Below are 144179 nucleotides of genomic sequence, written 5' to 3' on the forward strand. Positions count from 1 at the left end.
GTAGGTCATTGGGTAGAACAGAATTTGAACCGTAGGCAATTTGGACTTTAGTTCAAAACCGCATACCTTTTCTATTCCTTGCACATAGAAAGCTCTGCTCTAGGATATTAAGGGGAAAAGCACAATTTAACACATAGCTTACAGAGTACTACATGTGGCCAACTCCAGGTTATTGGCTGCCAGTGAAAGACAGTTAAATCAACGCCAAGTGTAAGCAGGTTTTGATTGGGTCTGGACAAAGTCTTTGTGTCCGCAGAAAAGCAAATCTAAAAAATAATCACAGTTAGTGAAGTGTCTTAATAGAAAAGATGTCAACTCTGAAGCTTAATTATATCATCTCTGTAAAATTGCTAGCTGTTTAATGGCAGTTAAGGGACCCAGAAGCCAGTAATTAGTGTGACTTGTAGCCCAATGCAGTACGTCTCACTTCTTTATTGTTGTAATGATTGTTGGCAAAGCAGAGGGTCAGTTAAAGCCTTTTTGATCCCATTCAATAACTTCAAGTTCTGAGTTATTAGCTTCCCTTGAGGAGGCAGATCCTCTGGTTGAGTTGGCTTTGAGTTGTGCCCATTGGTCATTTTTGCCAGATGAAATAGTCCTCTTGTGATATCATAAAGGAAACCACAAAATATAATCCAGGAGTGGTCAGTGAACAAGTTCTGCTCCATTTGTGCGTTTGTTCCTCCAGGGCTAGCTCATTAACCCAGATAGCACTCAAATGAAGTGAGTCAGCAGCTTGGGGTCCTCATTCCTTTATTCTTTCTTCTATTTATGTCCTGAGGAGTGTTTTCAACTTTACTATGGGCCAGATGCAGCAGAATAAACTTGGTTGTCACAATCCCTGGATCTTACAGTACATAAGCAAACACCTGGTAATTTACTTGTGGAATTCCAGAGACATTAAAAGGTGTTGATGTCACAAAGTTCTGTGAAGGGTGGATTGGGGATTACTTTTAATTCTATACCAAACGACAGGATATGGACCACCAAGCAAGATCATATATATATTTTAAGTTGTTCTGGGAGTCACAATAAGAAAAGTTACAAAAAGAAGAGGTAAATAAACTTTAATGTATATTTAACTCAATGCATCTAAAAAAGGGGCTAATACAGCCTTCCACTTCAAATGTATGTCCTACAAAATTAAGAAAATTGAGGAAAGGGGTGGGTAGAGGAGGGATGAATGATAATGTTGAAAGGGGTGAAATTAATCAAGATTCATTGTTTATAAATTGCTTGGCAATTCCTTTGTACAAGTACTCAAAAAATAAAAGTCTATTAAAATATAAAACTCAGTAAAAAGTTCTGTATCCTTTTTTTAAAAAATAAAAAACCAGTAACATCTTTAGAATCTAGTCTAGGTACTGCCTAGCTGAAATGTTTAACAGCCATATGTGCCGAGTGGCAAATTCCACGAACAATGTATTTGCTCCAAGTAAATGGTTGAGTGAGGGTAAAGGCCTCTGGGCAGACTTAAGATTGTAACCGAATTTGAATTCGATGGTAAAATAAGAGAACAAATGCAGCTAGACATTTACTTTATAATATTTGTAGCCCTGCTAAGAACTCGATTATTATTTTTAAAAATAACCTTTCAATATATCTGCATAACACAACAGGCCATCATTAGGAGCCTCAATGTAATGGCTAATTCAGTACAGTTTAATGGCTTGTTACCCCAGAAATGAGCTCACAGCAGAAGAGAACTTTTTAATGATGCCTAAGTAAATGCATCTTGAACAGATTTTTTTTCCTTTTGTCTTCTAACATGAGAATTTATCACAGTCTAGTGTGTATTTTACTGATAAATATACTAATTGTGGGTTCTACTTTCTAATAGCATTATCTGTCTTCAGGACAGGACTCTGTGTAAAATACATCTGGGGGCCGTCGCTTGTGTTTTATCTTTCTCTGGAGGCAAGCCATGGTTGACCCCTCAGTTAGCTCAGCCACATAATGAACTAATTAGAAACAAAGGTTCACCATACATAGACAATGAAAACTCACAGAAATAACTTAAAGAGATTCATTGGATGTCAAATGTCTGGAACATAATTTTCATGCCAAATAAGCATTCTTCTATTCACACAACGCAAATTTGATGTATTTCTTCATTTGGATTTATCTCTAAGCAGATAAATTTTTAGAAAACCAGGAAAGGAATGTGGAATAGATGATTCCAGGAGCCAGGGGATGAGAATAAAACCAGGAAGAAAAGACATACATACACAAAAGGTATGTCAACAAGCCACTTGCCACAGAGGGCACCCGAAACTTAATCATGGGGCCCAGTTGAGGGTCTCTGAAGAATGTCTCTCAGAAGTATCCCAGTTTCAGAGCAATAAAAACAACAACAACAACAACAAAAAAAAACTGGTCAGCTGTCAACCACAAGCTGGGCTGCTCCTGAGTGAAAGAGAAGGACCTTAATTCTAGAAAAAGTGGTTTGATTCTCACCTTGGCAGTGAGAGAGGCAGTGCTCAGAGAAAACCCTCAGGCAAAAGGTTCTGGGATCCTGAAGTTGAAAGTTGGATGGTGCTTTTAGGAAAGGAAAAAAGATCCAGGCCATTGCCAGCAGCTGCTAAGGAGCACAGTAGAAATTCATCCAGAAGCTTTCTTCCTCTCCGAGAGCTTTACAGTTTACCTAGGTTTGCCATTTATGCCATTGTTTAATTCTTTTTTTTTTTTGCCAGTCTCAGGGCTCAAACTCAGGGCCTGAACACTGTCCTTGGGCTTTCTCAAGGCTGGAGCTCTACCACTTGAGCCACAACACCACTTCCAGCTTTTTCTATGTATGTGGTACTGAGGAATCAAACTCCAGTCTTTGTGCATGCTAGACAAGCACTCTACCACTAGGCCAAACTCCTGGTCCCATTGTTTAATTCTTACAAAGCCCCTGATAGAGATTGAGTAGAATTTAATATTTCTGTGCTTTCAGGGAGGGAGCTGAACTGTGTTCAGTTCCTGTAAAGAAGAAAAGCAGAGATCTGGATCTAGGGGAAATTGTGGCTGTCTTTTCAGCATCCCAGCCCTATAGAGCTGTGCCCTTTGCACACTGGGAGGGTTGAAGCCTATTTGTAACTATAATGATGGGCCTTGTTGCATGTCATCACTCAGATAATTGTTTATAGTGATGTGGTGATTGGTTTCATGGTAAAGATGCAACCAAGTTGGGTCCCAGTAGAGTGAATTACTGAACAGTTGAGATAAGAGCTAGGGCTGGGAATTTGGCCTAGTGGTAGAGTGCTTGCCTAGCATGCACGGAGACCCGGGTTCAATTCCTCGGCACCACATACATAGAAAAAAGGTGGAAGTGATGCTGAGGCTTAAGTGGCAGAGTTCTAGCTTGGAGAAAGTCTAAGGACAGTGCTCAGTCCCTGAGCTCAAACCCAGGACTGGCAAAAAAAAAAAAAAGCTAAATAACTTCTTATTTCTTCTAAAATTTTACATGTCCAGGAGAAAAATTTTCAGCTTTGTAGTTGATGGCAGCTAGAAGCTGGCTTGCCAGATGGTATAGAGCATAAAAGATAGATGGAATAAGAAAAATAAAGGTAATCTAAATACAGTCAGGTATTATTTTAAGTGTCAAGCCCACAAATGTTAAGTAGCAGCTTTAGAATTTCTACATTGGAAGCATTTAGAGGAGACGGCCACCTAGCTGGAAGTTAAAGCAGGGGCTAATTAGGTTGTACTGAACAGAGGCTTAGGAAAATATTCAGATGGAAAGAGCTCATGGAATAAGTGAAGAAGCCTCAGAACATCCTTAATGATATAGTGGTTTCTGTTGTATACCTCCGAGAGGACTTGGCAGGCTATAATCATTCATCAGATACAAAGGTTGTTACGAGGCTGAGATACATGACATTACTCTGGCTCAGAAATGTCCTGATAGTATGTTGATAGAGTTCATACACAATTGGAATGTCAATATAATACCATACCTCCTAAGATAGAAAACTTACAATCCATGGCAGAATTTACCCTTGAAATGCTTACTTTCTTCCACAACATTTTTCTCAGATTCATTTCTGGGTCTCTATGAGTGACTCTAACCTCTGGTCGGGGTCACCTAGATGAATGACAACGCTAGGAGGATCAGACCTGAGAATAACCACTGGTGTTAACTGGGCCCAATTGCCTAGATGCTAGTATAGGGGCAGTTGGTAGATGATGTTGGGGGAAAGGAAAAACCTTATCCTACAAAGCAGGATGAGGTCCAGCTCTGTGATATCTATCTATATATATATGTATGTATATATACATATATATATATATATATATATATAAAGCTGGGTGTCCTAAAATTTTGTGGGAGGCACTGCAGTGTGCACAACAGTTAGCGTAAGGGATAATTGGGCCAGAGAACCTTGTAAAATCCAGATGTGGGTCCTGGCTGTCAGGGCATTCCATATCTGAGATCCATGTTTCACTTTGTGTGGAAAGTAAAGTCTGAAAGTAAGATCTTATTTAGAAAATATTGAAAGGTGATGAACAGGGGGATTATAGTTACATAAGTAATGAGTACATTTTTTAGACATTGTTACCTGCCCCTCATTTTCTCCCCACTGCCCTCCTCCCAGACTGTAAAGTTCATTTCCAACATAGTGTCTTGTGAGTATTTGTTGCCTTAGTTCATGCTTAGTCTTGCTGCTTTTTTGTGATTCCCTTTCCCTTCCACGGATCAGAGAAGTTTATATACAAGACAGAAGTTACAGTAAATTAAACGGAAAAACCTCCCATGGTAGGACATTTCCATACATACATATACCATACTCTAAAGTATGAATTATCTCTTTCTCTGAACTTCAGAAGGCTGTGCATACAAGGGGGTTACGACTTAACAGTGCCTCTTGATTAGAGTCATCCCTCCCTTTACTCTCCTCCATCCAGTCTGTTACCTTCCCTCAGTATTTCTTTAGAGCAAATGTTCAGAGGTGGAAGTTTACAAAACAATGTATTTTTTCTCATATGTTGAAATTTGGAAAAGGAACTTGTTTTTTCTTTGGAATCTTATAAACATAATTCCAGAGAATGATGATGAAGGTAAGAAACCTTTAAAACAGTTTCTTGGTGCTCTTGTTAATTCAAGCTCTCTTTAATTTTCTCTCATTTCCCTTTTAAGCAGAGCATCTGTTTCATCATAAACTTGGTAAATATAAATCCAAAAGACCAGAAGAACATGACCGTGATATTGCTATGAAGAACAAGAATTTTTTTCCTTCTTCAAGGTGAGGACCCACCAGGTATAAGTTATATTTTTCCACTTCACCCACCTATATTCATGATGAAGGCTGCGTGATGACAACTGAGGAAGATAGCCACATGGAAATGATGGTGGGAGTGGATTGCTGTGCAGGCTTATTCTTTGTAGTGGCTACCTCTCCTAGTCCTTAAACTGTCACTGAAGAATAACTGAATAAGCTGTGAAACCCTGAAAGGTCATAACCCAGGAGAGGAAAAGACTCCAGGAACATGCAGCAGGGGAAAATGCAGATGGATAAACAAGCCATAAAACAGACCATATTTTCTCTTTCCTAACATTTCTCTGAAGAGCTGACTCCAGGCTATTGCCCCGTGAAAGTGAAATTTTAAAAGAACCAGTGCCAAACAAACCTACACAGATCCCCAGTTTGCTTGCTTTCCCTGTCACTAAGGAAACCCAGGCTGGTCCTGTGGTGAGGTGTGACAATTTGAGAGGCAGAGTGAACATCACAGAGGTGACAAGCCCAGCACCTCTCTTTTCATATCGTGAGGAGCATATGGGCCAGACTTAGTGTGCCCATGGTTCTTGTGGCTGGGTCAGCAGATGGATATCCCTTGATGTCCTGCTCACTCCTTCATCCCAGCCCAGATCTTTCTAAGGAACCTCAACGGAGAGTCACTGCACTACTGTGGACAGCGCTAAGCACATCAGTTCTGAGTAATGAGGCAAACGTATCCATTTGTAATGAGAAGAGATTTGTCTAGCTTGCTCACACGGTTATGGCTGGATGTGGCCTCGGGGTCCTAGGATGTATGAAGTAAGGGAAGTTTACAGGATTGCATAGAAAAGAACATGATACTGAGGCACTCTTAGAGGAGGAGAGGGAGATCTTTAGGGACTGAGATATTAGGGAGTTACCTTGAACGTTTCCACTTTAAACCCTTTAAATATACCCTTTAAATGGTGCAACCATGGCTGTCCACCTTCCTTTAGATAACTTCCAAGAATCAGGGTCAAGCCAGTTATCAGATAATGCTAAGGGAAACTCTTTCATGTTTGTTTTTCCTTTTCACAGGCTAAAACCTGGAACCTCAGTCCTCTATGCAAAGAAACATTCCAAGTTGGTGTGATCCATAGCCTGGAAAATAGACCAGGTCCTTGAAATACCATGCAGGAGGAAAATGCTTGTTAACCAGAGGTATTTATTGTTGGAAACAAAATGTAATAATAACCTATTACGTTTTGTTATGAGAGTTTACTTTATAAATTGTCACTGTGGAATTACTAGATGAGTTTTGAGAGTCTGTCTTCATCTTTCTCAGAAGTGATACATTAAAGTATCTGTCAAGTAATACTATAAAGGAGACAAAATTATTGATTTTTGGAATCTTTCCTGTACAAAAATCTTTAATAGATTTTTTTTCTAGACATAAGAGTTCAGGATTGAACATTATTTTCTTTCTGAATTCTGAAAGCATTGCAGCATTGTCTTTTTATCATCCAGTATTACTCTGGAAGATTTCCATTATGCTTGCAAATGACAAAGACAGGAAGCTGTATACATATGGAACAAAAATGTTGTCACTAACAAAGGTCCAGCAGACATGGGAAAGAGTCTGCTTTTTCTCTGCCAGATAGGTCAAGCTTACAAAAATGTTGATTCTCAACATTGGTATGGACTGAAGAAATAAGCATTATGTACAATGTGAGTGAGGAAAGAAATTTGATATGATCATTGAGAATGTATTTTTGGTGATGTTTATTATTTAAATCAGTTCCTTCTACTTTTGAGATGAGACTTGTTTCTACTTGATAATTCAAGTTTTTCTTTCTGTCCTTCATGAAGTGAAACTTCATAAAGAAGTATCAAAAAATTCACCATCTTGAGGCTGGGAGTTTGGCCTAGTGGTAGAGTGCTTGCCTAGCATGCACCAAGACCTGGGTTCGATTCCTCGATGCCACATATATAGAGAAAAGTCAGAAGTGGTGCTGAGGCTCCAGTGGTAGAGCTCTGGCTTTGAGAAAATCCAAGGACAGTGCTTCAGGCTCTGAGCTCAAGCCCAGGACTGGCAAAAAAAAATTCACTATCTTAATACTTACTAGCCTATTTCATCTTTTGTTTAGCTACATAGAAATACTTCTTGTGTCCTTCATTTTTTCCTGCCTTCAATGTTTCCCATTTGTTTTCTATTGTCTTTTTAGTAGATGGGTATTGATCTTCCTGTAGAGATACTCTGTATCTTTGTAAATGTTCTCTCATGCCTTAAACTTATATTTTTGTTTTTGGCATTATATTCTGAAAGATTTAAAGGCATTTAGTCTTTGATTTTTATAGATTTTTTTCACAAAGTATTGAAAGTTGAATAATTTTAATTTTCATGAAATTTGGGTGCCTTTTTGTACTAACCTGTTTTTTTTTTTGTAGAGGTGATATCTTCATATAATACAAATTGGCTTATAAGGTTCACAGTGAGAACATTTGAAAAATTTTCCTTCCCTTGACTTGACTTTTTTCAAGTATCTGGTCATTCTTATTCACAGTGCTGATTATGTGAGTAGCTGTCAAATTTCCTTTCTGCCGGCTATTATAAATAATAAAAGAATAACAAAACAATGGATGTTTCAAGACAGTTTTATTTTTATAAAATGTGGACACTTCCTTTTCGCTGTACCAGGTTATACAAATACAAAACCTCATGTCTGCTAGATCTGCTTGCTTGGCAGGTGCTATACCACTTGAACCATTCTTCCACTCAGTTTTCTGTTGATTATTTTGAAGATGGATTCTATTGGATTTTTATTCCTGGGATGGTTTTAAACTGTGAGATCCTCTGGACCTTAGCTTGCTGAGTAACTAAGATTACAGGCATGAGCCTCTGGTCCCCACTTTACTAAAATATCTAAATGTTCCTATATAAAATGCTGGTAACAATGATTATTCAAATTATGATTTATCCCTATGTATAAAGTCTTTCATAGTTGACTGACACTAAGTAGGTTTGTTATGTTAAGAAAATTTCTTACAAATACGTGTTCTGGAGTTTCATTTAAGAATTTTTTTGAGAGTTAAAAAGATTCATAGCTATTTTCTTGGAAATGTTTTAGTGGGTAAAATTATACATATTGTAATAACATTATCAATGTAGTGTAAAACTGTTTTGTTATAGGTGTCTTTTGTGACTATGATTTAGTGATGCTTTCATGTCTGAAATTTTGAGACTAGTATAAATTATTATGTATGGGCACTCTAGCATAGTTTCATACCAGTACAATTATTTACAAAATAGATGTATTTATGGGGAATCATGTATTGTTGAAAGAGATACTCTTTTACCCTTTTAAAGAACTCATGGACCAATCGACTGCATCTGCCTGTTGAAAAGTTTTCATTTAAATGATGCCAAAATCTTTTTTGGGGGGACCTCACGTTGCTACCAATTTATTTTTCACACACAGAACTTCATTCATACTGGAGCTCACAGTCAAGTTGTGGGTATTGAGCTCATTGCAGTGGAGCCATTATACTTTCTTTGGTCTTCCTTACACATTTGCTCCAGGCACGCTTCAAATCTGGATAAAAACAAACTTACAGCCTAGAGAAACAAAGCAGCAGCAATTTCCTTGCATCAGTCCTTGGCCTGTGATGGAGTAGAGAGCACTGATGTGATTGGAGTCAGACCTAGCTATGGCCAGCAGCAATGCAGTCGACCTAAACCTAATTGAGAAAGATCCTGAATAAACTTGGGTGAGAGCCAAAATCACTAGTCCCTTCAATCAATATTTTTGATATAAAATTAGCATCTGGCCTGAATAAAAGGGAACACTATTTCATGCAGCAAGACCCCCCCCCAAAAAAAAATCCTCTTTGTCCTTCTATTCTGACTTTTTGTTGTTGGGCATTTTATTGATATCTGTCTGTGTTAAGTTCAGAGAACAGTTGATCCTGTAAATGTCAGATTTTCAGCCTCTTAATGGGACCAATGGATGCGAGAAGAATGGGAATAACAAATTCTCTTAGGTCCATACTGGCATGAGCATCTATGTTTTCAGAATGAATACTGATTTGACTTGTTCTCATATATGTATGATACATATATATATATATGATCTATGTATCATCTATATAGATGACTTCTGCTCATATGCAAATTTTAGCTGAAGTGACATTTTAAGAAAGTTTATTTGGTAAGGAGAGAATAAGCAAACCAAGAAAGAACAGTGCAACCTTAGAGGCTTGGAAGTCTTCTTCCTACTCTGCTAATCCTGGTAGGAATAGTTAACTCCCAAAAAGCCCCTATTAATCTCCACAAGAGTATCCACAAGACAGTGTTCTGCAGTTCTCAGCAGAGTTTCTGGCACATTTTAAGCAATGAACAATTAGTATTGTCTAAAAGATACCATATACAAACTTGAGACTATTTATAGTGATTTCCAAGGGATTTCACATATGGGCTATGAGATAGAAAAAGGAAAGGTTAACCTTGGATTCATCCTGATGCCTTTGTTATTCTGATGTCATTTTTTTTTTAACCAGTTCTGCGCTTGAGCTCAGGGCCTGAGCACTGTCCTTGGATTTTCTCAAGGATAGAGCTTTACCACTTGAGTCTCAGCACCACTTCTGGCTTTTTTCTATGTATGTGGTAGCGAGGAATCAAATCATTTGTGTATGCTAGGCAAGCACTCTACCACTAGGCCAAATTCCTGGCCCCCTGATGTCATTTTTTTACAAAGGAAATTGGAAGAAAGAACAAACGAACACATCCTTACATTTCAGACTCATAAGTGCCGGAGGACATAAAGTCTAATTTGCTTTCTCATTTTGGTCTAATTCTAAATGTTCACCCAGTTGCACAGTTCCCCATGGAATTGACTAAGGGTTTGTTAGAATTATACCATACTTCAATCTCTATTCCTTAACCTAGTCATTCTACTAGTCTATGTAAGCTCAGTGATGTACCCATAAATGTTTTACAGCCAGTTGCCTAGATCCTTAAATGTTTGGCAGTTTCCAAACACTATAGTCCAGGTGACAAGACTTCTACCCAAGTTACTCAAGTGATATCACTGAATGAATCATGGAAAGAGATGTGCATGATTGAGTCTCATGAAAATTTAAATCTGGAACTATACAAATTTTTGGGGGGGCGGGGAATGGGAGGGAAAAGCTGGGAGGAAGCAAGGGAAAGGGTAACTATTCAAAAAGCAATGTATTCATTACCTGACTTATCTAACACTGAAAATCACCTTTAAAATAATGACTTTTTTTACCAATCATTCCCAGGAAAATTCCTGAATGCAAATGTTTACCTCAGTCTTCCTCCAATATAGTGCCATTCCTGACCCCAAGAAAATCTAAACAAAATTGATACAAAATCATTGAATTTTTTCCCGTCGTCAATTTTGATGATTAATTAATTTGTTTAAGAAACTAAGATTTATAGGCAAGGTTAAATTGGCCATCCCAAGTATTTCAATAAAACATAGACATCACAAACACGTGTACACACGTATATGCTACACAGAGTATGTTACAGCATTATAAGGCAATGTCTTAATATAATTGACCATGGCACTTAACTTTCTAAACACTGCATACTGGGTAGGGTGTTCTCGGAGAATAGACTTCAAATATATGGTTTGCAATGTTTAGAGGCTAAGGGAAAAGTTCAAAGAATTTGCCAGATGATATTAACATTGCTATTATTACAATTGTTATTATTGCTATAAATCGAAGCTTTCATTCAAAAGAGTTTCAAGTGTCATCATCAGAACTTAGGAGATTAAAATCAGAGTAAGCCATTTATATGTTTGACATCTCTGGCAATACAGAGGAACCTTGTATGTTTGAAAAAATGTTGAGAATTCTACTCTACTAAAGAACTATCATGAGGGCTGGGAGTTTGGCCTAGTGGTAGAGTGCTTGCCTAGCATGCACAAAGAACCGGGTTCAATTCCTCAGTACCACATACATAGAAAAAAGCCACAAGTGGTGCTGTGGCTCAAGTGGTAGAGCTCTAGCCTTGAGAAAGCCCAAGGACAGTGCTCAGGCCCTGAGCTCAAGCCCAGGACTGGCAAAAAAAAAAAACTATCATGAATAAGAAATAAGAGGTTGACATTTTGTTAAAGGTAGGGGAAGAGACAAAACATCACATTTAAAGAAACTATCTATCTATCTATCTATCTATCTATCTATCTATCTGGTAAAGAGACATCTTGTAAGGAATATTACAAAAGTGGAGAAAGAATTTCATCCAACTATATTGCAAGCTATTCTTCATTGTTGCCTTTATTTTGTGTAGAAAAAGAAGTTACTTTGAAAATTGGAAGAAATATTCCAGTGAAGAGGAAAGAGTAGCCATAGCACAAATATATTTCACTTTATCACTCCTAAATTTCCACAAAAATCAGAACAAAGTTTCTGCTGTATTGTTTTAGTGACAACTGATCTACCAAGAGGTCTATTAGTGTCTCTCAGATTTATTGTATTTTAGAAGCACCCAGGAAATCCACAGCTATTTGATGTCATGGGGCATAGTAACTCTTCAAAGCTGTAGTCTGTTGATCAGGACATCCTGAAAAGCAATATGGCCAAACATCAATGACATTTTTATTTCATGTTAAGTTTACAAATGAGACCATGCTATTTCCTTCCTATGAAAATACATCTTCGCCACAATCATCCTTTGTCTTCTATTTCCTTGAAGGTTGCTTTCTGGAACAATTATCTTCCATCTCTCCATCATCCAATGAGATTTTCATCTCCATGGCTTTAAACTCTTGCTTCCTTTGTTAAGGAAAAGTGAATGTGTGTGTGTGTGTGTGTGTGTGTACACATGTATGTGAGTGTGAGTGTGCACACGTGCGTGTGCATGTTCATGCATGCAAACAAGTGGGTTGGGAGATGCATAATTGTTGCTTTGTTAGAAAAGTCTCCATCTCACCTGATCTGAGCTTGGATATAGTTTTATCAAGACTCAGTAATCCCTATCAAAATGAAATCAAAGTCTTCTCAGCCTAGTAATAGAAAATTATTTCTTATAAAAATATTCTCACAATTCATCCTCCTAGCTAACTTGGTTCTACATGAATCAAGTTTACTATTATAACTGGCTTTGTGGAGTTAATTTCTTCTAATGTACTTAAGAAGAATTGGATCATAGTTGTTCTTCTACATGTATATTCAGAACTGATTTTGAAAAAAGTAAGTGTTTTTTTTCTTGTGTAAAAGAATGTAAGAAGTCACCCAGAATTCTTGACAAACCTTTACATAAAATTATAAACCCTCACTCTGTTACACCTGTCAGACAAGTAAGTGATTTATTCTTCATGAAAAACTGGACTCAAGTTCAATGCAAGTAGGAGGGATGAGCACTCTTCCTGAAGAAGAAACTTGTCCACCAAGGGAATTAAAAGATAAGGGGTTAAAATATGTAAAAATAATAGACAAATTCAGTAAACACGGGGGATGTTTATTATTTGCTTTACTTTGGGAAAGATTTAGATGTCTATCCGCCTTCTTTATGTCATGTTTACAATTATAGAACTCCAGATATCTATGAATTTTAGGCAATTAACCAAAAGCAACTTCAGTTAAGTACGTGTAGTAAAGAGGAAAGATGTGTATCTCTTGTTTCACAGGACTACAATTTCTTTGAATAGATACTGTCCTATCAGTTGACTGAGAGGAGCTGGAATCATGCAATCAAATCCAGTCATTTGGGGCTGGGAGTTTGGCCCAGTGGTAGAGTGCTTGCCTAGCATGCATGAAGACCTGGGTGTGATTCCTCAGTACCACATACTTAGAAAAAGCGAGAAGTGGTGCTGTGGCTCAAGTGGTAGAGTTCTAGCCTTGAGAAAGTCCAAGGACAGTGCCCAGGCCCTGAGTTCATGGCCCAGGACTGGCAAAAAATATCAGTCATTTGTTAGGGCCAGTGAAATTCAGAACTCATTCTTTTTCCTACTCCAACTTCACAGTATTCTTTTCGTTTTAGCCAGTCATAAGGAACATCATCACTTTGATTCTTGATGTGCCTACTGAGGGAATTATAAGTTATAAAAAAAGATTTCCATGCCGATCACCTTTTCCTTGTACAACCTTTGAGCATCAGGGTATATTGCTCCATCCCACCCTGTGGGTTGAATTTCTGTCTCAGTGCCCAGCATGAAAGCTTCGGCCCATCTGTGTCACACAAAGCCAAACCTCTCTTGAAGTGATTTGTTTATAGTGTCATTTGATGGAGTGGAATGTTCTGTAACTCATTCGAACTGTTACAGAAGCTTGGCTAAAAGGTCACCACTGCTCTTTAGAGTTTCCAAGTCTGGGCACCATCTGGGAGCTTGTTAAAGATAAGGTTTTTTCCTTGGCTTTTTCCATACCAACTAGAACCAATTAGCAAAGTCCTAATTTTTCTGAGAAGTTTGTGTTTATATTGTGTGTGTGTGTGCACATCTGTGTATGTGTGTGTGCAGGCATATATGTGTGTGTGCTTGCATGTATGTGTGTGTGTGTGAGAGAAAGAGAGACAGAGACAGAGACAGAGATGGAGTCAGAGAGAGAGAGACAGATAAAGCGACAGAGAGAGAGAAAGTGAAAGATAAAGAAGTCAGAGAGAGATGAGAGAATTACAAGCAATTTTCTCAAAGTGTACAAGACCACTTTTGGCCAAATCCAAATAACTGTATTATTTAAATAAAATACATTATTTAAATAAAATTTAAATAAAATTAATTAAAAATACAGTATTCAAAGTAACAGTATTACGTAGCTGACTCACATGGCATGACAATCTTATAGGTGACAGAATCTGCTTGTCCTCTTGAATCTATACTTTCTTCAAGTGTAAACTAGGGAGACAGTACTAAAGGAAAACTGAATCTTTCCTTTTACTCAGAATTCAATAGGAACATGACAACCTATTCCTTAAAATAATAAAGGCTTCCTATGCTACATTTTCACTCTGAATGACATTAACGTCTTTTGAGCTTGTTTTTATTTTACCATTTCAGATTTGTGCTTTCATTCAGTCCCTTTCTTTATGGAATAAAATTCTTGAATTTTCCAACCCTCAACAGTTCAGTTGTAAAACCACAGGAGAACAGCATGAGGAAAAGGAAAATTTCCTTCAAAGATGTCTCTAGCTGCTGCTGGCTAGGTCTGGTCACCCCCTACAAACACTAACTGTGTCTTTTGACACTTGGCTTTGGAAAAAGTCCAAATGTGGCAAATGGTAGAGGTAACTATTCTGTCCCCTCCTTCCTGGAACTTCTCATGATACAGATGAAATGTAGCTGCTACTTTATTGAGAGAACAAGGAAATCAGAGTCTCTCTACCACCTTCATCCACGTATGCAAATGGAATCAGTAAACCCATTGAGAGGTTGCTGAACTGGAAATCAAAATCCTTTCATTTGGTTGGAACTCCTGAAAAGGGTCCAGACCAAGGATGCTGCACAGAAGCAGTGAAAATATAGGCTTATTGCCATTCAAAATATTTTAATAATAGTGTGTGTGTATTTGTGTGTGTGTGTGTATTTACAGCAGGCATTTGAGAGAGGAGCATTTTAAACATGTAACTATATATTTTTTTGTTTCTAAAGTTGCAAGAGACATTAAAAACACAACAATCACTCCCTCAGTTCAATTAGATTGGCCTGGAAAACAAAATTGTCCTTAGAAGAGAAGAGAAATCTGTTTATATTCCTTATAGAGCGAGCATGGGGGAAGGTCTTTCTGGCAAGGCCTTTATTTTTTATTTTGAGGACCAGGAACCTTAATCTTCAAGTTCAAAACTCATCTCCTCAGAGCTCTCCTCATCGTCATCAAAGCTTGTTCCATCCGTGAGTGCAGGGCTCTTTTGCCGGGAGTATCTCACATTCAGGAGATCACCCAGTTCATCAACGGCTTCCAACACCTGTAATGACATTCTATCAGTTGTCTTTAAACTTCCAAGTTAATGGTAAACTTCATAAAGACCATAGAGTCCTAGACTCATTTCCTTTTGTTATTGATGCCATTAGCTTTGTCATTTCTGTTTTTATTCAAGTAATTCTATTTTAGGTCTTACTTCTCATCTATATCTTATGGTGACATGATTGCTCTGCTCTACTGATCATAAACTTCGAATGATGCCCTATAATCATTTTCTTTTGACTCGGTCCCATGATAGTTTCCACATTGTTCTGTATTATCTTTTCATGACTAATTTATTCTGTCTGGTATTCTCTATTACCTTTGGACTTTTAAAAAATATTTGGTCATGGGGCTGGTGCTGTCCCTGAGCTTTTGTGCTCAGGTTAGCACTCTATTGCTTTGAACTACTTCTCTACTTCTGGTAGTTAATTGGAAGTAAATGTCTTATGAACATTCCTGCCCTGGCTAGCTTTGAACTGGGATCCTCAGATCAGCCTCCTGAGTGGGATTATAGATGTGAGCCTTCAATGTTTAGTTTCCTCCTGGAATTTGTTGTTGTTGTTTTTTGTTTTTGCTGTAGTGTTTGCACATGTTAGACATGTGTTTATAAAACTGCATCCACATTATAAGATAGTTTCACTAACCCCAGGTGCTTGAGATGGCCTAATTGTCCAATATGATTCATTTATATAACATTTCAAAATCAAGGAACAATCAAATGCTGTTTTGAAAAGGTATCTACCTTGGGTCTGGGTGATATCCTATAGATCTGTTCATGTTGGCTTTCTAACATATTCCTGAGTTGAGAAGTATTTTATTATGAAAACTCTCATGGATATGAAGCATACATGGCAGTTAATACTAAGGATACTAAGATAGCATGTAAGATTAATCTTTGCAATTCAGAATGAGTAATTAGCACAGTATTTGACAACTTAACCCTTTTTTTTTCTTTTTGGTGGTTATAGGAGTTTGAATTCAGGAACTCATACTTGATACACATGTACTCTTTCACTTGAGCCATGCTTCCAAATCTTTTTGCCTTTAGAATATTTTTCGGAGAGTGTATCACACTTTCTTGGCCCGTGCCAGCCTCTAACTTGGAACTTAATTCCTTAATTTCCCGCATGTCTGGGTTTAGAGTCATGCATTGTCACATCTCCTTTATTGGTCGAGATGAAGTCTTGCTAGCAGTTTGCCTGGGAGCTTGCCTTGAAATTGTTATCACACCAATCTACATCTCCCAGAATAGCTGGGATTACAGGCATGAGACATTGTCCCCAGCCATTTAATCTTATTATGAAACCACAGTCCTGACTCGACTCAGTTCTTCACTAAAATCATTTTTTTTTGTTTCTTTTTGAGCTCATCACATGATTGGATACTCTTGTTTCTCCAGCAGTGAGTTTCATTCGTCCTGAGCTACACAAAAGAAATACAGAGATCCCCAAAGTTTGCTCAAAATGACCAAAACAGAAAACTCTTGCCTAGGGCTGTGGGGCACTCACCTTGTCTAATATCTCTCGGGTATGTAAAGATGACAAGCAGAACCGAGCCCGAGCTTGTGTGAGTGGAGTGGCTGGAAATCCAACAACAACCACACCGATGTTTTTCTCTAACAGAAGCCTTGCAAAAGCTCTAGGGAAAAGCATAAAAAAGAAAAAGAGTTTAACTGAAAGAAAGCAGATTTAAATATCCTGCCAAAAAAATAGGATCACAGCTAATCAACTCATTATTGCTGTTATTTCCTTGCTATTATTACTTTTATTTTGCTTTTGCTGGACCTGGAGCTAGAACTCTGGGCCTGGGTTCTGGCTGTGACTGTTCAAGGCTAGTGTTCTACTATTTGATCAATATAACCCCACTCCATTTCTGGCTTTTTTGGTAGTTTTAGTGGAGATAAGAGTCTTACAGACTTTCCTGCCTGAGCTGCTTTCTAAATGCAATTCTCAGCTCTCAGCCTCTTGAGTAGCTAGGATAACAGGCATGAGCCACCAGTGCTTGACTAATCAACTTTTTTTTTTTTTACGATAGATCATTAAAGTCACTAAACTCTATCAAATTCAGTTGACAAAGAAATGAGTAGTCACTCAATGTCCCCTATTACTGAATGTGTGGCCTAATGGGCCTTGATACACTGATTAGATGTGTGCTGAGTCACTGACGTTGAGCAGGAAGTGCTGATAGATAAGTGAGGCTTAAGAGTTCTGCATTGACATAAACTTTCTCTTTTGTAGTCTTCCTAGAAATAAAAATTTAAAAATCCAACCGAGTCTAATTATGAGACAGAACATACCTTAAATACAAATCTACATGCGTAAAACTTTATACTAGGAATATTCCGGTCTTGGTGGAGGCAGAAAAAGAAATATGTGTATTTAAGAGCAACTCAAGGGCAGATGCAGCTCACAGACAGAAGTCATATAACTATAAGGCTCTTTGGTGCAAAGTAAGAAGTAAAACTTCAGAAGTTATGATTCCTTTCTTTCATCCTTCTAGCTTTTTTTTTTTTTACAAAGACTTAGCCCAATAATGATTCCAGATTATTAAACTCAAGGTCTTTAAATTGCTTATGCTGAGAACCGAGGTCAGATAAAAAAAAAAAGTATGTACTCCTAAGTGTGTCTTTTCCCCCTTTGGGCTCTGTTGGTCACTGCAGGAAACCTTAATTACTGAGTGGCTCTAGCCGTAAGTGGAGTAAATGTCTCAAATCCGTTCTTAGCATTAAGAGGTTGCTGGTGTATTATTTTAGGCTGGGAGCTGACAGACCCACAGGAACCTTTCTCTACATATAACTCAGGAAGAATTTTGGACCAGCCATTCATTTATTTGTCTGACTGTTTAGCAGTCTGCCTTTGGGTTGCTTCATGCAGAACACAAGTTATCACATGAAGCCATGGAGACTGGAAGATCTATGAAACACACAGCTCCCCAGTCCCTGGCTCAGGCAAAGGCAAGATTCACTTTGATTTCCACCAGGAAGGTTAGAAGGCGATGAATCTTTCTAGCTGAGAAAGCTTGAAAACAGGCTCTGTTCTTTTGTCTTTCTTGATCACCCTATGGAAGGTTGCCCACAGAGCTGCACAGGATGAGAGCTCCAAATTGTCTGAGAGACAAGTCAAGTGCTTTTATTGCTTGAGTACAAACCACCTGACTCATGGTCTCCGGCCAGTTTTCAGGGGCTCCCCAAACACCATTTCCACTGTCTGAAGGTTTCCCTTTGTACCAAAGGAAGCGAGTTTTGCCAAAGAATGCAGAGCAAAATACATGACTTGATTCATTAAGTGAATCTGGGGCCTCCCTGGAGCATGGCTGAGTTTAAGTTACACGACAACAGCTAGCATCTCTCAGTTAATGCGTATGATTGCACTGAACATTTCACATAATCAGCCTCTGTGTTTGTGTCACCCCCACCCCCCAAAAAAGCAAATTAGAACTGGCAGAGGCCAGATGAAACTCAACTCTGTAAAATAAAATTAATAAAAGTGTCAGCATCATCCCTCATGCAAAGTCACATCTTGGGTACTACAATCTTCTTAGCGCATGGCAAGGATCATGGAAGAAAATAGAAGCCCTGAACCACATTGTAACTTTAATATATTTCTGTTATGGTAGATAGCAGATTATACTGAACTCCACAGAGAGTTATAGGGCAGATAGTTATAACGACTTTGTCCAAAAGGATAATTGGCAGGAGACTATCTTTGCATTTTATATATGTGAAAATAGAATGAAATCACAATTTTTAATTGCATCAAAATTTATTTAGTGTGTGCCAGTATTGGGGCTTGAGTATAGGGCCTGAATTTAGGGCCTCTTAAGCTTTTTCATTCAAGGCCATTTGAGCCACAGGTTCACTTACAACTTTTTGGTGTTTAATTGCTGGTACAAGTCTCCCAGACTATGATGCATGAGCTAGCTTTGAAACACAATCCTCAGATCCCAGGTTGCTTTGTAGCCAGGATTACAAATGTGAGCCACCAGCAACTCAAGAAGAAATCATAATTTTTAATAGCATAATTTTTAAGTGTATAAATGGAAAACATGCTTCTATACTGGGAGATCGAAAGAAACAAAACACCACAGTAAACTCTGGCCAGCAACTCCTGCCAGCCAAAGATGGCGCTACCCTTTCTAAGTAACCTGCTGTTAGTTTACTCTGGTAACCCAAACAGATATTTTTTTTCTTTTTTTTCTGTCATAGTAATGTATCTTTTGAATCACCAAAGATGACATTCAGAAAGTTAAAAGCATACTCTGTGTTACTTCAATTAGATGTGGATGTTTCTCCTCTGTTTTAAAGCTGAAAAGAGCTTGAGTTTAGGAGGCAAACACCCTGCCTCCTACAACTTTTGTGAGCCTTTGAAAGTAGTTTTGACCATTATAAGTTTTAGCAACTTTGTTTATAAATTAGGGATGAATATCCAGCTTCCACTGGGTGATCACTAGGGAGAAAATGGCTTTATTTAGCATAGAATCAGGGTAAATCAATGTTAGCTTCACCTGACAATGGTAAGTTGGAAGGAACAGTCTCATACACTTCATCAGTGCCCAATGCAGGCCCCTTGGTACACTCAGTTGATGACAGGGTTTCCCTGATACTTTTCTGGGAGTTCTGTTTTGCTGTTGTTGTTTTTTAAAAAAATTAATGTCCTCAAGATTGTAATAATTATTTGGGAGAATCAAGCAACTACTGAGTACAACCTTGTTTTCAGTTGCATTGGCAACAGTGACCATTGGCAGAAAATTAGTAGTACTACTAACAATGGTCTGAACCTAGCTAAGTGCTTCATATATACTGGTAGTACTAAAAATAAGGCCTTGAATACTAAGTAGTTTTTGTAGAAGGCACTGTGCCAAAAGCTATAGGGACTTTATTCTGTTGGATCTTCCCAATAATTTTAGGAAGCTGGCATTATTATATTTCATGTTATACATGAGAAAAATGGGAACTGTGGAGGGTTGAACCACTTGTCTAAGTTTTCCTAGATAGGGACAGGCTAAATCAAAATTCTTTTTTGATACTCCACCTCTCACTGAGAAGTGAAAGGAAAAATGTATTAGCGAATTCTTGTATTGAAATGCATTTGAAATTCTGGTCTACAACTGTACAGTAGGGAGAGTATAGAAAAAAGTTACAGAGACGATCTCGGTGTGGTGGCCAATGACAATAATTGTAGCTAGTTGGAGTGTAAAGATTGGATAGGATTGGAGCTTGAGTCCAGTCTGGGTTAATATATGAGAGTCTAACTAAAAACAAAAATAAAAGCAAAACCTGAATAAAAAGAAATCTAGAAGAAAGGATTCTTTTCACCACAAAGAAATAATAAATACTTGAGAAGGCAAGTATGTTTAACTTGATTTCAACAGCATATACATATTGAGTGTATTGATATATTTTAATAGGTATATATTATATAATATGTATATATAATGTGTATATTAACTGATGTAAATAAATTTAATGATTGAAAACAAGCGTCATGTTTTACTATTCATGTAATCTCCCAGTTGGGTTAGTTCATTTTTCCAACCTGTAAAATAAACCTCTGATTCTGGGGCTGGAGGCATGGTTTAAGTGGTAGAGCACTGGCCTAACACGTGAGAGCTATGGAGTTAAACTCAAGTACTGTCCCTCTGCACCCCATACTAGTTTCTATCATCAAAATATAGCCCGTTCTTTCTTACCACCCTTACAGTATTAAGCACTACATTCCTGTACAAGTTCATTTTTAGCATCTTCTTTTGGGCTAAATGATAAGGCATGAAGTAGACATGAGCTAAATTTAGAGTATTCCTTCCAGAGTATAGTATTTGCCTAGCCTCTTTGAATAAATGTGTGCCTATGTTTTGGTGATTTCTAAATTCAGATGATAATGGGTTTTAGATTAGCTGCTACTTAGAACCAGCACTGTCATCTTCCTTTCTTCCATTACCATAGAAAAGTTAAGTGTGTGCTGTTTCTTGGTTGCTCAGCGACTTGTCTTCAAGAGCATATCCATGAACAAAGGGCCAATGGGTAGTAATAATGTACCATGGGAAACTGCTCATGTGTGTCCTTTAATTGCTTGTTACTTTGCTGTGTTGCAATTACACAAAAGCATGCTTTGAAGAACCAGTCTTTTGGGAATGTCCCACTCTTGCTGAGTTCTCAAGTTTAGGGGCCCAACTTTCCACTAGTGCTTTTCAGCTCAGCAAATATTCTGTCAACCTGCTCAGATGGTCAGATGGTCAAACGGAAAGTTCCAGCAATGGGATTCTGCTGAAGGAAGTTTACAATCGCTAGGACCAAAGAAATGTTGGGTAACTATTAGATCCTGCCATGTGATTACTCAAGGATGCCAGTACACATCTTTTTTTTTTTTTTTTTTGGTCAGTAGGGGTTGGGGTGGGGGGGCGCTGGTTGAACTCTGGGCCTGGGCACTGTCACTGAGCTCTTCAGCTCAAGTCTATTGCTCTACCACTTTGAGTCATAGTGCTACTTCTGGTTTTCTGTTGGTTAATTAGAGATAAGAGTCTCACAGACTTTCCTGCCCAGGCTGGCTTTGGACTGTGATCTTCAGATCTCAGCCTCCTGAGTTGCTAGGATTACAGGTATAAGCCATTGGTTCCCAGCCAAACAGTACACATTTTATGTTTAGAAATATTTTAGTTAAGTTCCTTCTTAAAAGAAATTAGTCTCTTAAAGGATCAAGAATGGTTCTTACTGGAAATTATATATTCTGTACCAAGAAAAGTTATTTTTCCACTTCCTAAAGTTGTTTCTATCAATTTCAGTTTCCATCGGTGGAAAACACCCCAAAAGGCTTATAGAAGAGGCATTAAAATTTCATTTTAAGAGAATGAACTCTGTATGACTATTGGCAAATTATTTTAAACTGCTCTTAGCTTCAACTTCTTTGCACTGAATATGAGAATACTTTCTTCTGAGAATGGCCGTGACAGTTCAGTGTGAGAAGTGACAGAACCTGGTTGTTCTGTCAATAATGTTAGGAGAGATGGAGTTCAGAACTTTTTATGAGAAAGAAAGGTCTGGACTCAGAAGGAGACTTGGGTCATCTTTACTTTCACTGAGTAATTTCTTTTTCTCTCAGTTTCTAGAGTTTGAGAATGGTGCCAGGGAAAGAAGTTTTCTATAAAACATATTATATGTATTTATATGTGTATATATATATATATGAAACCTAATAGATGGTTGGCAGCTGAGTTCTGAGAAGTTGTACAAATGAACTCTAAACTTGAGTTTCTGCTTTCATGCGTATAATGCAATTTCTGTATAGCAAGGTCTCATAGTGTCGAAAGCATAATCATAGTCAGGTTGCCCAGGGTTTTAGGCATAAATCTAAGAGACATCGCGCACTTACGATATTTTACTAGGCATGTAGAGGAGCACTGGGACAACAGGGGACTGGTTACTGCCATAGGTAATGAATCCCATATCCTTCAGTCTCTGTCGAAAGTATTTTGCATTGCTGTGAAGTTCCCGTAGTCTCCGCTGACCTGAAAGGAGACCACACGCAATCTGTCGATTCCCCATCGGGAAATTCAACAACAATAACAACAACAGAGTTCAGGTTAATTTGGCAAAATATTTCTTCATCTTTCAATAGGCTTGCATGGTAGCTGGGAAAGTGTGGTCCGAGGAAAAAACAATCTCCCTAGTGAACCAGTGTGGGCATTGTCCCTAAAACACATGATGTGCTAGGTATTGTAGATAACTAAAGCCGAGATTGGCTGCAAGGCCGGCGGGAGGCAAAGAGGTATCTATTATGTTTGGATACTGTGTAGGTACTGTAAACACCTGGAGGAGAAAAGAGTATCACACACACACACACACACACACACACACACACACACACACTAAATTTCTCCTCATGTAAGTCTCCAATCAAAGGACAATTTATCCCATCTGAGTCTGGCTGACACCAGGGTTGTTTTGTGAAGCATTTAGCAAGGAAAAAAAGGCATTGGCCCAAAATAAAAGAGAAAGCAATGCATGCATGTTCATTTCAAGGTTATTGGTGCTTCAAGATCAAAAGCATCTCCTCTGTCCCAAATGAGTGTCCTGGTGTCAGGGTCACACATGAGATGATAAAAGGAACAAAGAACGAGAACTCTGAGGACACTGCTCACTCTAGGCCTGCCTGTAAGTGGGTAGGAAGAGTTATGAGTCCATTCTCAAATGAGAATGAGTAGAATCGAGCATGTCTGTCCTTTTGAATTTGATATACTGTTATTGATTGCTACAGTCATGTAGTTTCTTGAAGCTGACCTCCATACTGATTGGCTAGACATTCATTCAAAAGTGACAGAGAAGCTGTTGTAGAAGTTATCCAGTGTTTTGAACATCATCACCAGGGATGTTCATAATTCTCAAAATACAAAAAGGCCTAACTTTTCTGTGAATATCTTAATTGTGTTTTCTGGTCCTCCAAAGTTGGCCCCAGACTGTGCCTTCACAAAAGGTTGAACTATAACTCTTTTCAGGAACTTTTCTCCATCAAACCATGACATTTCAGTAAAGTTCATCTCAACCTTCTTTTTTGGCTGCACAGGTAGCATGAGGCTCCTGTTTGGCTAATTAGAATACTCTTACTCTGTCTTCCTGATTATTGGTTCAAGGATGGAATGTAACCTGAGACAGACTTTCAGTTCCAACCATGGAAAAAGTAAGACAAGCAAATCCTCAAACTACATCTTTTGTCACCGTGTGACAGGAGCCTGCTTGAGAATGATGTCAGCTAAGATGAAAGCTTAGGCACAAGCCATTCAGGGTCTAGCCAGGCATAAATTAGAATGCCATTGGAACTTCTCTATTAGCAAGCTTCCTCTTCTGTTGCCTACAAGCAAATGTACTAACAGTGGACAATATGTAATAAAAGTGGACAATAATTTGTTCAGGGGCCTAAAGGACAGCAGTGATAACAAAAATGATTACAATCCATGTATATATATATATATATATACTATATATGTATAATTTCACCACTGTTATAAGTACTTGACATTTAGTATCACAACCACTTTAATAGGGAAAATACCATAATCTTATGTTACAAGTGAGAGAAATCCAGATACCTTAAGTTCATGAAGTTTCTAGGCAGCCAAGTTGAAATTCAATCAAGCAATAGTATACCATAGTGCTGTATCCCGGTAATAGATATGGCCATCTTATCTCAAAGTTAATGAAACTCTCATCTCTGTCAGCTGTTCATATCATAATTATGACATTGTTTTTCTAGTAGACAGAATTGAGAGGCTAAAGGCTGAGAAAGTCTTTAGTAGTCTGATGTTGTATGAGGTTGAGTCAATGATTAAAATATCAATGATTAAAATCTAAGGCCTGCTAAAGAAAGAACCTGGCAAGCCCCCTCCATTTTAGATATCTGTAATCAAGGAGTAAGGGTGATCAAGTAAACAAAGCCAGTCTCCACTATATTGAGTGATGGGCTCAGTCATTCTACAAATACTTCATATTTTCCTTTCAAAGCTTTATTTTGATCATCAGGTCCCAATGAATTAGACTTCTATATCATAATTGTGTTAATAATATAGAGGAATGGAGAGAAAGTTGAATAGAATAACAACCAAAGAGTGCAATACTGAGTGCTCTAATTTACATACGTGTTTGCTGTTATAACTCTTCATCAAACCCCAGTTCTCAAGGAAGATCTTTCCCCAACATTGCTAGATTCCAGCAGCTTGATTGTGATCGAGACTGTATCTAGTTTATGTACTTTCTCAGGAAAAGTAACCTCTCAATTCCACCATCCTGGCCACAGACAATGGATGGAGGATGTCCTTGACATAAGAGATATCCATTTCTACAAGGGAACTATGAAGTAGTCTGTAACAGGAACCTCAACAAAGACAAAATAAATGTAAGTTGAATCAATCAGATCCCCTTGCTAACAGAGTATGGATGTGAAAACTAACAGTTGGTAGTAATGGCAGAAATTGGAAGACAGACTGAGGCATGGGCTGGTAGAAGCTGTGGCAACATATGAAGAAGAGAGGCTGGTAGTATATGAACTAGATGGTCACAATAGGAAGAGAAAATACAGAAACCGAAAAAAGGCTTATAGTCTAGTGGGCTGATTTATATTGACCTAATAATATAAAATGAGAACTTTGATGAGCACTGTAAAGATATGCTATGTGGTGTTATAGAAGTTTACACTAGTTTATTGATTAGAAAAGAGCCAGAGAGAAGTATACCACATAGAGGAGAGAACATGATAGTGCTATTTGATGGGAGGAGAAACAAATGACTGAGAGCCAGGCAATTGTGGTTCAATATGAAACAAAATGAGGTCAGATAAAGAAGAGATGTGAGACTAAAGAGCCTATAGAGACTGAAGAATTTAGCACTAATAACTAGGATAAAGAAGGCAAATCTAAAAGGAAAACAAAACTAGAATACTGAGGGATAGAGAGAGAGAGAGAGAGAGAGAGAGAGAGAGAGAGAAGAGAGAGAGAGAGAGAGAGAGAGGAAGCGAAACAAAGAGAAAGAAACATTCAATTGCTAAATTAAATTATCAAAGGAGTTGCTCCAAAGGAGTTTCCATTTAACGAAGAAGTTTCTGAATACACTACATCTTGATCCATGACACCCCTTTCAACATTCTCATGTATCCTTCCAACCTACGCCTCCCCTTACTCTTCAAAATAAACTCTTCTGTGACAGCATGTCCTGTGGAAACATATCTCTGTATCAAGAACAGACCACCTGATGTACAAAACTAGGAATTAGGGGAGAAAAGTAGTTGCTTAAATTTAAAAATATTTATTCATACAGTGAAAGTTGGTCCTCATTAACCTAAGAATATAAAAGGAGGGGAACAAGAAAGAGAAGAGACTGTGGTAAAAATGTGTTACGAAGGTGACTGAAAATGAGGCAGAGATACATATCCTAGCCACCAAAATGTATTCCATATGGCTTGTACCCCATGTGCTTGGCTCTTTATGTTGATCATTAACTGTACGATGAACAGATGACTTCATCAGACTGGGCCTGTTGATTTCTAAATGTTCTCCCTTAAAGACTAGAAGGATTTCCTGGCCTGGAAGTGCACAATTGACTTAAATTGCTTTTCCCAGTGGCATTATCTTTGCACTTGCAAACATAATGACTCATCTATCATTGGACTTCCCAGCTACTTAATTGGCCCCGTCTGTCCCCTCTGCCTTGATCAACCCAGGTAACCGGGTCATCAGCAATTGTCATCACTTCCCCACTTCTAGATCCTTTGGTAACTTGGCCAAACAGATGGTAACACCAGTTCTAGGATTATCTGACTTATAAGGACTGAATGGTTTATTCTTGCCTTGTCTTTCCTATCTTTGAAACAGTTATTAGCACAGCACGGTGAACAAGCCATTATAATACACTTTGCGGTCTCCATGTCTTCTCATATAGGTCTCTATAAATGTTGGCCAAGATACAGTTCCTTTCAATTATTCTATTGCTCCCTCCTCAAAATTGGAAACATTTGTATTCTCACAAAGGGCCTGGGGGCAGAGGGGAATTTGTTCATATAAAACACTACTCATCTAGACAGGATGTGGGTGATTTTATTAATTACATTGTACATTGAGATCCTTGCTGGAAGACTGCTTTGTAAAAGCAGTAAAAATGTTCGTGTTTTTGTTGTGATGTTTTTGCAGAGGTGTGTCCACAGGGGGTCTGGAAGCTGGTGACTAAGAATACTGGGCATGACAGAGAAATCCCTTATGAAATGCTAAATGTCTCTATTCAAGCTGATTTTTCTTCCCACAGGGAAGCTCTCTACTAACAGAATTAAGTGAGTGCCATGGTTTCTTATGTAAGCTTCTGGAGATTTGCAAAGTGCTTCTTCTGCCAAATTCTGGATTGAGTGTTGAGTTGAGGAGTAGACTTGAAGAATGGAGGGATGGGTAAGAGGGTATAGTCTTTGCCTACTGTGAGGCTCTGAGTTCAAAACACAGTGTGCACACACACACACACAGAAAGAGAGAAAGAGAGAGAGAGAGAGAGAGAGAGAGAGAGAGAGAGAGAGAGAGAGAGAGAGAGAGAGAGAGAGAGAGAGGGAGGGAGGGAGGGAGGGAGGGAGGGAGGGAGAGAGAGAGAGAGAGAGGGAGAGAGAGAGAGAGAGAGAGAGAGAGAGGGAGAGAGAGAGAGATTTGGAGCTAAGTGGGCTACCATTGTTATCTCTCATATGACAATTAGGAGAAATAAAGAAATTAATGTAGAGAAGGGTGCTCAGCTTTGTTGCTGGCATCTTAGAAAGACTCAAGAAATCTTTCCATCTTCTTTTCAGTGGGTCATAGCTTTCAGGACCTTCAAATATGGTCTCTGAATCAACTACAGAAGCTGGCAGAATCCCATGTGCAGGCTTCCTTCCAGACCAATTGAAATGGGGATCTCTGGGAATGTGACTGGGCATGAACTTCTGCTTTCATGACACATAAGCCAGCAGAGTGGAGAATGTCAGAAATTGCCATCATTTTCATCATCTCTAAGAGCTATGCATGCTCTTAGGCGGTACCTGATCCTATTCTGTCTGAGCTGCATGCCTTGGTTGGATATGGAAAACAAAGACTGGACCACTATGAACTCTTATTTGGTGTGATCGCCTGAGTGTTTGGGCTCTCCGAGAGTATATTTTATAGGGGTGATCTGTCCTCCTACCTCTCTCTAAGACCTACCTGCTCCAAAGAGCTCGTTCAAGTGGAGATCAATAACATGATCTCTCCCTCATGACTTTCATGAGGGTAGATAGAAAGGGAGATTAACCCACCAGGCCTGGGCCTGCACACGACCTGCTTGTCACCTGCTGTTCCCTCTGTTCAGATTTCTAGCCTGCCAGGCTTGAGAGATGGGCTAGGTTAACAGAGGCCATGGATACTTTAACCTTCCCTCCAATGCTGTTAAAACAAAAACAGCTGGGGCAGAGGAAGGAAAACAAATAAAACACAAAGCATCTTACTACAAAGCATTGCAGTCCCCTAATAAAAACAATGGTCTGTTGGCGTTTCCAAAAATATGTTTGGGACAACTCAGTCTCCCAGAGGGCCAGAAGAAATTATGAATAGTGAAAAGTACCAGAATGATGCTCCTTAAAGAAAGAAAATTTCTTCCCCATGAAAGGATTGGTACGCAAAAAAGAAAAAAGGAGAGGGGGGGGGGAAGAAACACATTTCCCTCTGTAAGATTGAGGAAGAAAAGAGAGATGTGATAGGTTTGTGGACCAAAACAGTGCCACTCTCACTTTCAAACAGAAGAAGCATGTATTTGCCCAGATGCCAAGGGGTAACTTATTATTTCCTAAGCTTAAATGTAGACATACTAAAACGCATATTGCTCATTCTTTTCTTAAAGTATTTACCATACTGCCACTGTCAAAATACAGGCTGCACAATTTCAAACACATTCCTAGGCAGTGTTACATTGAAAAAAAGTGAGGTCCTTGTCACTGAAGATGGAAAATATCTTCCCATGAAACATTTTCTGAAAAATATTAACCCAGGGAAAAGAAACTGATATTCAAGAATGCCCACAGGGCTATAAGAATGCCTCTTCCTCCCTTCTCTTCCTGTCCTGTTCCCCTGACTGCTCCCCACTGGCACAGCCATGGATGGGAGATGATTGGGAAAAACCTGTCAGTAAAGTTTTGATGTGGCAACAGGAACCCAGCGTCTGTTATTTTAAGCACTGGACACCAGACAAGACATTTTGTTTCCAACACACTCAGGGGCAGAAAGATCTCAGTGAAGATCAAGAGGCTGCAGAGTGGCAAGAACCATAAGAATCACATTAGCAGTGATGAGCTTCCCAGTGGGGTGGAGACAACAGTGTTTGGAGTGGTTTGCTGAGAGCTGTACACATTTTTATCAGGCACGGAGGCTGTCCCTTTTGATGTTGGGATTCCAAGGTTACAGCAGATTTTATAGTCATATGCACATGTGCCAAGGGCTATCTGGGCTGTTGTGGAATGCACCCAGGAGCAAGCAGGCTTGGATGTAGGGTTGACCAGCTGCCTGCATGGCCTGATTTCGAGGACTCTGAAGACATTCTAGTCTTTAGCTGTTGTGGTGTTCTGGACCCCTTAACAGGCTTGGAAACCAGGAAGGTATCACCCAGATTATTTGGACATTGGCTGGGCTTATTAGATAATCAAAGTCTGTTCTTCGTAAAAATGAAGAGTATCATTCACTAAGGTGCATGGATCCCATGATTCATGGATATATATACATATATATGCATACGAATATGTATATATATCCATATCCACATACATACTACACACATAAAACTTCTCACATTGCATATGGAAGACTGGTCAATTATGGTCAATTACTTAGGTCAGTTACTTATGGTGGAAGAAAAGTGTATTTTGAGTAATATAAATTGGGAAATAAGTGCATTAAGAAAGGTGCAGACATTTCCATTGTACTGTCTCACAACTACCAATGGAATGAATGATACAATTTAATGCTCATTGTTTTTAAATGGATGAGTGTTGACAAGTCACTATGACATTTTAAACAAAGGAAGTAATGAGGCTCTGGGAATCCTTGTAAGTCAATGGTTTTTCTTTTGGTCCTGGGATTTAAAAACTCAGGGCCTGCCAGGTGTTCTACCACTTGAACCATGCCATCCAGTCTATTTTGCTTTAGGTTATTTTTTTCAGCCAGGATCACTTGCATTTTGACTGGGGCTCATACTGTGTTCCTCTTACTTAGATGTCCCTTATAGTTGAGAGAGCAGATTCATACTACTACATTCAAGTACTTGGTTGAAATGGGATTTCCTTAATTTGTTTCTCAGGTTGGCTTTGAACTACAATACCATTGTCTTTATTTCATCAGTAGCTGGGATTATAAATATGAACCATTAGGCCAGAACTTAAATCAGTGATACTTAGGCAGATGGGCACAGTGAAGCCTATTGAAATTTAAAATTTTTACTTTGCAGAGAGTCTGTTCTAGAGAGTTTGAGATTGACTCTCTCTCTCTCTCTCTCTCTCTCTCTCTCTCTCTCTCTCTCTCTCTCTCTCTCTGTGTGTGTGTGTGTGTGTGTGTGTGTGTGTGTGTGTTTGTCTTGGGGCTTGAACTCAGGGTATGAGCATTGTCCTTGAGCCTTTTTGCTTCAAGTCACTTTTCTACCACTTGAGTTTCAGTTCCACTTCTCGCTTTTGGTGGGAAATTGGAAAAAAGAGTCTCATGGACTTTCCTGACCTGGCTTTGAACCATGATCTTGCCTCCTGAGCTCAAAGTCACAAAGTATACTGAGTTCATCAATTCACTAAAATGTAATTAACTGTAACAGTTGCAGTAGAGAACAATTAAAATTTTTTGTGACCTAATAAGAGAAGTCCATTTACCCTTTTTCTTTCTTTTCTTCTTTTTTTTTTTTGCCAGTCCTGGGCCTTGAACTCAGGGCCTGAGCACTGTCCTTGGGCTTTCTCAAGGCTAGAGCTCTACCACTTGAGCCACAGCATGATTTCTGGTTTTTTCTGTGTATATGTGGTACTGAGAAATTGAACCTGGGTTTTCCCCCCTTCCCTATCAAATTTCAAATAATCAAATACAAATAAATTCAATATATCAGATAACAAAGTGAGATTCTGTAACAAGGGACAGCAAAGGAGATGAGAGATAACATAGTACATTAAGGACCAAGACGGGGGGTGGGGGGGTAGGGAGGGTAATGGGTACCAAGACATGTGAAAGGGTATCAATGTATGTGAATTAATGCACCTTCTATCTGGCAAATATCATGTAACCCTTTTATTAATTACAATACAAAATATAATAAAAAAAAAGAAATTGAACCTGGGTCTTCATGCATGCTAGACAAGCACTCTACCACTAGGCCAAACTCCCGGCCCCCCATTTTCTTATGAAGATGAGCAACTTACTGTCTTCAAACTTCATTTTATTAATCTAATAAGTAGAAGTGACAGCAATAATGGCTCCACATATTTCTCAGGACTTTGGGGAAGGATGATCAATTCAACATCTGTTTATTTAGGGCCTGATGCATGCAAGTGACTGCTCTATTTACTGGAGAACTAAAGAAAGAAAGTACTATTTTCAAGAGGCTGATAAACTAGAAAACCTTATGTAATTATAACAGAATGTTGAAAGTCAAATGCCTCATGAAATAAGTGCTCTGGGAAATTGGAGCAGAGACAGAAGTTCATGTCTTTTGCATGTATTTTCAGTGGAAGTTCCAGGTGGTTGAATGATCACTTGCCTAGCATGTTGGAGCTACAGCCTTGGAAAGGATGAAGAGAATTGGACCAGTGGGATCCATAAGTGCCACTCTGAGTGAAACTTTTGGGTGAGTAATGGAGAAAGAGAGTAGTACATTCTGATGGGTTGTAGAAAGATAAAAGCTTATAAGCTATAATGTGTGGATTCAGATAAGAGAAAGCTGGAGATGGGAATAAAAGCTAGACAGCCAGAGGGGTGGCAATATTCTAAGTGGCCAAGGAGATGTCAATAATTGTCTGAGGCAAAGGACAGGTCCGGGATTAAGGAAACATGTTAATGGAGTTCCTTTGAAGGCTACTAAGATGCTGGAAGACTGGAGGTGCTCACCAGGAAGCTTTATTGGGGGTGGCCATCTACATAAATAAAACCTTGGGATTCCAAAGTGTTCGCTAGGAAGTGGTATACTGAAGATGCTCTGCCCACACCCCCATCTACGCACTTTGGCACTTACAACAACAGTATCACAGCCAGAGGTTAAAAGATTGGTTCAAAATCAAGTATATCTTAATAAATCTTCCTGGAACTTGGCAGGAAATAATGACAATAATAATAATATCCATTTCATACTATTATATACCTACTCCATTAAGAAAATGTGTTTTATGCAATGGACTTCCATTCACATTTCAAGTGAAAAGATGACATGGCTCCCAAATATTAAAATCATTCATGTGGACTCAAACCTGATGACTTGATTTGGATTTGCTATCTAAGGCTGGCCCCAGAGTTCATGCCATTGTGCCTATCCAGCTACCCTTGGGTAGTGCCAGGGACATGCCCAAATATATTTCCATTTCCCAGAATTGAGTGTTCATCCAAACACCTTTCATCTTCCATGCTCAAGCTGATGCAGATTATCACAGGGCATTCTAACCATGTGAATGACTTCTATTTTACAAAATGCTAAAAACTCTGGAGACATTTATCAGTTGTTATGGCTTAATCCAGTAAGCTCTTAGAGGGGACTGGGCTCTGCTCCAAGAAAGAGATTCAAGGAGAGACAGGGGGCTTTTGATGTGAGGAAGATTCTCCATGCCTGGCTTTAAGAAGTCAAATGTGTAGGAAGCAGGTGACTAGCAGCTGAGAACAGCCTTGCCTGACTGCAAAGAAAGGGGTACCTCCATCCTACAACACTACAGCATCGAATTCAGTTGCAATCATGTGAACCTGGGGACCCCCCCCCCCACAGGAAAAGACCTCTGTGAGCACCTGAATTTTTAGCCTTATAGAGCACAAGCAAAGAACAGACCAAGCCCAGACTCCTAACACAAGCAACCCCATAATACACGACTATTGTTTTAAGCCTCGGTTTGTGGTACTTTGTTATGCAGAAATAGAAAGCTAATACATGCCCTCTAATATAAACATACTCACTGGCCTTCTCCAGGCATAAATCCACCTGCTTAATCCTCCCCAGCTGTTTGGCTGAGGAGGGAACTGGTTTTCTCAACAAAAATCTCCAAGCCAGAGTTGGGACTCAGTGATTTTTCTCCCCCCCCCCCCGCTTATTTAGAAATGAGTCCATGATGGATAAACACAAAGACTAATATGTAACACCAGCTTCTCTACCCTGTGGAAAATGATGCTCTCTCCTACTTTAGATGTACTGAACTAGTGTGGAATTCCATGTGTGTCATAGTACCACTCCCCCAGCTCAGAGTTGAGACAAATTGTGAAAAGGAACCTTCCAGTACAACTTATGGTGTAAACGGATATCTTGCTTGTGGGATGGATGGAAGGAAGTAGCCCCTATGCCATCTTAAAAGAAAACAACATTGTCTTTATACTCTTAAAAGGGACTTTTTTTTTAAAGGACTCCTTTTTAAGAGAGTGTAGAATTCACTTGGCTGCTCTAAAATTCTACTGCTGGTTCACTCAAGAGGAAGTAAAGGAAGGGATAGAAATTTCTGAAAGAGTTTAGCTGGCCATTTCTGTACAATTAAGCAAATGGTCCCTCCTACTCCAGAGACTTTGGTTTACAGGCTAATTTTGCATTTACTGGACAAATCCATGTTGACCTAAGCAGCCATAGGTCGGCAATACAGTATCTGCCACCTTGATTGCTAACCCTGACCTTAGGTCTGCACACACAAAAAGACCAGGTAGAACTTTTTTACCCCCCAGCACAGGTGATTAATCATGGACGAAGGCAGGCCCTCAGTTGAAAGCCAGTGGAGCGTAGCACCTGACATCTGTTTTGTATTAGCTATTGCTGAAATGCCAGTGGCCTGAAACCATTTAGAAAACGCAGCACGCCATGCCCTCTGTCTCTTTCGGAGTCTCCAGCTGGTAACCAAGTGGCAAGTATATTTAGGAAGCACCAGCTAGTTCCTGCCTCAACAAAGGCCCTGAGTGCCAGCACCCTCACACAGTGAATTTGGGGGTTGGGATTCTCTGTCAATGCCTCTTGTATTCATCAAAGGACCTCCAACAGGACAAAACAAACATATTGTTGTTGAGTTTGTCAGGAAGAAAAAAAAATGGTAAGAAGGAGGTTTTGTATTTGCTGAACTCTCCTCTTGGACAATGAGAAACATGACAGGACCTTTGAAAAATGTGTGTTGAATTCTTGCAGTTTTAGGTCTTTGGTCACAAGCCCCCTTTTACCTTTCATCATTTCTTCTGCCTAGGAGGAAGAGAACATCTAGGAAAGAGTGACTGTTTGTAATAATGCCAATAATACACAAGATAAATGTGACCATGCCATTCGATAAGCATAGCTTATAACCTTTGCCAAGAAACTTTCACACCCTCATGTGCGCGCGTGTGGACACACACTCGGCAACTTCTGGGATGAAAGAAGTTTGTGACTGTATCTCATGTCAAACACAAAACAAAAGACAGGAAAGTGAGAAAAATCCTCTCTTGAGGGCTACTTGCTGTCAAGCAATGCACTCCTTTCTTTCTCCTGCTCAGAGCCCTAAATCTTCCCACTTATACACTTCTGTTTTTCGAACCTATCAAACTCAAGTGTAAAAATATGTGTGCCCTGTTCCAAGGAACAGATCAAAGGTTAAAGGTCACAGCTGGAAGGATCTAGTTGCCACTTTCTCCAAGTCCTCTTTGGGTTAACAACAGGGTCAGTACTTCATCTGACAATTTCATGATAAATTTTCTAAAAGGACCAGGATACATAAAATAATCTATACAAAAATGATTTCGGAATGAGGAGTGATTGTGTTTTGTGTTTTCTTTTTACAGGAAATATATTCAGAACAGAATGGTGTTTTTTTCTTTTTTACAACCCTTTGTCTTTTTTTAATAGAAAGCAAGTAAAATGAGTTAAAAATGAAGTTTCTTAAACTACTCTTGCTGTTCAGCTGTTTCTCTTAATAACTGAATAAAATCCCAAAATGTAAGATTTGGAGAAGCTAGATATGGTACAGATGAATGAGCAGATGTGAACTTGTTCACGTGAATAGCACAGTAGTAGCAGACAGCTTTGGGTGCTTCTCAAAGAAGGTACAAAACTTACTTTGCTGTCTGTCAGGATCTCATATCCATATTGGCTAAATCTTGATATGGAGTCTCCAGTTTCCTTTCTTTCTCTGGGCTCAGAATTTTGACTCTTCTTGTGATTGTTCAGCTCAGTGAATCAGGGGCTGGGGTGTTAATGTATGGACATTGAAGGCTGATCCCTCTTCAAGGGTATTATCTCCCTCTTCATCTGCACCCCCCAGAATAGTTTTAGGAGAACGGAGTGAGTTAGTGCTGACTCAGAATAAACCCCTCTAATTTAGTTAACTGTTCATTTTTTAAAATTTCAATTTACATTTTATCTCCTTTCCAAAAAAGTCCTGATGTTTGTATGTTATTATTTCCAAAATGTACATTCTCCTCTTTTCTGGTTTGAATCCCAGAGCTTTTTCCAATTTTATATCACTTAAATTTCCTCTGGGGAAGCATCTTATCTTCAGGTTTATTTCATGCCTCCGGAAAGTATACATTGGGGAATTTAGTAACATAATGATACTGATACCAAAAGGTTCCATGAGATGGGACTGAAGTCTGTGAAAAAGAAACCAGAAGCAATTGTCGTATAAGCCAGACTAACATCCTTGAGAGTCTCAAATAAAGAGATTGAACTTTAATCCTGTAGCTTCTTTTTTTAAAACAATTCTTAGCTTCTTTTATTCTACTCCAAGTCAAGTGTTTATTACTACGTAGAAAAGGATGGAAAAATAAGTCTAACATGTTTGTGTGTGTATATGTATGTATGTTTATCTTCTTATATGTCCATTGCAAAGAAATAGATCCTGGACTAAGACAAATTACCTATTTATCAGACTAATTTCCTCCTATGTCAACTTTAATACTCAAGCTCTTTTGAGGTTAGACAAAGACAATATGAATTATGACCAATAGAATTTGGATGAAAATGCAATGCACACCTCATGTCGTATAAAAACACTGTGTCCATTTTTTGCAGCAATTTTTATAAGATGAATGTGAAACTAGAAGAAGCACAAACACAAGCAACCTCAGTTCTTGGCCCAACAAGAACACCTGTTTGAGACTATATGAGGAAAAAGTACTTTCTTCCATGTTAAGCCAGTTGATATGTTAGGACTTACATGTTTCAGCAAATAATATATTTTAACTGATCCCAATTCACTACAAAAAGATATTATGAAAAGCTATCAGGACTTCAAATTCCTAAAGGTTTTTTTTTTCTATACCAGCTTTAGTTTCTAAGCCTCTCATTATGAGTCACCAAATATTGCCATGAAAACATGGAGTTTCTGGATTGAAAATTATCCTATGTGCAAATATTCATTAAGTTGGGGGAGAAGAAGGAGGGAGAAGGAAATGGCACGTTGGATGCGTTAAGATCCACCCACCATCCTCTATTTTAGAAATAATGTGGTTGCTTGGACAGAGAGACTTAGCTGGTGCTTAGTCCTTGCTGATTACTGTGTGTAAAAATGTCAAATGCACTTTGCATTTTAAATGGTATCTCCACAGGAAGCCTTAAGTGAAGGATTCAGCTAATTGCCCAGAAAATTAAAGGAAAAAGTCCAGTTTTGTTTCTGTCATTTGAGTAACATTGGCTTGAATTATCCTGATTATTCATGTTCTACATCTGACAGTGTCTAGACATATCCTTCAATATTATCATGTAAATGCATTCGTGTATCAGAAGAATGTAGATTTAGGCCCACACATGCACCTACCGATAAAGTAAACTAAAATAATCCTACAGGCATCCTTGAAAGAAATCTTGTTGTAAATACATTCAAATGGTGTTTCGATTACAAGCCTGTCCAGAAAATTTACATAGTTCTAAATCCAACATTCATTATTCACTCATATCTGATGCTTAAGGCACAAATCAATAAGTAATCACACAATATCTACTGAGTATCACTGCTGAAATATTTGGCCCATTATCATTGTGTTAAAAACTTGGGGGATGGCCAGGAGTTTGGCCTAGTGGTAGAGTGCTTGCCTAGCATGCACAAAGACAGGGGTTCGATTCCTCGGTAACACATACATAGAAAAAAGCTGGAAGTGGTGCTGAGGCTCAAGTGGTAGAGTTCTAGCCTTGAGAAAGTCCAAGGACAGTGCTTAGGCCCTGAGTCCAAGCCCAGGACTGGCTAAAAAAGAAAAACAGAAACCAACAACAACAAAAATCTTGGGGGAAGAAGGAGACTCGGGAGGGAAAAAATGAGAGAAAACACTTCAAAAAGAAAGAAATTTGTTCATTAAGTGACCTATGTAATGAAAACCCCTTTGTACATTACCTTTACACTAAAAATAAATTTAAAAAAAACAAGCAATCATTACTTTCTGTGTGATTGACATAGGAAGAGCAAAAAAAAAATCTGTTGGAGACTGGAGGAAAGAAGGGTCATTTTCTGACTTGGCCATCAAGATAGTGTTAGAAATAAACAGAGGCTCAAGAGGTTAAAAAATGGCTGTTGTAGGTTCAGGTAGAAGGGGGATAATAAGGATATGAGGCTTCTGGATGGAAGATGATTGCAAGCACACCTATGAAAGTATAAAAGCCCAGAGAGAAGTGGCTAAAATTTACACTAAATAGGGTCATTCATTTGGTCACCATGTGATTGTGAGAAAAGGCAAGAAAATTCTATTTTTCCAAACTTCGTCACTTATGCATTCAATTTAAATAGCAATCATGCAAGTGTAGTCAACCAAAATAAGATATTATACCTTGGGAATTTGAATGTTGTATTTATTTTCCTAATAAAATAAACTTGGACTGCTCTTTTCCTTTCTATCATCATTCCTAGCCACTGGATTACTTTTCCAAAAAAATCAAATGTGATGGCAAATCATAATTTTGTGATTCTTAAATTTGGTGATTATCCCACTAGCTGAAACAGCTGGAAGAATACTTATTAAATCATAGGTAAGGTTTTCTTACAGCCATTTTCGGGAAATTATGAATGAATGAATGAAGAAAGCAAGGAATGAGCAAGCCAATGGACTAATCCAAATTTAAACACAGGCTAGTTAATTTTAGATCAATCATGGCAATTATTCCTGTCTATAGCCAGTAAGACTGATGTTACACAAAAATATTAAACGATCCAAAGGTTTAGATCTTTAGGTAAACTATTTGTAGATTTGAAATCTAGAAGCAAGGAAACTAGCTAAGAACTGGATAAAGATGTGTCCTTACCATTTTATCCTAATAGAAAAGCAGAAGTATCATAATTTGTCAGATAGCCAGATCAATTTGGTTGAGCAGATGATCTTCTGATGAAATAATGTTCATATCACTTCAATACCATGACATCAAAATTATAATAGCCAGCTCTGGAAGATGTGTAGCTGAAAGCAGGGTGACAACTATAGTGCAAAGCCGAACAGATCCCACATAATTATAGGAAAAGCCATGCTATTCAAGTCATGAATATGAAATGGTTGCCCACAAGTCATTCCCATAATATGTCATCACTTAGCCTATCAGGAAGCTCCTTTTCTTTTCTTTATTCCTCTATTTTGATAGTGCTGGGGTTTGAACTCAGGGTGCTGAGCTCCTTTGGTAGGTATGCTACCACTCGAGTCATACCTCTAAGTCTTCGTGTTTGGGTTATTTTTGTATTTATTTTGTGGGTCATGGGGCTTGAACTCAGCCTGGGCACTTGTTCCTGAGCTCTTTGGCTAAAGGCTACCACCCTACCCTTGAGCCAAGCCCCACTTCCCTGTTTTCTAGGGGTTAACTGGAGATAAGAATCTTAGGTCTTTTTGTGCCCAGGCTGACTTTGAACCTTGATCCTCAGATCTCAGCCTCTTGAGTAGCTAGGATTACAGGTGTGAGCCACCATACCCAGCTTGAGTTATTTTTTGAGATAGGATCTGGCTTAGGAAAGTCTGGATTGAGGTCATCTAGTTTGATGTTTTGTTGTAGCTAGAACGATGGTTGTGTACCACTTCACCCAACATTTTATATTGAAATGGGGATCTTGTGGACTTTATGGGGGGCAGAGTTGGCCTAGAACCATACTTTTGCCACTCTCTGCCTTCCACACAGCTGAGATGACACATATTCACTATGATACCACACTATCATTTCATAGTTGTTGTTGTTTTTTTTTTCAGTTTGTGGGGCTTGAACTCTGGGTCTAGGAATTATCGCTGAGCTCTTCAGATCAAGGCTAGCGCTCTCCCACTTTTGAGCTACATCACCACTTCTGATTTTCTGGTGGTTAGTTGGAGATAAGAGTCTCACAGACTGTTGTTCCCCTGCTGGCTCTGAACCAATATCCTCAGATCTCAGCATCCTGAGTAGCTAGGATTATAGGTGGTAAATAGGGGTGTATGGAAGTACATCAGAACAATTTTTGTTTGCTTTTTTCTAGTTTTCCTTCTGCCTCATTTTGAAGTCCTAGACTTCTGTCTGTATTTGCCAAAAATCTATCATCACTTTTCTTTCGCTCTCCACAGATAAAAGCATAGTTTTATATAGAAGAACATTTTTCCAAGTTACAGTCTCCTGGAAGAATGCTTACACAGCTTGCCCACCTGAATCCTAGAGCTTCCCATCACAGTTCTCCTAGCCTCAGGGAATGCTGGGGAAGTTGAGGCCCTTGGTCCAGGAACCACCCTTTCAAAAGCACAGCAGCACAATGACACGGCCTTGTTCTCTGTTCCATCATGCTCTCCCATCTTTATGAAGTAAGAGGTGGTGAGTGGAGACATGGGAAATGCATTCCTTCTATGAAAGTATTAGATCAGCCTATCAGTACAACAGGCAAAACTAGACATGGACAGGGGCAAGAATTACAAGGACATGGATGACCTAGGGGAGCCTAAGTGTGAAGTCAGGAATTGTGCTCAAGTCTTGTGATGATAAGAATAGGCCCCAAATAGATATTTTATCAGCACCTGCCACAGAACCTAACAAAGACTTAACACATTTCATGTTGATTTGACTAGAACATATACACTGATGGTCCATTACAAGTCAGGCATAATGATAAGGGCCAATTGTAGGTATAGGATGCTTTGTAGATATAAGAAATCCCTAATCCCTTTAGTGCCCAATGGGAAGGATTTGACCCAGAAATCTTAGATGGAGGTTGAAGCTATTTACCCAACCCTTAAGTGATTCTGATGCAAAACTATATTTGTATATAAAGAAAAAGGAAACAGGGGAGGACATCTGTAAAGGATATAGAAAGAGAGCAGAGGCTGGGATTGTGGCAAATGCAGACAAAAAGGTCCTGCAGAAGGGATGAGAGACAAAGGGAGACAGAGGGAGGCAGAAAAGGAGGGAAGGAGGATAGAAAGAACTCAGAGAAAGATCAGACAAAGTCCCACTAGAAGTCCCTAGCTAAGGGAAGACTGCCTTTTTTTTTTTTTGCCAGTCCTGGGCTTGAGCTCAGGGTCTGAGCACTGTCCTTGGACTTTCTCAAGGCTAGAGTTCTACCTCTTGAGCCTCAGCACCACTTCCAGCTTTTTTCTACGTATGTGGTACTGAGGAATCGAAACCAGGTCTTCTTTGTGCATGCTAGGTAAGCCCTCTACCACTAGGCCAAACTCCTGGCCCAGAAGACTGCTTTGAAAGAAGGGTTGGGGTTGGGAGAGATGGAAGGGGTAACATTGATCAAGATTCATTGCATTCATATACTACTTTGTTGACTGGCAACTCTTTTTTTTTTACAACTACTTAAAAATACACTAAATAAATAAATAAAAGAGAGAATGTGGCAGGTAGGTGATGCAATTTGGCAAGAGAGGAAACTGGAGAGTGGGAAAGAGGAACAAACATAGAAAGGAGTCCTCAGAGCAAAGGGACAGAGGACATACAGGGAGGGTAGTCTGATCTGAGATTTACTGTGCTGGATGGGATAAGGCAGAGGCTGTTAGAAGGGGAAGAAGGGGAAAGGAGACTTTCAGGAAGAGGCAAACAAAGAAGGTTGTGACTGAGGAGAAGGCTGATATCTTTAGAAAGAAGGAATTAGGCACAGAGATGTAAAAAGAGAGCCAGAGTTGTTTATTTGCTGAGATAAGAGGGGAAGAAAGAATTCTCTCTTAAAATAAATATTTATTAAGAACAATGCTTGCAGTCTGGCCCAGGATTGGGTATACCACAGAGAGACAAAAAGCTTTTTCTCTTGGAGTTTGCATACTACTGAAAGAGAACAGGGGAAGGGAATGAATATACGAATCTTCAAGTGCTCATAATTTTATAAAAATGAAAGCAAAGTGAGGAAAATGAAAATGAGGAGGAGGTGGGTGTTTATGCAGGGGAGCTCTTCAGAAGGCTGATTCTGAGCAGAGATGAGACCCTGTAAGGTCCTGGTCAGAAGAGCAGTTCTAGGACTCTAGCTAGCAGACTAGCTGGAGGTCTTTCTGCTGGAGGTGCTTCTGTTTTCTTGCTTCAGGAGTGCTGTGGCTATCAGCAGCCTGAGTCAGAGAATGAATATAGCGAAGTATCGAAGGGAAAATCCTGAAATTCTCAAAGACCATAGTGTGGGTCTTATACTCAGTCAGATGGGGAACTGAGAGGAAGATCCAAGTAGTTAAATTTGATTTTTAAAAACTTCATGTTTTCTCTCATTTGGATATTACAAAAACAGTTCATCAGTGATTACGTGAGGCTAAAAAGAACAGGAGGAAAGGAAGAGGAGAAGTTAGATAAAAGTGTTCTCTATGGAATAAAATAGGTGGGGACTAGAGTCTGAAATACCCAATCCTAGGGCTTGAATTTAGAGCTTGGACCCTGTGAACTTCTCTACTCAAAGTTATCCTTTACTACTTAAATCATAGCTCCACTTCTGGTTATTTTGGTAGTTAATTAGAAATGCAGGGTTTCATAGGCTTCCTTGGCTAGGTGGCTTTGAACTATCATCTTCAAATCTTGACCTCCCAGGTAACCAGGATTACAGGTACAAACTACTAGTGTCTGGCTTCTATTATATATTTTATGAGTAACTGGAAGAGGAGAGCTCTGAGGCTTTAAACTCAAAGTCTTGGTAAACAGCTGGATGTGAAAGTGCTCTGAATGGATCATAATATACTTTAGATATGTGTCTCCATCTCATAAATTTGTTCAATTATTACATGTTAACCAAAATGTGAATGAAGTTTAAGAAGATGGAGATATTAACTACCTTAATTTGATTATGACACACTGATATATGTATCAAATTAATGTACTGTACTCCATCAATTTGTATGATTAAATAAAAAAGAAATAATAAAGGGTGGAGAACAAATCTTAAAAGGGTGAACACAGATATGAGGAGGATGTTTAGAAAGGTAGTCAGGTGAGAGGTAATGTGGGTAGTGATAGAGGTATGGGAAGTGATAAAATTCTGGAAATATGTTAAAGGAAGTTCTGTGCAGGATTGGCTGGTAGAGTAGGCATAAGAACTAATAGCAAAAAAAATCTAAGATGGGCAAAAGCTATTGGAAAATCTGGAGAAGGAAAGGAAGAAAGTAGAAAATAATGGCGCCTTTCCAATGTGTTTACTGTGTATCAAGCATTATGGAATCTTCCCTATCTATATCACACCATTGAATCCTTTCATTTTTTCTCTCTCCCTCCCCTCTCCCAATCTTTCTGTCTTTCTCCTTCCTTCCCTCCCTCCTTCCTTCCCTCCCTCCCTTTCTTTCTTCTTTCCTTCCTTCTCTTCCTCTTTGATATTAGGTTTGAACTCAGATCCTTGTTCTTACTGAGTGCTCTAGCACTTGAGCCACATTCCCATCTTTGTTGTTGTTTATTTATTTATTTTTGTTGTTTATTTTTAAGTCTTGAACTTTTTTCGAATCATCCTACCTCTTTCTCACATGTAACTGAAATTACAGGCATATGCCATTGTATTAGAATTATTCTGTAAGATAATGCCTTGCTAACTTTTTTTTTTATTCTGAGTTTGGCATTGAACTTTTATCCTTCATTTCTGCATTCAAAGTATTTACAGGTATGAGACATAGATAACCTCAATTTTCAGTGAAGGAATTGAGGTTGAGAGATGGCACACAGTTTACCAATCCTGGAGCAAATGGTGGGTCAGGCACTGTGGGCCCCCACGTGGCTAGCTACAGAGCACACCCTGTAATCATCTGTGCAATGCAACGCCTACCTTTTCTAAGAAGTGGAAGGTTATTGAGAGTTGTGGAAAGGAGTTGTGGGAAGACAGGGTCAAGATTGGAAGCTGAAAAACAATGCTAACTGATGAATTGAAAATACACCTCAAGGATTTAACAAAACAAGAGAACAGTTGACAATGCCTTCTTTAAGGGTGTTCTTGGTATAGACTACAGTCCATATTGTAGCGTAGCCCTTGGGCTGGCTTTTGCCATGTTTACATGAAGAACACAACTGTATCACAACCTTTCTGGATTTTTCTCAATGTCATCTCATTTATTGAGCAATCTCTCCAGATACCACACTGGGGTTTCCAGCTCCCCATCCTTTGAGATAAACATCCCATAATCGCATTTAGTATAAATAGCGGCATGAAATCCAGCAGGGTGGCTGGCAAGATGGAAGTTGAGTCGTGACATATTTATTAAGCTGAGCAATGAGTTTGACACTCAGAAGAACAGCAAATTAATTCAAGACACATTTTTTTTCTTTTAAAAAGCTTACAGCATTGGTGTGGTTAGGGACCACCCAATATTCGTTAGGATTGAAGAAATCAAATCTCCACTTGGGCCTCCTTGCCCTCTACAGAATGACAGGCCAGGAGATTAAACGGGCTTGGTGCCTATGGAATGCACACCCGGCCTGCAGACTCTCAGCCTGTGCACATTAACCTCACCAGTGAAGGAAAGGTGGCTGTTTGTACATAAACATTGTCATTTTGCTGGGACTGCTATTTCATCTTTGAACCTTGGCATCAAAGGAACACTGACCTTATTCCTGTAGCTTGCCTTTCTTTGAAGCATATGGCTTTGCATTGCAGATTAAAGTGAAGACATTCATCAAGGAACAGATCTGGCCAATCGCTCCCCAAACTAAACCCGAAACAAAGCCTTGAAAGGCTCCCATCCTAGTTGTAGTGGAGTGGGCTGGAGTGAAGGCTTGGAGCCAGGCTCCTCTTTCTCAGATCCTTTTAGGCAGTTCTAACAAGACACAGTGCATCCCTTTGAGCACTGGGCAAGTTTACACTGAGAGTCTGCCTATCTCTGCAGAAAGAGAGAAATGAATGCAGTACCCTCCAACCTGCTCATTTAAGCAGGCATTGTTGCAAAGGAGGCCAATGTGATCATTCACTGTGTGCTTTTAACTTCTTCAAAAGAGGTGCCAGACAGAACCACCTGAAACTGGATGGATGGTTCTGCGGATCTGCTTTTCTACTGTGTCCTTTGTTCATTTCCTTGAAAAGAAATTATCCTATCTGGCTTTCTATTTAGCCTGTCTTGGCCCTAAGAAAACAGATCAGGCACTCACCGTTCAGTTTCCTTTTGTTTCCCTCTTAAGAGGAGTAAAGTGAGAGACTTTAATTATGAGATTAACAACAATAACCAAGTAATTCTTTAATTATAAGGCTAAGAAAGAGAACCAAGATGACTATTTCCCACCTCAGGGGTAGAAAAATTGGTGATAGAAGGACCACATACTATGCCTTTACAGTGAATTAATCTCTCCGCTGATCTTCAGTTGTGGTCAGATAAATACAGTGAGTCCAAGTGATAAATCCAGAAACGAATCAAGAGGAGGGAAAAGAATGGTTGTAAAATCACAAATATGGAAATCCACTGTTTTAAAAAAGTTTGAAACAGTTGTGAGCCAGGCATTGATAACTCACATCTATAATCTTAGCTGTACAGAAGGCTAAGATCCAGGGTATTGAGGTTTAAGACCAGCTCAAGCGGAAACATTCATGGCTCCATCTCCAAAATAGCCAGAAATAAATGCTGGGCAGTAGGGGCATGTTTCAAGTGGTAGAATGGCAGCTCAGCAAGCCATGAGGCCCTGAGTTTGAACCCCAGAACTGGTTAAAAACAAAAAATGATTTAGTAAGGACTATTTTGTATCTTGAATACTTGTTTGTTTAACATGTCATTTGAAATGATGTAAAAATCAATGTTAATAAATTCTAAAAAACCTATTTTGTAAAGTTTAAGCTAATTTCCCAAATTACTTTTTTCCTTAGTTGCTCATCATTAAAGTAAGGCCAAAAGGTGCATTCTGAAACAATTTATTTGATTTTTTTGCTTAACTATGAATTGATTTTATGTGAAGAAGTTATTGAAGGGCTAAAAAATATAACTTTAGGAAATCCAACTGGTTTATGATTTTTGTGGTGATGGGGCTAGAAGGTGGAACTCTGAACCTCATAGGCAAATGCTATACCATTGCAAGAGTCACACTGCAGTCCCATATCTGAATTATTTCCTTCCTTCCTTCCTTCCTTCCTTCCTTCCTTCCTTCCTTCCTTCCTTCCTCCCTCCCTCCCTCCCTCCCTCCCTTCCTTCCTTCCTTCCTCCCTCTCCCTCCCACCCTCCCTCTCTCCCTTCCTCCCTCCCTCCCTCTCTTCCTTCCTTCCCTCCTTCCTACCTTCCTTCCTTCCTCCCTCTCTCCCTCCCTCCGTCCCTCCCTTCCTTCCTTCCTTCCTTCCTTCCTTCCTTCCTTCCTTCCTTCCTTCCTTCCTCCCTCTCTCCCTCCCACCCTCCCTCTCTCCCTTCCTCCTTCCCTCTCTCTCTTCCTTCCTTCCCTCCTTCCTACCTTCCTTCCTTCCTCCCTCTCTCCCTCCCTCCGTCCCTCCATCTCTCCCTTCCTCCCTCCCTCCTTCCCTCCTTCCCTCCCTCCCTCCCTCCCTCCTTCCTTCCTTCCTTCCTTCCTTCCTTCCTTCCTTCCTCCCTCCCTCTCTTCCTCCCTCCCTCCCTCCCTCCCTCCTTCCCTTCCTCCCTCTCTCTTTTACTTATCTATATTGGGGCTTGAACTCAGGACATTGCACGCTATCTTGTCATTTTTGCTTACAGGTGGTGCTTTACCACTTGAAATTCAGAATTTTGCTAACACACACAAACACAATGAGATACTGAGTCGGACTCAAGCCTAAACACAAAATTTGTTTTTCATGGACAGTGGATATGCACAGGCCACAGGAGACTTTTATACTGCCGCATGTTGACTGTCTGACCACATGAAGTCAACTGAGGCATTTTCCACTCATGGCACAGTATTAGCATGCAACGTATTTTGTGTTTTGGAGCATTTCAGATTATTGATTTTCACACTCAGGATCCTCACCTGGTTTCTGGTAAAACACATTTGTGAGTACATATTCTGCTGCTTTGAATGAGAAAGGAGGCTCTCCCTACAGACCTGCTAAAATTGGCTTACAAGGATGTGCCAAGCAAACCAGCTGAGAGGTGGGATGTGTCACAAGGATTGTGTAGCCCAGTGGGCAGTTCTGGGGTTATCATCACTTGTTACTTTCAGTATACTCACTAGCTTTCCTGGAAGCAAACAGCGGAGTCAATGGCTATGCTCTTACTCTGTGACATCCAGCAGAGAGGAAAGATAGAAAGAGAATGCCAGGAGGCTTGGGAGAGAAGAAAAAGAAGCAGAAGCAGAAGCAAAAAAAGCAGAAGCAGAAGCAGAAGCAGAAGCAGGAGGAGCAGGAGGAGGAGGAGGAGGAGGAGGAGGAGGAGGAGGAGGAGGAGGAGGAGGAGGAGGAGGAGGAGAGAGATGATTTAGGCTGGATGTTGTTGCTGGACCAAGCTCATAATCTTTCCTACTCAGGAAGCTGAAATCTAATGATCACAGTTTGAAGCTAGCCTAGGCAGGAAAGTCCATGAGGCCCGTATCTCCAATTAAAATGGAAATAGAACTGTGTGGTTCACATTGTAAGGGCCACCCTTGAGCAAAATGCTAAAGACAGTGCTGAGGCTCTGAATTAAAGTCCCAACGACCCCTTGGAAAAAAAAAATTGGTTCATTTATACTAAGCAAAGCATTCCATGTAAGTAAAATATTGCTAAGTGAAAGGAAGTTGTTGGGAAATTATTGTATGAGAAGTCTCCATGTGACATTAAGTGGCCAGGATTAGATTTCCTCCATCTAACTTCTGGGTACTTAGACATAAGATCATTTAGAAATTGAACAGTAAATCAACTAATTTGGTCTTAACAAAACACAGGAAAGAGCCCAAGTAAACTGGAGCAAACACACACACACACACACACACACACACACACACACACACATACACACACACACACACACAATGTATGCACTAACACACATATGCCCATCCATACATGCATATCAGCACACACACATACACACACACACAGACATGTAAACATGGAATTTACTCCATTTTAACATAATTGTTCACCCAGAATGATCCAATTATGCCCATCCTATGAAGAGTTTGCTTTAACAAAAGACTTCTGTGTTATGTTCTGCTCACCTACTCTAGCATATTTATCACCTGCTTATTACGTGTTTATCTTATACATTTCTCAATGTGATTTACCAATTGGCTTTCAAAAGTAAAGGTGGGTGTTTGAGAAGGCAAGACATTGACGGAAGTTCTAGGAAAGCAGGCTTTTCCTAGAACCTCTTACCTTCTGTGGATCCATTATATCCCATGATAAACTTCATGGACTGGATGATCTGTTCGGCTATTGGCGGGCTCATGGAGGTAGCATAAGTAGTACTGTAGGAATGTATCCGTACATGATCCACAAGAGCCTTAAAGAGTAATCCCAAAGGAAAGAAGTAAATCTCGGTATTCATGAAAATCGTCACCTCTAGCCCCATTTCCACATATGCTAAACAAAGAAACAATTGTTTCTAGCAGCTCAAATGATGAATAGTCAGACTTTCATGGGAATCACTAACATGTTTATTTAGGGTTTTTTTTTTTTTTTTGCCAGTCCTGGGCTTGAGCTCAGGGCCTGAGCACTGTTCCTGGATTTTCTCAAGGCTAAGGCTCTACCACTTGAGCCTCAGCACCATTTCCGGCTTTTTCCTATGTATGTGGTACCGAGGAATCGAACCCTGGTCTAGGAAGCACTCTACCACTAGGCCAAACTCCCGGCCTATTTAGGGTTTGTTTTTTTTTTTCTGTCTTTCCTCTTGCTTAGACTCTCCTTCAAAACTTACAAACTATACATGGGTGGATCATTGCAAGTTTGGAGTTAAAGCCTTCAAAGCAAAAACCATATTTATCAGGGAAAAATGATTTCTGAAACATCTGTTGAATACCTATTGTGCACACACAGGAGGACTTAGCAAACAGAATTGCCAAAAGGATGTCAGGTTTTGTTTCTACCCATGTGAATGTTGTTTGTGATCATACCCATAGAAATCTAATGCTGCAAAACAAAATGCATGCGAATGAGCACATGCAGCAGGGTTGTAAGATGGACAAAGAAGAGAGGCTACTGCTAGTTGAAATCCACAGGGAGTGTTCTAGGGAGGAGATAGGAGAAAATGATAAAATTTCAAAGAAATCAAAGACTAAAAAGAAAAACTTGGAAGAACAAAATGAATTTAAACAAGAAGGCAAGAAAAGCATGCATATTTGATTGCAAAAAAAAAAGGCTGTAATTCTTCCATTCCATGTATCCATGAATCTTTGCAATCTGAATTTGGTCCTCTTCCCATCAAGAAGTAGGTGAATGGGCTGGCCACATCCCTTCCTGTGAGCAATAGAATGCAGCAGCAGAGATGATGATGGTCTCTGTGTGTGTGTGTGTGTGTGTGTGTGTGTGTGTGTGTGTGTGTGTGTGTGTGTGTGTGTGTGTTTTGTTTTGTTTTCTGTTTCTGGGGTCTGACTTTAGAGTCTGGGTGTTGTTTCTTAGCCTCTTCTGCTCAAGGTTGGTGCTCTACCACTTGAGCCACAGTGCCAATTTTGGCTTTTTTTTTTTTTTGCCAATCCTGGGCTTGAGCTCAGAGTCTGAGAACTGTCCTTAGATTTTCTCAAGGCTAGAGCTCTACCACTTGAGCCTCAGCACTACTTCTGGCTTTTTTTTTCTATGTATGTGGTACTGAGGAATCGAACCCGGGCCTTTGTGCATGCTAGTCAAGCACTCTACCACTAGGCAAAACTCCCAGCCCTGAGTAGTTTATTGGAGTCTCACAGCTTTCCCTGCCTGTGCTGGCTTAGAATTCTGATCCTCACATCTCAGCCTTCTGAGTTGCTAGAACAACAGGTGTGAGCCATTGGTGCCCAGCTTGGTATGCTACTTTTGAGCCTCTGCCTTACAAATTAGAGTATTTCTTTTCTCTTAGGGCCCTCTTCAGCTAACCTGAGCTAACCTGCTGGAGGACAAAAGTCATATGGAGTAGAGAAATGACATCACAGCTGAGGCTGTGATGAAACCAGAACTGCTCAGCCGAGTCCTGCCCAAATTATTTATGTATAGAAATTGAGCTAACTGAATGGTAGTGCTTGGTTGCTATTTTGTTGTTGTTTATTTTTTGTGCTGAGGCTTGAATTCTGGGCCTGGGCATTGTCTTAAGGCTCCTTTTGCTCAAGGCAAACACTCTACCACGTGAACTACAATACCACTTACAGCTTTTTCTACTATTAATTGAAGGTAAGAGTTTCACAGACTATCCGGCCTGGGCTGGCTTTCAGCAGTAATCCTCAGATCTCCTGAGTAACCAGAATTACAGACTTGAGCCACTGGTGGCCAGCTTGGTTGCTATGTTTTGAGCCAGCTTATTATACAGCAAAAGCTAACTGGCACATATTTGGAGGATAGGAAGGGACATTTGAGACTACAGACTCAAACATGTTGAACCTGACTAGGGGAAAGTTAAACCAGATCACATAAACTGATTGTGCCTTGGTCAGAGATGGTATCTGCATGTTTGGATTGGCTGTACTGGATCAGAGCCTGAAGCCTGAGGTGCTCAGGGTTAGAAAATTTAATGAGCTGATGACAACTGTACGTATTGACTGTATATGACCCATAGGGGTGTCTTTCCTCCTAAATCTCCTCTTCCACTTTTTCTTTGTTGACTCCCTTTCTTCTTCTTTTGTCTGTCAAATGATTTATTCATTTAATCATTTTTTCCTTTCTATTTATTTTTCCTTTTGTTTTATCTTTATTTTTACTCTGATTTCTCCTGGTTTATTTTCATTTTTTTCCCTCCACTTTCTTCTCTTTCTTTCTAAGTGTTTTCTCCTGTCCTGTTTTTTTTTTTTTTAAAGCCAGCCTTGGGCTTGAACTCAAAGCCTTGGCACCATCTCTGAGTTTCTTTTGGTCAAGGTTAGCACTCTACCATTTGAGCCACAGCACCACTTACAGCTTTTTCTGTTTATATAGTATAGAAGAATCAAACCCAGGGGTTCGTGCATGCTAGGCAAGAACACTACCACTGAGCCCCATTCCAAGACACTTTCCCTCCTTTCTTTCCTTTCCCTCTTTTCCTATTTCCCTTTCATCCAACTATGTATCAAAGACTTGTTCTGGATTATGTCTTCTGTGTGTGTGTGTGTGTGTGTGTGTGTGTGTGTGTGTGTATGAATTTGAGAGAGGAGAGAGGATAGAATGAGGCACAGGCTAGTTCCTGGAATCCCTTATCCATGCATTAATTAAAATTGTTTATGTCATGTTTTTGATGAAGCACATCAAATACTTGAAGGAATTTCCCCCCGTACTAGAGATGATGGTAATGATGGCCCAACTTTAGGTTATCAGCTACATGACCTTCAGCAAGTTCAGTCTGGAATCAGAGCCTTTCAAAGAGCATGTGTTGATAGTCTAGATTACCACAGAGAAGATTTTCCTTCATAGCCTTATGGCCAGCCTTTTAGCAGTATCCAGGCTTTTTTTTCATGTTGAAAACAAGTACTTCACACCAGATCCTGGCAATAGAACGGTCACAAGTTTCAAGGCACCTTTTCTCATGGAAGGGGTAGTTCCAGGGGAATGATTTGGAGAGACAGAGGAGGTAAAAGGCACTGACAGGTGCTATAATTAGGATGGGATGTGGGCAAAGCATGGAGGAGTCCATTGATATTAATGAGGGTAGAAGCTAGTACCCCTGAACCAAGCCAATGGGAAGTTGTCTCCTTGATGGAGGGAGGGTCCCTCTGAATCTTTTGAAGCATAGGATCTGGAAACCAATCACTAGGTTCAAATCCTGGACTATTTTTCTTACTGCTTTCGATTTAACCCTGGGCAAGTTTCTAAATATACCTGTGCTTTCCTTTCCCCCCAAATAAGATATAACAGTAACACGTATGTGAAAGTCATTATAAGGATGGAAGGTAGTAAAAGCCTATAGGCTTCTTAGGAAAGTGATACCCTGAGAACACCTTAACATATTTGGAGACAATTGCTGATGGTTTGCCAATTCCAAGAGACTTAGAGCTGGGAACACAAGTGAGAAATGGGGCCAGCATACAAAACTCTTTAGAGTCTTTCCTCCAGCTTTTCCTTTGGCAGTGACTCTAAACTTGGGCAGCCCCAGGCATCAAATCTAAGGCATTCAGCTCAGCTCTCTTCTAGTCTTAGTAGAGTAACAGAAATAAAAAGAATTTTCCTTTTTTTTGTAAAAAAATAAGAGGTATTTGAAACAAAAGAATAGCCAAGATTTGATAATAGATTAAATGACTGAAAAGTTCAGTTAGAAGTTAACACTATAGCTGATAATTATCTTTGGCTTGAAGATTCATTTTAAGACCATTTCATGTGTTAACTTATGGTCCATAATAATTCTGAGGTAGGTGTTATTTTTATCCTTATTTTATAGATGGGAATAACTGAATCACAAAGAGTTTTGGCAAAACTCTTTGGTTTTACAAAAGCCATTCTAATATTTTTATGTTTAACATTTTGTCAGTCATGGGGGCTTAAGCTCAGGGCTAGGGCACTGTCCCTGAACTTTCTTGCTCAAAGCTAGTACTCTACCACTTTAAGCCACAGTGCCACTTTGGTTTTCTAGTGTTTCATTGGAGATGAGTCTCAGACTTTTCTGCCTAGGCTAGTTTTGAATTGTGGTCCTCAGATCTCAGCCTCCTGAGTAGCTAGGATTATAGGTACGAGGCACCAGGACATAAAAAATGTTTTGTAATGAGAATTTAAACACAAAGAATCTGGCCCCCAAACAACTACCTTTAGCATGGCACTCATTACCTCTCCAAACCAAGTCAAGAGAGACTTTATTTGGTGCAAGGTGAGGGGTTCTGGGAGTGCACAGATCCATTCCACTTCCATTTACTCTCTGAATAGAAGTGGAGGAGAATTCTTGATCTACTCAAGTCAATATCAGTAGTACAGCTTCAAATATATCATGTCTATCACTCTGATTTCTTTGGAGGGATGTAGGGCTCTTTGAGAGCATAGATGGAATGTATTCTTCTCTTAAAAGCCCCAGGGTCAGGACTTATTAGGGGGCCTGAGATGGAGGAAGTCTGAGTCTTTGGCAAGCACAAGTGAGTACAGGGATGACATCTGAGAAACAAGTCTAATGATGTCCTTAGCCCGTGTTTGTGGGGGTGTGGGGGGATCACTGATGAGACATACAAAGCCTCTTTTGATCCTCAACGGCCCTTCTCCCCATTTCCTTTCCTAATTTCATAATTCAGTCATAGACATTCCTAGTTTGAAGAAGTAGCTCATCAGAATAGCACAGCTTCCTTTTAACATGAAGGCAATTCCCCACAGTATTATTTATTTCTTGGTGCTGAATCTGAGTTTGTGGATGCAGGCTGACTCACTTGTGTGGTTCAGAAATGCAGCCCCTGGAAGCAAGTTCTGGTAAATGTTACAGAAGGCCTCAGTTCTGGCTTACTGACTTACCTTCCTCATCCCCCATTGAGTGCCATGAGCCATGAACTAAGAGCTGCCTTTGGTCTTTTGCGAGGCTAGCCTGGGTTGTGTTCAGAGTGGTTTAGAGGTTTCCAAGTCCATTTGTAAGTTCAAAACCCTGATTATTTTCTTTTGCCCATAGGCTTGGAGTTCAAGGGCAAAGGTGGATTTTTGGGAGGAAATCAAACAGGAGGCGTTCGAATAAACATCTTGGTCCTGGTTGCATGACCTCTATGTACTTCAAAGAGCTGTTAAATACAGCCAGGGCTGGGAACACCAGGGCAGAGCTGGCTTCTGTAAGAGGCCTGCTATGCCTGGCTTACAGACTGTGGAGGCTAATGATTATCCCCAAAGTTGGCCTCCCTCCTCTAGAATTCCAGCCCTGCAACCTATCAGTCATGAAGGCAACCTCTGCTTCATTTATTTGAAAGTCTTTCTGTCAGCCTACAGGGGCTATAGACATCAGTGGGTAGAAAAACAGGCAGGCAACAGGACTCAGGATATATGCTTAAATGCCTCCAGTGTTGACCACATGATCTCAGAAATTGGATTACAAAAATTGACAATAAAAATAAAAGAATTCATAATGCTATGGCAGAGAGCCATAATTATCTGAAAATTCTAGAAAGGCTGGAGTGTCGTAAGTGGACTCTTCACAGTATATTGACACCAGCTCCAAACTCTTAGCCAGCAAAAGAGGAACTTGTTAAGTCTTAAGAGAAAAGAAGCCACCTCTGGGTGCTGATGGATCATGATTATAATCCCAGCTACTCAGAAGGCTGAAATCTGAGGATCATGTTTCAAAGTCAGCCTGGTTAGGAAATTCTGTGAGAGTCTTACCTCCAATTAACCAGACCAAAAAAAAAAAATGAAGTAAAGGTATGGCTCAGTGGTAGCAGCTAAGCAGTGAGCCTTAATTGGCAGAGAGGAAACTATGAGAGATACCCTGAGGATAAAGCAAAATATCTACTTTTGGTGGTCTTAGCACCGAACCAAATTGTTTTCTACCTAAACATGTAAAACACATGTTTTACATATGTGAATATATATATACATGAATGCATACATAGGTACATAAGATATATACATATATACATGTACATAGGATTATATAGACACCTATCCATATAATATATATGCATGTATATGTTTTGGAACTCTGCAACTTTCATTACTAAAACAGAAAACTGGGAAGATGTTTCCAAATTCCATGCTGCTGTCAGAAAGAACGGCATCGCCCCATTTGTAAGGAAATGGAAAGACTTAGAAAAAATCATATTAAGTGAAGTAAGCCAGACTCAAAGGAACATAGGCTCAGTGGTTTCCCTCATTTGTCATAATCAGTAGAAACCTTGGGGTCTCCTAGCAGAGATTTGTAATAGAACAAAACCTAGATACATAAGGCCATATAGTATGATGCTAAATGGAAGGACCTCCAGGATATAGAAACAAAAGCCATATAATGAGTGATTGTTGTCCTTAATGTATTATCGCTTTTGCTGTCCTTGGTTATCTCATATTGTTACAGTATTTCACCTGGTTATCTGATATATTGTATATATGTGTATTTGGTTATTTGAAGTCAGATAGGGAAGGGGGAAAACAAGATGAGAGGTAGGGGTGGGGGGGAGGGAAATTGGGACCAAGACATGAGAAAGGGTATCAATGTATATGAAGTAATACACCTTCTATCTGGTGAATATAATGTAACCCTTCTATTAATTACAATAAAAATATATGAAAAAAATCTTTACTTTTAGAGCTGGAAGCCAATGGCTCACACCTGTAATCCTAACTACTCAGGAGGATGAGATCTGAGGATCATGGTTTGTAGTCAGCTTGGGCAGGAAAGTCTGTGAGACTCTTACTTTCTAATTAATCACAGAAAAAGCTGGAAGTGGTGCTGTAGTCAAAACAGCAAAATGCTAGCCTTGAGCAAAAGGGGCTTAGGGATAGTGCCCAAGCCAAGAGTTCAAGGCCCAGGACCAGCCTTGGGGGGGGGGGCCCTTTCACTGATAGCCTAATCTCAGTCCTTTTAATTAAAAAGAATAGTTTAAAACACACTCAAAATGAAAATTCTTCACAAAATTATCCAAAGTTCAGTAGGATGGAATATATGACTTAAGTTGAAACTACATATAAGTTAGAGTTAACCTAACTTTGACACTTAAAGATGCAGAAGAGAAGATGCATGTATTATATTACTCCATGGGCTCATGGAAGAAGACCAATTTTTCTGTCAGTCTAAGCTGTGTGTCTGCATGAGTTTTAAATCACCGAGCAACGACACAGGCATGCATTTTCCTCAGAGCCTTGCCACTTCCTGTTCATCCTCTTCATCATGAACACTGCCTACATCTTGCTGTTTCTTGTAAGGCAGCACCTCCTAGTATGGGCTGAGCCTCTGCCAACCTCTCACAATTTCTGATGCCATCTAGTGGCCTGTTTAAATACTGCAGAGTAACATGAATGGGATGGAGAAAAAGAGGTGGAGTAGGAGGAATGAATGGTACAGACCTCCGATTGAAATAGGCTTTTTTATATACACTTTCTTCATATCTATTAATGTTAATTTCAATAATTTTTATAATTTGTCATTACCTACCTAAAATGAGTAGAAAAATTAAGGAGACAAGAGGACTCCTCTTTTACTATCTGAACTGCCAGAATTCAGGTACTTGAACTTGAACTCAGGGCTCTGGCCCTGTCTCTTAGCTTTCTTTTTTCCCCTCTAAAGGCTGGCACACTAATATTGGAGCACACCTTCTGCTTTATGTGATTAATTTTACATATGCGTCTCACAGACTTTTCTACTTGGGCTGGCTTTGGGCCTTGATCCTTAAATCTCAGCTTCCTGAGTAGACAGAAAGCCACCAGAATGTGGTTCTCCTGCCCTTATCACCTCTGTGGCATGGCATACATTATTTCCTCACAGCGAAATGAAACTTCCTATCATCTGTGTACAGGAATAGCATTCATTCTTCACAACTTTCTGGACATTACCCTATACAGTTAATTTTCTTCTGTGTCATTTTTATTATAACTACTTATTCCATTCCTCATGCCATGCTCTTTCTTTCATTACTGGATGGCACTCCAGGTGCTCTTGGATTCACCTGGCTGGATTCCTATTATAAGGAAGGGTACAGCCATTAGGTGACATATTCTGAACTGAATTGAGGCTTTCATGAAATTCAAAGAGGCCCTGGTTTCTGTGGTGTCTCCAAGGTGATCAGATTCTAATTGGTTTCCAGTGGCCTATTACTTACCTTTTTTCCAGCTATGTAGCCTCCAGCGGCTCCAAAGCTCTTGCTGAATGTGCCCATGTATACGTCCACATCATCAGAGGACAGGCCGTAGTATTGTCTGGTACCTCCACCTCTGGGACCCACAGTTCCAATACTGTGGGCCTCATCCATGTAGAGGTAAGCCTTGTATTTCTTCTTCAGAGCCACTACTCCAGGGAGATTCACCATGGTACCTTCCATGCTAGGGAAAAAGATAGAAAAAAAAAGATCATCACTGTTCCCCTTCCAGGACCCCTAATAGACTGTCCTGACACCAGCCAGGGATGACAAAGTCTGTCACTTTTCTCTTTTAAAGGATGGCATATTCATCTTGGAAGGCTGCTCAATATGCTCTGTTCCTTGAATAAAGTCATTTCCTTTCGGTGGATTGAATGCTTTGGGTTCTTGCACTCAATTCCCAAGTCAGCAATACATTCACAAAATTGATCTAATCCATGTATGCTTCTGACTATGGTACCTAGTCCAACCATTTCAGATCTTGGATGTTTTGCTAGTTTGATATGTCATTTTTTAAAAATCCACCTGTCATTATCTGTTGATCAGAAATAGGCTGACCTGCATTTTGTGTTTGAGTTGTTAAAGAATAAAAAAGGAGATTAAAAACACATAGAAGTGAGCTTCAGATATCCCGGCATTCATTTAAATTATAGTAAGAAAGTCCTGAAGTCCTTTCCTCAGTGCTTACTGAAACTAGAAGTCTCTTTTAGGGTGGTGGGGTGGAGAAAAGCATTAGGATTTGAATTCAGGGCTTTACTTACTCACTCAGTTGTTTGGCTGGTGTTCCATTACCTGAGCCATGCCTCCAGCCCTACTGTTTGCTGAACCTGGATCATGCCTGTAATCCTAGCTATTCAAGATCAAGATTCAGAGTTAGCCTGGGTAGAACAGACTGTCTATATCCAAACTCTATCTCCAAAATAATCAGCAAACCGTAGGGCTGGAGGCATGGCTCACCTCTATTCAGTTCTCAGAATGCTTTGTAAAGGATCGTTTGCATTCACAGCTTCTACTGCACAATGAATTCATTCCTTGATTTCACAGTCTTGCATGCTTACTATATAAAAGAGCTTGTTAAACAATTCACATATACTTTCAAATTAGTTAAAAAAACCTAACCAGCTCTCTTTCCTGATTATGTGCATTAAGTGACAGAAAAGATATCTGATGGCTCCAACTTTCTACTTCAAAGAATTATCTTTACCTAGAGTTATATTTTAGTTCTCTTTCTACTAGTAAAATTCTACACAATCTCTCATTTGGGGAGGAAAGAATCAAATACTATTCTTCCCCCTTATTGCTTTTGATATTTCTTTTTTTAAAAATTTTATCATCGGGATAATGTATAGAGAGGTTACAGTTGCATTCATCAGGTAGTAGGTGCATTACTTTTCACACATTGATACCCCTTTTCATGTTTTTGTCCCCTTTTCACTCCCCTGCCCCCTCCCAATCATCTTGTTTTCCCTCCTTCCCTTCCCTATTTCAAATAAACAAATAATATATATATATATAATATACCAGAAGTCAGACTTCTTTGGATAGAAATTAATAGGAATAACATAGACCTTGCATTCACACACTACATACTTAAGACCTCCCTATGAGAAATGGTTAACTTTAAACTTGGTAATCTGAAAAGAGGGAAAACTTAGTATGGGGAAATATAACCCCATAAAATCTGAGTTCTCCCTAAGATTCCATGTGGGCTCTACATTAACTCTAGAACTCAGCAGTATTTCAGAGTCAATAATCTTAGAGGGAAAAAAAAGAAACCAGATGTGGAAGGCTCCTCATATCAGCTAGGCTGGTCCTGGGGAAGGATGAATAATTAACTGTAAATACTTCGAAATATTAGTGCTGCCTCCTGCCTAATCTGTTCTAGAATAAAGGATGGCTATTTCTAACATGTTGAGTTTTTAGGGTCTTTGTGTCATCTCAATGATGAGACACAAACTCTAGCATTTTGAGACTCTTTTAAAGTCATATTTTATGTTGGATTCCACATGCCTCATTTCTAGAATATTCAAACAAGAACATTATTAAGGGCTTTTATTTCTCATTGCCACCATTCCCTCCTGGGTTTCATTGTGAAAAACAAGGTGCCTATTGTGGGTTGGGTATTTTACAAGCATAACTCCCTGCTGTGCTTATAAAACCCCAGTGAGGCTGGGTAGCTCATGTCTCTAATCCTGACTACTCAGGAAACAGAGATGAGGATCATGAGAATCATGGTTCAAAGCCAGCTGTGCAGAAAAGTTTGTGAGACTCATCTCCAATAAACCACCAAAAAAGCCAGAAGGTCTATAGCTTTAGTCACAGCTAGAGGGCAGAACAGCTAGCTCTGTAGTAGAGTGCTAGTCTTAAGTGGAAAAACCTATGGGATAGAGAACAGGTGCTTGAGTACAAGCCCCAGAACCAACACATGCACACACAAACACAGACACAGACACACACACACACACACACACACACACACACACACACACTTGGTTGCACATGCACGTGTTCCAAACAAACAAGAAAGCAAAAAACAAAACATATGAGGAGGTCTCCATCAACTCACAGAAAAACCCAGAAGTGGTGTTGTTACCCAAAGAGTACAGTGCCAGCTTTGAGAAAGTCTAAGAACAGTGCCAAGACCTCAAGTTCAAGTCCCAGAACTGGCAAAACCACCACCACCAACAACAATTGTTTGGATACAGTTCCTATTTTTGACAGAAAATGAAGCAAATTTATTCACAACTAGTAGTGTAAACGTGCTGCTATGAATAGCTCAGCGAGTGTTTTATTTGGTTTATTTCAAGGGAAAAGTCCATCCTGACCATAGTTTCTGATATCTACCCACCCTTATTAAAGCTCTGGACCAACTTTAGAAGTCAACTGGAAATCTGATATGTGATTATTTGGAGTAATCAGAAGGTGAAAGCAAAAAAATAAATTAGCTTCCTTCCTTCCTTCCTTCCTTCCTTCCTTCCTTCCTTCCTTCCTTCCTTCCTTCCTTCCTTCCTCCTTCCCTCCCTCCCTCCCTGCCTCCCTCCCTCAAACTCTCTCTCCCTCCACTCCTACTCTTTCCAGTCCCCATTCTATCTCTAACTCAAGGGCCTAACTGTTGTCCTTCAGTATTTTCTCTCAATGCTGGAGTCTACTGTGTGGGCCACAGTTCTAGTGTTAAATTATTTGTGTGTGTGATTATTGAAAATAAATCTCAGAGTTTCCTGCCTGGACTGGCTTCCAACTATGATCCTTGGATCTCAGCCTCCTGAGTAGCTAGGATTGCAAGAGTGAACCACTAGCACCCCACAAAAATCATTCTGGGGTTGAATATCCATGTACGTGGACCAGTGAAAAGAATCAACTAAAGTTAGCAATGAGGATGTTTCGGAGAAAGGCTCCACAGTCATGCCAGCCTACAAAATGCTCTGCCATATGCAAATTCACCGAAAAGAAAGTGGAACCAAGACCTGTCAACTCCCAGTGGTTGCTCCATCTTAGGTTTCTCTGCCATACCTGCATCAAGCTTATTTAATTATTTCTCTAGGCAAGTTCACTGTTTCCCATTAGCCAGCTTATTCTAGACCTTGGAAGATAAAACTTTCTCATTTTTTCATGTACCTGTAGATGCCTTCCACCAGGATGAGAATCTTTTTCCAAGCTCTGCCAGTTCGTGGTTGGCCATAGATGATAGCTTCTCTCAGAAGCTTCTCTAGATGTTCCATATCTTAAAATATATTAAAAAACAAAATCGAGTCATTCATATTTCTAGGAGACAGAAGCTTGTTTAGGTTAACACTTAGATTTGAATTGTTGGAGAATCAAGTTGGAATTAGCTCCCAGAGAGATGGAGACAGAGAGAGGGGGGTGGAGGGAGGGAGGGAAGGAGGGAGAGAAAGAGAGAGAGAGAGAGAGAGAGAGAGAGAGAGAGAGAGAGAGAGAGAGAGAGAGAGAGAGGGAGAGAGAGAGAGAGAGAGAGAGAGAGAGAGAGAGAGAGAGAGAGAGAGAGAGAGAGAGAGAGAGAGAGAGAGAGCGCGCGCACACACCCCAAGAAAGAGTCCAATTTTCTAATAAAATTTAGCTCTGGAGAATAACAGGGTTTGTACAAGCAGGCAGATTCTCATCTTCCTTAGAGAGCTTGAAATTGTTCTCTCAGGCATTAACTGAAACTCTCCTGGTTAATGATACAGTGCCACAAGGGCTTTCTTTCTAATTATACTCTTATAATTCATCCATTTTTGCAAGTACTCATCATCTAGCAAGAAGGCAAGAACTTTCTTTTCTTGCTTCAGCTCTTGCCCACATGCACAGTATTACTGCTACAACAATATTGGGTGGATAGAATCAATTTCTTTTCATGGAGAAATAAAACAGTGAAAGAGACAGGAAAGGGAATGTAACTTTTAGACCTAAATAATAATTGCTAGAAAAAATAATTCCTTCTTGGTGGCAATAATTATTTCCCTAATTAACTGTGTTTGTTTTTTTTCAAAGAGATGTTGACAAGAGCATATTTTAGGAATGCTATATGTATACTTGTACATATAAAAAGCCACTAGGTGGCAGCAGGGTTAACAAAACCCAACTGAAAATTCTCAGGACTCTTAAATTTTTTTAACCTGTAGTGAAACCTTGTTTGTACTTGTTGTGTTGAATTGAACCCAAGTGATAGGAGAAAGCAGTTTCTCTTTTCTATAATGTACAGTGCAGGCTGCTAGTCACTGAATGGACACAGTATTGAGGTTTAAAGAACATTTTTGCTTCTAGGACTCGGAATTAAAAAAAAATTAACACAAATGGCACATGATGATGACTTCAATGCCATCCTAATAGAAATTAGCCCAAGTGAGCTAAATTTCCAGTCCTTTTTAAGATAAGAATTCCAAGATTTTGAAGACCCAGAGACTATTGGATTGTTTTGTAAATCAACAAATTCATGCGTTTACACGATAGGGTTATTGTAGGATTTTTTTTTTCTTTTTGATACAGGATTTTACTATGTAGCTCAGGATGCCCTTTAACTCATGTTTCTCCTGACCCAAATGGTGAGCTTCTTTGAGAAGACCTTTTGGTGGACTTTCCCAGAGGTCTGGATGTTCTCGCGGGATGATCCTTGTGCCCAGAGTAGTTCTTCATCGTTTGTAAAGAAATGGATAGACCATGAAAATATTATGCTAGATAAAGTGAAGTCGAGAGAGACAAAGGATGCATGTTTTCTTCCATCTTTGGCAGTGTGAACTAATTTATAAATTACAAGTAAACACAGGGTTGTATGCAAGTGTACACAAGTGTATTAACTGAAGTATGGTATTTGCAGGGGAGACTTCAAATGCTCTAATTCCTTACAAACACAAATTCACAGTCCAACAAAATGAATATCAGGACACCGGCACCTAAAAGGAGTGGTCAAGGTGTATGAGAGGAAGAGGTAAGGAAGCAGTCATATATTTCATATGTAGCCTTGGCGATTAAGAAAATTGAGGTGAGTGGTTGGGTTGGAAGAGATGGGGAAGAGTGATGACAGGAGAGACATTGGTTAAGCTGCATTATACTCATAAATGAATTTGTTGAATGGTAACTTGTTTGTACAGCTGTTTAAATTTAAAATTTTAACTTAAAGTTAAAAAAAGATAATTCAAACACCACTTCAACTTAAATGCCACATCTTTCCATCACCCCAAACTTCTTTTATGCATCCTCCCACCAACTGTCTCCCCAACAACCAGAAAACATAAACTGTTTTTGTCTGATTGCTAGCAATGAACTCACATGTTATTTACTAGCAGTGAACTCAGAGTTGTATACTCTTTCATGCCTAGTTTACTCCTTTCAAAATTTTTCTCCTGGAGACACATTCACGTTGTGCAGTGCTTGTTTCTTTACTAATGTGCTTGGCATTCCATGTGTTTTTCTAGACATTCAAACTGTTTCCAGTGTTTGTGTATTATTAATAAAATAAATCTCAATATTCCTACATAAGTCTCATTTTTCCTATGGCAATATTTGGTGTAGAATATGTAGGTCATAAGCATTGGCACATGTTTAACTTTGTAAGGCTGCCAAAGAACATTCTGAAAACACTGCATCTTTTTCCATAGCTCCAGCAATGGATGGGCATTCTAGTTGCTTCATATCCTTGTTAACATTTGCCATTGCTATATTTCTTGTAGCTCTTCTTGTGTGTATGCAAAGGTACTGTAGCCAGACCCTTTTGCTTTTCACCACTCTCTGATGTCATCATGACCTGCTACACTTTAATCCATGATTGAATTACTCGGACTAAAGAATTTAGACCAAATACAATATTTAGGGCAGAGCTGAGTTCAGGTGCTCATCATACCTATTTCTTTTAAAGTGCTTTCTCAGAGAAGAAAGGCCACCTTTTATCCTCCTCACACTTTCTGTGCAACCTGTAGTCTACCTTAATGTAGTTGAACTAGATCATTTGGAGAAGTGTTCTTTTGATGAGGTTGGTGAAAGGAGGTGTTATACAGGCTAATTCTTCACCTTCCCAGAACACACAGCTTAAACAACTTTTCCAACTTTCCCAAGGTAGAGTTATAAGGAAGGGGAGAGTGCTAGCACATCTGATAATTAAATGACAGCTCAGAGTGAATCACTCCTGCCTCCTGAAGCCTCCTCATAAGAACACTCATTGTGGGCTTAATGTGTCTGGGTGACAGTTGGTAATCTGGAGGTTTAGTACACCTCAACCACTAGTTCCATGGTCACTATAGGTTAATATGCCAGCAGGGATCATAAATGTAACTGTTTCTTTAGGATAAGCTGCCAGTTGGAAGAGCAAGAATGTACACCTCCATGATCTTTCTTTTCTTCTAGTAGCAAGGCAATCCATGTTGGAAAAACACAATGATACTTACTGTTGTGTTTGAAGCATCTTATGGTTGCTCCTGAGAGCCGGGACCCCAAGATCATAGAAGCATGGTTTAATTCATCACTTAAAATGAGACATCCCTGTGAAGAAAACAAATTCACAGGACACAGGCCAATGAATGACATGAAAGAAATGGGAAGGAGAACAAACTTGAAAACTTTGACTGAGGTTTTGTAAAACTTCCTTAAATTTTAAAAGGCCCCGAGTTTGAGCTGGTGAGAATATGGATACAATCATAGACAGTAGTTAGCTTCTGGGGATGGAAACTGATTCTATCTTCATTAGAATATTTGCAGGTTGTTTTCAGCAGAGAAGTTTATCAAAAGTTTTGGGTAAGCACTGGCAAGGGTCTAACTGACTGATCACTTTTATTGATTGGATTGATTGATTTGATCTCATCAGAACCAAAATTCACAGGCTCAAGCTCACACAGGTTTTTAAAATTTTTGCTTAATCTGAGAAGATGTACTCAAACTTGCAATTCCTATGAATAACACAATAAAAGGCATTGATGTGAAAAATGCTCACCTTTTCAACTAGTGCAGGGATAGTTGCTGCATTAGTTGCAAATCCCATCCCAAAGATCATTGCGTCTTCTACATCAAGAAACTTAGCCAGAAGTGCTTCCAACTCCTTGTGCTTTTCCATGGTACCTGCACAAAATAATATGTGATTAAATAAATTACAAGGCTCTCAAAGGTTTCCCAACTTAAACACAAGTAAATTAATTTGATGACTTCTACAGCTACTAGTAAAATTTAACTCTGAGATGTACTAGATATTGTGCCAAACATGATATTTAGAATATCTCATTCAATCTTAGGCCCATAATAATGCAGGCTATATTTCTTGCTGGGGAAAAAAACCTTAAAGATTTCACAAATAACTGGGCACTCGCTGGTGGCTCATGCCTGTAATCCTAGCTAACTCAGGGGGCTGAGATTTAAGGATTGCAGTTCAAAGAGGGCAGAAAAGTCCCCATAAGACTACTTGAAACCAGAAGTGGTGCTGTAGCTCAAAGTGGTAGAACACTAGCCTTGAACAAAAGAACTGAGACAATGCCCTGGCCTCAAGTTCTGGCCCCAAGACCTTTTAGTGACAAGATGTAACAAATAGACCTTTTCCAGTTATTTATCTAACAAGGAATTAGAATCTAGTACGTAAAAAGTGCTCAAAAATTGCATACAAAAAGAATAAATCATCTAATTAATTAGTAGATAACAACAGATAGTTCTCAGAGGAAGTATCAATGGCCTACCACAAATACATGAATGTTTAATATCCATATACATAAAGGAATGAAAATCAAAACAACATTGAAATTTCATCTCACTCCAATCTGAATGGCAACCATCAAGGAGAAAAATTCTGGCAAAGATGTAGGTGAGAATTCTCAGTATTGGTAAAAATATAAAGCTGGTTGTGCCACTAGGGAAATCAATACAGAGCTTCTTCCAAATACTAATTATAGAACCACCATATAAGCCAATTATACTACGCTTTGGCCTAGACACGAAAGAACCTAAGTTTATGAAGACAACTGCACACCATAAGTAAATCAGCCTGGCTGCCTAACAACAGATGAATGAGCAAATACACATACATGTATATCATTCAGCCATAAAGAAGAATGAAGTTATGTTATTTGCAGCTATATGGATGGGACTGGTGGTCTGATGTTAAGTGAAATTATCCAGACTCAGGAAGACAAACATTGAATGTCTTCTTTCATATGCAGAATTAAAAAAAAAACCTGAACACTTTGACACAAATGAAAGAGGAAGATTCTTTAGGGAAGGGCCGAGTGGCAGGGTTTGTGTGTGAGTATGGGAGGTAGAAATTAGAATGTGATGCTGTAGGGACAAGAAGACACAAATGAAGAGATGGAGTAACCACAGATGTTGAGGCTAATACTGAGATTGAAGTGACTGAAATATTGCTGGCATGTTTAGCCTTACTGTGAGACATTGTGGTTGGGAGGATTTAAAGTTAATATTTTGTGCCTAGAAGAAAATGTGCTCCCAAAGAAATAGTCCTAAGATTAGGTTGTAAAGAGGCCACCAACCTCTTTACCAGCCTGAAGAGACTGGGTATTCTGGCCCCAGTCTATTACCAACAGCCCACTAGCCTCCAGCTGTAAGTTACTGACGGCCTTTTGAAGCCTCTTGTTATTTCCCATACTAAGTCTTTCCATTTCCTTACAAATGGGGAGATGTTGTTCTTTCTGACAGCAGCATAGAATTCCATTGTGTATAAATACCACAACTTGTTGATCCACTCATCAACTGAGGGACATCTGGGTTGGTTCCATATCTTTGCTATGGTAAATAGTGCTGCAATGAACATTGTTGTGCTAGTGGATTTAGTATATCTTTGTTTTTGGATGATTGGGTAAATGCCTAGTAGTGGAATTGCTGGGTCATAAGGGAGCTCTATGTTTAGTCTTTTGAGGAACTGCCATACTGCTTTCCATAGTGGATGAATGAGTTTGCACTCCCACCAACAGTGTAGTAGTGATCCCTCCTGGCCACATTCCCTCCAGCATCTGTTGTTATTAGTTTTCTTGATCCTGGCCATTCTAACTAGAGTGAGGTGGAATCTTAGAGTTGTTTTGATTTGCATTTCTTTTATGACCAGAGATGTCGAGCATTTCTTCATGTGTCTATAGGACATTTTTGTTTTTTTTTCAGAGAAAACTCTTTAATTCTTTGGCCCATCTTTTAATGGGATGCTTGTTACTTTGGGATTCATTTTGGAGTGATTCAATTTTTTGAGCTATTGATGTATTTTAGATATGGTGCCCTCTCCTTCCTTGTGAAGATCAATAGTTGAACATGTAAGACAAAAGGAAATGAAAGCAAAAACAGCAATGGAGAAGAAGATAAAACCTCTTGTTTCTACTTCCTGGAGTTCATGTTGATAAATATTATTTTTATTGTTGATAAATATTTTATATGATCTGATGCTCATAGCTACTGTGCCTCTGTCAACCTTTCCCAAGAATATCCTCCTTTGGTCTCACTGTGTGAATGCCTAGAGACCTTTGTAATTTGCCATATCTCAGGGATGAGATGCATTTTCAATTAAAATGGTAAGCAGTCATAAGAAGTAGACCCTTTGAATGGTCTTGCCATTTGATTTAAGAAGAAGAGAGAGGGAAATGCAGGTTTCAATCTGATTTCTCCAGACACCAGCCCTTTTCTGGATCAAGGTAGCATAAAAAAAGTGACTTTTAAATAGGCTATTTTGTGTGTGGGGGGGGAAGGATCATCTATCTCATAGCTAAGTTATATGTGGTCTTGCATCTAGGACCTTATGATCATTTAGCATACAATATTTCCAAGATCTCACTGTCATGAGATGCCTCCACTTATATTCATAGGAAACAAATGAGAGATTTGTGGGAGGGTTTGACGTATTTGTCATTAGAAAACCTTATCTTTGAGAGTTAGTCTTGGCTGGTCTGGGATGAAGTGAGATTCTTCAAGGAATAATAATACTCCTTAAATATAGTTCTTCTGTAGTTAAGTGATACATTTCTTTTCTTACTTTTGTATTAAAAACAAAACTGTAAAATTGACTGTGAGACCATTTTCACATGTGTGGACATACCACCAAGAATCACATCTCATCCCCTCATAGAACTGTTAAAAGTCATTGGATATAAAATATTCAAAAAATAGAGAAATAGCTTGGGAAAACAAAAGAGATAACTTTTCTTCTTACCTTCAGGCTATAACTCCCTTATGTATAACTCCCTTATGTATGGTAAGTTGCGGTTATTGATAATTTTACAAATTATATTACATTTAAAACATTGTCTTGGGTATAGGAATATTGAAAATTTTAAATCCCAATGAAGTATAGTTAAAATACTAGCTGAAGGTACAAATACATAGAAAGAAGTAATTTTTATTTCTATTCCTCTTGATGATATTTTAATTCCCGAATTCACTAACAAGCACAAATTGTTTAGTGACTGTGGATTAACACAGTGCTTTTATGCATGTGTTGATTCTTCTTCTTTTAGTGGTTTATTTATCCAATGAAGATACCTAAAATCTTTCTGAAATGAAGAATAAACATGTACTGGAGGAATTCTTTTGCCAGCTTACTTGTATCAAATCCTGGTTTGTTGCCATCAGTCAAATCAATAAAAATTAAATTCATGACAAATTACCAAGATTCGGCTTATGGACTACATGTGCTGGAATTATTGAGTCTGACTGGCTCGTTGGTTAGAAAGCAGAGATTGCTGACATATTGACATCGAGACCTTTTCACAATTGCCAATTCTTCCTCTAGGGCATGGGTAATGACTACTTTCCAAGCTGTGACTGTGGTCTCTTGAGGTCCAAAATGTCTTGTTTATGGACTATTTGTAGATAGTCTAAGAACAGCCCATCATTTACCATAAGGATCTGCCAGCTATCTCATCTCTTTATGAAGTGTGCTCTGGCTATCAGACCACATCTATGCCACTTTCATTGAACTGGAGTATCCTTGAACTCATGCCAACTTCATACCTCTTGCCTAAATGAGCCATTGATCATTTCTCTAAGGCTTTTAGGCACCATGCTTTCCTCTTTGTTTCACTTCACTGTTCAACTCTGCCACAGTAAAGGTTCTGCTGTTGTAGAAAATGCACAAAAACACAAGTCTGTCTGTGTTCCAATTACACTCTATTTATGAATACTGAAATTTTAATTTTGGAGGTTTTTCATGGATCACAAATTATTATTCTTATTTTTATTATTTCTAATCATGGGAAACTATGAAAATGATTATTAACCTGAAAGAACTACAAAGACCAGTGAACACCTGGATTCACTTAGCAACCATTCATTTAAGTTATTGCTAGATATACAGCTATCAGCTGTATGAGGACTCCTTAGTGTCTAGTTTTGATTTCTTATATGTCCTCACTGTAGAAACCCTAATTGCCAACTCATTAAAAGTGCCTGGATTTTATGTATTTCATCTGAATCCTCTTTGGGGTAGGGGAGGAGAGAGATAATCTACAAATTCCAAATGTCTGTGACTCAACTTGTTTCACCTTTCAACACATCACCCTGCTATTATTATATTTATGTCATATGCAGATAATTCCTCTGAAAGTCCCCTTCTCTTTACAAACACTGTAGGCCAAATGAAGAGATTTGATATAAATTAATGGAATTTCTTTAATCCAAATGTGAAATAGTTTGATGAGAGAGAATATAACACTATGAAGAGAGTTTTGCTTTGCAAATTAAATTGAGTAGGAATACTTATAGCTTATTTAACCTAATATACTGCTTTATACTGAGTATTGGTTTACAGGTTTACATGAAAACGTGTTCATTAAAATCCCTTTATTTAAAAAATGTAATATTTCTGCTTGGTGGAAATTTCTTAAAACTATTCAATTCCAAAAGAAACTGAAGGACATATTGGTGTTATTTATTTAAAATATGCTTAATTTAGACATGTATAAAATTCAGCATGGTCTTTTCTTCAAAAGCTTAAGGGAACATGATCTAAATTCTCTAGATATAGATAAGTACATCTTTGAGGGAAGAATACAGGAGGATCTTTGCTAATGTGAATGAAGCAATAACAGAGAATATGACAGGAAGGCACGTTGTGGGGCTGGACTAGGGTACGTGCTCTCAAACTGAAAGCAGAATACATGTCTCATATCACTGCTAACATGAAAAACAATCACACTGGAAACCTTTAGAATAGAAAGGTATTTCCTAGCACATCCACTTGTATAGATTCACTTACAAGACAATATGCCATTCTGATGATTTGAGAAATGAGAATGTTGGAGGCTACCTCTTTTAAAATTGCAATTATGGTTGAGAGGAATGCTCTCAAATAGCTATTTAGATATGTGTGCTAGGCAGATGTATGAGCATCCCTAGTGAGAATCAAGTACAGAGCTTTCCTTTTCAAGGTCAGATGAGCTTTTATTGTCACAAGACTTAGTAGCATCCCTTGAGTTTGTTTTGTTAGATAAGAATGTATGATTAAGAGTTCCGGAAGAATTATGGCAGCAGAAATGACTGCCATACACAACATGGCAAATTTGTCGGCAAATAATATGCCATTATTACATATCCATTTTCATCCTTGGGTGTTCAGGGAAAGGAAGAACAAGAAACTCTAACCCTTATGGAGTAACACTTGAAAAAAGAAGAGGAATGAAAGAAAACCTTTCTTTATGGCTGGCTTGAATTTAAGCCTTTTTTAGATTCGGAAATCTGGACAAGCCCTACGCATTCAATGATCAAAGCAAACTTGCTTCATGGATTTTCTATTACTTATTTACCATTTTTCATTTACAAATCCATATCCCTGTCACATAGGATATTTGCATTACACAAAGTTAAAGGTCTTTGATAAGCTGTTAGAACTAGAATCTGCTAATAGTAAAACCATCCACACAGCCCTGGGACAAAGTAATGGGAAAAAAATGGTTGACTGCTGCCGCTAACTTCGCATAAACATCATAAAGTTTGAAAGAGACAGGTAAAATCTGGGAAAATTGTAATTAAAACATCAGCATGAGATAAATTTTTTTTTTAAAAAGCATCTAAGGTATTTTTAAAGTCCGTGATGCGAAATGGTCATATCACTTTTTCCTGTTCAGAATATAAAAACTTTATTCTGCAAGGCTATGAGCCTGTGCAATACAATCAAAACCTTCCTTAATTATTTGTCCTCATCTTCTAGTTGCCTGCTAAGATAGAGAACAGAACATTGTTTCCGGTTATTTATGTTTTCGCTTTGCTAAATTCTCAGCTCCGTTTTGACCTTGTTTCTACGGGCAAGGTTTATCAGGTTACATTCCTTTCATTCCACTGGCTTGACTTTCTTTTGCTCACTTGACTGAACTCTAGTGGCTGCCGAAAGGAGATAGATGCCCGTTTAGGACTTCTCCACTGGAGTAATTTGAATTTAGTAGTAGTATATTTTTAAATTCCAATGCATTATGAATTTAGGTGCTTAAATCCAAGTGTACTCCACCAGTTAGTAGGAAAGTACATTTTGAATCCTTTGGAATCACTACACGGTTTCTTAAGACCAGAAAGCACAAGCTTTATAAGAGTTATTTAAATTCCTCCCAATTAATGCCTTTTAGAAATATGTCATTCCTGATTCTTGCATGTCCTGTCAAGATGATTACTTATGTTACAAATCATTATTTTTAGGGGGAGGTATCGTGGTTTGAATTCAGGAACTTCATGCTTGCTAACCAGGCTCTCTGTCACTTGAGCCATATCCTTAGCCTATTTTTTTTTCCCTCCCTCAAGTGGAGAAGAATGGAAGCTTCCTTCTTACAAATTTTATTCCTTTGTATTAAAAATGATTTTTGTTTCTAAAGGGAAATAGTCACACTGCTCTATCTTCCTATTCATTTATTTATTCATTCAACCCAATATTCCACAAGGCCAATCCTACTTATGAAGCTGACGTTTGAAAAGCAGAGGCAGGCCACGTAGCCATACAAAATAAGATCATGTTCACCAGTAATAAAGGTGACTCGGAAAATTGGGTAAAAACGCATTAAAATGTCCTGCTTTAAAAGGCATAGCAGCTGGTTGGCTTAGAAGTATGGTCCGCAGAGATGCAGTGTTATGCAATAGAGACTTAAGGAGTGAATTAATAAACTGCCTGGCAACAGCACAGAGTTTGGACATTTTCAAAAGACTTTCCTATCCCCTTTTCTTTTCCAAGTTTCTGACAGTCATTACCAGGACTCTGAGCACTACCTAGAGAAAAATACCAGATTACTGAACAGACCTACCCATTTCATTTCTGGTGCTGGCCACTCCGGCACCGTACTTATCTAACACATCCTTTACTTGCTCAATGTAACTGCTTGTGAGGCCAAGGAAGTTGTAGGAGCCCATGTTGATGACATTTTTGAGGATTCTTCCAGTGAACCTGCATGGAAACATGGAAGTGAATGACACGATCTCTCTCATTTAACATTCTTCCTAGGCTTCCAGAGGCCCCAGGTGTGGCCCCAGTCATATAATCTCCTTTCCCTTTTTCTAACTTATAGTGTTTCCAGCATAAAATGGCCTGCTTGCTGTTAGAAGAGGGTAACCCATACTGTATTGGATCAGGGCACAGGAAGAAAGGTAGCCTGGATCATGCCCTGTTGGCACCGAGGTTCCTGAAGCAATTGCTTTCATGGCGCGCACTCTAGCTTAAAGCCCCACACCAGCCTTCTAAAGGAACGCTGTTTTCATTATTATCTTCATCAAGGAAGAGAAAGGTAGGATTTTTCCAGAGAGTTCAGGAAGGCTCCTCAATGGTGTGTGCTGAATCTTCGGACACACACACACACACACACACACACACACACACACACACACACACACACATCTCACTGTACCATATAAATGAGCCATTTTAGCAACTTAATTAATGTGACTTTCACACAGGCATCATGAGTTTCTCAAAGAGATGCGTGATGGGAAATCCGCATCTTCCATGCCAGAGTTCCATCATATCTGTACCTTAATGGCTATGCAAGAATTTCCCTGAAGCGACTAATCCCCGCCCCTCCACTCCTCTCCAGGTAGATGCCTCACCTGAATGTCCAGTTATAGTCATCGGACACTCTCTCCAGCAGGTCAAAATAAGTCCCTGGTTCACTGCAAATGGGCCGGTTCCAGTTATCTCTGATTCGCATGTACAGGTTTCGCTTAAAAAAACTCTCAAATTCTTGATACAGTGGCACAAAATCCTGTTGAAGCAGAGGTGGAAAGTTAGCTTTGGTCTTGGTTGCTCATTTATTTATTTACCCTTGAATGCCAAGAGAAGACTTCAAGAATGCTGCAAAAAAGGTGAAGGAATGGATGGGGTTCATAAATAATACTGTGAGGCTTCCATCCCTAATTACCTTACTCTTCTTTGAGTGTGTGTGTGTGTGTGTGTGTGTGTGTGTGTATAAAGGTGATAAACATAGGTAACAAAGGTGACAACACATTATCTGGGTGTAGCAAAACAAGTGATGAAGATTCTAATGTTCATAAGAAAGGGAAATTCCAGAAGAAGGTGAATGACACGTTTTTATCCCCAAGTAGTTGAGTTGGAAAAAAATAATGGAGATGATAATTTGCTCTTCACTTTTATTTTTTTTAGCAGAAACATCGCCATCCATCATATATATTCAGCAGTGTGGCCGACCTGGAGCTATACAGGAAGCTCCTATTAGACATGAGAAAGTTGGCATTGATTTGAGGAAGCAAAAAATGGTCTCATTTGCAAAACTTTTCTCATATGGCTGAAAGTCTAGAACTGAGCTGGCAAACTTGGCAAGCACAAAGCTTTTCTGGCATGGGAGGTAACGGGACTGTGTGATCCAGCTGAGGCATACACAGGCACATCTTGTATCACTTGGTGAAAGAGAATTCTAAGCAGCAAATGTAAAAGCTCTAACACAGGTCATAAGTCAAATGCTCCAGGCACTCATGGCATCAGAAGGGGAGAGTGTCTGATTTTGTTGAGGAATATGGAAGGCCTTCTGATGGATGATTACAGAGGTAACACAAAGCAGAATGAGGTTACTATAAGCAGGGAAGCTCGAGAAGAGTACTTAGCATGTATGAGCTTTGCTTAGAAACATGAGTAAGAACAAAAAAAATCTTTAAGTCACCTTCAAGTAAAAGTCAAGGTCTCTGTTGATCTGGCTTTTGATTACTGCTCTTATGCTATTCCTAACTCCTCCTTGTGGTATAGATGAGATTGTACTATCACCTTGTTGAAGAGGGCAGGAGATTTAAGCAGTTTAGGAGAGCTCAGATATTATTTTGTAGGTCGTCTGGAGGCACTAAATAATTGGGCATGAGTTTTCACATCTTTCCCTCCCATCCTCTCTGATCTCTCTTGTTTTCCTTATAAATTTTGGAACTGATTTCCCCAAGAATGAGGAGCATAGGAAAGCTTTCTATAGATGGTCTTTTCTAACATTCTTTTTTAATTTTATTGTTGGGGTGATATACATCTTAAACACTGTTACCCTTTCCCATGTTTTTCTCCCACTTTCCCGCCTCCCACCCCACCCACTCATGTTATAGATGGTCTTATACTACTGATTTTCCTACTCGTTTGTCCCTGTCAATCCCAGAGGAAAAACCTACAGAGAGGGGCAAGTGGATTCATCCAATCTTTTGTCATTTCATCCTTTGGCACTCTAATAAAGGAAATTATGATCTTCTGTCAAAATGAACATTCATCCTCACATACAAAGATCATGTGAATTTGAAACTCTGCTAATCATGTTTGAAAGTGTGTTGTAAAATGCATCTTACTTAAATAGCTGTGTTTCATTTTATTGTTATTTAAAGCTACAAGCTTACAACAATTATATGATCCATTTATGTTCTTACAGGAAAAAAGACCACTGTTGAGACCGGATCAACCATTCATTTTTTTTTTGCCAGTCCTGGGCTTGAGCTCAGGGCCTGAGCACTGTCCTTGGACTTTCTCAAGGCTAGAGCTCTACCACTTGAGCCTCAGCACCACTTCTGGCTTTTTTCTATGTATGTGGTACCAAGGAATTGAACCCGGGTCTTCGTGCATGCTAGGCAAGTACTTTAACCAAACTCCCAGCCCCCGGATCAACCATTTTGAAAAAAAAACTCATTTCAAACTTTTTTTTCCAATATTTTTCTAGACTACTTGCTGATTCATATGTTCTGTATGACATTCTATTTGTCTAAGTCCTTGGCTGGGATGAGGCCCTATGAACTTATCAAGAGAGAAAAGAGAGTACTAAGTCTGTAAGTAATATTTTTCAAATCTTATTGAACTTAAAGCTTTAGGCTTTATGAAGAGTCTTTCTTAAATGAAAATATCAGTAGGCTTTGGAGTAAAGGAGAAAAATAACCAAAGTGCTCACTCTACAAAATTAAAATAAAATTAATTTCAGAATTGTAATCACATGCCCAATGTCACTGGAGTAGAGAACAGACACATATCATGCAGCTCTAAAATCCATTTGACCCTGGAGGAATGTCACATCAAGGTGACAGACTCTAGTCATCCTCTTGTTTCACCAAGTGTCTGAAATGATGACTTTGGGTTTTCCTTAGGGTTATCTAGTGTCTATCCTAGATGTCAGTGATGATGAAAAGTGAATGATACAGGAACCTCTGCTGTGCAGATTGCTGGACTCTAGGACATATAGCTACTAGAGAAAGGAATCTCCAGCTTTCCATCTCCTGCTTCACAGGGCTACATTGTTATGCTCACACAAGAGAAAGCAGAAGAATGAAATCATTCTGCTTTATCTTTTTGCCTCCTAATTCAGAGATCTAGCATTTATACCCATGCAGAATGAACAGAAACCTCTTTATTGAGATACAGATTGTGAGGGCAAATGACTAGAATTCAAATGTATTCTGAGAGACTGGGATCGATTTCCTGCTGGGAATACTCTTCAGTTTCAGCAGCAATATTAGAAACAAAGTACTTGTAACTCCCTTGCCAGAGAAAAATAAAAGGACTAGACTTTAGGCAGAGTTACGCCTTTGTAGATGACATCAGTATGATGCCACATCTGACTCACAAATTTGGCAACCTACTTCCAAGTAGTTGAAGATCTGATTTGAGAATGACCCGAATTGCTTTTGAGCATGGTCCTCCTTCTCTCTGTAGGTGTGGTTTCCTGCCTGTGTGGGGGTGTACTTTTACTCCACCTCATTCTTTGAGCATCAGTGAGCATTCTTCCAGAGCAGCCACCACCTTCCAAGGCCATTGTCCTCTAGTTTCTGTTAAAGCTTCCCACAGCAATTAACTATGCCAGAAAATGAAGCTGGACTTGATATTTTAAAAACAGAAGCACCACATTAGGACATACATTTACTTGTCAATTTAATTTATCACCTGGCTGAATCACTATTCTTTGTCTGTTTGTTTGTTTTGACATGGATGTGATAGAGTATTCCAGGTGTTCAAGACATAGTGATTTTAGGTGGAAGGGGGTAGGAAAGAGCAACATCAGCCTAATAAAAAAAGTAGTTATGGCATGCCTTTGTTCTTTTGCCAAAAACAATCTTTTCTTTCTTACCTTTCAACTCCTATAATAATTTCTAATTTCTAGATGTCCTGGATATTTTCATGCAGCTTTTGTGGGGAAGTTGGTAGGAATTAGAAAACTTGACTGCACCCTTTGGAAATTATGAAGAATCCCTCAAAATGATGCTCTTTTCAATACATCATGATGCAGTGTATGGAGTTTATATGACAGTGAAATATATACCTATTATCCTCTATAATATAATCCACTAGATTCTATTCATTTAACTGCACTTTCTTTCAGTGGCACATACAACTCTTGCTTCAAATGGAGAGCAGAGGTGGGATGTGGGGAGTTATTATCAAACACTTATTCATTAGTGTCTCTAGTACTGGCACTCAATATTTCCTTTTATGTTGTTATTTCCTCTCTGGAAAAATCTGTTTCTCTTACAGTAAAGCTCAGAATAACAATAAAGTAGGTTTTGTTTTCTTTTCTTGGGCAGAAACGATTTCTAAAACAGTTCTCCAAATCATGAGACAATGAAAGGAAATGTGGCGTGTTTGACTTTCATTTTAGAAGAATTAAATGTTATTATGATTTGGGATGTTAAGTGCTCTTCAAAGGATGATACGGTTGACAGCTTGTGACACTGTTGGAAAATCAGGAAATCTTGAAGGCGGGTGAAGGAAATTGGTCATACCCTTCAAGACCTCAAGGACACGAAACCTTTGAGACCTCAGCCGTACTCCCCTCTTTCTACCCTGCTATCCAGATGCCATAAGATAAGCAGCTTTATTCTACCTTGAGCTTTTCAAGGTAGAATGATGTGATTTGCGACAGGCCACAAATGATGGAGCCCAGCGAACATAAACTTCAGAAACCTCAAGTCTGAAGCTATCAGTCTGAAATGTCCCCTCTTTTTAAGTTGATTTTTGTCATAGAAATGTAAACCTGACTAAAGATCCCAGACTGAGTACTTGTATGAATTTCTGCAGTCTCATAAAATGCATCAAAATAAAGATCATAATGAAGTTATAAATGCCTCGTAAGATAATCAATAGTGTCATCAATGCATCAGAAATGCTGCAAAATAAAACAAAACAAAAACAAACCCAGGCCACAAACAAGGTCTAATCAATGGATAAGTAAAAAGACAGCCTGCTAGAACTCAAAATATGTGCATGCAAGTTTGATGTGGACATTAGCTAACTGAACTGTAGGACAGCTTTAAGATGGGAGTGAATTGCTATATGTAATAAATTCATACTCACAATGACTACTTTGGAAAGCAAGATCCCTTTATCCTTCTCCTATTGGACTACTAAGTACAAACAAACAAACAAATAAGCAAACAAACAATAACAAGGCAAAGATTTGTGGTGAGCAGCAGGAAGTGAAAGGTATAATGATGACTTAGTGTACAGAGTTTAGACAGCAATATGACTAGCATTTAGTCTTGGCAATTCATTCTGTTTCACTTGTGTAATCATTCAACATAGATTATCTTGAATATGTGTGTAAATAAATCCATATATGGAATATTGGCATGTACTGAGGAATATTGCAGAACAATACATCCTTTAACATTTCAAGAGTACAAGGGCCATGACTCAAAAGCAAAATATTAGTTTCTGTACTGTTTCTAGAACATAGTGAAAACTAACCAAGAAAATATTTGGAGGAAGATGATCGAAAGGAATAATAGGATAGATTACAAAAAAGCCAGTATATTCCTGATAGGCATGAAAAACTGGAAAGAAGTCAAGAAGGGAAAATGAGGAGGAAAAGAGAGTGAAATAGAAAGAAGAGAAAGAGGACATTTCTAGACATGAAAAAAAGTTTGAATCTGATGATGCAGAATCTATCAAATACTGGCTAGAACAAATGAGTAAAATTTCACACCGTAGCACAAACTACTTCCATTTCAGATCTCTAAGGATAAGAAAGAATAATAATCCCAAATCTGTTTAAAGAAGAGTAAAGATAGTTTATAAGGGAAGATGAGTCAGAGTGCTTTCAAACATTTCTGGTGCTGATAGGAGTGATTATAACTTAAAATCACACATTCAGCTATGTTAACAAAAGAATGCAGAATTACAGGTGTGAGTCACTAGTCCCAGGCTTTATTTAAAACTTTTTTATGTTTGAAATAGATTAGAAAGCAAAGTACTATCATGAAGTGTAGATATTTATATATCAAAATATTGTTAGCATTAAACAGGGTTGAAATCCTATATGAGTAGGCAAAAATCAAGTAAGTCTAAAGGAATAAGCAACACTGTGTGTACAACTGAATGCAGGAAAATGTTTAGTTGTGTGTGTGTGTGTGTGTGTGTGTGTATGAATGTGAAATTTTCCTAGAAATTCTAATAGAACTATAAGAGGAATTATGAAGGATACAGTTCATTAAGGTAGTTCACTGAGATCAAGATATGAAACTATCAGTTGGCTTCCTATTATTTACTATTAGTATCTAAGTAAAAGATGTTATGGTGCAAAAAGTTAGCAATAAAATATCTCTATAATAAGAATCCTGTCCACATAAAAGGAAATAATAAAATTTCTATAAAGCATTAAACTTTATTAAAAATATAAGAAGTAGGCAGAGATGGAGAGGCATGTGTATTTCTGACTGGAAAGACTAAATATTATGAAAACATAAACATTTCCAAAGTTAACTTATTGGTTTATCTAGCCAGTTAAAGGGACAAGTTCTGTTTTCAAAATTCAACTTAATTCTCAGTTATTCACCATGAAAAAAGTTAAGCTATACCTTAAACTTGTGGAGTTATCTAAAATATAAACAATGAGATTGATATTTCAAAACAGTAAATTCCAAAATATTTAAGGATACTGGGACAATCTTGATTATATTTTCAAAAATTGTCTTTCTACCTTACAGAGCACAGAGAAATAAATGCAAATTGGATTTTCTGAATAATGAAAGTGTAGGAAATGAATTCCTCAAAGCACGAAGTTATGGAGTAAATCTATGGAAAAAATTGTTGAATGTTTAAGATGAAAAACTGCCCTCCTACACATCACTAATCTCCATTCCTGGAAAAGTAGTAGCAATAAAGAAAGTATTAAAGTAAAATTCAAGTTAAAATTTTACAGGTAGCTAAATATAGATAGAGCTTGGGCCAGGTGCATGTCCTAGTGATAGAGTGCTTGCCTAGCATGCACAAAGCCCTGGGTTCAACAAACCACATACACAGAAAAAGCACACAGTTTCACCATTAAGAGAATGCAAATTAAGTCATGAATGAAAATATTGGCTCATCAGATTTGTTGATAATATCAGTGTTACCAAATGTTGGCAGGGAAGCACTCTCAGATGTTGCTCACCTGAGTCTAGCTATGCAAGATATTTTGAAAGGCAATTAAGCAACATCTCTCAGAAATTAAATATGCATTGATTAGATCCAGGCAGCCACTTTTAGGAATTATCCTAACACAAATACAAATGCTACCCACTGATAAACTATTTGCAAAGACTACAAGGAAATGTAAAAAATACATTATAGAATACCATCATATACTACTAAAAGGAATGAAGAAATCCTGTAAATACATGTAGACATCTCCAGGTAGATACTCCAGGTAGTTAGATTAGATAAAAAAAAGTTACACAGTATGCATGATATAATCTTGTTTATGTTAAGAATAGGATACAAATGTGAATTTGAACATAAGTGTAGCTTGTGCACAAAAAGTTCAGTGAGGCTGTTCAAGGCACATATGTACTATTTTTATGCATTATTTCCAGAACAGAATGGAAAGAGGAAAAGGTAAAAGTGTTGCAAGTGCTTGTCTTTAGGATTTATTATAACCCACTCATCCCACAAACTGAATATGTACAAGTTGATATACTAGTTGATTAACACAGTTCCACCTCTTAAAAATCAAATGATCTCTCTCTCTCTCTCTCTCTCTCTCTCTCTCTCTCTCTCTCTCTCTCTCTCTCTCTCTCTCTCTCTCTCTCTCTCTCTCTCTCTCTTCCTTCCTTCCTTCCTTCCTTCCTTTCTTTTTGCCAGTCCTGGGGCTTGAACTCAGGCCCTGCACACTCAGGCCCTGCACACTGTCCTTGGGCTTTCTCAAGGCTAGTGCTCTACCACTTGAGCCACAGCACCACTTCCAGCTTTTTCTGTTTATGTGGTACCGAGGAATTGAACCCAGGGCTTCATGCGTGTTAGGCAAGCACTCTACCACTAGGCCATGCTCCTGTCCTTCAACTGACCTTTTCTACTATCATAGAGGACAAGGTTTAATGAATGCACGTGTTTGGATGTTAGTCTTGAAATCTTTTTTATAGTTACTAGTTGCTGGAAAACATCTCTTAAGAGTGAGCTGGAAGTGTCTAGAATTTACTTGTACAAATCCCTGGGACTCTCTACATCTAATATGAAAACAGATTAGTAGCTGCAATGCCTGATACTTATACTTACACAATGCCTTATACTTATTTCCTATAATAGGTCATGCAGAAGCTGTTAAATATGGAGATCACTGTGGCTTCAGAAATGTGGTGCTATTGAACAGGTTGTGCTTGAAGTTTTTAAACTCTCTTATGAAATTGACATTCATTGATTATGTTTTTATTGAATCTCTGAGTTTTTCTAAGTAGAAAAATGGATTAATGAGTCCTTATATTTGATTAAGAGGGGAAAAAGTAAAACTAGAAATGAAAGTATCTGTCTGTGACTTTGGAGAGATAATAATTGTTCTTCAACGGACTTGATAAATAAGTTTTCTTTTCTGGTTTCCTGTTGTCCATGGCTGGTTTGTCTTGTGGGGCAATATATTCTGCAATCCCAGTGACCTGCATTTAGAATATTGTAATGCTCATTTCTTAAAAAAAATGAAAGAAGCAAGGGCTTCCCTGTGTAATCCATCATGATAATTTGTTGATGTAAGAACACTCGACTGTGATGGCATGACACTGCCCTCTGTATGCTTGATCAGCAAGAAATTTAGGATTACCTTGTGTTCCTCTTTTGCCTTCCATAAAAAATGTGTTTACTACTTGCTAAATGTCTCTGCAATTAGTTCCTCTTTTGTTCTATTTCTTCTCTACTTCATACACAGAGTAGTTTTATTAAGCCATTGTAAACTTTATTGCCACTTTGCTTCTAGTCTCTAGCTAGAATTCCATCTCTGGTTTCTCAATTCTCTGAAGTTTGTTTTCTTACCTTTTCTTTTTTTGTTTCCCTCTCTGGGCCTGTCATGAGAGCTTTTGTTTACTTTTATGACATAGGTTCATATTGATATGCTGAAGATAATACTAAAGATGTGAGGGGATCTATCTCAGACTTTTCTTTAGATGTCTCCATCTCTCTTTAAATGTCAATTCTTTAACTCAACTGGGCAAAGAAAACATTGACTACTCCCTTCCCCCCTTCTCTGCTTTCAGTGGCATCATTCTGCTCTATTTTTCCCATCTTAACATAATTGCAATCCTGCATGTGTTGATTTGTACAACTCCCAAACTCCCCAGGTCACATCAGCCATCATTAGCTCTACTTCTTAGGCATCTCTTGGCTTTATCTCTAACTCCTGCCCTATTGCTATTGCTCTGGTTCCAGCTCAACTATCTTGCCTAGAATGGCTTTTATTTTTTTTTTTTTGCTCTAGCTTGTTTTCCTGAAATGCATGTCTCAATGTTTTAGAGAGAACAAATCTTCTAAATCTTCAAATATGCACTTTTACTTGAAAACCTTCAATGTGTTCTCACTGTTTCTGTAGTAACCATCCATAGCTTATAAAAACTCATGACAGTCTGGCTCCAGCTTGCCTCTCATGCAGTCTTTTCTTCACATAATCCTCTCCCACTCAGCCCTCTGGTCATCAGAATTCCTTGAGTATACAGTGCTCTCTTTCCCTTGACCCCCATGGCCTACGTTTCCTCTTCCTATGCCCCTTCCCCCCACAATCTCCATTCAACCTCCGCTTTACTGTTTGCTTTTTCAGTTCTCAAATTTCAGCTTGACTTTCTATTTTCTCTCAGATATTTCACTGAACACCAAGGTCAGTTTGGATTTTTCCCATGGCTCCTCTGATCCTTTCTACTGGACTGAAGCTTCTCAAATTCTCTTGATTTTTTTTTGTTGTCATTATTGTTTATAGTTAGCAATGGAGAGCTATGAGAAATGTATGCCGGGGTTCTTTTGGTACCAAAATGCCTGGAACAAAATATCTGCTCGATTCTCCTGAGAGAATCTCCCTTGATTAGTGAATTGACATTTACTTCAAGACAGGTCACACCCTCTTTCCAGAACTGTCTTCTTTCATATGTTTGCTGATTTGGTAAACTTATCTTCTAAAGGAGTCACAGAGCACAGATTTCTGTCATGTTTATCCCTCTTTCCCAGAATTGCCTTTTGACAAAGCAGTGATTTACACACCAGACTTCAAATTTTCTGGTGGCAAGAGCTGGCTTTTCTTCTATGACTATTAGCCTCTATTACTCAGCAGCAAACGTACGCTCAAAACTTGCTAAGGGTAAGAAGGCCAAGCATAATGAAGTTAGGGCTGCATGATGGTACATACTGTAATCTCAGATGCTTGGGAGACAAAAGTAAGAAGACTATAATCTGAGGCCAGCCTGAAGGAAAGCACAAAACTGTGTCTGGAAAATACCTAAAGCTAAATGGATTAGTCAAGATTTATTAAATGAATGAATGAATGAAAACACAGATAGGGACTTGTAGAGATCCATACATAATCTGTCAAGCACCAAATTTTATGTTCCTAATCTGATACTGCCAAACATAAACAAGCAAACAAACTGTTTTTTAAGAAGGAAAAATGAAAAGAATATAGAAACTGAGGCTGGATATGATTTTTTTTCTGAAAGTAAAAATGCACTGGGTTTAGGAAAATTCAAAAGAAGTATCACATCCGATTTGTTTGGGAATGTGTCTTGCAATAATAGTTGTTTATGTGATCATTAGTAGAAATTGTCGTAATACTTAAGTGACTTTCTCTGAGATTCTCTTGTTATACTGAAGTTCATATATTACCCGTGTTTTTTGCTGAAAAGTAGAAGGCTCCATCACAGGGGAATGACCTATGCTTATACCCCAAAGCAGTCTTTAGAAGTAAAAGATAAATTTACACCATCATAAAGTCCTTTCAAAATCAATTGGAAACCATATTAACACAATGCAGGATCTTTTAAGGTCTCTGGTTATTTTCTAATTTGTCTGTTTTTTGGTAACAAAACAGGATGATACAGTTTTTTTTTTAATTTTTAAGTAGGTTAACTCTGGATATAACTAATAAGTGGTCTAAACTGTAGGAGCTTATGTGCCCCATGAGACATTTGGCTGTTACTGAAAAAATACTTGATGGTCATAGTGTATGGGAATGAATGCTAACAGGTCATCTCGTGGTAGAGTCCAGAAATACTATTTTGAATTTTTTATTTAAAATGACATTTGTATGCCTATGTCATGAACTCATTATATAAATGAAACATTGTTATATACAGAAGATGTGAAGTCCCATGTCTAATAATTAGTAGTTGCTTAATAAATGTTCATTAAAAGACAAACCAAAAAAAGCCACCAAAAATAATTCCACAAGCATTTAGAGGACGGTGTTCAGCAAGTGGAGAGGAGTAGAATTTATTCAGAATAGACCCTGAGTGTGTTATTCTTTCTAGGTTTGGTACTGTGTCACCCTTCCAGAGAAGATAGGAGAGAAGTATAGACAGTGGCGGTGTACATACTTACTTTTTGTTCCTCTCTCTCTGTAGCTCCATTGCGCTTCTCCAGTCCCCACTTTCTCATAAAATCTCTCAGATAACCAAACAGCGTTCCGATTCCATAGCCCATGTAAGTTAAAACCAAAGGCAAAAGAGGTGCTTCTTCTAGGCAGTCAGTAGCGGACTTTTCACGAAAATAGGGCTTCTCATTTTGCTGAAAAGATAAAAGAAAACTCAAGATTAGCAATTTCCATTTACAATTGTTCAGTGTGGCTTGAAAGTTTGAACTTTCAGTCCTTAAAATTTGAAAGAATGCATTTAAGATTATATAGCTGCGGCAGGGAGCATGGTCTAGGTGTAGAGTGCTTGTCTAGAATGCATGAAACCATGGGTTATTCCTCAGTACCACATTCACAGAAAAAGCCAGAAATGGTGCTATTGCTCAAATGGTGAAACACTAGCCTTGAGCAAGCCCAAAGATAGTGCTCAAGCCCTGAGTTCAAGCCAGGACTGGTAAAAATAAATAAATACATACATACATACATAAATAAATATTGTAAAGCTGCTTGGGAGAATAAAAAACTAGAAATTAATCAATGCAAACAATTATTTTGCAGCCTCTAATGAAATGAGTGTTGTTGACATAAACCTCTTATATTAGAGGGTGAAATAAGGTTGATTTCAGAAAAAATAATTCTTAAAAGATACTAAAGACATTAGTTGAAAAATCAGTGATGAAAAAGGGAAAAGAATTGTGGGACAAAGTGCTTTTACGGATACCATGGAGAAGAAGAGTAAATAAAGGAGGCTTGGCTTCAATCAGAACCTTGATTAAACTGTTTACAAAGAAATGATTTGGTGCAATAGGGAGGCTAGAATGTACAGACAGATATAAAGAAATAAAACTCACTGACACTCAAGGCTAGGCTAAGAGGATGATCAGTTTCCCATTCTCTTGCATTTTTTTTTGCCAGTTTTAGGGCTTGAACTCTGGGCCTGCGCAACTGTCTCTAAGCTCTTCAGCTCCAGGCTGGTGCTCTACCATTTACACCATAGTGCCACTTCCAGTTTTCTGGTGGTTAATTGGAGAGAAGAGGTTCACAGACTTTCATGTCCAGGCTGGCTTTGAACCTTGTTAATCAGAGCTTGCCTCCTGAGTAGCTAGGTTTAAAGGTGTGAGCCACAGACTCCCGGCCTGCATTTCCACCTTTATAAACTCCTCACGTGGCTGAATCAAGTAGAGAATCTTTCTTGATATTCATGAGCAGTTTCTTCTTACATTAGCTTTGAAGCAAGCCTGCTTTGCACATAACAGATGATCCACCTACATGTACATAACTCCCTCAGCTGGTAACAGGCTGGGTGTGTATAACTATTGTTTTGTAAGAAAGTTATGACAAAGCAGACACTTTTAGCAATGTCTATTAGTCCCCACCAAAAGCCTTCTTTCATCTCTCATGCATAATTTTATTTTTCATGTAATATTTAACTTACATTTGAATTCACAGAGAGAAATTGGGAGATCTTTATGGAAAACATGCTATGCCCAGGTCTTTCATGAAACGATGGAAAGTGACAGATTTACAATGTTCCTCTATTTAAAATTAATTAGTCATACATTTTGGGCAGTATTTCTCAACATGTACTTTGACACTTATTTTGAAATTTGAGGTTCAGTCTCATTAAAAGATGATGAAACAGAACATCTTGCTTAATAAGTACGAGCTATTGAAGCATGTACTATTACCGTGGGCTCAGCATTATTACCTGTATTATGCTTTGACTTGCTCTACCTTTTACTTTCTTCTAAGTAAACAGATTGTGAGCCACTTTGTCCATTGTGCCTAGCCGTTTGGGTCATGGTGACACCCTGGAGTTTGTTTACTTTCTGTAAAACTACTTCATGTCGAAGCAAACAGATGTTGGGACATGCAAGGAGGACTTATTTTAGACACTGCCCTTTTATTCATTCAATATGGCAGGATCTGTTACTGACTGTCTATGTTGCACAGTTCTAGGTGAACGTGGAAAGTACATAAAATCAGTCAATACAGTCTCATTCCCTGAAAGCTTCATTGTTTGTGTGTACTATTGGGTGGGGATGCTTAGACAAATGACAATAATATAGAGCAATATGTAAATCTCCAAAGGATGGTACACAGGAAATGATCAGGAGTGGCTTTCTAAAGTATGTTGAATTACAGGTCCGACTGTAATTGCTGGGAGTTAAAGCTTCATGCTGGAGATCTTCATGTAAACCAGGATGTCTGGGTTAATTAATGACTGTGTGATCTTGTGCATACCCATGAGTTTCTCTGGTCCTCAAACACCTCAAGTGCTTGATGGGACTGATGAAGACAGGTTAGAAGCAGATATTTACACACACATACACATATACATATGTACATATATATATGTACATATATATACACACATAAGACATACAACTTTCCAAAGACTGACAAGCAACATAATAGAATATCTCATGACACATAAGTAAGCAGACTTCTCTCAAGACATGTTTGCTTATGAATGGGAACAGGATCTGCAGAGTTCATTTAATTTTAACTGGTTTTGTTGTTGTTGCTATTGTTTAGTTGGTGCTGGGTATTACACAATTTAAATACACATTCTATCACCAAGCTATAATCTTCTTACCCTTCTCATTCTGTGTGTGTGTGTGTGTGTGTGTGTGTGTGTGTGTGTGTGTGTGTGTTAAGTAATATCCTCAGGACATGGAATGAAACAGCGTCTCCAACAAAAGTCCTTTAAATGCTGAGAGAGGCTATCATTATGCATAGAGGGTTACATGTCCTCCTCATCTCATCTTCTAAAGGATTCTGGTTCTAGGAATTATTCTATCTTTTAACTTTGTCTCTGGTTAGCCTTAATTAGATGTTTTTTCTTCCACTGAGAATTCCTCCTTCAGGGAGAAGGAAGATGGCGCCCAGACAATAGGGACGCTGCCTAGCTCTCTCTGACAAAAAGAGAGAACCAGGGAGTCCCACGAGCCAACTACCTAAAGAAATCCACAACAACAAACTCAAAAAGCAACGGAGATGGACTCAACCCGGAAAAGAAATCCAGATAAAGCTCACATCCAACTTTCTCAAAGAATTCGGAACGCGAGGACCCCTCCCCCACCTCTCGCCGCCGGATCCAAGCCGCGAAAGCCATGGAAAGCCGCGAAAAGCAGCAGCTGGCGAAGGATCAAGCTGCGAAAAGCGGCGGCAGTGGAGGGCACCAGGCTGGGAGCCCAACGGCTGCAGAAACCAGCACAGAACCGGGCCAGCGAACGGCGGAAGCAGCGGAACCCAGACGCGGAACCATACAGCAAGCAGCGGAACCCAGACGCAGAACACAGGCGGCAGCGGAGACCCGAGGGGAGTGAAAGGCTCCCCACCACCGAGGAGCTCCCGCAGATGGACGCAGAGGCGTGAGTAATACAGCGCATCCCCAAACACATCGGGAAAGCGGAGCGGGTGCCAAGCAATAGAACTTAACTCAGACCCCAATACCCCGCCCGAGAAATTAAAGCAGAACTAAGGAAATGGAAAAACCTCCTATGCACCTGGATTGGAAGAATCAACATTGTGAAAATGACAATCTTGCCAAGAGCCATCTACAAATTCAATGCAATACCCATCAACATCCCAATGTCATTCTTTAAAGAAATAGAAGAGGCAATCCAAAATTTCATATGGAACAATAAAAGACCCCGTATAGCAAAAACACTTCTTAGCAGAAAGAACAGTGCTGGAGGAATTTCAATTCCAAACTTTAGACTCTATTACAGAGCTATAATTATCAAAACAGCTTGGTACTGGCACAGGAACAGGCCTGAAGACCAATGGAATAGAACTGAGGACCCAGATATTAAACCACAGACCTATGGCCACCTAATCTTTGACAAGGGAGCCAAAAAAATAGAATGGAAGAAAGACAGCCTCTTCAACAAGTTGTGCTGGCAGAACTGGTTAAGCACCTGCAGAAAACTAAAGCTGGATCCTTCTTTGTCACCTTGCACTAGAATTAACTCCAAATGGATCAAAGACCTAGAGGTAAAAGTTGACACACTGAAAAATTTACAGGAAGGAATAGGAGATACACTAGGCCTCCTTGGCACAGGTCGAAACTTTCTTAATAAGGACCAAGAATCACAACAAATCAGAGAAAGGCTGGATAAGCGGGACTGCATTAAACTACAGAGCTTTTGTATGGCAAAGGACATAGCTAGTAAACTAATCAGGAAGCCTACAGAGTGGGAGAAGATCTTCACCAACCAAACAACGGACAAAGGCCTCATATCTAAAATATATCAACAACTCAAAAAATTGAATCACTCCAAAACTAACCTCCAAAGTAACAGCCATCCCATTAAAAAATGGGCCAAAGACTTAAAGAGAGTCTTCTCTGAAGAAGAAACAAAAATGGCCTATAGACACATGAAGAAATGCTCAACATCTCTGATCATGAAAGAAATGCAAATCCAAACAACTCTAAGATTCCACCTCACTCCAGTTAGAATGGCCAAGATCAGGAAAACGAATAACAACAGATGCTGGAGGGGATGTGGCCAGGAGGGATCACTACTACACTGTTGGCGGGAATGCAAACTTGTTCAACCACTATGGAAAGCAGTGTGGCAGTGCCTCAAAAGGCTAAACATAGAACTCCCCTATGACCCAGCAATTCCACTACTTGGCATTTACCCAACCATCCAGAAACAAGGACATACTAAATCCACTAGCACAACAATGTTCATTGCAGCACTGTTCACCATAGCAAAGATATGGAACCAACCTAGATGTCCCTCAGTTGATGAGTGTATCAACAAGTTGTGGTATTTGTACACAATGGAATTCTATGCTGCTGTCAGAACGAATGACATCGCCCCATTTGTTAGGAAATGGAAAGACTTAGAAAAAATCATATTAAGTGAAGTAAGCCAGACTCAAAGGAACTTAGGCTCAATGGTTTCCCTCATTCGTCATAATCAGTAGAAACCTTGGGCTCTACTAGCAGAGATCTGCAATAGAGCAAAATCTTTTCTTTTTTTCTTTTTTTTTTTTTTGCCAGTCCTGGTCTTGAGCTCAGGGCCTGAGCACTGTTCTTGGACTATCTCAAGGCTAGAGCTCTACCACTTGAGCCCCAGCACCACTTCTGGCTTTTTCTATATATGTGGTACCAAGGAATCGAACCCGGGTCTTCATGTATGCTAGGCAAGCACTTTAACCACTAGGCCAAACTCCCAGCCTATTTTTTTTTGCCAGTCCTGGGCTTGAGCTCAGGGCCTGAGCATTGTCCTTGGACTTTCTCAAGGCTAGAGCTCTACCATTTGAGGCTCAGCACCACTCCGGCTTTTTTTTTTTCTATGTATGTGGTACTGAGGAATCGAACACGGGTCTTCGTGCATGCTAGGCAAGCACTTTAACCACTAGGCCAAACTCCCGGCAAGCAAAATCTTGATACATAAGCCCATATAATGTGAAGCTAATTGAAAGGACCTCCAGGATATTGAAACAAAAGCCATATAATGAATGATTGTTGTCCTTAATGTACTATGTTGTCTCTCATCTCCTTTGCTGTCCCTTGGTTATCTCATATTGGTATAGTATCTCACTTTGTTATCTGATATATTGAATTTATTTGTATTTGGATATTTGAAATTTGATAGGGAGGGGGGGAAAACCAAGACAGGTGGGGGGTGTGGGGGGGGAGGGAAATGGGTACCAAGACATGTGAAAGGGTATCAATGTATGTGAATTAATGCACCTTCTATCTGGCAAATATCATGTAACCCTTTTACCAATTACAATAAAAAAAAAACAAACTGAAAAAAAAAAGAATTCCTCCTTCAGTGTTATTAGCATCCAGCACCTCCACCTTTCCTCTTTCTCATTCTTCACGTCAGTCTTTTCTCACAAGCTCTAGCAAATCCTAGACCAACTGCCTCCATCCCTTACCTCGCTCTTCCTAAATCCTGGCTGTCTAGTACAACTATCAGAATATTTGGCTGATATTTTACCCCTTTAAAATTATCTCCTCAGAGAACAACTTTCTCTCAGAGAGAACACAGACTTCTAAGTACACTCTGCATTTGAGGAAGTAATACCCTGGTACATTGTAGCAGTCATGTTTCAAGCAAGTAAACTAAAATCACTGTGAGTGGTGTGGGGGAGGAGACTTACTTTAAGTATTATACTGCATCCACTGATAGGTAATTAAATATCAGTGGAAGAAAAGACTATTTCCCTAATGAGGACCACGAAGAGCTCCACGGACCTTGTTCAGAATTAAAATCAGCAGAACTGACAATAATTATCAAAACGCAACTTTTAAACATAGCAGGAAATTGTCTTAAGGGCAAATAGCAAATGAAACATTTATCCAAGATAAAGGTCTTAAAAGAACAACTAGTCCGTGGCAACAAAGCATGACCTGCTCCCCTTCACTTCTCTTTCAAATCCTGCCTGAAAAAAAAAACAAAAAAAAACCCCAACAACAAAAAAAAAAAAACCAGAAAACTTCTACTCTGAGCCAGTGGGGCTTAGATAGAGATTTTGCCTCCCTGGCTCCAGTTCAGTTATGGAATTTCCCTACAAGGGAAGCTGCCAGTCTTTATTATCTTCAGCTTTTTTTTCTTTTTGACAGAGGTTCAATTCCATACAAAAATGGTTGAGACTTTGGAAATTCCTTTCCTGCATTGATCACCTACTCTTATGACGAAGACTCACTATAAGCGTGCTATGATAGGAATACTGGGTCCCAAATAGACCTTACCCCAAGTCACTATCAGGATACCACTTTTTTCATGATCGAAGAAAATAATCAAATGGTGAGATACTAGTGTCCTTTTAAAGTGGCCACTCATATTGCCCATACAATTTTTGTGTATCCAACTATAAAGAGGGTTTCTATGCTGCACCCATCTCTGAAGCAGTAACCAATTGGCATTGCTCACAAAAGCAGCATTCCAAAACATTCTCAAGATCCTTGATTTTATTTGGAGTAGAGAGCAGGAACCTTCATTCAAGGCTGAAGACTGTTCTAGAAAACAATGGATATTTTTGGTTGTATATGAGTGAGAGGAACAGGTTCCATAAAATCAATGACTCAAACTGTTGGTAGTATTCAGTTTATCAGAGTTACACAAGCAAATAAGTAGAATAGAAGAGCTCTCTTGGGATTAGAACAAACCTCAAAGATTGATTTGATAAAATGATCCATGCCAATAATCATGAATTTGACTGGCTCTGGTAATTGTGGGGCAATTTATGAGCCACTGGTTTTGCCATTGCATTGGCAAAACTAATAGAGGGATAAGTAGTAGACTAACCTAAAGATACTAGGTTTAACAGAGTAGCACCTACAGGAAATGACAGACAGAGCAGACAGAGCTGCACTGAAGCAGTCATTCCAGTGCACATACCATTCTCTAAGGAACAACATTACAGGTTTCACATGTGAGGTGAGTAGATGCTATGAAAATAGCTCAGTCATGCACTTTCTTTCTTTCTTTTTTCTTTCTTTCTTTCTTCTTACCTTTTTTTCTCTCCATATGTATGTGTTGCAAATATCTATACACATGCACACACATACATAAATTCAAACATGCATACCATGTATTTAATTTTCTTCCAGCCCCTTCTTCAAAGATATAAAAATATATAATGTAATAATTTTGCCTTTGTAAAATACACATACATAATATAATGCTAGCATTGGAAAAGGGTTTATTATATAAAACAACTGTTCTAAATCTCACTGGATTTGAGTTTGTAGAAATTTGAAGCCAATTCTGAGAAGTTAAACTGTACAGTATATATATATGTATATATGTTCACACAAACATATTACTATATATTTTCATGGTTAGTCTTAGAATAACTGCTATAAGAACTAAAAAGGTAAAAATTATCATAATTGAAATATTATATTCATATATTCATAGTACAGAATAAAGCTCAAAAGTGAAACTACAGTAACAAAAAGGACATGAAGCATTCATAAGATAAAAAATAAAATGTTAGACATATGTCCAAATATCTTTTGGGGGGGGTCGGTTGAGGGACTTGTACTCTAGTGTTCTTCAGCTCAAGGCAACCTCCCTACCCCTGGGCCTGGGCGTTGTCCCTGTGCTCTTCAGTTCAAGGCTACCACCCTACCCCTGAGCCACAGCCCCACTTCTGGTTTTCTAGTAGTTAATTGGAGATGAGTCTCACATTCTTTGCCCAGGATGGCTTTGAACTGTAATCCTCAGATCTCAGCCTACTGAGTAGCGAGGATCATAGGCATGAGTCACCATGCCCGGTCCAACTGTCTTAATCATAATATAAATTTGAATGAATCAGTCAAGTCTGGTAGTACAGACTGTCAGGCCAAATAAAAGCAAAAGGAAATCCAACTATAAGCTTTCTTACAGGAATTAGACTTCACATTCATGAATGAGAAGAGATTAAAAGTACAATAATTTTAGCAAGCTATCATAAAAACAGCAACCAGAGAAAGCTTGGATAACTATACTAACAGACTGTAAAACCAGACTGTAATTATAAGTAAGGAGGAGCAACTTATGACTGATAAACTGATTAATTCATTAACAAGGTAGGTCATTGATCAACATGTATGCACCAATGAACAAAATCACAAAATGCATGATGAAAAAAACAGGCAGAAGTGATGAAAGACATAAAAATAACATCTCACAATAATAACAGGAGCTTCAAGTTTCCTGCTTTCAGAAATAGATTAACAAGGCATGCAACAACCAGGAAAGAGAAGACTTGATCTACTTTTTCTTAACCACATATAGAACATGATAGTCAACCTTTACTCAAGCTTCAATAAGGGTAGATGGCCTCTAATAATGCAGCAAATATTCTCTCCCACTGCAAGGAAGTCAGAAATCGATAATGAAAGAGAGAAAATCTGCAAATGTGTAGCAATTATATAATATACTCCTAAATAAGAATAGGTGAAGGAAAAAAATAACCAGATGATATGTTGAGATTAACAAAAATGAAGACACATATTAAAAATATTTTCCTTCAAGTATTAATGAAAGAAAATAGTGCATTCATTAGGTTATTCCCTTTCAGGAAGAATGTGAAGCAGAAAGACTTGTAAAGTGGAACCCACTGAAGATGGAAACTATGGTGGAGTCTGTCAGGCCTGCTTCACATGATTCAGCCTTGGAATTATGTCACTATCCTTCCCCACCCTGAAATAATTGCAATATTCTCCTCAGATGAAACATGCTTGAAATACACAGCGCTTCTATTGTCATCCTAGTTAGCCAGAAAAAAACCAATGTCCTTGACAATGAGAACACGTGAAAACACCTGCCACCTTCTTTATCAATAATTATATGTCATATGATAATGCTTATAGACCAGTTTTAATGTGGTAGATGAGAACAATGGTATTTGTAAAAATACCTAGAAACTTTTTATGGATTTGATTTTATTTACTTAAGTAGTACTCCTAAGAAATAGAGGTGGATAATTCTAATGCAGTTAGAATATTCTTCACTTGACCAGAGTGGTCCAAGTCACCAAGCTATGTGGAAAAGACGGTAAAGCAAGAAAAGCACACAATGTTGAGTCAACTCCACAACACTAGAGAATTGACATGAAGTTAGACCTTTGAGATGTTTGAGATGGAAACTTATTTTCAGAAATAGGACGGACTCTTTCTCCTCTCCAAATGCCTACTGGTAGCTGCTAATCTTCTTTGGGGAGGGGACAGTTTTGGGCATGGGCAAGGTCACTCAGGTGGTTTTTATTGGAACTTGCATCTCTGTGAAACTCCTATTTAGTGGGAAGATAAAGTGCACACATACAAGCAACACATTTTAAGACCAGAGAGAAGTATTCAGTAATAACATATAATAGATTGTATTTTTAGAAGCACCACCAAACAGGGAATAAGATGCTCGATAATTAGCTCCATATTTGTACATGGCATTCATTCATTCATCTAATGAACAAGTATGTAGTTTGGGAGTCTATGTGACACGGAACTGCGCAAGATGGACACAGTGTCTGTCTGCATCATCTTGACCTGTGCTATTCAATGCGGTCATCATTAACCACATGTACCCAATTACATATAGACTTTTTAAAGAACTAAAATTTAGTGCATGTTGAGGGTCAGGTTCTCAATTGCACTAACCTCATGGTAATTTGCTCAGTAATTGCACGGAGTGTACTTGTGGTCACTTTTCTGGATAGGACATATGTAGGGTATTTTCATCATGATAGGAAAGATTAATCACTTAGATGTTTGTGAATTGTGGTCCACAGGTCAGCTCTGGCCTATGGCCTGATTTTATAATAATGTTTTATTGAGACACAAGTATATCCACTTGTCTGCATTGTCTAAGGCCAATTTTTATGCTTCAGTGCAAAAGCTGAATTGTCGGAAGTAGAATAATTGAACATATTTACTCTCTAATCCTCCTCAGATACAGAACAACACTTATAAGAAGAGAAATGATAAGTGCCACAGAATAAATAGGATCTAATTCTGAATAAATGAACCTTACCCCAAGACAATGGAATTTAAAAAGAGACTTTGAAGAATCAGCAGGTATTTCACAGGAAAAAGGCATTACCAGGAGAAGAAAGTGCTTGGAAACTATGAGAAAGTGGAGTTGGGACTCAGCTGGCAAAGACAGTGAGGGATAGGTGTGGCTGAGTGCACGTTCTCTCCATGCTGTCAATTCCCATTGTCTCAATGCTTAAGGTAGTGACTGATATGTAACAGGTGCCCAATAAATAGATGCGTGAATATTCAATGAATGTTCTGCAGGGTGGGCAATCATGTTAAGAACTGCAGTCTGGACTCTAATCAGGGAAATCACTGATGAGTTTAAACAGATGATATATACTTTCAAAAGTGCTCTTGGAAGGTGGTATGGAGAAAGTTTAACCATTGAGACTACTTATGCTATGATTTACAGCAATTTGTGAATGATAATTTTAATAATTATTTCTATATCCATCAAGGAAGAAAACTCAAGAAAGCCTGCTTTCTCAATTGCTTCTGGTATTTTGACTCAGATCAAAATCAAAAGGGCAGAAACTCCTAAATTGCCCAGGAATGAAGCAACTGCAGAGCCATGATTGAACCTCACTGTGTGGTGTGCACTGAGATCTTTCTTCACTGTGACTGGCAACCAGTGACTCATATGAATTATAAGGAGGGTGGAGTTCCTGGAGGGCTCCAGGGGTAATATTTGGTTGAAGTCAGGAGGCTGAATCTGGATTATTTACAATCATTGTTACTCTTTGGATATGAATGAATCATTTTCTTCTTACAGCTTTTTATTGCTAAGCTACTAGGCTTTGGTCACTACCCCCAAATTCCTGTCTCCTGTAGCTAGACCAAACAGGGGTTGACTATTTGAGTGTCTGCAGAAGCAGAAATCCTTCTGACTCAGAAAAGAAGAAACTTGCCAGGGACCAGCCTCTGATTACTCTCACCTGTTTCTTTGGTTTCTTGTTCCTTTTCACTGCTGGTCACCTCATATAACCTAGATCCTTTTTTTTTTAAAGATGGTACATTTCCTTAAAGAGATAATATATGAAGTAGAGGTATATATGAAGTGATATGGTATAGGGCCAGTCGAGGTAAAAAGCCACATAAGAGTGCAAAGTCCTGAGTTTAAGCTCTACTACCAGCACCAAAAGAGAGAGGAGACAGGAGAGAAAAAGAGGAGAGAAGAAAAAGAGAAAGAGCAAAGAGAATGCAAAGTTACGTGTATGCAAAGCTATCGGAAAAAATCAGTTTTTCACTCATTGAAGGAAGCACACAAACACTTATTTAATTTTTTATTTTCTATAAAACTCTGTATAATGCCTCCAAATAACCAACTGATTAAGATACTAAAATAATAATTCATTTATTTGTTTTCAAATAATATATATGGTCATATCTATAATTATCTGATTAATTTTTCTTGTAGGGTATATAATATAGAAAAAAATAATCTTTCCCAGAGCAGGTTACTGTTGGTTAGTTTTTCCTCATACAATCAGCTTAATAGAGGAAAATATCTTTTAGACATCAAAATTTTTGTTCTGGATATAATGAGTGAATGTCAAGTTCAAGTCCTCTGACTATGGTATAAAGATTGCACTGAGCAAAAGAAAACTGATGTTAGTGACTTGTTTATTTTCTCCATAAAAGCATTGCCTCAGTGACATTATGTCATTCCTACACAGATGTATCATTTCTGTTTGTCAAAGTAGAAATGAGGTGATAATAGATAATGGATTGATTTAATCTTTTATCATGTGTATTAATTATTTTTCTGTATGCTAACCTGACGCTGTAGACACCTGATTCAGTTGTCTTGCTAAGAACTCTCAAAACACTCACAGACCTGATATCATTTGCTCCTAGAATTTTTCTAAGCACACTGTAAAACCAGTAGAGAAAACTAGTCCAGTCTTAATTTTGTATCATTTTGTTGCTTAATGCAACAAATCTCAAATGACAGTCTACAACTCTATGAAAAAAATTTTCTAGTAATTGTCCCTGATATATGCTAAAATTAGAAAGTGATGTATTTATATACATATATACACATTGTATATACATATATACACTTAACTGTATATATATATATATATATATCTTAGAGACAATCTCTTAAGTTGGCCTTATGTCACTCCTACCTTTTGATGTTAATATTTCATTTCTGTTTCTGGATTTGTTAATGAGATAGTAGATAATAAATTGGTATAATTTTTTGAATTGTGGTGAGATAAAAATTGATACACTATTATTCATACTATTACTATTATTTACTATTAGAATTTTTTGAAGTCCTAAAGTTCTGGTTTGACCGTGCTGAACCACAAGCAGATCTTTTATATGTTACCAAAGCAGAGATGGAGCTAGCAATAGGATAGATTTCTGTAAAGGCCAATGGTGATAATGAGGCACTTTTATGATGAACTTTCTCCAGTGTTAGGCACTGTTAAAGCTTTGTACCCAATCTTATTTACATCTTACAACAGCATGGGTAAGGTAGTCATCACAGGTGAGTAGGTGCTGCTGGATTGTCCAGATTTGACACTGAAGACAGAAAGGTTAAAGTAGTCTATTGGCTCTGCCAATGTGTAACTGGATTCAATTCTAGAAAATATGAATGGAAAATCCTACTCCAAACCTCTACCCGATTACATGATGATCTGAGTTGCTAGGGCAGCAAGACTGTGGGGGTGTGGTAACCAGTTAAGTTATACGCCTAAAGATCCTAATTGGATTAACCATCTGTGTGGGTGGTGTGCAAACACTACTTTTCAAACCTTGGTTCTTTATGTGTGTGTTGTGACAGCCTTGTGTGAAGATTAACCATAGTTTCTATGAGGGCAGGAACATATTATGTCTTCATGTGTGGAGCAATCCTTATGCCTAATTATTACTAATTCCACTGACATGGTGTCAGTCCTCAGGCTTACAGAGGAAAAGTTTTGCTACACGTAGCTTTTATTTTAAAAGTGCATCTGACTGATGCACTTTGTAGTTAAAAGTTGGAACTGAGACTAGAAAAATTATTATTGCAAATGCTGTTTTAAGAATCATCACATGGTTGTTGTCGGTTCATTCCTTTAGCCTGTTGAAGATTAAAAAGTATAGTGACTTTCTAGAAAGGACTTTTAACTGGGATATGAAGAGAGGAGTCATTTCATTTTCACACAGTGTAGATGAGCCAAATCCTTCCACAGGCAGGAAGAAATGGGATGGAGTAGAGCTGTTAGGATTTCTAAGCTAAGATCCCTTATTAACAGTGGATTTATACCCATGGTAAATAGGAAAAAAGCTCTTGACCCCTTTGGAATTATGTGTATATGACAAGAAAGCTTCTTTGGTTGGTGGCCTTTGGGTGACAATGTCTTTTACTTGATGAGGTACTAGTTAGTGTACTAGTTCTTTTGTTAGAGACTAAACACTTCAATGATATATAAGCAGTTTTAGAGCCTCTGCAGAGTTTTTTCTGGTGATAAAAAAAAGTACAGACCATGAGACCAGACTACATTTCGAACTAGCTCTTTGACTTAGTTTGTTCATCTAGAAATAAACCTAGAAACATGTTTACCTCATATAGTTATTTGAAAACCAAATGAATTAATATCTGCTAGGTCCCTAGAATATAGTATGATGTTAAACTTTCTTAAATAAAATTCCAGGGGCCGGGAGTTTGGCCTAGTGGTTAAAGTGCTTGCCTAGCATGTACGAAGACCCGGGTTCGATTCCATGGTACCACATACATAGAAAAAGAAGCCGGAAGTGGTGCTGAGGCTCAAGTGGTAGAGCTCTAGCCTCCTTGAGAAAGTCCAAGGACAGTGCTCAGGCCCTGAGCTCAAGCCCAAGACTGGCAAAAAAAAAAAAATTCCAGTAAGCTATCTCATATGGGAGACATTGGTGATAACATGGAGGTTCCTGGAAATGTATTGGCTATTGAACTCTGAGGGTATAGAGCTTTATCAGTATTTAATGACAAGCCTGTATATTCTGAGGGATGTGCCATTTTCCCTGTCATCCATACATATTTTACCTCCTGATAAAGGAAACATTGGCATAAATGAATAATACTATTCTGTTTCTATTTTCATTTTATTCTACATGAGCTCCATTGGCTTATAACATGCTTTATGTATCCAGGCTTAGAATATATTAAATAAATCTGGGAATTCATATAAAAGCATATAGCTATTTGGTCACACACAATAATTGAGTGTCTTTGATTTTTACAGAAAGGTAGTGAACTTAAGAATTTAAACAAGTAGATGAGAATTTTAATAACAACATCAAATAAAATAAAAATTTAAAGATCATATTAACAACAATGGGTATTTTTTAATTACATCACGGTATCATATATAGAGGTTGTGGTCTAGGTGCTGAGGATTTATCAGAAAACAGAAAAATCTTTGCTATGTAGCACTTACAAACCTGAGACAGAGGTAAACAACAAGTAAGCAATAATTTTGTGTGTGTGTGCCTCTGTGTGTGGGTATTTGTATGTGTATGCAGATGGTGTTGAAAGGTAAAGAAATGATTGAACAAGGAAGGAGTCAGGTAGGGAGGACATTTTCTAATTGATTTTATTTTACATCTTATCATCTTAGGAGGGACTGCAAGCCTAAGACCCATAGAGGAGGTGGTGTTTGTGTCAACATTTCAAGGAAAGGAAGAATGAACCTCATGCATGTCCAGGGCAAAAATGTTCCCAGTCCAAGGAAGAGAAAATGCAAATATTGCAGGTGGGACAATGTGAAGAGAAACCAGGTCAAGGAACAATAAGCAAGGAACAACAAGCAGAATGAGCCTAGGGGATAATAGCAGATGAGTCAGAGGCAATAGAGGGATGAGGATTTAATGGTGATGTAAAGATTTGGCCTTCTATTCTGAGTGAAATGAGGGTTGTGTGAAGGAAGTGGGTACTTGAAGTACTTGTTTGGATTTCCTTCCAGTGGGATCACTGGCTGCTGTGCCATACTTGACAGAGAGCAAGAGTAGAGTAGAGGCAGCATATGGACAGGATCTTGAATTCTTTGATAGTCTTTCAATTAAGAGGCAGGATGGTCTATTCTCTCTGACTCAGTTGACTTGGTTATGTATGTTTCCATTCTGTCTCCAGTCCTGGTATGCCTTGTCCTTTGGCCATCACATCCCAGGTCCCAGACATGAGACTGACAAAGCCAACTCAGTGCTGGGTCTTCCCACAGCTCTTTAAGCACTCCCCACACTGAGTCATCTCAGCTGACATAATAGATACCACAGAACAAAGTAAAGCCAGTTCCACTGTGCTCTTTATGATTTCCTGAGCAGAAGAATCCTTGAGCATAATACAGTGGTTATCATTTGCAGATAGTTCATTATGTAGCAATAGGTAGCTGAACACAATAATAAGAGTTTGGGATCCTGCAACAATCCAGGTGTGAGACAATAGTGGTTGCTATCAGAGAAGTTGCTCAGAGAAAGAAAAGGAGATTTCAGATTTTGTTTATGCTGTGGAGGTAGTCAATTTTAGCTGACAAATTGAATGAAGAATACGTAGAATGAAAGTAAGAAGTCACAGATGATGCCAGTGTTTTTTATTTGAATCACAAAAGGATAGCATTGTCATTTACTGAGATGAGATGGGAAAGACTTAAGGGGTGTAAATTTGAGGGATGGTGGGACAAGTATGAAGAACTTAGTTTTATACGTGTCAAAATGCCTTTTGATAATCCAAATGGAGAGAATGAATAGGCAGAAATATTTTGTATAACCAAATAGGTGGGTTTCCATTTGTGAGTTGAAATACGTACTACATATACATTAAATTTCCACGAGAACTATACAGTTAGAAGGGGAAAGAGGTACAATGGAGGAATCTCAGAGCATTCCATTGCCTGTAGATCAAATAGTCAAGTAAGAAACAGGATAGAAACTAAAGAAATAGACATTGACAAAGGAGAAAAATCTAGAGCATCACAGTTTAGAACCCAAGAGAAGTTGCTTTAAGCATGTCTGAGTCCCTTTTTCATTACTCTAGTGAGAATCTGGAAGCCAGGTACTTACAAAGAAATTAATTTTATTCAGCTTCCAGTTTTGGAGGCAAAAGTCCCAACAGCATGGTCCTGATCTTGGAGAAAGCCCCTTGAGTCATGTCTGCTCATGGTAAATGGCACCACAGCAGTGGAAGTGTATATAGGAGAAAGAGATCACATCCAGGCAGGAAGCCACAGAGAAGTTCAGGGTTTGGGCTGGTCTTTTAACAACACTCTGATGAGATCTACTTCAGGGCCCTACCCAAACTACCATAATCATTTCTAAAGACATTCCTCCAAAGGACCTAATGACTTTCCATTAGGCCTCATCTATTAAAGGTACCTCAAAGGCACCACATGAATGAATGTCAGACCTTCGTGGACACATTCTAATTGTGTCCAAACCATTACAAAAAAGACATGAATATGTGTGTCAAATGGTGTTCTCAAGCCAAGTAAAATGAAACTTGGAAAAGTTATTACTGGATGGATCAAACCACAAGCTTATACCTATTTTAAGGCTACTGCAAACAACATATGATACTAAGCACTCTTATAAAAGCAGTAGAAGTAAAAGAAATAGTTGTAGGCTAGCTATAATAGATAATAGTTATTGTTTATAGAGTAACATACATCATGTGCAATGCGTATTGGGAGTCTTAAATGGTCTGTTTTATTGAGTCTTCATCATAGTCTTAAAAGTAATGACTCAGGGACACAACGTTACCTGCCCCATGTGGCAAAAGTAGTAAATGAATTTACTCAAATTTAATACTAAATGATGCCCAAAGCTAGTGAGTTTTCAACTGTCATTCTCCCTTAAGTGATTCACATTTCTTAGGGAAAATTTGCAGAGACACTTTGGTGTCAAAAAAAAACAAAAAAAAACCAGGCAAGACAGGGGCCGGGAGTTTGGCCTGGTGGTAGAGTGCTTGCCTAGTATACACAAAGGCTCAGGTTCAATTCCCAGGTACCACATACAGCTGGAAGTGGTGCTGTGGTTCAAATGGAAGAGCACTAGCCTTGAGAAAAGTCCAAGGACAGTGCTCTGGCCCTGAGCTCAAGCCCGACGACTGGCAAAAAATAAAAAATACAAGACACAAATTTTTACTGAGAAGTTTACTCAAAGTTTTAAGAAAAAAATACATAGTTTTATAGTAAAGGGCATATGAAATTAACTTTGGAGTTAAATATAAGATTCTAATATAATTTTAAATAAATTCCAGCATATATGGAGTTATTTCTTGAATCACTTGGGTTATATGTAGCCCTTTCAAGCACAGATTGGGAAACTCTTAGCTGGCAATGAATAATCATAGAATTCTCTCTTGAATAGTGACTCTTAAGGTTTGGCAACATACAAATGATTGTGCTTTTACATTGGTGATGTTTGTATTCATGTCTTTGACTTTTTTTTTCTTTTTCAAATAATTTTTATTGTAATTAATAGAAGGGTTACATTATATTCACCAGATAGATGGTGCATTACTTCACAAACATTGATACCCTTTCTCATGTTTTTGTCCCCATTCCCCTCCCACCACCCCCTCCCCCATATTTTTCCCCCTTCCCTATCCTATTTCAAATAACCAGATAAACATATATACAATATATCAGATAACAAGGTAAAATGCCATAACAATATGAGATAACCAAGGGACAACAAAAGAGATGAGAGATAACGTAGTACATTAAGGACAATAATCACTCATTACATTCATGCCTTTGACTTTTATAGTCAGACTCTTGTCCACAGGTAGAGAGACAAGCATATAGTCCATATGGTGAACAAATGAGTTTATAGTATAAGGAAAGTTTATAGCATAAGAAAAGGCAAGTTTGTTAAAAATTGGTAGCAATGGATGGCCAGAATAAATGCTATCCTGAAAGTGGAAAACGTAAGTTCTAAAAATGGGTATGAAAAAATACTGCAAAATGGATTTTGTTGTTTTTGTGGGCTCGAACTCAGGCCCTAAGTGCTTTTTTTGCTGAAGGCTTGTGCTCTACCCTTTGAGCCACAACTCTACTGCTGCCCTTTTAGGGGTAGTTACTTGGTGATACTAGCAGGCTTTCTTGCTGCTGCTGGCTTTGAACCTTGATCCTCAGATCTTGGTATCCTAGTAGTTAGGATTGTAGGCATAAGACCAGGGTGCCTGGCTTTCCTTGGAATTTTAAACTAGTGTCCAGTTTCTATTGCTGTTTCATAACCACTAAACTTAAGAACTATGTGCTTGCTCAAGAACACAAATGAAATCCACAGTTTTGATAGAGTTGTGACATTTCACCTTTGTTCAGTGCAGTATTAATAAGAGCAGATAGGAGGATTCATTTAGAAGATAGTTTACTTGCACGCACACACACACACACACACACACACACACACACACACACACACAGTGGATACTGCCACTTGTCTAGGAACATAGCAAAGATGCCTGTTTTCTTTTTACTTGTTCAACTCCTTGGGCTCCCTCCAAGCAGACTATCATCAGAAAAGGCAATTCAAGAGTGACTGAATTATCCTCAGACAATCCAAGAGTGATTTTTCTTTGACTGAAATTGATAGAACTAGAGATGAAAAAAGTAGTATCAAAACAAATTCCAATAAAATCCAGAAAATCATTAGAGATTCTTTGCATAGTTATGTTCTACAACACTTGAAAATCTAGACTAGGGAATGAAAAATTTTCTAGATGCATTTGACCTGCCTAAACTAAATCAAGAGGATATAAATATACTCAAGTACATCTATAATAAGCAGTGAAATTAAAGCATTAACAGTCTTCAAATACGAAGATCCCCCTCCCCACACCACTCCTCCTCATGGTATTCTACAAAGTAAAAATAGAAGTAATGATAAATTGATCTCAAATTATACTACAGTGTTATAGGAACATAAGCACAATAATAGCATGGCATTGGCACAGCACAAATGGAGACACAAAGATCAATGGTATAGAATGGAAGACCCAGATATAAGTCCATACAGATATGTCCATTTGCACATCAAAGCAAACAATCAGTATAATTAACAAACGTTTCACTGAATAGGAGAAAAAACTTTTCTAGCTACTGAATGGATTAAAATCCAGAACACATATAGAGCTCAAAAATTAAATGCCAAGAGAGCAAATAATTCAGTTAGTGAACATGTAAATGAAGTGAGAATAGAGTTCATGGAAGTACAAATGCATAATAAATGCATAAAGGAATTTTCAGTATCCTTAGCCATAAAGAGAATGCAAATCAAAATGGCACTAAGGTTCTATCTTATTCCAGTCAGGATAATAGTCATCAGGAAACCAAACAACAAATGCTGGAGGAGGAGAGTGGGAGGTGAATTCTGATCTTTGGTAAGAATAGAGATAATGCAACCACAATAGAAATTGGTATGGAGGGCTCTTTGTCTTTTATTTTATCAGTCATAGGGCTTGAACTCAAGGTCTGGGCAATGTTTCTGAGTTTCTTTTGCTCAAGGTTAGAACTCTACCATTTGGGCTACAGCACCACTTCCTGTTTCCTGGCAATTAATTGGAATTAAGAATCTCACAGACTTGGGGTGGGGGAGGAAAAAGGGGACAAAAAACATGAGAAGTAATGCACCTACTATTTGGCGAATGTAACCATAACCCCTCTATACATTACCCCAACAATAAAAAAATAATAACTAATATCAACCTAACTTAGGATCTATTATACCACTCTTGGCATATATCTGAAGGTGTGTAAATCAATTTTCCTTCATATCCATGTTTATCACAGAACTGTTCACAACAGCTAAGTTGTATTGCCCAAGAACAGATAAATAGTAAAGAATATATATTATAAATATATCATATATATGGTATATTAACATATAATATATTATATGTATTTATATATCATATGTTCAATGAAGTGTATATTCAACACAGTGAAAAATAAAATTGTATCATTTCCAGGAGAATTAAATGGAATTGGATCATCATATTGAAAAAAGCCAAATTCAAAAAGCCCAATAGAATATGTTTTCAGTTATATAGGGAATGGAGAATGTGATGATGAAAATAGTGGTAATAATTTAGTGATAATAATAAATTGATAGAATGATAATACATTTTATCTACTCTCTCTCATTCTCCCTCCCTTTCTCTCTGCTCCTCTCTCTGTATGTAAAAAGAAACCTACCAAATATTGTTTGAAAAGGGCAAATGAGAAAATAGAATGGAGGGGATGAAACTGTTCAATGAACTCTGTACATATGTTTACAATGTTATTACAATGGAACTTCTGTGAACCATTAATGTGTAATAATAAAAATAAATTTTATTAATGGGCCGGGAGTTTGGCCTAGTGGTTAAAGTGCTTGCCTAGCATGCATGAAGACCCGGGTTCGATTCCTCGGCACCACATACACACAAAAAAGCCGGAAGTGGTGCTGAGGCTCAAGTGGTAGAGCTCTAGCCTTGAGAAAGTCCAGGGACAGTGCTCAGGCCCTGAGCTCAAGCCCAGGACTGGCAAAAAAACAACAACAAACAAACAAAAAAAATAAATTTTATTAAGAGTCACTGATTTAGAGGGACTGGATTTGGGTAATAAAAGAGAAGGGGAAAAAGGGAGGATACTTGGGTTAAACATGATAAAAGTACATTATATATCTGAATATCTGTAATCTTTGTCTTATACTAATAGATGAAGGATATAGTGAAGTCTACTGAAGACTGCCTGAAAAAGGAAAAAAAAGTGGGAGGAAGAAAAGAGTTAAGAAATGTGAAATTGATCGATCATATTGCATACAATAGCATAAATATCACTCAAGCCTTTTGCATAATTAATAAATGCTATTAAAATGGCTTTAAATTAGCCAAAGACAATTTCTAGTTAAAAATATTCCTGACTTGAGATGTTTTTTCTCCACTTAATTGGAAATTTCATAAAAATCATTATTATATATTTTAATATGTTATTATCTATTTATTATACTGAGTAAAATAAAATCTGATAACAGCAGTGGAATCAAGCTGCAAGACAGTGGAAATAGGGAACTTGAGAGGATGAATGGGGTTGGAATAAACGCAAGGAGCAACTGATTGAAGAGAGGGGCATGGGTCAAGATACGTTGCACACACTGAAAAGTTGAATTGAAACCCTTTATACATCTACTTAAGAGGTATTTTTTAAAACAGCTGCACACTTCTTAAAACTGAGCCTCACAAGTTTCTTGGTCCCATTCTATTGGCCAATCAAGCCATTATTTAAGGTGAATCTAGATTCAAAGGGCATGGAATTACATTCTACTTGTCAGTGGAAAATGTCCTGCTACAGAATTGATTTATTTCTCATATCACATGTGTAAGGTGCCAGTACTTTCTAGAAATCCTATGGTAATGAATGATGTACACATAGAGGCCAGAGGCTTGGCAGAAAGCTTTGGAAAGTGCCAGAGAGCCAGACAGTAGTTCTCTATATGGACAAAGCGTCAGTTAAGTTCACATGAACTCAGGGTCCCAGGGAAGTCTATTTGTTTCAATTCCAGCTTGTTTAAAGGGAAGTATGACAAACACTAGGACGTTGACACGCTGTGTCCATGAGCAGACAGTTATATATTGAAAGCTCTGATGCTTGCTGTCTGGCACCTTTGTGGGGATAAACTTTGTTTTCAATAAAAGCAAGCAAATAAAACAATCCATAATACTTTTAACTTATGCTGCCTGCCATTTCTTGATGAGGAAGTCACAGAAGTCTCATTACTAACGGTGCTGTGTATCTGAGAGGCAGTGTGAATTATGACCCAAGAGCTTCAATTCTTAGATGTGGAAAATGTAATTTTCATTATCTCATTTTGGTACTTCTAATTTAGTGGCTTGGTTAAGTTACTGAAGCTATTCCTTCACTGATAAAGCAGGTCAAATAATATTATCTCCTAGGAATGATTAACACTTTGAAGGAGCTCAACCCATATTTTAAACTAAAGAGCCATGAGCATTAGGATGGAGTACAGAACATTCTTGGATGAATTATATTAAAGAATACTCACTTATTTCTTCGAAGGTCATTGATACTTTAGACAACTGACACAGTTAAGAACTAGTTCAGTTCTTGGCCAGGAGTTTGGCCTACAGAGTGCTTGCCTAGCACACACAAAGACCTAGGTTTGATTCCTTGGTACCACATACATAGAAAAAAGCTGAAATTGGTGCTGTGGCTCAAGTGGTAGAGCTCTAGCCTTGAGAAAGCCCAAGGACAGTGCTCAGGCCCTGAGCAAAAGCCCAGGAGTGGCAAAAACAAACAAAAAAACCCCTAGTTAGTTCTTAAAATAAATATCTCTGGGCTTGCTTTTAAAGAAAAACATAATATTCTGTAGTCTAGAAGTTGAAAGTAAAAGAATTTGGGCTATAGTAGATAATGTCAAGTTTATGTTCCAGTTGTTTTCTAACTATATGACCCTGGAAAGGTTACTTATGTTTCTGCTTTAGTTTCCTATGCAAATTAATTTGTGTTCTGTGTCTTTTTTAGTCTTTAGACTTTGTATTTCTATTTGTTTTGTGCCAGTCCTGGGTCTTAAAGTCATGACCTTGGCAGAGTTTCTGAGCTTTCTGTTCCAGGCTAATATTCTACCACTTGAATTTTCATATTTTTAATACAGAAAATTGTTCATAAATTTATTTTTCCTTATATATTAGGAAATTTGCAGTTTTATGATATGAATTGTAATGTCATCCTGATTTGCCTTTGACTATTTTTGTCTTGTTTTTTCCATGCAAAAAGAACTGTTGAATTTTTTTTCTCTAGTCAATTTTTGACTGCAAGGCCTTGGACTCTCACATGGCTGGAATTCTACCATTTGAGTTATACATTTATATTAGCCCTTGCTGATTAATTGGAGATGGAATTTTGAAGAATTCTCTGTAGGGGCTGGCTTCCAATCACAATCTTCAGATCTCTAGATCCTGAGTAGCTAGGATAATAAATATGAGCCAACAATGCATTTTATTGGCCACTTTAAATCAGGATGATACTGAGACTTGGGAATATAATCATGTAGAGAGGACTACTTTGAATAACAGAAAGCAAAGGAAGAAGTAAAGATGAAGCTTGTAAGAGTTTAGTGGAGCATTTGCTTGCTAAAGAGATTAACATGGATAAAAAGATTGTTTTGCTTATTGTCACGATCATGAGACTATGCCTGGAGGGCATCTCAGAAATCAACCATGCCACTCTTCCCATCACAGATGTTAAGAGGCGACATAACTTTCCAAGGGCTGAGACTTGGGTAGTCTCCACAGCCCTGACCACTTGAGGATTCTGGATTTGCTCTGTGGCCATGAGAGATACAAGATTAGGATTAATTCACACTGAAGGTGACCTTGGTGTGAAGTGGTGCTGATTTTGCAGGTACACAGAATCCAAAATTTATGACATGGGGAAAACCAAGCCCCAGAGCTGAGGAAGAAATTCCCCACAGGTTCAGAGCTCCTTTAGGAAGCAAGTGATACCTAAGGAAGTCACAGCCAGGACTCTAGAAAGTTACAGCCACCAGTGATGGACAGAGCCACTATCCATTGGGTGGAAACTGGCAGCAGCTAAGAGATTAACCACATAGTCTAGGATATATAATACTACAGGAGAAAGAATAAAGCCTGGGGAACCACCCTCCACTTAGCGTATACAAGATGAGAGTTGGAGGTTAGAATTTAATGTCCTCCATCCTGGGTTTTGGTTTTGAGAGTTTTGTGGAACTTCAGCAGCACTCTGGCTCTCTCTCCTCCATGTGTTTTCTCATCCTTGTTCTGCTATCTGATATCTGCCATCAGGTAACTCATCAGAGCTGCACTGATTGATGCTGGTAACCTCAAGGGCTGCAAGTTAAGTAAAGCCCTTTTCTTTATGAAATTACCCAGTTTCAAGTGTTTCCTTTGTTTTATCATAGAGGCAAACTGCCAAAAGCACTCAAACAAATGATTACCACACATAGCAGGTAAGGTAGAGAGGAATCACTAATACCTAGCTGGGCCTGAAATCTTGACTGATTAGAAATCATGAACAATAGAATCATTTTGAAACACTGAATTTTGGAATGATGATCTAACAACTATTAAATTACTGTTAAGTATGACAATAATTTACTTATTTGTTTTTCTCATTTAGACTGTTACATCCTTTTACATGGAAAGAGAATATCCATTTCAATGACTACAGATCTGGAACACAGATAGGACGTATATATGCATTCATGAAAAATAATGGTTCCTCAGGGAGAAACCAGAGAAACTTTGTAATATTGAGAATTACTTTAAGGACTCCAAAGGGTATTAGAATAATACCACAGGTATTAGGAGAACAGTATTAGGAAAATACTTGTCAAGTCCAAAACTTTAGTTTCTGAATTCTCCTAGCAATTGTTGAGACTATTTCAGCCAGGGTGCAGCTTAGGGATCTCACAGGTGCAAGGACTTATAAGGCTTATCTGGCAGCTGACATTGTGGGCAAGAAAACTATGAGTCAGAGTTCTTACTCCAGAGGAAATTTATACCATAAGAAGAGACTAGATCTACTAGGATATGACAGATGACAGGCTTCCAGAGGACATGGTAAAATGAGTGAACAAGAGGCTTAATGTTCTAGAAGAAGAAAGGATTTCTATAAAAATCTGAATTGAGTTCTTTCCCTTCATCCCCAGTGTTCTCTCCCCCCCTCTGTTTCTCTGTCTTGCACTGTTATAAAAGCCTCTCAAGTATTCTATTTGCTGTATGTATCTTCCTCTTCTTTCTAGGATGTGTCATGAATATGCCATTCCTGTTACCTAGTGATTCTGCATTCATACCTGGAGTTTCTTTTCCTTCTTTTTATTCACTTGGCCCCCAAATAAATTCCCCATTTTCTCGGTCATTAACAATGTTTTAAAATGCTCCCTGAACATCCCAATCTATGGCTCTCTAGGTCCCTAGAAGGTGATGGGAAGGGTTTGGGGTTTGGAAGGACAATAGATCAGGGTTCAAATCCTGGCTATACTACTTTTGATTCTGTACAGGTTCCTTTATGACTTGGTCATTTCCATGATGGATACTTCATGGAGTGGTTATGCAGAAGATTTTCAAACAGAACATACTTAGTCTGGGCCTGGTACACTATAGGACTAACATGGTATGCTAGGTTTTCATAGCTTCCTGAACTCTATCTGCAACTTGCTTGTCTTCAAATCACATCTGCTTTATGACTGTTCTTACATTATCATATTATATCAGTGCTTTTTATTACTAGTCCTGGGGCTTGAACTCGGGGCCTGGGCACTGTCCTTGGGCTTTCTCAAGGCAGAGATCTGCCACTTGGGCCACAGCACCACTTCTGGCTTTTTCATGTATGTGGTACCAAGGAATCAAATCCCGGTCTCCATGCATGTTAGACAAGCACTCTACCACTAGGCTAAATTTCCAACCAATATATCAATGTTTTTAAAATACATGTTCTACTAACAGCTAATTATATTGTGCCAATACTTGGGCTTGAACTTAAAGCCTCTCTTTCTCCTTTGGCTTTTTAGCTCAAGGTTTGCACTATACCACTTGAACCACACCTCACTTCCAGCATTTTGCTCGTTAATCAGATAAAAGAGTCTTTTCAACTATTTTTCATGGACTGACTTCAGACTTGATCCTCTTTGTTTATTATCTGAGTAGCTAGGACTACAGGCATGAACTATTAGCACCCAGTTACTATCAGCTAAAATTTTAACTTTGCATTTATAAATCCCAATAGTAACACATAATATTAACAAGTATTTGTGAATGAGTGAATGAAAGGTAAAGTAACGTGCTCATAGGACCTACTATTGTATGGCTAGGAATAGTATAACATTCAAATAAAAAAAATCTCCAAAAATACTTAATTAGAATTCCCTTAGCCTCAGGATCATTTTATGCTCAGAAATATTCATTAAAATTATTAGGAAATACTTGATACATTCTTCATTCTGTAGGATAAACTTAATGATCAAAAATGTAGACCTCTATCCTGGTTTAAAAATCTTCCTCTAGAGGCATGTGGTATCTAGAGCGATGAAGACATAATATCTACTCCCCAAGTTTGGGAAAAAGCTTATTACCAGGTCAGAATTATGTAATCACTATGACTCAGTTACTTTGTTAACAATTACAAATTAATAATATGAACTACCCAAGGTAACAAGAAATTGTAAGCAATGTCTTCTTTGTGGATTGAGGATATTAAAAGCCCTGCTGTCTTCTCTAGAGACATGCTCAGAACAGGAAACAATGAATCCTCTCACACAATAGTGCTCTACCAAAGAAAAGGTGTCAAATTAGAACTGCAACAATAAATTTAATCATTGACAAAACTCATTTCAGAGCATACCTAGGGCCTATGAGATTTATAGGAAATTTGATCAAGTTCCCCCAAACACTCTAGAGTAAAGAGTAGAAAGAGAGTAGAAAGATGTGGCATTCAGCCCACCTTGAATTTGAGGGTGCTAGAACACATGCCAAAATGTTGAAAAAAAGCTACATCAGAAACAAAGGGAAATAAGGTTCCCACCAAAACTAGGTAACAGTTAACAGTAACACATTATTCACAGAACTGAAAGGGTCCCCAAATTAATAAATGAATGATTATACTTCTGAGTGGCTACAATTGACTCAAATGAGGAGTGAAAATGCCCTCAGAGCAGCTGGTAAAAGTTTAGATGCTTTTTTTTAGTGGGCTTTAGGGCTGCTAGAAATATTTGAACACATACTTGGTCTGAAGTAATAGTAAGCTTTCATGGTTTCCTTTTATGAATAGAAAAGAGTTAAGGTCAAGACCTAATGTGGTGAGGATTATATAGGATAAAAGTTGAGCCTGAGGTTGTAATAGTGATGATAACGTCCCTCAAATCATGGTTTGAGGAGAGAAGACCTTGCTTGCAATATTCTACTGAGATTTTAGCAGGTTTATTCTTTCTGGAAAATACTTTAAGCCACAATTGAGGTTCTCAGTGGGAGCCAGTTTCAACTTAGTCACATTAAAAATTGTCTTAGTTAATAGGTTTGTATGGCTCTTTAAAAATAAAATAGTCAGAAAATATAGCCACGATGACATACTTAGCTGCTCTTAGGAAAACCCCAGTATTCAAAGATCTTATGGTCTTTTAAAATGCTGGGTTCTGTTCTTACCTAGGAATTGCTGTAGCTATCTATCTAAGTTTACTGTCTCAAACATTAAATGTAGTTTTGTAAAAATAAGGTAAAATATGGAAGGGAAACATTGGAGCCAAATGTTGATAGCTTATGCCTGTGATCCATATAGTAGGTCAAGGCCAGTTTAAGGAACAAACAACATTCATAAGATCCCACCTCACTCAGGAGGTCTTTGTGGTGATTCATGCTTCTCATGCTAACTAGTTAGTTGCCTGAGTTTGGGAAGAGAAGGTTTCTAGGATAGTATAAGCTAAAAAGATTTAGAGACCTCATCTCGAAAGAACAAGCAGAGCATGGTGTAAAGAGATGATAAAGGCCTAGTCCATTCAGAGAAGAGAGAAAAACCCTGCCTCAAAAATAATCAAGGCTAGAGATGTAGCTCAAGTCAAATGGGTAGCTGACTAGCAGTTGCAAGTTCTCTACTTATACAGAAAGAGGAAACTTTTGAATGCATATGTGAGGATCTAGAAAAGTTAGACTGATCCAGAAGGTACATAGGTGAATGGCTAGTGATGTACTGGTCTTACAGGAATAAGAAGCATCTTAGGAAATAGTTTGAGTGAATTCTTGAATGAAAGATGACTGGCCAAACAGAAGGAGTTGACATTTTTCTTCAACTGTTGCAGGTTTCAGATACTCAGATGAGAGAGGAGGAGCCCAAAGAGATACTTTCTAATGACTCTTGGTAAGAGAGGGATATATTTTGGGAACCACATCTTTTTTTTAAAAACATATAATGCATCGTTTATAATAACTTTGCCTCTCCCAATTGGACTCATGAATTTAGTGCACTGAGTGGAAGACTAATCCCAGACAGCCCCACCTCCTGTGATCTTAGAACAATACAGTCTTTTCTCTGGGTGGATTCTGAATCCCTAGAATGACTGGATGAAAGAAGATTGCACGGAACTCCCTTGCATGGCGTGGCTTCTCATTTCCCAACAGCAAGGTTACCTCTCTGGCTGATCAGGGGAAGCAAAGTTCCCTTGTCCCTGCAGCTCAGAGCTCTGTCCTCAGCCATTGTGTGGCATGTAGATAAACTGCCTTTATGCAAGAATTTTTTCCCAACTTGGGCTGCTTTCTTGAATAATTTCTGGAGTTCCTTCTCTTCTGAGCCCCATTCTGCTATGACAAGACTAAAATCAGGAGAAATATAGGAAGAACTCAGCAGTCATTTAGGTTTCCACCGGAACCATGTCAGAGCCAACTTTACTTTCTGAAGCATCTTTTGAAAGGAATGGCTGTAATGTCAAGTTGCTGTTTTTGAGTAAGGTTGCCACTGATGATGATGATTTACTGAAGATGAAAGAGAACTCGCCTTTAACCGGAGACCTTGTGTATGCCAGAGAAACTGTCATACACACCACATCATCTCAGCAAATTTCACTGTAGTTTTTTTGTCTGACATGCTGCAAATAAAGCAAGTCCGGGACTGAGCTCCCAGATGCTTGGAAGAAAATCCAGATCTAATGGGTAAGTCTGGGTTTTATAGAAAGAAGGGCTGTGTGAGTCTCTGTGTGTCCTCCTTTGCACAGAGAACATATGTTTTCCCTTTAGTTCATAGTCAAACCTTTCAGTAGCCAGTTATATTAAAATACCAGTGGAAGGTAGGAGTCTTCACACATAAAAAACACACTGTGAGGGGAACTTTGAGGTAGGACTGCCTCAAAGATTTTCCTTTACAGGGGAAAACTGAGACATTGAAGGCATGCAAAAGAAGGATGAAACAGATTGCTTCTTACCTGGGCTTCTTTTACTATGCCATTCTTCTTGCTCTTTCCCCTTTGAGAGCCATTGCTCTGCTTCTTGTGGTTGAGAACCTTTCCATTGCAAACAGCACCCCCTCCAGGATTAGCCATCTGTGGGAAGTGGAAAGGATGGTGAGTTGTTGAGGTTTTGAGGTAAGTTTTCCTTTAGAGTCTCTGGGAGCCCAGTAGAGCTGTAGTTTGTTAAGTAGCTGAGGGGATGGGATTGAACACTTTGGGGCTGAGCCCTTAAAGGAATCCTACCCATCAGGCTTTTCCAGAAGATCAACAGCCTATCTTTTAATCAGGTCTTTAAATCACCTTTATACTCCTCAACTCCAACCAGAATGTAGATCCCACGGCAACTAATCTGCTTCTCAAACTGGGGAGGAAATTTGGCATGCAGTCTTCTTTGAGTGTGAAGAAAGAAAATAAAAAGGAGGAGGAGGATACCCAGAGGCAAATTTTCAGGAGGCAGGGTGGGGGGTGGAGAATCATTTAAAGTCACACAGACACATACAGACACATACATACACACACACACACACACACACACACACACACACACACACAAAACAGTCACAGAGATTTTTAAGTATTGTACAGCCAGTTCCAACTTATCCCCCTTGTGCTCATTCCTTCCTTCCTGAATACAATTATTATTTTTCTTGGTAGTAAACTGATCTCCTAACTTCTCTGTCATAATATTCAGAAGTGATTTCCAGAGGCTAGAAGGAGAAGGAAATGAGAAGAATTATTGTTTAGTGAGTACACAGTTTCAGTTAAGGGTGGAAGAAAAAAAAGAAATTATGACATTAGCCATGTGAATGAAGTTAGAACCTCTGGACTACACACTTCAAAGTTACTAAAGTAGTAAATATGATTTATTATATAGTTTGTCAATAAAATCTTATTAAAAATAATCATTTCACAATTCACATAGCAACATAGCATGCCCAAGCATGTAAAATCAGTGATGTAATGAGAGGCCCTAATTGATCCATAATTCCAGTCGGATAGAAGTAGGAAAGAAAGGCAGAATATTTGATTGCTTATCGTAAATGCATTATTGTTTGTTACTTGGCCTAAAAGAAGCTAGTTAACTATTTCTGCTTCAAGTTTTCTACCTATGAAAGTATCTGCTAGAGTGAGAGGGAACAATTTTTACTGGTTATTCCTGATTCAGGAATTTATGAGGGGCACTTCTTGTTTACAAACTTTTTTTGTTTTTGTTTTTTTTTGCCAGTTCTGGCCCTTGAGCTCAGGGCCTGAGCACTGTCCTTGGGCTTTCTCAAGGCTGGAACTCTATCACTTGAGCCACAGTAGCACTTCCAGCTTTTTTCTATGTATGTGTTACTGAGGAATCGAGCCCTGGTCTTTGTGCATGCTAGGCAAGCACTCTACCATTAGGCCAAACTCCTGGCCCTTGTTTACAAACTTTTTATTTAAAAAATTCTAGCTACTCAGGAGGCTGAGGTCTAAGGATCATGGTTTAAACCCAGCTTAGGCACTAAAGTCTGTGAGACTCTTATCTCCAATTAATCAACAGAAAAGTGGAAGTGGCTCTGTGGCTCTAGGGGTAGGGTGGTAGCTTTGAGCTGAAGAGCTCAGGGACAACACTCAGGCCCAGAGTTCAAGTCCCATGACTGAAAAAATTCTTTTAAAATTATGTTTTTATTATTTTAAGGAGTTGCACAAAGGGGTTGCCATTCCATAATGCAGTTTATAAGTACAATGAATCCTGGTTGCTATACCTCTTCCATCTAATTTTTATTCTTATTCTTTCTGTACACCAGTCATCATAGTCTATTTCTTCGTCTTATTATAATTAAACAGTACTGTGCTTGCTTGATTTGTTGGAAAATGGCAATAACTTACAAGTTGTGTCTTTCCAAACACATCATGGTGTTTTCTTACTGTTGGAGTTAAGATAAATCATACTCCAAACCTAATAGCTTGGAAAAAATGATCCTCTCTTAACTTTTCCTAAGTACCACCTCCTATTCCCCATCTCCTCCCAAATAATAGTCATGAAAACTAGTATTCTGGTTTCATAAAAGGGGTTATAAAGACTGAGCCCTCTTCTCATCAAAGCAAGCCATTAAGCTTAAAAATATACTCTATTTGTCCCAGAGTTTCCCCTTTGGAGCTAACCAGAGAGAACTTTTCTAACCTATCATGTAGATATTGAGACTCTCTTGAGGAAGTGAGTCTCCCATGGAAGCGATGCTGGGTTTTTTTTTTGTTGTTGTTTGATTGTTTGTCGGTCATGGGGCTTGAACTCTGGGCCTGGACGCTATCCCTGAGCTCTTTAGCTCAAGGCTACCACCCTAACCATTGAGCCGCAGAACCACTTCCTGTTTTCTAGTGATTTCTTGTTTTCTGTATTTCTCTATTTAATGTAAAAATGACTTGTCTATCCCAGGCCCTGAGTCATCTACCTGAAGGCTCCTATATCATGTAAAATGAAAACTATGATCAATAAATGTATTTTTCCCCACGAGTGATTTGTTGTGCTGTTGTCTTTTGGTATAGTGATGTCAGTCTTGGAGCTAGTATTTGAATGGGATCATCCCTTTTCTGATTTATTGAGTCAACAGATACACATAAACCAGTCAATTCACAAAAATGAAAAGATTGAAGTGGTGCCTTCTGCTGAGACCTCCTCTGTTGGGGACCAACTGTGAGGTCAATGACCTTGGACCTGACCTTGGACCTGACATTGGACCTACACAACTGTATACACAAGGAAGTAACTCTTACCAGGATAACTTTAAGCAATGTCAATCAGTTCTTATCAGGATAACTTTAAGCAATGTCAATCAGTTCTTATCAGGATGACTTTAAGCAATGTTAATCCTTTCTCATTTATCCTATATGTGACTTGTTTACTATTTTGTATGAATGTAGCCTCTGGCAGTTCCCTAGTTTTAAGAAGAGTATTTAAGGTGGGAACTTAAACAGGACAGTCTTAGGCGGCAGTCTGGAGCTCACAGCCTTCTTGGACTGCTGACTTGGGCTGTAGTCCTCCCGAACTCCATCTGTTTGTCTCTCTTTTAATTTTTCCTAGTCCTTGCCCCTATTTCAGGAATCCCAATCTGCGAACCCTGGTTTGCTGCCGGCTGGCCCCGGCACTCCTATCTTGGTTCTAAACTATCTTGACTGGGGTTTGTTTTCTCCTCCAAAATGATGTTGTTTGCAGAAGAGGTGATTGTAATGACTCTGTGGTCATAGAATTATGGGGAACTCCACTGTTTTCCATTTCAAGAGTTACTAAAGGAATAAAGTCATAGTCCAAATGGTAAATAAAGTTAAAAGTAATTTATGTCCAGTCCTAATTGTGTTTTCTACTCAGATTGTGTGTGTGTGTGTGTGTGTGTGTGTGTGTGTGTGTTGCTTCAACCTAGGGTGAGGATGTCTCTTAGCTTTTCCTTTTACTCTACCCTCTAAGCTCCACTTTTGGATCTTTTGTGTTGAAACAGAGATAAAAATCTCAACAATTTTCCTGCCTGGATTGGCTTTGACCTGAGATCCTCCAATGAGAGTCCTCTATCTATGTAGCTAAATTATAGATGTGACTCATCTGGATCCAACTCAGAATTTTCATGGTTTCTCTCATAACCTCTGTCACCAAAGCAGAAAGAATTTTCTAGTGTCTCTCTTCCTTAGCTAGTAATTAGGTTGTTGGGGAATTAAGCCTTTGTTGTTATATCTCCTTCTAATATTAACACATTGGAAAGATAGAAAAGTAGGACAGAATACTGATTACTGTTGACCTGAAAGACAGCTGCATGTTATTAAGAAACATAAGTTGAAAAACAATATATTATTTTGATTATGCTCCATTGTCTTCTGCAAAGTTATTATTGTTATTATTATTAATCAGTATCATTATCATTAATTAGTAGTAGTAGTAATGAATGCAGTGGAACTTTGAGCTTACTAAGCAGTGCTTGTGACCCAGCCCCAAAAGCTATTCATTGAATAAGGGTCTTGAGATTAAACTGAGAACATTAGACCCATCTTTTTTTTCTCTTCTCTTCTTTCTCCTTCCTTTTCCTCTTTTATGTTCTTGTCTTTCTTTTCCTTCAAGCTTTTCTCCTTACCTCTTGTTTATTTTCTTCTTTAAAAGAAAGCATCTTTGTAAAGAAAGCATCTCAGAAAGGAGCTTCAAGCAGGCATGGGGGCTCATGCCTGTAATCCTAGATACTCAGGTGGCTGAGATCTGAGGATCATGGTTCAAAGCCAGCCCCCAGCTGGGCACTAAAGATCATGAGACTCTTATCTCCAATTAACCACTAGAAAGCAGAAGTGGCTCTGTGGCTCAAGGAGTAGGGTGGTAGCCTTGAACCAAAGAGCTCAGGGGCAGTGCCCAGACCCAGAGTTCAAGCCCCAAGACTGACACATATACACACACAAATGGAGTTTCTGCTTGACAATATTCTTTTGAATGTTTTTTTTTATTATCTTTAAGTGGTTGTAGAAATGAGTTGCCATTTAACAAAACAGTTTATAAATACAATGCCTCTTTCACCCAATTGTTATGCTTTCACCCAATTGTTATTTATCTTGTAGAATGTTGTGTTAAACTGTTCATTTTCACTGCTACATGGTATTCCACTTTATAAACATGCTGACATTTATCTATCCTATTGTGGCCATGTGTGTTGTTTCTAGTTTGGAGAATTAAAATTATCCTGAGTAACAAAGTTTAGTCTATCTTTTCTTTGTCAAACATATCTATGTATTTATATTGAGTATGTACCTAGAATCAGAATTACCAGGACATAACTTGGCATCCATTCAACTTTGGAAGATATTGATGAAGAGTTTTCTAAGTGCCTGGAGCAGTGGCTGCACCAATATCAAGGTATTAAGTTATCCCATATCATGTGTGTGATCAGTCTTATTAAAATATGTAGCAATATCTCATTATGGTTTAGATAGTTACTGTTATCTCTAAGATAAGACTTTGCATCTGATTACATTTATGAATCTAAGATTCAATTTGATTATTCTTATTTTCCAAAACCCTAAAATTCAAACCTCAACATCAATGTTTAAGATTGCTAGTTGGTTAATTGTGACCTTTCCTGTGAAGGGTTTGGAGAATTAGTTCACTGTGGCAGAAGATGGAAATATTTCTTTCACATGTGTAATTTCTTTCCTTCAGTGACAAGTGATGTATGAGAACAAGCTAGGGTATTCTGAGTGCTGGACAAGCACCATACCACTAATCAACACCCTTCCTATCATGTCTGGCATCTCTTTACTTGAAAAAAATAGAACTTTTACTTTATTTAGACTGGCTTGCATTTATTGGCTTCTTTTTTTTCACCCTTGTCCTGAACTTGGAATTCATGGTACTTGACAGAGATGCTATAGATTTTTTTATTTGCTTGTTTCTATTTCCAAACTGTCCCAGGGGCTTGAACTCTGGTCCTGGCTGCTGTCCTTGAACTTCTTTTGCTCAGAGCTACAGCTTGAGCCAGAGCTCTACTGTAGGCATTTGGGGGAGAGGGATGAGTTTACTGGATATAAAGAGACCCATAGACTTTACTGTCTTGGTTGGCTCTGAACTTCAAGTCTCTGATTTCAGTCTCCTGAATAGCTAGGATTACAGATATCAGCAACCAGCCCCTTGGCTTACTCTATTTTTAGTGCCCCCCCCAAAAAAAACTTACTATTAACAGTCACCTCCCTTTTTTCTCAATATTTACTCCACCTCTTATTGAGTCACCTCTACTTTTTCTTTATAGTTTAATTTGCTATGAATATTTCATAGAAGTGAAATCATACTATAAGTCCTCTTCCATTTAGTATAACGTTTTGGGGGCTTATCTACATATATAATGCTTTTTAGGACCATCTATGAGCAATTCAATCTTTTTCTGGTGGAATTATACTCCTCCTATGGATATCCATTTTGTTTTGTGTATATATATCCATTTATGATAGATGTGTAGATTATTCTTGGCCAGTGTAGTAAGATTTTATGCCAAGATTTTATGTGAAAATATACATTTATTTTATTGGGCACTATGGTGCCCAATATTTGGGGTTTTATGAATCTATGGATCCTGGCTTATAACTCCAAAACTCACACAATTTCCTAAGTGAATAGGATAATAAGATTTTTAAATTTTTTTATGTCAGATGAGTTTTTTTATTTTATTGTCTGGATAATGTATCCTTGGTTCTTAAAGCAGATTTAGAAGGATTCAGAGTGATTAAAGTGATTATCAGTAACATTCTATTGCCTCTAGCTGCAGAAATTACTTCAGAAAGCAAAATCTTTCTGATCTGCCTACCTTTTCCTTTGTGCATTTTCATCCCAGGCCAATACAAAATTTCAGACATTAAAATTTCTGTTCCTATAATGTGTGATTGTTGTTCTTAATGTACTATGTTATTTCTCATCTCTTGTTAATTTCATATTGTTACAGTACCCGACCTTGTTATCTAGTATATTGTTATATGTTTATTTGAAATAGGAAAGGGAAGGGGGAAAACAAAATGAGGGAAGGGGGTGGGGAGAGGGAAATGGGGACAAAAACATGAGAAGGCGTACCAATGTGTGTGAAGTAATGCATTAATTTCAACTAAAAAAATAAAGGCAAAATGAAAAAAATTCTGTTCCTAAGGTGGGTCATAACAACTCAAATGTATCTAATCTTCTGCTTTTACATCTTGGAAGTGTCCATAAAATTATCTGATTTGCCTTTCCTGAGGTAGGTCATATGACCCATATAACAGAAGGAATCCTATGCTTTACTTGTAAGGAAGAAATGCTGTTCAGAGTGGCTGCAAAGTATCTGAATAGACATTCTTGCTGGGGTTTTTTCTCGCTGCTTGTTAGCATTTACACACATGGCTGTCTATGCTACATCCCATGTGCATAATGAGGTCAAATCCTAAAGGACAGGGGTTGAAGAGTTTCTGGATGGCTGAACACATTAAAGTCCCTTCTGTGGAGAGCCACAGAAGGAATGTGGCTTTGTATCCCTTTCCATGTATCTTCTCCTATGTATCTCATTTTTGTACACTTTGTAACATCCTTTTGAATGAACTAGGAAACCAATGCAAGCAAGCATTTCCTTGAGTTTCTTGGCTTCTTGAGAAAGCTAATTAAAATTTAGGCAAGAGCATGTAGGAAGCCTGACTTGTAGCTGGTAGGTCAGGAGCATGGATCATAAATGGAGGCTTGCCATGAGCTTCTAGGGTGGGTAGGGAGATAACCTGAGAGATGAACCCTCAGCGTGGAACCTCAGGTAAGAAGATGATTATCTTTAAGAGGGTATTGGATTAGAGAGTTTAGTTAGTGATGTCTCCCTCAGAATCAATGAAATGCTTCCTGGTGGTGAGAAATTGCACAACTTTTGAGCTTACAGAAATGATCTGCATTTTTAGCATGCAGAGTTCGGGTTTGTTTGGTTAATTATTTATTTAGTCCCTAGCACTGGCTGCTGCTGCTGCTTTCCTCCTCCTCTTCCTCTTCTTCTTCCTCTTCCTCTTCCTCTTCCTCTTCTTCTTCTTCTTCTTCTTCTTCTTCTTCTTCTTCTTCTTCTTCTTCTTCTTCTTCTTCTTCTTCTCCTCCTCCTCCTCCTCCTCCTCCTCCTCCTCCTCCTCCTCCTCCTCCATTTCCTCCTCCTCCTCTTCCACCTCCTCCATTTCCTACTCCTCCTCCACCTCTTCCTTTTTCTTTCTGTGGGTCATGAGGCTTGAACTAGGCCTGGGCACTGTCCCTGAACTTTTCAGCTCAAGGCTACTGTCGTACCCTTGAGCCAAGCCACTTCCTGTTTTCTAGAGGTTGACTGGAAATAAAAGTCTCAAGTCCTTTTGTGCCTGGGCTGGCTTTGAACCTTGATCCTCACATCTCAGCCTCCTGAGTAGCTAGGATTACAGGCTTGAGCCATTGCACCCAGCTGGCCTTCCTTTCTTACAGGACATTTTTACTCAAGGCTCATACTTAGCTACTTGAGTCACACACCTCCACATCTGGCTTTGTGATGGCTAACTAAGCTTAGAGTCTCTTGCATTTATCTCCCAGGAGTGCCTTTGAACCCCGTTCCTCAGATCTCAGCTAAGTAGCCAGGACTGTAGGCCTGAGGCCCTTGTGCCACTGGTGTCAAACAGTAAACTGGCTGTTTGGCATTTCTTGATAGCATCAGTGTTGTGTTTTTAAGGATAGACTTGATGGGTCATATGGCAACTCTGTGTTTAATATTTAAGGAATTGCTGAGCTGGGCTGCTCTGTAAAGTGGCTTCACAGTGTTATGTTTTACCTCCTAAGAATAGGATTCTTGTTTTCACATCTTCAAACACTTGTTACTATTTCAGGAAAGAATTTCTGGTGACAAGATGGCCAACAATTTTCCAGATTGTGTTTGGAAATTGAAATTCACATGTATCACCTGGCACTGGTTTGGAGAAACAAACTCTGTTTTAAAGTAAAACCATTTTTTTCAACAAGGAAAATAAATATACCCAAGAGATGAGTGTCCTTGAAGACAACTCTAGAATTAGAAATTTTGACAGACATCTGGTTATCATGGCAGTCAAAATGCCAATGTCATCAGTGTAGCAGTGTATTTTTGCTTATTCTGTCCCTGGGTGGCCCCAAGTATTGTGGATGGCTCATAGAGAGTGCAGGACAAATTCTGCTCTGTTGAAGATTTTATAAACTACTTTGAGGGGATACAATAAATGGTAAATTTAAAATATGTATGTCCTTTGTGTGTTTTTTTCCCTGAACCTCCAGACCCTATTCTGGAGCACCACCTCTTGTATTTTATCCCTCTTCTCCTTCTATTCCTGCCTGCCACTTCCCCTTACCTCTTCTTTTAATCTCTTGTTTTTCTTTCTGTTCCTTCTCTCACTTGAGAATTTGCCTTTGGCTTCTGTGGTTTTGTGATTCACATGGTTCTAGAGGGAGACTATTGAGGGCATCTCAATTGTTCCAGTTTTCTTACTATTTCTGTTTCATGACAAAATAGGTGTGTGTGTGTGTGTGTGTGTGTGTGTGTGTGTGTTTTGCAAATAGCACAAAACTGTTTTATAAAATTACTACAAAACATTGCAGAGAATGAAGAAAAAGTGTTGCTTGGTTTTATCTGGGGAATAAGAAGAGAAATGTTAACATTAAAAAATGGATTGTTGGGCCAGGAGTTTGGCCTAGTGGTAGAGTTCTCACCTAGCATGCACGAAGACCGGGGTTTGATTCCTCGGTACCACACACATAGAAAAAAAGCCAGAAGTGGTGCTGGGGCTCATGTAGTAGAGCTCTAGCTTTGAAAAAGTCCAAGAACAGTGGTCAGGCCCTGAGCTCAAGCCCAGGACTGGCCAAAAAATGGATTGTTGCATTTGTAACATTGAGTGTTATGTAATTTTAAGTGTATAATTCAGCATCACTAAGTATGTTTACATTGTTGTGAAACCAATCTGTAGAACTATTTATGCCTCATAAACCCAAACTTCACACCCACTGACATCCCTCTCCTCTCTTTCCAACCCTGAAAGCCATCATTCTCCTTTCTATCACTTTGAAATGGTGTCATTTTATGGAGAACACAAACACTTTGAAATAAACAAAAGAAAATGCAAATTTCTCATGTTTTGATGTCAATGAAAAATATTTTCTTAATGTTTGATTTTTGAAAAGATAGAATTGTATGGTTTCCTCCATTTCTTTTTTAAATATAACATTTTCCTAAACATTGTCCAGAAGCCATTTGGTCACATAACTAAAAAGAATAATGAACATCTTTTTCTACTAGCAATATATTTTGGACCTTTACTTTTAATTAATAAAATGCTACTAGGCCTTTTTTTTCTATTTACTTGTGGGATGAGGCAGAGATTTAGAGTGGCAGCAGATTGGATGATGACACTCCACAGTTATTAACTCTGTGCACATCAGCCTAATTTGCTTTAGTGGAGAGACTGAAGTTCCATAAGCCTTGTCCAATACTACCAGAAGCTTCAGGATGATAGCTGAAGCAGAAGAACTTGATTATCAACCAAGTACAATATGAGGGATGTAAAGAGAGAATAGAAAAAATGCCTTGAATGCTTATGAAGAATGTATTTGAGGAAATGGCACTGTGGCTTACAGTGATAGAGTGCTTGAGCATCAAAGCCCAGGGCCAGGCAACACCCACACACTGAGTTCAAGCCCTATTACTGAGAAAAAAATAATCATTTACACACTGGATGGTAAAAGACAAAAAATACCTGGGGGTGATAAATTATATAGAACACTAGATATTCACACAGGGATAGCAAAGGAGGATACTCTTAGGAGGGGATCAAAGGCTCAATAGCTAAAGCCATATGATCATATAAAATGATATTTATTGAAATGGAAACAAGAAGTTTAGTTAGTTTGCTCCTTTTTTTCTTTATCAATGATTTTGATTTATGTAGTTTTGTCTTATATGTAAGTTTATCTGTTTGGAGGAGGATAAGGGGGAGCATAGATATGGTGGGACAAAGGGTGAAAAAATGCAGCAACGATACTTACTAGACACTATGTTGAAAATGAACTGTGCAACTTGTGGGGGACAGGGATTGGGAGGGAAGAGTGAGAGAAAACAAGGGAAGAGGTTACACTGTTCACAAAATAAATGTACTCATTATCTGACTTATGTAACTGTAAGCCCTCTGTATATCACGTTTACAATAACAATAAGGAAAAAAGAGTGGGTTTGAGCCAAAATGTCTATCTCAGACAAAAGATCCTGAGCCATATGTTTCATTGACCAAAAGTCCTGACAAAGGACTTACTTTTTTGTTGTTGTTGCTTTTCTAGTTGCGATTTTAAATTATTATCCTTAAGTAGTTGTACAACCGAGTTTTAATTCAGTAATGATAAGGAATATCCACAGTAGCCAGTGTGGTAAGGGAAGGAATCTAGAAAAGCCCTTTGATGCACCAGAATAGTCAGTACCTATGGGCACCAATACAGTTGGCTTTGTGTGGATGTTAAGTTCAACTTTTGTTCAAAAGTGCATTTCCTTTTCATTTATTTTTTCATTTTTTATTGTAATGTATAGAGAGGTTACAGTTATATTCACCAGATAGAAAGTGCAATATTTCTCACACATTGACACCTCTTCTCATTCTTTGTCCCCATTTCCTTCCACCTTGTCTGAAATGTGATATTTTTGTCCTGTCTTCTTACCATAGGGCAAGCATTTATGGTGTGTAACACACTTAAGAAGTACCAGAATGACAAGAAATAAGCCATTGCTTTGTTTTTGTTTTTGTCAGTCGTGGGGCTTGAACTCTGGGCCCGGAAGCTGTCCCTGACCTCTTCAGCTCAAGGCTACTGCCCTACCCCTTGAGCCATAGCACCACTTCCAGTTTTGTGGAGGTTAATTGGAGATAAGAGTCTCACATACTTTAGTGCCCAGGATGGCTCTGAACTGTGATCCTCAGATCTCAGCCTCTTGAGTAGCTAGGATTACAGACATGAGCCACTACACCTGGCTAAGCTATTGATTTGGAATAGGTAAGTTAAAGTACCCTTCGCGAGCACAAAATATCCCATGTAGAATGAACTTAGTGAAGATAGGAAGATAGATTTTGTTACCAAAGATTGCTTATTAATTTAATTTGGAATGTGGATTACAACATTGCAGATAGGGAGGAGATTTCTTTTTAATTTGTCACTCACAATTTAAAAAATTGCCACAGAAGAGAAACATGTTTCCATGCAATTTTCTACTTTATGTACCAATATCTTACCACATGATACAAAGGGAAGATATTTTTATTCTTCTATGAGTTAAAAAAAATTGAGGCCAAAGTGGTTGGGCCATTACCTCATGGTTTAACTCTGTGATTGGTAGTCACACATAATTTATATCTGAGCGTGTGAGAGTAGTCTCCTTTACTCAAGTACATATGGGTGGGATGGGGCATCTGAACAATAATTAGCTGTCTATCAAAGGCTTAAGACTCTCCCTAATTTAATTACTTTCACCAACATCCTGATAGGTAGTGAGAAGGTTTGGCATTACACACACACCTAAACTCCTGTTTGGTGTTTTATTATGTCACTTATGCTTGCAAGTTTTGATTGGTGGAAGATTCTTTGAAAAATATATTGCCCATGAAAACAGGGAATATATATTTTATATATGCAAACTTGTGCATATGTATATGCATGTCTATGACTTTTGTGACATATGTCTATGAATATATTATATCATGGATCTATCTATCTTGCTTCCAAACATATATCTATGTCACATTTATAAAGCTAACTACACAAAGACATAAACAGATGGTATTTGTAGAATCAATTTTCTATATGGAATGCTTAAAGGGTAGGTGTTTTGATGGCAACAGATACTTCTAGACTGCTTGTATGATCTCTTATAGGACTTCATCTTCTACAATCTTTTCCTTATCTATGGTCCAATTCAGCAGAGACTGATACTTTTGAGGGCCTTCAGACTCCTTGTCTTCAACATGTCTGCTGCTCTTTGTGAAGGGAGTTCACATATCAATACACAGAAGATTCAGGAGTAACCACAAGAAGGTTGAGAATTTACTAAGTTGTTGAAGTCGACAAGTTCATTATATTGAACTGAGGGAAGGAAAACGCAGGCTAGAGAAGAAAAACCTAACTTGTATTTTATAATTTTCCTCATGAGCACAGGAACAAATAAATCAAGCTCATGACGTGAGTCATCAAACAGTATTTTTTCTGGTTCCACCAGAAAAATGACTTCAATCAAGTTCTTCCTGAGTCTTTTGGGGAAAAACATCTCTAGCAACCTTCAGGCATCATGCCTACAAGTTTACACACAATACCTTATTGTCCTCACCTGTGATACTGCTTCTTCGTCCTTGAACTAAAGTTGTGTTTTGAACTTTCCATATTTCCATTAAGTCTATGTGTATGGCCACTTTTCCCAAGCCCTCCAACTGTGTCCTGGTAGTTGAGTAATGAATGAAGTTTACATTTTGGTAAAGCCAGTGATAGCTGGAGTCCCAACCATTGTCTATTGGAGATTCTCCAGTCATTTCTGGAACAAATGTGGGAGATTTTATTATTATTATTATTATTATTATTATTATCTTCAATATTTATTTTCTTACTTATGGATTTGCCACATTCTCTGGGCAATGAGGTAGATGTGAGTTTACTTTGATTTGGTTTTATTTTGCTTTTCGCCATGACCTCTTGGAATTGCAAAGACTGATGGGTCATCATTTGTAATTCAGTATCTGTTTGGAAAGGGATACACCCTTGCATTCCATTTGCAGAATGCTGTGGAGGTGAGAAAGATAAGAGTCTGGAAGAAACTGGTGCCACCCAGAGCAAATATGACTTTTGGCTGCATCAAGGCCTATTGCTTTCTACTTTGTAGCTTTTGGACAGTATTCCACTTTGTAGTCTTCTTTTTTCCATATTTTATTGTAGTTAATAGAAAAAAGAGTTACATTATACTTGCCAGGTAGAAGGTGCATTACTTCACATACATTGATACCCTTTCTCATGTCTTGGTCCCCATTTCCCTTCCACCACCCCAGCCCCTCATCTTGTTTTCCTCCCTTCCCTATCCAACTTCAAATAACCAAATAGGCATATATACAATATATCAGATAACCAGGAGAAATACTGTAACAATATGAGATAACCAAGGGACAGCAAAAGAGATGAGAGATAACATAGTACACCAAAAACAACAATCACTCATTATATGGCTTTTGTTTCTATATCCTGGAGGTCCTTTCATTTAGCGTCATATTATATGGTCTTATGTAACTAGGTTTTGTTCTACTGTAAATATCTGCTAGGAGGGCCCAAGGTTTCTACCAATTATAAAAAATGGGGGAAACCATTGAGCCTATGTTCCTTTGATTCTGGCTTACTTTACTTAATATGAATTTTTCTAAGTCTTTCCATTTCCATACCAATGGGGCAATGTCATTCTTTCTGTGTAGTTTTCTTTTTTTCTGGGTTATATCTTATTAAAGACTCACATCATGTCTCTCAAACCTATGTAATATACTCTACATTTCTAAGTTCTTCGTATTAAAAAATCCATTAGGGGCCAGGAGTTTGACCTAGTGGTAGAGTGCTTGCCTAGCATGCACGATGACCCGGGTTCGATTCCTCAGTACCATATACATAGAAAAAAGCCAGAAGTGGTGTTGAGGCTCAAGTGGTAGAGCTCTAATCTTGAGAAAGTCCAAGGACAGTGGTCAGGCCCTGAGCTCAAGCCCAGGACTGGCAAAAGAAATTAATTAATTAATTAATTAATTAAAAATTTCTTGCCTTAAAATCCACTGAGAAAATATTTTCAAATTCTTTTGTCACCAATGCCTTTGTGAATCATGTTAGATGTACACTATTTATTACATTTAAATCCTGTCAAATACAGTAGGTGTAAGCCTAGACACTTTAATATTGCTAAATATAATGTATATTTCATTTAAGAACTTCATAATGTAACAGACATAAAAGAATTCTATGTTGCAATAAGAATTATTTAGACAGAATTGGCAACTTTCATGAAACTTGTTCTTCTTTTAGAAAATTGGAATGTCATACTGTTTATAGATAACATTTATGGCTTTTTAAGGGAAAGTCCACTGTTGAACAAATTTTGTGGCAGGAGAGTTTCAGATTTCTTGTGAAATTATGGTTATGAGCAGGAAGGATGTTGCTGCTCTCAGTGATACTGATTATTTCTGAATTATTGTCTTTTTAATGCATGTTTAATTTTTATACAGATTAATGTTAATATTTCTAAAGGTGTGTTCATCAATTTTGCTCTTAATTTCTACCTTGTAACACATTCTTTATACACCCAAGATTTTAATTTCAAATATCAAAAATATCCTGTCAATCATATTTAAAATACCATTATTCTAGATTGAATAGAACTATGATGATTCCTAATGTATAACTTGACTAGCTGAGCTGATATTTCCTTTCTTACCCAGAAAAGTCATACCCTGCATGCATTCTTTAGTTGTTAAATTTTCAGTACTGAAACACATCATACATACTAGACTCATGTTTTCCCCGCGATCTAAATGTCCATTCTTAGGCTAATGTATATTAATCAGCACAGACTGTTGATCATTTTTAAGTCTGTATCATCATAGTTGCCTGGAGGGCTATTATATAATACATGAATAAATTAGACATTACAACATTCTGTAGATTTCTGCCACAAAAAGATGAGCAACTTATCCATGAACACAAGACATTTTCCTTAATGTCATTGATGGAAAACAAATTAAGCATACGGGTGATTTTCTTTAGAATAAAGACTTTTCCTTTTTAGAGGTATGGAAATATTTCTCAGGAAATTCCTTTAGAAAAACAGGAAGTGGGAAAAGATTTGTAAGGTACCGAATTTACCAAAGTTCAATCCAGTTCTTTCATCAAGCATTAACATTCATTAGACTCCTTTATCGAGTCACCCTTCAAGCTGGGTTTGTGTATCCTGGAGATTTATGTGTTTTCAATGTGAAAAATTGTAGAAGTGTGATAGGGAGCTTGTTCTGATTTTAGATGTCTCTAGCTTATGTGGGATAAAATACAAATGCAAATAGGTTTGCTTCTGGATCTGATATACTACTGATTGATTCTCAGCTTTTAGCCATTCTGAAACATAATTATCCAGTATGATTAACACAGTAACTTTATAATTTTGATTTTCTTTCCAGAATTTGTACACTGTGGTATATTATTACTATCCCCCTTTTCCTCAGTAATAAATCCTTATCTTTACATTTAAAGCTTTTTTTTTTTTTGGTTGGTTGCGGAGCTTGAACTCAGGGACTACTCATTGTACCTGATCTCTTTTGCTCAAGCCTAGTGCTCAGCCACATTGAGCCACAGCTCTATTTCCCATTTTTTACTGGTTAATTAGAGATAAGAGTCTCACTGGGACTTCTCTGCTCTGGCTCACTTCAGACTCATAAGTAGCTAGGATAAATAAAGTGTGAGCCACCAGCACTGGGTTGAAGTCTGCTTGTATATGAAAAAGACATACTATTGTAAAATAAATGTGTCCTTTGGCTTCTAATTTTTCTTCTTCTTATGTTGGTTACATTATGCTTTTCTTATTTTCTAGTTTTTCTTTTTCGTATTATTGTTAATTATCTTAGGTAACTATACAAAGGAGTTACCATTCACCAAGCTAGCTTATAAGTGTATGCATCTTGATTGATGTATTTTCTTTTTTATATGATTGAATTTTACTCTTAAAAAACTTTATTTTTATTATCTTTCAGTAGCTGTCCTATAGGGTTACAGATCAACATGTAAGTTTATGTGCGCAATGCTCTGTTTTTTTACACTACCGTGATAGAAGGGTTTCCATTTATGGAAATGAAATGCCTAGCCATGAACATAAGGAGAGGATATAAGCTCCAGAAATATGACCCAGAAATACTCTTAGAAGCTGTAAGGGTTGAATGAACCTTCCCTAGACTAAACACTCATTTATTTTAAAAAATGCAGTACAAAGGACCAAGAAGAAATTGGAGTAGAAATTATTTTTAAGGATAGATTGTGATTAAATAAGACTGGAAAGCTGTAAACTACCATTCACCATGGCCGAGTTAGAAAACTTTAGACAGGACAAAAAGAGAAACAGCGTTTATACTTACAGAATCCCCACTAGAAGTGGCAAATGAATGTTGCCTTTCCCTCCAATCAATGAGGAAAGTCTCCAGGTGCATTGTAGTGCATTATGCAACAAAGATAATCTAGAAATTACCCTATGTCCTAAGAGCCTCTAATTAGTGTCACTTTCATAATTTGTTATGATTTCATGACTGTTTATTTTTCTAACTGCCTTGTAATATTGTGACAACTCAGCAGCACCGAAACTAAAATCTGCCCCTCTCTACCTAGTTGTTGTCTCTATCCTGGATTCAGTTTATCCATTTGCAATGGAAGAGTATTCTGTTCCATTAAGTCAAGATTCCGAAGGAATCTCATGATGGTTGTGTGACTTGAACACATAATTCATTAATGGAAGAGCTAAGATCTCTTATCTCCTGATTCTAGATACTGTGTTCTTTTCACATGAGCACACTTGTACAGAATGTACCCCTACCAAGAGGCAATTACATACAAATAGTCATCCATATTCCTAAAGGAAATAGGAGGGTTTGAGAGCAGTAACTTTGGGAAGAGATCCTTTGGTAGATAAGCCTAGTAATGATTTGTTGATTCTCTGAAGTTCCCAGGAGACATTCAGGCCACAAATCATAAGAGGCTGTGTGCATTGAGAGGGCCTACTGTGAGGAAGCACATCCTGAGTCAAAGCTGCCTCATTGAGTTGGGAGGCCAGGAAAGATAAGATTTATCCTAATAAAGCCTTTAGGGGAGTGCCCTATGTCATTTCTTCTTTGTTTTTGCTTTCAAATTTATGCAATCTATATGAAAGCCTTTATTGTGACATGTGGATGAATGCTGCACATCCAGAATTTCTTCTTCTACAAAAAAATAGTATAAATGAAGCCAGAGTCCTACCCATAAAGGCTATCTCTCTTTTAAATTTACTTTCATATTACTTTTTCCTTTAGCTATGACACTCTGAATAATATACCCAGAGATCTCATCTCCTTGTTTATATAAAATTCTGACAATTCTTTCCTCATTGCCATTTACCTATGGGTAAATGAAGATCTAATTCGGAGTGATCATCTAAGGAGCCCTCAGTGACAAGTGGAGATTTCAATTGTTTAAACTTCACTTCTCTTCATACAGAAGGGCAGGTCCAGAGTTGAAAACAAAGATAAGTTTTGGTAAGGATGTCCAAAAGCAGTAAGGCAGAAAGAGACAGAGACTAGAGGATATCAAAATTGGTCTTAGATGTCTAAAAGAAAGATGAAAGAAATAATCCTATGTTTATGGAGCTCTGTTAAGGCAGAGGATGAAAGGTTTTTCTTCCTTCCTTTTTTTCCCTCTCTCCCTCCCTCCCTTCCTTCCTTCTTTCCTTCCATCCATCCTTCCTTGCTTCCTTGCTTCCTTCCTTCCTTCCTTCCTTTCTTCCCTCCCTCTCTCTCTTTCTTTTCTTTTTTGATCTGATATTGCGGAGGTTTCTGTATTTTGATTTAGCTCTTCTTTTAATTATTGCCCTATCCTTTTCTTACTGTTTTCCAAGCAAAAATTATGAGAAAACTAGATAAGACAATGCTGTCAGATACCATTAATCATATAATGAAGGATTAGAATGAAAGTAAAGTAGATATCATACACAGAGGTCAAAGAATGACAATATTCAGTGAACTGAAATGGGGTATTTATAAACAACTTCACGAACATACAGAAAACAAAAATGAAAATAGAGATAAAATCTAAATGAATATCAAGAAATTACAATAAACAGCTAAATGACCTCAAAGGGAATACAACCAAGAATTGAAACAACTAGGAGTTCAAAGAAATACACTTAAACAAGTAAATAAAGTAAAGAAGTCAGTGCAAGCCATGAAAAATATGTCAATAGAGAGACAGAAAGTTTCAAAACAAAATCAATTGAAGTATGGGAGGGAGAAAACAAAGAAAAACAAAACTTTTCACAGCAGAAGAAACAAAGGTGTCTCATATTAATGCTTGAAATATTCCAGTGTAGCAATAAAAATTAAATAAAAACTAAGAAGTTCCATTATACCTTACTATTTTAAAGAATTTTTGGTGTTTGACAATAACGAGGATATGTAGGAACTGTATCTTTCATCTGCTATTGAAGGCAAACTAATTTCAGAACCCATCAGGGATGATATTGATGCTTTGCATTTCTGAAATATAAGAATCTACTTCAGGAAACAATTGTGTTACCATCACAAAGCAAAGACAAATATTTGAGATGATAATCTTTATACAACATAGTCATGTATTAGTGTATACTATATACTCCACAGATATGCACAATTAGTAAATGCTGATTGAAAGTACACTTGAAAAATGGAGAAAGATAAAAGAGGCAATTACGTACTCCTGCAAGGAAATATGTATATAAAAATGTTTATTAGCTGGGGCTGGGAGTTTGGCCTAGTGGTAGAGTGCTTGCCTAGCATGCACAAAGGCCCGGGTTCAATTCCTCGGTACTACATACATACAAAAAAGCCGGAGTGGTACTGAGGCTCAAGTGGTAGAGCTCTAGCCTTGAGAAAGTCCAAGGACAGTGCTCAGGCTCTGAGCTCAAGCCCAGGACTGGCAAAAAAAAAAATGAAATAAAAAAATGTTTATTAGCGTCATGCTATATGACCCTACGTACCTAGGTTTTGTGCTATTGTAATCCTATGCTAGGAGAGCCCTAGGTGTGTACTAATTGTTATAAATGAGGGAAACCATTGAGCCTATGTTCCTTTGGGTCTGGCTTACTTCACTTAATGTGATTTTTTTTTCCAAGTCTTTCCATTTTCTTACAAATGGGGCGATGTCATTCTTTCTGATGGCAGTATAGAATTCCATTGTGTATAAATACCACATCTTCTTGATCCAGTCATCTACTGAGGGACATCTGGATTGGTTCCATATCTTCACTGTGGTAAATAGTGCTGCAGTGAACATTGTTGTGCTAGTGGCTTTAGTACAAAAGTATCTCCAGGATATAGAAACAAGAGCTTTATCTTGTGTGATTGTTGTTATTTCTCTTCTCTCTTGTTGCTTTTTAGTTAGTCTCATATAGTTACAGTATCTGGCTTTGTTAACTGGCATATTGTATATATGTTTATTTGTTTATTTTAAATAGCAAAGGGAGGGGAAAAACAAGATGATTGGGAGGGGTGGCAGGAGAGAAATGGGGACAAAAACATGAGAAGGGGAATCAATGTGTGAAAAGTAATGTACCTACGATCTGGTGAATATAACTGTATCCCCTCTATACATTACAATAAAAATGTTTCTTAAACTGGGTACTGGTGGCTTGTGCCTATCATCCTAGCTACTCAGGAGGCTGAGATCTGAGGACTGCAGTTCAGAGCCAGCCAGGGCAGGAAACTGGTGAAACTTTTACATCCAATCAACCACCAGAAAACCTGAAGTGGCTCTGTGGCTCTAAATGGTAGAGTGCTAGCCTTCAGTGAAAATGCTCAGACAGTATCCAGGGCCTAAATTCAAGCCCATGACCACAGAAACAAAACAAAACAACAAAAAACTTTATCACAGCATCACTTATAATAAACATAGACAGAAAATAACCTAATTTTTAGAACAAGAGATTGAATCAGGAAATAAGAACATAACCTTGTAATTCAATATAGGCTTAAAAACTCAGCAAAATTATATTGTATGCATATATAATTTTAATACAACTAATTTTACAAAGGTGATTTATATCCAGTATATATACTTTATCGATATATTTCTGCATGGTAAAATTTAAAAACTGGAAGGACAGAATAATGTTAAGTCAAGATCAAAGGAAAGATGTTATATGATTTCTAAGAAGTATATAGGTAAGTTCCTAAAATATTTAATTCTTGAGTTGTGCCAAGTGTATATGTAATTTATTGAATAATATTTGGGAGCTTGGACTAAGAAATTCCTAAGTAAAATGTTTACAGTTTTCTGATTAAGTCGGTTGTTAGAATTGCAATCTTTTCCATTGACTTCTTCCACATGCACCTTTTTTTTTTAAAGCATGAGTTCTAATAAGTAGTTTTCCTTCCATACCTCTTACTTGGTCACCAATATTTCTTTTTTCCATATATTTTTTATTGTACTTAATACAAGGGTTACATTATACTCACCAGATAGAAGGTGTATTACTTTGTCACCATTATTTCTTACTATCTTCCAAAGACAAGTAGGTGTCACTTGTCTTTAATAAAATTATAGTTTTTATTCTATTCTGTAAATTGCTTTAGGAACACAGATGTACACACACACACAAATGAAAATATACACTCATATAGAAAGTGGCAGAAAAAGAATTTAAAGCACAAAAAGGGACTTAATGAAGCGTATCACCTTAAGAACTGATTACTATGTAGAGAAACATAGCATATAAAAGAATAATTTTATTTTAAAAGAGTAGAAAAAGAGATTCTCAGCTGGGCGCTGGTGGCTTAAGCCTGTAATCCTAACTACTTAGGAGGCTGAGATCTGAGGATTGTGGTTCAAAGTCAGGCTGGGCACAGAAATCTATGAGACTCTTACCTGCAATTAATCATCAGAAAACCGGAAGTAAGGCTATGGCTCAAGTGGTAGAGTGCTAGCCTTGGGGTGAAGAACCCATGGACAATGCCCAGGCCCAGAGTTCAAGCCCCACGATCAACATAAATAAATAAATAAATAAATAAATAAATAAATAAATAAATGTCAAGCATTAGTGGTTCATGCCTGTTTTCCTAAATACAAAAATATAGCACTGAGAAAATGGGTATTATTAAAGTGTTAATTTTATGACTTGGGATCTCATATACATTTGTTACATTAATGAGCATACTGTACTTTAAATTTAATGTAAATTATTTAATTAGTATTTATGATTTTATTGTTTAATATTCTGTCACTGTTTCTGCCATTATATTAACATCGATTGTTTTTCAGAAAATAGAGAGTTTTGATTTGTTATATTTTGTTTTTAGAAAGGATGAGTGAGAAATTTTCAGTGGCCTGTGATTTCATTTATGCTAGTAAAAGTAACATAAAACAAAACACAGAGATATCACACATTGAGTGATAAGTTTTGATTGTATAATTTGTGTAGCGACCTCAAATAATATTCAATTTATTTTCACACTCAGGAGTCTTCAATCCTTTCAGTGCGATCTTTCCTTCCTTCATTCTTGTTTGCCATTATTTACTTCTTTTGCTATAAATTAGCTTCCTCTCAATCTGAATTTCAACTTAATAGAATCATACAAAAATTTTCTCTGACATCTAGTTTCCTTGACCCCTGTTTTGGGAGGCAGGGGTAACTAGGGTTTGTACTCATTCAGTAAGGAAGCACTTGACCTTTACCCCTTGCCTGTATGCTTTCACTATTATTATTTTTTAAATTTTTTATTTATTTTTTTCAGTCATGGGACTTGAGCTCTGGGCCTGTGTGCTGTCCCTGAACTTTTCAGCACCAGACTAGCACTTCACCACTTTGAGCCTCAGCACCGCATCTGGTTTTCTGGTGATGATTTGGAGATAAAAGTCTCTTGGACTTTTGCTTCAGGGGCTGGCTTTGAACAGCAATCCTTGGATCTAAGGCCCCTGAGTAGCTAGGATTAATAGCCACCAGAACTTGGCTGCTTTCATTATTTTTCTTCGAACGAAGAGTTGAATTTATACTAGGATTAGTATAGGCCGTAATTTCCCATAAATACTTCCTGTGTAGGTGAGACAACAGATATGTGCCACTTTGTCCAATTCTTTATTGATTAAGATGAGATCTTGGAATCATTTTGTCCCAACTGCCTTCAAAGCTCATCCTTCCCAATCTCTCCACCAGATTATAGGCAGGAGCCACTGTGCTTGGCCTTAGCGTCATTGTTTTGAGGTCCAGTCATTTGGTTTTGTAAATCAGTCATTTATTTGCTCTTTTTGGAAAACAGCTTTGAATTTTATAACCACTCTAAAATTATTTTATCCAACTTTTACTGACAGACACTTGGGTTGCTGGCAATGCTTCAATTTTCTGAATATGGTTGCTGAAAATATTTGTGTATAACTGTTTCTTAGGCAGGTTCCAAATGCTGAAATTGCTGGGTAATAATGTCATTAAGCTCTCCAAGATATTTCCAAGCATCTATGAAAAGTGATTTTTCTTTATATTCCAACATGCAGTGCACAAAAGCTCCAGTGTTGCTGAATACTGCCTAATATTTGTACTTATAATTAATTATACTAGATTTCTGGTAATTTTGTCTATTTTTTGTTTTATTTTTGAAATATGTCCCACTTTGGCCACTTGCTGTTCACCAAGGCTCAGTGTTTGAAGGTACCATTGGTGAGATTAATCCTCACAGATTTCTGGTCATTTGCCAGTCAAAATCTTACTGCCCTGTGACCTGGCCCTTACTTAGATTTCTAATATTATCTCCCAGCCATTAACATATGGTTTCTATATGTTCTATTTTCTGCCAGAAAATAGGTTGCTTTTTTTCCTACCTCTGCTCTATGATCTTACCGTTATCTCAAGTTTTAACTTGGTATCTCCAGTCTCCATGGCCTGGCCTTTCAGAGATCTTTGCTCAAACTGTCACCCCTGGTGACTCAAAATCCTCTAAACCTAGAAATAATTGTTTGGCTACCTTAGAAATGAAGTTGGTGGCTTGTTTTAGAGTGTTTTGCTTTCATTACTCTAATATAATTTTTTAAAAGTATGAGCTGAATACTGCTGGCTTATGTATACATTCTAGCTACTTGAAAAACTGAGATTAGCAGGATCATGGTTCCAAGCCAGCTTAGGCAGCTTCCTTTTCAGTCAATAGCTAGACATGGCAGCACAAGCCAGGCATACTAGTTATGTGAGAAGCGAACATAGGAAAGATCATGGCTCCAGAGCAGCTTGAGCAGAAAAGTCTGAGCCTGTCTGAACAGTAGGTGGGTGTGGTTGCTCACACCTGTCATTCAGGCTACAGCAGGTTATCTAATATGGATGGATTTCCAATCAGGCAGGCATTGAGATAAGGCAAAAACTTATCTCAGAAAAACAAAAGCATTTTAAATATGCAGCCCTTGTCTGCTGTACAGCTAGTGAAGTCTCCCACTCTGTGGGCTATTTAACTTGCTAGCTATGTCCTTTGCCATACAGAAGCTCTGCAGTTTAATGCAGTCCTATTTGTCCAAAATTTCTTTAATTTGTTGTGTTTCCAGATGTTTATTAAGAAAATTTCAACCTGTGCCAAGGAGACCTAGTGTATCTCCTATTCCTTCTTGTAAAGTTTTCAGGGTATCTGCTTTTACCTCCAGGTCTTTGATCCATTTGGAGTCAATCCTGGATCCAACTTTATTTTTCTGCAGGTGCTTAACCAGTTCTGCCAGCACCACTTGTTAAAGAGGCTATCTTTCTTCCAGTCTATTTTTTTTGCTCCCTTATCAAAGATTAGGTGGCCATAGGCCTGTGGGTTGATTTCTGGGTCTTCAGTTCTATTCCATTGGTCCGCAGGCCTGTTCTTGTGCCAGTAACAAGTTGTTTTGGTTACTATAGCTCTGTAATAGTCTGAAGTTTGATACTGATATTCCCCCAGCACTGTTCTTTCGGTGAATCGTAGTTTTTGCTATATAGGGTCTTTTATTATTCTATATGAAATTTTGGATTGCTTCCTCTATTTCCTTAAGGAATGACATTGGGATAGTGATGGGTATTGCATTGAAATTGTAGATACCCCTCAGCAAGATTGCCATTTTATTCTTCTAATCCAGGAGCATGAAATGTTTTGCCACGTCCTCGGTTCTGCTTAATTTCCTTTTTCATGTATTTAAAGTTTTCATCTTAAAAGTCTTACATTCTTAGTTAATTCCTAAGTACTTCATTTTCTTTGAGCCTATTGCAAAAGGAGTTGCTTTACTGATTTGTGCTTTGCTCTTCTTGTTGTTGGCATACAAGAAAGCAGTTAATTATTGAGGGTTAATTTTATGCCCTACTACTTTGCCAAATTTTCAAATCAGCTCATGTAACTTGAAAGTGGAATCTAGAGTTCTTTAAATACACAATCATATCATGCACAAACAGGCAAAATTTTACTTCCACATTCCCTATTTGGATCCCTTTAAACTGGTTTCTTGTCTTATTGCTCTGGCTAGGAATTCTAATACTATATAAATGAGGAGTGAAGAGAGTGGGCATCCATGGCTCATTCTTGATTTTAGAGAAAATGGCTTTAGCTTTTCGCCATTAAATATAAAGCTAGCTGTAGATTTGTCATATACAGCCTTTATTATACTGAGGAATGTCCCATGGATTCCTAGTCTCTCCAGAGCTCTTAGAATAAAGGGGTGCTGGATCTTGTCAAATGCCTTTTTTTTTTTGCATCTATTGCGGTAATCATGTGATTCTTGTCCTTGTTTCTGTTGATGTGATTAATTATATTAATTGACTTGCATATATTGAACCAGTTTTGCCTCCCTGTGATGAATCATGTTTTACCATATTGTATAATTTTTTGATGAGTTATTGAAGATGGTTGACCAGTATTTTGTTGAAAAGTTTTGCATCAATATTAATCAAAGAAATGGCTCTATAGTTCTCTTTCTTTGATGAGACCCTGTCTGATTTTGGGATAAGGGTTATGGTGGCTTCACAGAATGAGTTTAGTAAAGAGCCTGTACTTTCAATTTCATTGAAGAGTTTGAGGAGTATTGGTATGAGCTCTGCTTTGAAGGCCTTATAGAATTCAGCGGTGAATTCATCAGGAACTGGGCTTTTCTTGAATGGGAGATCTCTTATTGCCAGTTCTGTTTCAGTACTTGAAATAGGTCTGTTTATTTGGTTTAGGTCTTCTTGGTTCAGTATGGGTATGCTAATATTGGCTACAAAGTGATCGATCAAATTTGATTCTCAAATTTTTTGGCATAAATATTTGAAAAGTATTCCCTTATGATGCTCTGGATCTTGGTAATTTTCGTAGTGATACTTCCATTCTTGTCCATGATTTTGTTTATTTGGGTGTGCTCCCTTCTTTTTTCCCATATATTCTTTATTGTAATTAATAGAAGGGTTACATTACACTTACCAGATAGAGGCGGCATTATTTCACATACATTGATATCCTTTTTCATGTCTTGGTTCCCATTTCCCTCACCACACCCCCACCCCTCATCTTGTTTTCCCCCCTTCCCTACCCTATTTCAAATAATCAAATATGCATATACACAATATATCAGATAACAAGGTGAAATACTGTAACAATATGAGATAACCAAGGGATAGCAAAAGAGATGAGAGATAAATAGTACATTAAGGACAACAATCACTCGTTATATGGCTTTTGTCTCTATATCCTGGAGGTCCGGTTATTTAGCGTTATACTATATGGCCTTATGTATCTAGGTTTTGTTTTATTGTAAATCTCTGCTAGGAGAGCCCAAGGTTTCTACTGATTATGACAAATGAGGGAAACCATTGAGCCTCTCTTCCTTTGAGTCTGGCTTACTTCACTTAATATGATTTTTTTCGAAGTCTTCCATTTCCTTACAAATGGGGAGATGTTGTTCTTTCTGACAACAGAATAGAATTCCATTGTGTATAAATACCACTTCTTGTTGATCTACTCATCAACTGAGGGACATCTAGGTTGGTTCCATATCTTTGCTATGGTAAATAGTGCTGCAATGAACATTGTTGTGCTAGTGGATTTAGTATGTTCTTGTTTCTGGATGATTGGGTAAATGCCAAGTAGTGGAATTGCTGGGTCATAGGGGAGTTCTATGCTTAGTCTTTTGAGGAACTGCCATACTGCTTTCCATAGTGGTTGAACGAGTTTGCACTCCCACCAACAGTGTAGTAGTGATCCCTCCTGGCCACATCCCCTCCAGCATCTGTTGTTGGTAGATTTCTTGATCCTGGCCATTGTAACTGGAGTGAGGTGGAATCTCAGAGTTGTTTTGATTTGCATTTCTTTTATGGCCAAATATGTCGAGCATTTCTTCATGTGTCTATAAGCCATACTTATTTCTTCTTCAGAGAAGACTCTCTTTAAGTCTTTGGCCCATCCTTTAATGGGACAGTTGTTTCTTTGGAGATTAGTTTTGGAGTGATTCAATTTTTTGAGCTGTTGATATATTTTAGATATGAGGTCTTTGTCCATTGTATGGTTAGTGAAGGTCTTCTCCCTCTCTGTAGATTTTCTAGTTAATTTTCTAGCTATGTCCTTTGCCATACAAAAGCTCTGCAGTTTAATGCAGTCCCACTTATCCAGACTTTCTCTGATTCTTTGTGTTTCTTTGTCCTTATTAAGAAAGTTTCAACCTGTGCCAAGGAGACCTAGTGTATCTCCTATTCCTTCTTGTAAAGTTTTCAGGGTATCTGCTTTTTCCTTCAGGTCTTTGATCCATTTGGAGTCAATCCTGGTGCAGGGTGTCATAGAAGGATCCAACTTTAGTTTTCTGCAGGTGCTTAACCAGTTCTGCCAGCACCACTTGTTGAAGAGGCTGTCTTTCTTCCAGTCTATTTTTTTTGCTCCCTTATCAAAGATTAGGTGGCCATAGGCCTGTGGGTTGATCTGGGTCTTCAGTTCTATTCCATTGGTCTTCAGGCCTGTTCTTTTGCCAGTACCAAGTTGTTTTGGTTACTATAGCTCTGTAATAGAGTCTAAAGTTTGGTATTGAAATTCCTATTGCATTGTTCTTTCTGCTAAGAATTGTTTTTGCTATACGGGGTCTTTTATTATTCCATATGAAATTTTGGATTGCCTCTTCTATTTCTTTAAAGAATGGCATTGCGATATTGATGGGTATTGCATTGAATTTGTAGATAGCCCTTGGCAAGACTGCCATTTTCATGATGTTAATTCTTCCAATCCAGGAGCATGGGAGGTTATCCTATTCCTCAGTTCTGCTTTAATTTCCTTTTTTCAGGATTTTAAAGTTTTCATCAAAAAGGTCCTTTACATTTTTAGTTAAGTTAATTCCAAGGTACTTTATTTTCTTTGAGGCTATTGCAAACAGAGTTGCTTTCCTGATTGCTGCTTCGTTCCTCTCATTTTTGGCATATAGAAAGGCAATTGATTTTATGCTCTGCCACCTTTCCAAAGTTTAGAATCAGCTCAAGCAGCTTGAGAGTGAAGTCTATAGCGTTCTTTAAACACAGAATCATGTCATCCACAAAGAGGGAAATTTCACTTCCTCTTTCCCTATTTGGATCCCCTTTACGCTTGCTTCTTGCCTTATTGCTCTGGCTAGGAATTCTAATACTATGTTAAAGAGGAGTGGAGAGAGTGGGCATCCTTGTCTCATTTCTGATTTTAGAGGAAATGCCTTTAGCTTTTCGCCATTAAGTATAATACTAGCTGTGGGTTTGTCATACACAGCTTTTATTATACTGAGGAATATTCCATGGATTTCTAGTTTCTCCAGAGCTCTTAGAATAAAGGAGTATTGGATCTTGTCAAATGCCTTTTCTGCATCTATTGAGACAATCATATGATTCTTCTTCTTGTTCCTGTTGATGTGTTGAATTATATTAATTGATTTGTGAATGTCAAACCAGCTATGCATCCATGTGATGAGTCCTGTTTGATCATATTGTATAATTATTTTAATGAGTTGCTGAAGACTGTTGGCCAGTATTGCCATTTCTATTTCAGTGCTTGAAATAGGTCTAACAGTTGGATTAGGACTTTTTGGTTCAGTGTGGATATGCTAATATTGGCTTGAAATTCATCCATTGCTTCTAGATTCTAAAATTTGTTGGCATAAAGGTTTGAAAAGTATTCCTTCATGATGCACTGGATCTTGATAATTTCTGTCGTGATATTACCATTGTCATCTGTGATTTTGTGTATTTGGGTGTGCTCCCTTCCTTTTTTGATAAGATTTGCTAAGAGTCTGTCAATTTTGTTAATTTTTTCAAAGCACCAACGCCTTGTTTTGTTGATTCTTTCTGCGTTTTTTTTGGACTCCAATTCATTTAGTTCTGCTTTGATTTTAACAATTTGCTTCCTTCTACTGGGATTAGGGTTGGTTTGCTGCTCTTTTTTCAGGAGCTTAAGGTGACACACTAAATTTTTCGTTTGTGATTTTTCCAATTTGTTATTGTAGGCACTCAGAGCTATAAATTTTCCTCTGAGTACTGCCTTTGGTGTGTACCAAAAGAGCTGGTATTTTGTGTGCTCTTTTTTGTTAAATTTTATAAACTGTTGAGTTTCTGTTCTGATCTCCTCAATGACACATTGGTGATTCAATAATGTGCTGTTCAATCTCCATGAGTGACAGGGTTTTCGTTGGTGGATATTGGTGTTCAGTTCCAATTTGATGCCCTTGTGGTCTGAGAGACTGCAGGAAATAATTTCAATGTTTCTGAATCTGCACAGGTTTGCTTTATGTCCTAAAATGTGGTCTATTTTGGAAAATGTTCCATGTGTTGCTAGGTTGAATAATCTGCAGATGTCAGTTAGGTGTAGTTGGTCTATGCAGTTGTTCAATTCTGAGGTTACTGTGTTGAGTTTTTTCCTGGTTGATCTATCCAGAGGTGACAGTGGTGTGTTAAAGTCACCAACAATCATTGTGTTTGTATCTTTGTGTACTTTTAGTGTAAGTAAAGTTTGTTTGATGAAATTGGGTGCTCCAGCATTAGGTGTGTAGATATCTCTCCTGGAAGAGAGATCCCTTTAGTATTATGTAATAACCTTCTTTTCTCTTCTCACTAACATTTTTTTCTTCTTACTAATTTTACTTTGAAGTCTATTTTATCTGATATGAGGATGGTGACTCCAACCTGTTTATTGGGGCCGTTAGCTTGATAGATTTTATTCCAGTCTCTCACTTTCAAAATATGTTTGTCTTTTGAGGGGCAAGGCGTGTCTCTTGAAGACATCAGAAAGACGGATATTGCTTTTTGATCCAAGTAGAAAACCCATGGCATTTAATTAGAGAGTTAAGTCCATTGATATTGAGGGTTAGGATTGAAAAATATTTACTAGTTTCTGCCATTTTTTCTTTCATTAGGGCCTGTGACTTATCAATTCTTGGTGTAATTACCTGATATATTTTTAGGTCTCTGTCAATAACATGTCTGTGTTTATTTTCAATGTGTACAATAGTTTTGAGAATTTTCTGTAATGCTGGTTTGGTCACTACATACTGTTTCAACTTTTCCTGGCTGTGGGTGCTTTTTATTGTTCCCTCAGCTATGAATAAGAGATGAGCTGGGTACACTATTCTTGGTTGGTAGTTATTTGTCTTTATGACATGACATACATCCTTCCAAGCTCTTCTTGCTTTCATGGTCTCTGTTGAGAAATCTGTGGTTATTCTGATTGGTTTTCCTTTGTAAGTGATTGGTCTTTTCTCCCTGGCCTCTTTTAGGATCCTTTCCTTGGTCTCTATTGATCCTGTATGGATTATAATGTGGTGGTGTGATATCCTTTTCTGATCAGGTCTGTTTGGAGTTCTAAAAGCTTCCTGTATCTGGATGAGCCTGTCCTTCTGGATATTTGGGAATTTCTCTGACATGATTCCCTGAAGTATATTTCCATTTCCATTGACCTCCTTTCCAGGCCCACCTCAATACTGATAAGCCTTAAATTAGGCTTCCTAATTGTATCTTGGAGCTCCTGAAGAGATCTGTCATATTTCTTAGACTTGATTTGAATATTTTCTGGTCTTTATAAATTCTAGGTTATCTTCAACTCCAGAGATTCTCTCTTCTGCATTGGCTAACCTACTATGAATTCTACTTTGCTCTTCATCTCCCTTCCTTCTAATTGGTCATTTTTGATGCATTGCATCTGCTGCTTTAGATCTTGTATGAACTTCCTTACCTCCTTGATTGTGCTTTGAGTGCTCTCTTTGAAGTGTTTTACCTCAGAAGATTTACTCTCATTGGACTTTGGTTGGAATTCATGCAGCTTTCTGTGGATTCCATGAATTCCTCCATTATTCTTAGATTGGATTTCTCAAATTCATGTATATCCTTCTTTATGCTTTCAAACTTTTCATTGATTATGTTTACCAACAGCATTTGTTGAGAATTTAGAGGACTCTCCCCTAGGTTTCTCATTGACTGTTCTGTTGTCCATTTAATTTGAGTGGAGGATGCAATTCCTTCATTTGCCATTTTTCTTGAGTTTCTTGTTCTGCTCATTTGAAAATGGGAGCAAGAGCTGGGAATTTGGCCTAGTGGTAGAGTGCTTGCCTAGTATGCATGAAGACCCAGGTTCAGTTCCTTGGTACCACATACATAGAAAAGGACCTGGAAATGGTGCTGAGGCTAAAGTTGTAGAGCTCTAGCCTTCAGAAAGTCTAAGGATAGTGCTCAGGCCCTGAGCTCAAGCCCAGGACTGCCCCCCCCCGAAAAAAAAGTGGGAGCAAGACTAACCACACAAGATCACAATTTTAAGATAATAACCAACCTAGTGCTCTATACCTGCCCAGATTATAGTTTCACAATCTTAAACTGGTATTTTCACTCTTTCCCTACTTCTGTGCACTTACAAACAAATCTAACACCACCACTGAACACAATTTTATGATCAAAAAAACCTCCACAATCCAATTTCTATGAGATTTAAATCACTCTGGACCTACAGTATTATTGAACAAATACATATATGGTCTGCGTCAACAACAATTTACTGTAGATCCACACACTATGGAAACTGAAGAAAGAACAAAGGACCAGAGACAGAAAGATATTATGAAAGAAAAAAGGGAGAAATATCAGAAGAGTAATGTAATAAGACAAATGAAGTAATGAAGGAAAGAAATAAAGTAACTCTGACCTAAAGTGATAGAAAGGGAAAATAAATGAATTAAAAATTTTTTAAAAATTAAACTTAAAAAATAAACAGAATTGCAATGAACAATTTAAAAATAATGTATGGAGTCAATTCTATGTATACTAGAATAAGAAATAAAACATTGAGAAATAAAAAAATAAGCAGAATGATAAAAAGAATACATAAAAGAAAAAGAGAAAAAATATAAAAGGGATCAATGATTTATAAAAGACACCTTACAATTATGAGTTCTTAAACAAAAAAAATAAGAATTAAAAACCAAAATATTAAAAAGCAGGGGACTGAGTCAATAAGAATATCATTTGAAACAAGTCTGTAAACAATGAAGTAGGATTACTACTAATTGCTGTCACTATGTTTCTAGGAATGACTACAATGACAGAAGAAGAAAACAAGGATGGAGGGGAAAAAATGGCCAAAATAGGGAACAAGGAAAAATAAAAATGAAAAAATTAGTAAAATTTCTAAACATTATGATTAGATTCTTCACTTTTTTTTGAGAGGAAACTTGTGTCTCCAATGACTCAAGATGTCGTCTCTTTATGAAGTCTCTTATCTCCTGTGTTTCGGCTTAGTTGGTTTTTCCAGTAAAAGAAATTGAATTGTGCCAAAACAAATCTTCAAAGAAACAATCATCCATTAAAAGGTGGGTTAAAGACTTATAGACAGACTTCCCTGAAGAAGAAATAAGAATGGCCTATAGACACATGGAGAAATGCTTGACAGCTTTGGCCATAAAGAAATGCAAATCAAAACAACTTTGAGATTCCACCTCACTCCAGTTACAATGGCCAGGATCAAGAAATCTGGAGGGG

At 38.2% G+C, this 144179-nt stretch overlaps 1 protein-coding gene across 1 annotated transcript; it reads right to left on the reverse strand.

Moving 5' to 3' along the window:
- Positions 1 to 13980: 13980 nt before the first annotated feature.
- Positions 13981 to 112380, reverse strand: Sptlc3 (serine palmitoyltransferase long chain base subunit 3). Its single transcript, XM_090352785.1, has 13 exons — positions 112300 to 112380; positions 111976 to 112092; positions 82538 to 82723; positions 71368 to 71522; positions 70572 to 70711; positions 63305 to 63429; positions 62763 to 62856; positions 59503 to 59608; positions 55852 to 56071; positions 47378 to 47504; positions 22478 to 22613; positions 16622 to 16751; positions 13981 to 15114 (listed from the first exon to the last, which is right to left on the reverse strand). The coding sequence occupies exons 1-13, from the start codon at positions 112378 to 112380 to the stop codon at positions 14974 to 14976; spliced, it is 1758 nt and encodes a 585-aa protein (XP_090208911.1). The 3' UTR covers positions 13981 to 14973.
- Between the last annotated feature and the right edge of the window lie 31799 nt (positions 112381 to 144179).

This window comes from Megascapheus bottae, chromosome 18 (assembly GCF_031878675.1).
Source record: "Megascapheus bottae isolate mThoBot1 chromosome 18, mThoBot2.hap1, whole genome shotgun sequence".
NCBI classification, from domain to species: domain Eukaryota; kingdom Metazoa; phylum Chordata; class Mammalia; order Rodentia; family Geomyidae; genus Megascapheus; species Megascapheus bottae.

What these genes read in the sequence shown, in the direction of transcription:
- Sptlc3 (XM_090352785.1), bottom strand. Translation starts at nt 112,380, where the DNA reads ATGCCAAATTTCCTCCCCAGTTTGAGAAGCAGATTAGTTGCCGTGGGA. An exon ending in GACTATAACTGGACATTCAG is followed by an intron (nt 70,712 to 71,367) that starts GTGAGGCATCTA and finishes GTTTCCATGCAG; the next exon opens with GTTCACTGGAAGAATCCTCA. An exon ending in TCCCTGCACTAGTTGAAAAG is followed by an intron (nt 62,857 to 63,304) that starts GTGAGCATTTTT and finishes TTTTCTTCACAG; the next exon opens with GGATGTCTCATTTTAAGTGA.